The 131,926-nt window shown below is 42.1% G+C and overlaps 8 protein-coding genes across 11 annotated transcripts; 3 read left to right on the plus strand and 5 right to left on the minus strand.

Annotated features, from left to right (window-relative positions):
* Positions 1 to 14,174: 14,174 nt before the first annotated feature.
* Positions 14,175 to 48,004, plus strand: pcsk5a (proprotein convertase subtilisin/kexin type 5a). Its single transcript, XM_061073910.1, has 38 exons — positions 14,175 to 14,205; positions 14,257 to 14,375; positions 16,446 to 16,550; positions 17,996 to 18,142; positions 18,275 to 18,418; positions 18,722 to 18,798; positions 19,027 to 19,115; positions 19,223 to 19,395; positions 19,686 to 19,892; positions 21,300 to 21,400; positions 21,521 to 21,624; positions 21,935 to 22,055; positions 22,283 to 22,471; positions 24,260 to 24,396; positions 24,543 to 24,665; positions 26,758 to 26,860; positions 27,125 to 27,315; positions 27,557 to 27,641; positions 28,144 to 28,247; positions 28,785 to 28,923; positions 29,138 to 29,253; positions 30,415 to 30,517; positions 32,050 to 32,186; positions 34,973 to 35,173; positions 35,334 to 35,402; positions 35,565 to 35,607; positions 35,819 to 35,961; positions 36,578 to 36,778; positions 38,258 to 38,341; positions 38,455 to 38,653; positions 39,384 to 39,598; positions 40,308 to 40,550; positions 43,075 to 43,311; positions 43,398 to 43,575; positions 44,144 to 44,361; positions 45,582 to 45,682; positions 46,102 to 46,300; positions 47,246 to 48,004. Exons 1-38 carry the CDS (start codon positions 14,175 to 14,177, stop codon positions 47,728 to 47,730), a joined length of 5,661 nt encoding a protein of 1,886 aa, XP_060929893.1. The 3' UTR covers positions 47,731 to 48,004.
* Positions 48,005 to 48,298: 294 nt separating this feature from the next.
* Positions 48,299 to 62,034, minus strand: prune2 (prune homolog 2 with BCH domain). 4 transcript variants are annotated; one of them, XM_061072976.1, is made up of 12 exons: positions 61,964 to 62,034; positions 61,219 to 61,422; positions 59,896 to 59,961; positions 59,601 to 59,801; positions 58,432 to 58,608; positions 54,561 to 54,663; positions 51,679 to 51,810; positions 51,470 to 51,556; positions 50,468 to 50,566; positions 50,342 to 50,380; positions 49,821 to 49,895; positions 48,299 to 49,695 (listed from the first exon to the last, which is right to left on the minus strand). In XM_061072976.1, exons 3-12 carry the CDS (start codon positions 59,948 to 59,950, stop codon positions 49,662 to 49,664), a joined length of 1,002 nt encoding a protein of 333 aa, XP_060928959.1. In that variant the 5' UTR covers positions 59,951 to 59,961; positions 61,219 to 61,422; positions 61,964 to 62,034; the 3' UTR covers positions 48,299 to 49,661. The 4 variants fall into 4 exon arrangements, with proteins under 4 accessions (XP_060928959.1, XP_060928975.1, XP_060928967.1 ...); XM_061072992.1 differs by having other exon boundaries at positions 61,219 to 61,403; positions 61,964 to 62,010; XM_061072984.1 differs by having other exon boundaries at positions 61,219 to 61,426; positions 61,964 to 62,010.
* A 187-nt stretch (positions 62,035 to 62,221) lies between these two features.
* Positions 62,222 to 67,409, minus strand: LOC133012961 (guanine nucleotide-binding protein subunit alpha-14-like). The gene is made up of 7 exons (XM_061080359.1): positions 67,125 to 67,409; positions 64,732 to 64,916; positions 64,401 to 64,555; positions 64,043 to 64,171; positions 63,782 to 63,911; positions 63,518 to 63,671; positions 62,222 to 62,883 (listed from the first exon to the last, which is right to left on the minus strand). The coding sequence occupies exons 1-7, from the start codon at positions 67,243 to 67,245 to the stop codon at positions 62,693 to 62,695; spliced, it is 1,065 nt and encodes a 354-aa protein (XP_060936342.1). The 5' UTR covers positions 67,246 to 67,409; the 3' UTR covers positions 62,222 to 62,692.
* A 1,731-nt stretch (positions 67,410 to 69,140) lies between these two features.
* On the minus strand, positions 69,141 to 81,166 carry LOC133012978 (guanine nucleotide-binding protein G(q) subunit alpha-like). Its single transcript, XM_061080360.1, has 8 exons — positions 80,939 to 81,166; positions 80,458 to 80,614; positions 76,533 to 76,717; positions 73,457 to 73,611; positions 73,075 to 73,203; positions 71,739 to 71,868; positions 71,179 to 71,332; positions 69,141 to 70,609 (listed from the first exon to the last, which is right to left on the minus strand). Exons 2-8 carry the CDS (start codon positions 80,591 to 80,593, stop codon positions 70,419 to 70,421), a joined length of 1,080 nt encoding a protein of 359 aa, XP_060936343.1. The 5' UTR covers positions 80,594 to 80,614; positions 80,939 to 81,166; the 3' UTR covers positions 69,141 to 70,418.
* A 1,601-nt stretch (positions 81,167 to 82,767) lies between these two features.
* hnrpkl (heterogeneous nuclear ribonucleoprotein K, like) lies at positions 82,768 to 96,757 on the minus strand. The gene is made up of 15 exons (XM_061076689.1): positions 96,705 to 96,757; positions 95,567 to 95,673; positions 94,326 to 94,423; positions 94,140 to 94,196; positions 93,188 to 93,231; positions 91,021 to 91,093; positions 90,086 to 90,199; positions 89,725 to 89,853; positions 89,184 to 89,491; positions 88,743 to 88,796; positions 87,973 to 88,009; positions 85,860 to 85,875; positions 85,034 to 85,101; positions 84,758 to 84,927; positions 82,768 to 83,555 (listed from the first exon to the last, which is right to left on the minus strand). The coding sequence occupies exons 2-15, from the start codon at positions 95,625 to 95,627 to the stop codon at positions 83,525 to 83,527; spliced, it is 1,260 nt and encodes a 419-aa protein (XP_060932672.1). The 5' UTR covers positions 95,628 to 95,673; positions 96,705 to 96,757; the 3' UTR covers positions 82,768 to 83,524.
* A 3,627-nt stretch (positions 96,758 to 100,384) lies between these two features.
* Positions 100,385 to 113,376, plus strand: ntrk2b (neurotrophic tyrosine kinase, receptor, type 2b). The gene is made up of 18 exons (XM_061075805.1): positions 100,385 to 100,593; positions 102,272 to 102,346; positions 102,436 to 102,507; positions 102,598 to 102,666; positions 102,756 to 102,907; positions 103,091 to 103,227; positions 104,892 to 105,024; positions 105,534 to 105,833; positions 105,957 to 105,974; positions 106,107 to 106,115; positions 106,266 to 106,300; positions 107,297 to 107,396; positions 108,144 to 108,332; positions 109,052 to 109,182; positions 109,318 to 109,490; positions 110,488 to 110,728; positions 112,118 to 112,276; positions 113,191 to 113,376. The coding sequence occupies exons 1-18, from the start codon at positions 100,385 to 100,387 to the stop codon at positions 113,374 to 113,376; spliced, it is 2,388 nt and encodes a 795-aa protein (XP_060931788.1).
* A 6,014-nt stretch (positions 113,377 to 119,390) lies between these two features.
* Positions 119,391 to 127,756, minus strand: kcmf1 (potassium channel modulatory factor 1). The gene is made up of 7 exons (XM_061069952.1): positions 127,519 to 127,756; positions 125,577 to 125,744; positions 125,219 to 125,358; positions 123,071 to 123,172; positions 122,777 to 122,960; positions 121,829 to 122,123; positions 119,391 to 121,050 (listed from the first exon to the last, which is right to left on the minus strand). The coding sequence occupies exons 1-7, from the start codon at positions 127,532 to 127,534 to the stop codon at positions 120,786 to 120,788; spliced, it is 1,170 nt and encodes a 389-aa protein (XP_060925935.1). The 5' UTR covers positions 127,535 to 127,756; the 3' UTR covers positions 119,391 to 120,785.
* A 1,039-nt stretch (positions 127,757 to 128,795) lies between these two features.
* LOC133010509 (nicotinamide phosphoribosyltransferase-like) lies at positions 128,796 to 131,200 on the plus strand. The gene is made up of 2 exons (XM_061078100.1): positions 128,796 to 128,850; positions 129,122 to 131,200. The coding sequence occupies exon 2, from the start codon at positions 129,127 to 129,129 to the stop codon at positions 130,615 to 130,617; it is 1,491 nt and encodes a 496-aa protein (XP_060934083.1). The 5' UTR covers positions 128,796 to 128,850; positions 129,122 to 129,126; the 3' UTR covers positions 130,618 to 131,200.
* The last annotated feature ends 726 nt before the right edge of the window (positions 131,201 to 131,926 follow it).

The raw sequence follows: 131,926 nt of genomic DNA on the forward strand, positions 1-131,926 counted from the left end.
TCAAACATCTTGTAACTGGATTTGACAAGAAATTGAATTATCGCAGACTATAAATAATTATTGATAGATCATTTACAAAGAAATTCATGTGGGGTCTCTAACGATTTCAGATGAACACACCACCGTGATGGAGAGAACTCAGCTAATCAAGTTTTATTTTCATATCTGAATGTCATAATGAAATTAGGGACTCTGTACTAAACACATTTTTGATATCAGGGGACTGCATGTGATTGTTGTGACAGAACATTAAGTAATCAGAATCGGGTTTATTGCAAAGTAGTTTTACACAAACACCTATAAAAAATATAATTAGCACAAGAAAAAGGATTGTACAACTTGTTGTAAAGACTAGAAAAGGGTTGTGCAAAATGAACGATTAGATATTTCAAATTAAAAGTATGTAGAGTATGACAGTTACTGGCTACAGAAAGTGCCAGTGTCACAGTCACAGGTGGAAACAAACCACCACAGGGAAACAATCTATTCTGCAACTATTGGAAAGTTTGCAGGTCAACACACTATCGCGACCATCCCATCCATATTTTGCAGCACATCTCTAACCCTCAAGGTCTGCACCAACTATAAAACACACCTAATTTGCCCACAGGCTTGGCCTGAGGTGGGCAGAAGCCTACAGCCAAACAGGCGGGAAAAGATGTGAGCAGAGGACAGAAGAGCAGCAGCGAGGTAAACTGTGTTAGGTTCACAGCTTCCTGCCTGCCACAGTTTGTGGGCTCAGAGTGCAGATAATTAAGGTTGAGAGTGGACAGCTCCCTGCAGTGCCAGTGCGCCTTGATCCTGCAGCGCCGTGGACCAGGGCGATACATTTTCACAAACAGGGAACACAGCAGCTGGAGCCACTGGGGAGCTCTATAGGAGCTGAGCTATATGGTGAAAATGGGGGAATGGGAGCACTTTATTTACTTTGGGCGGTAGTGACTCCGTCAAACGACTTCGGTACTGGCTAGTGGCTCATTTTGCGCAGCTCTGGAGGTTTGTATCAAGCTGTGAAGCAGTCCCTGCTGCCACAAAGAGGTTTAGTTGAAGTGGCTTTTTTCCTACCTGCTTTAAATATTGCAGAGAGAAGAAGAGAAATCCTCTCCACTGCTCTTTGTACCCACTCACTGCTTCACTGTTTACTCTGTCCGCACCCCTTGCCTGCACCATGCTCCTGTCTGGAGTTCGGTGTTTCATTTGTTTTTGTGTGCATTAGAATACCAGTGGGCATCCACAGTGAAGTGGTTGACTGACTGAGGGAGTGGGAGTTATGAGGCCAGATGGATATGAATGTGAGAGTCCTGACCGTCCTCTCCTAAAAATTCTGGGCCCCTGCGTCGCCGCTACTGCTGAGCTCAGTCCTCCTTGTTTCCTCTGCAGCGCTTCTCCCCTCAAATCGTCAACCGAGGGAGTCCTCTTTATTTCCAGCATCTGCGCTATGAAGAGAAACACCAGCAAACTAGGCCACTGCATAATAAGCAAGAATAGCAGCAAAGTGAAATGAATACAAAAAAAAAAGAGAAAAGAATCAGTTTGTGGGGAGAAAGCTTATCCAACATGCAAATGTTGACTAAAGTAATTCAGCATGCACATATTGTCCTGATTATTATTATTGATTAACTTTACCTACAGCATCTGCCGAGGTGCATCAGAGTTTGCATCTCATTTAAAGCCCTCAGCTATATGATCACATGATTGATGATGCACCTTAAACCACCACAGAAAGGGTGAACAAGGATTTGAGCCGGGAACCTTTTTTGCTGTGTGGCCACAGACCACTCATTCCTAACTTTGTAATGTAACTCCATATTTAAAAACTTACTAAGGCAAAACCATAAAACCCTTTTCAGCAAAGTATTAAAAGTGTTTGTTCTGCAGGAAAATGGACCTTATATATTATATTATTAGATTGTCACTGATGCAACAAGCAGCTGTTTGCCGCTGTAGGAGCTTATCCGACATGCAACTGCTGACAAAAGAGAATCAGCAAGCAAATATTATCCTTATTCCTTTATATATTTTTTTTTGCAGATGCGACCGTTTGTTATTGGCTGCCTTTACCTATAGATTCTGCAGAGGAGCATCAGAGTTCACATCTCATTTCAGTAGCCGAGCCCCTTCAGCTATGCTGTCATGTGACTGACGATGTACCTTGCTGACTTTTGGTTTCCTGTGAGTGTCAGCTGCGGTCCTGGGATCCCTCCTGGTGCTGCACAATTTCTGTGATACTCAGCATTTTTGCACATGCTTCTCCTTTAATGATTAGTACTCTAGTTCTTGGTTGAATTTTGTGTCTCGTCTATATTTCTGTAACAATCCAGCATCTGAGATACATTTTTTATTATTTCCTGGGGGATACCCCACCTCTAGCTCAATGTCAGGGCTCTGCAAACACACTTAAACACATTTGAACAACACTTCACCGCAATTGTTTCTCTCTCTCTTTATTCTCTATCCAGTGTGGAGCACGACTTTCGCCTGCAGGAAGGGCAGGTCGTACGCACATGGAAGGTGGGCGACCCTCCGGAAGGTTCACCGGAGCCCTCCACCCCCCAGGACTCCACACCCAACCAACAAGACTCCCCGCAGCCGGTGCGACCCCCGGCCACCACCAAGAAGAACAGGAAGAAATGCTTCTGGTTCCTCTGAGTGCTGGAGGACAAAGATTTTTTGATACTGTAATGCACTGCGTACTTTTCTTTAAAAAAACGAAACAAAAAAATTACAAAGAATTAACTATGGTGGCACAGAATGAACGGGAGACTTCAGATGGAAACATAAAACTGTGGGTGGAGAAGGCAAATGACAAAGGTTATGTTTTGAGCTGTTGGAGTTGATGAAAATGGTTCAACTGGAGCGCACATGTTGTTACTGCTCTTAAAATGCCTCTTCAGCTCTCGCAGGTTTGATATGGTGCAGGGAAGTGAAAGTGCTGAAGTCAAATAAAAGCGAAAGGTTCAGTCCACAATATGGAGGAAGCAATTAGGAGATATAAAGAGAATGTATATCAGGAGAATCGGGGGGGAAGGGGCAAAGTGCAACAGGCAATACAGCCAAGACGACAGAGCATATTTATAAAAGATGATATTATTAGAGTTTATAGGCTAAGAGGGAAAAAGACAAAGAGGAAAGATGTATCTTCATTAATGGACTTCATCGGTCAGAACACCAGCTTTTATATCCACTGACATTTAAAAATAATTACTATGAACTGTATTTAAACTTTTAATATACCATAATTGATTACACATGTCTACATGCATTAACATATACATAAAATAACTGATGAACATTTACATTCAAAGCAAATATAAAAGGAGATAATGGGTGAATTGAGTGCTGTACATACCAGAGCTGTTCTGCTTGGATGCTATATTTCAGATATGGATTACTGCTCTATAAAAGTATTTTACCACAGCTGGCTTGTGTGTGTGTGTTTCTGGACACGTGACTCAACATGTTTCAAGACATTATCCTCACATTCTTTACTTTAGCATGCAAATACAAATATGGTGCTAGAAAACATTATCCTTATCCAGTTTTAAAAGGAAAGGTATTTGCTCTGCAGGGATTGACTGTGTTTACATGGACACCAATATATCGACTATTGACCTTATTCAGAATTCAGGTATTATTTAGATTATGATGTTTACAGTGATACTTTTAGTGCTAGTAACAGTAATTCCCTTCACATTCCAGTTTACATTTCACAGCATAGTCTGATAATGACTCATGTGATTACATCCCACGTTATTCCACCCGTATTACACAGTTTAATGTACGATTCCACCGTTTTACACTTTTGGATGTTTTCTTTCGAATTTTGTAAAAGCTACAGCCTTTTATTTTTTGGACATCATCATTAGACCTTAGTCACTGCAGTAAACTGGGATTAGGCAAATGACTGTCAATCTTCAACAAAAACTAAATATATATATATATTTATCACAGCCAAAATTGAGTCAGGGAAGCGGCTCAGTCCTCAGATGGCGGCTCAGACAGCCCACTTTCCTGGACACTCCAGGGCAAGTCTCAGGAAATCAAGCCTCAGCTGTTTGATGGCGGAGAGAAGCCCCAAATATTACTACTTAGTAATTCATGACACACATAAGCTGCTTCTGTGAGGCTCTGAGGTGGCATGAGATTGCGGCCTAATTTATTCCCAACTTCGGAAAGGTTTGTTTGCCTGCTTGTTTGCATTTGTGCGGCCCGCTGCCAGCTGCCACTTCACCACAAACAGAGCGGTTGGAAACTATTTTGTTTTGGTTGGGGAGCATTATTGGAAACGATGGGATAGTTTCAGGCATCTGTGTCAGGCGGTGTGTGAGTGCACGGCCCCCTTATGTCCCGGCCTGGTAACTGCCACTTTGTCAAGCTGTGAACACACAAGCATGCGCATGTACACACGAGCAGACGCACACAAACACGTCCACCTGAGCTCTCAGTCCTGCTGTGCTGCACTGAGGTGAGGAAGCTGAAAAGCCCTCCCTGCACATACCATCGTTTCACAAGCAACACATTTACACACAAACTCCGTCACACACACTCACCATCTCGCAACCACACAATTCCACTTCACAAACACACACACAATCGCACAGCTAACATATTGTTCTCAGAACAACATAATGCATTATCTCCCCCGCAGTTGTTCCTCTCTCTCTCTCTCACAACCAGGCACATGCTCGCTCCTAGTAGCTCTGTGTGCGCCGTGCAACGCTGAGAGGAGTGTAGAGTTGTCAGTCATTAATCTGCTACAGCACAGCCTGTAATCCTGATGACAGAGCGGAGCGGGCTTACAGAGAGCAGAGAGGATCTGAGCTCAGCCTGGAGTGGGGAACAAAGGAGCCAGAGAAGACTGGCTTTGAATCCATAAAGAGAAAGGGAGTGTGCACGACTCTCTGTGTGTGTGTGTGTGTGTGTGTGTGTGTGTGTGTGTGTGTGTGTGTGTGTGTGTGTGTGTGTGTGTGTGTGTGTGTGTGTGTGTGTGTGTGTGTGTGTGTGTGTGTGTGTGTGTGTGTGTGAGGATTCTGGGGTGAGGTAGGTAACTATTCTGTCAGCAATGCTGCAGTGCTATTCAAGAATGAATTCTGGCAAACACAAAAGGGGAGAAAAGCTTTAACAGGGAAAGCAACCCTTCCTGCCGGTGTGTCACAGCGACATGCCGGCTAAATGGGTTCGTGTCCAGACTGGTCATTAAAGCGACTCCGGAGAAGGAGAGTGAACAAGCGTTATTTCGAGGCCTCTTCAAAGAAACATCAAGGGTCAAAGTTGGCTCACGCAATTCAGCGCAACATCAGTCGCGGCTCGGCTGAAAATGTAGGGGAAAGAAAAAAAGAACCATGTCTCCAGGCATCAACAAGCATGTATAATGGGCATGTGAAAACAACTACAACTGGCCCCGCATGCTGAGAGAGGAAGCGGCAAAGCTAATACTGCATGAGTCATTGGGCTCCGGCTGCTATAGAGATATTATGTTTCACTTTAGCACATTACAACTAAAGAGGTCATTTCACAGTCAATCAGACGGAGAAGTCATAGGCGGGAGGCAGAACCTGCACGCCGGTCCAGCAGTGAAATGATATTATTTGAAGGCTAATGCAGTAAATGATGCAACGTAAACTGTGTCTTTTCTCAATGACTTAGTAATGATGCTGATAAACAAGCCCCAAAGTTGCAATGATACTTGAAAGAAATTGCTTTTCTTTGATCCGAGATAGGAGCCTCATTAGTGGCCGAATAAAGGAAAAAAATGGATTGAATGTGGACCAGGGGATTCAAATCAAAAATACACCCACATGCGTGTGCACAAAAACACGTGCGCACTCACACAGATAGACTTGCAAAGTGCCTGTGAACATTCTTCTGGACGGCTCTTTAGATTTCAGGCGCATCACACAGACTCAGTGTCCCAGTCAAATACAGACGGCAAACACATCTTTAGGAACAACCAGAAAAGGCAGGATGACAATGTCCTCATCGACAGGGCACAGCTGGTGAAGTCTAAAAACAAGGTTTCTGCATCTTTCAAATGCAAGACTTTTAAAGACCATAATAAGTACGACAGATATGTGGGAATATTGAAGGAAGGACTTACTCTTCCCCATAACTGAAGAGAAGGTGTAGTAGCCTTGTAGAGAATAGCCCTGAAACGTAATAATATCTCTTAAAACTACAAGCAGAGAGAATAGATATCCATAGACTTTACCACAGTCAAGGTGAGGGTCCATTATAATGAATGTTAACATTTTTAAGATCTAGCTTAAGACTATATATATATATATATATATATATATATATATATATATATATATATATATATACATATTACTTATTTGTTGAGGTCTAAAATTCAGATGATTCAAGTTTAGATACAGAAACCGTGATAAAAAGGAAGTGGTACAGTCCCCAGATCTCAACCAAATTGAGCGACTTTAAGTGCAGGCCTCCACTGTGTGTATATACTTGCTTTTATATTGTGGTGGTGACAGTGATCTGAGTCCAGACAAATCCATGGGGACAAAACTTGAAATCCCCTCAGGAAGACAACTGTTCTTTTGAGGGTTAAGATTTGGTTTGAGGATCCAGGTTAGTGGTCATGGTTAAGATCATGAAAAGGGGCTAAGAAAAGCATTATATAAATGAGTGTCCCCACGGGGATAGTGGAACAGGACTCTCTCTCTCTCTAAGTGTGTGTGTGTGTGTGTCACTGGGAAATTGTAAATAATAAATTAAAAGGTACCCATTTCCAGAAGACCCGCCAAGTTTCTGAGTCGACCGGTTTAATAAAATATGAGCTAAATTCTCCCCTGCCACCGCTGTCACTGATGCAAAAAGGGGCAATGAAATGTAAATACATTGTGCCTGGGCTGCGAAACACTCAGAAACACTGTGGACCTGAGACTCCAGCTGAGGAGAGGATGAGCCCATGTGGAGGCAACAGGAAAGGTTGAAAAGTCTGCGGGATTTGTCAATACGCTGCATAGATTTTAATTAGCTCTGGACATTTTGCCTTTACAGGAAACTTTGGAGTATAGGCGGCAAAGTTTTTAAGAAAGAGTGGGATGTTTTGTAACAAGGGCCCAGACCGAATTCATGCTGGAGGAGGTTCACAAGCATCAGACGAACTTCCCAAATGTGCATAATTGGAGCTTGGAGGAACATCAACATAAGGTTTGGTCGAGTGAGTGAAGTTTTTAATCTGTGCTCAGTCCTCATATGTATTTTTTAGGATATGTGAGCCGCCTGCATTTCTGCCCCAAATGTAGTCGTACAGAAGTTACACTAAAAGGGATAGTTCACCCAAAAATGAAAATTCCCTCATTATCTCCTCACCACTGTCGATGGAGATGGTGTTTGAAGTATTTGATTCCATACAACACTTTTGGAGTTTCGGAGGTCAACAGTGTGGAGGCCAAATCCAATACAATTGAAGTAACTGGTGACTCCTTCTTCAGGCGTAATAAAACAGGAAAAGAAAAACTCAACATGCCTCCATATTGCTCCTGTGGTGTTATCCAAGTTTCCATAAGCCCGACATTCAAATTCAACTTGAAACGGCGTCATTTACATCTTATTTTTAGCCTTAATGTCCACTGATGGCTGCAGCCTGAAGTTGCGTTCACGTCCAAGCGCAGACACCTCACAAGCTCGGACCTCTATGCTCGTGTCCAAGAGAAACGTGACGACATCAGCGATACACTCAAGAACTTATGTTTGTTCTTCATTTGTTTTTTTTACATTTGAAGAAGAGGTCTTCCAGTAACAACTTTGAATGTATTGGAATTTGGCTGCAACGCTGTTTACCCCTGAAACTTATTTCTCTTTGATGGTCACAGGCAAATCTACTCAAAATCATTTGACCTTTTTCATGTGGATTTTTCTTTTATACTTGAAATCCTGGAGCTTTTCGCTTCTTCTCATCATTACTTTTTTACAAACTGGTCTCCCAACAGGAGGCGGATCAATCAGTTAGTGTTCTTGAACTTGGAATTAGGTCTTGTTCAGAACAAAAAAAAAAAACACAGCTCTGGGTAAAAAACTCACATTCTTCTTTTATCCGATGGTGGCCAGTCCTTTAACACAGCAAATGTGCTGATGTAGAATGTACCAGCGTAAAAAACAGTTTGTTTTGGGGGGAAAATTGAACTGAACACAACTTCTGCTGCAACGCAATGCAGCACCATCCAGCAAGGTGCTGCAGTGGCCAATCAAATCCACATAATCCTGGTGCTTCTGATTATTTCCACTTTTCTAACTTTCCAGAGTTGTAAAATCCAGTGTCAGGGTTTTTATAAACCTCTGTCCAGAGTCCAGAATCGTATAAGTCTTCACACTCATGGATGTCCCAAACTGACCTTGTGGAGTCTTATTTCATTGTCTCTCTGGTGTTTGAAACACATGCCCACAACACAGACCCTCAGACTGTTGTAGCACAGGGATTATTTCTGTTTAAATTTTAGACTGTATATAAAGATGTTACACCATGTTCCCTATTACTCCCACTATCCATAATGAAGCCAAAACACTGCGGATATAAACGTCGCCATCTTGGTCATTTAGAGCCAGAGTCTGTGCAATAGCGGAAATTCACCCTCTTTTTTTTAGTATCATCAAGTAACCAATTCAAACAAAAATTACCAGAAATATTTACAATTGAACAAACATCAATGTTCCACATGTTCTGGCAGAAACAGCTTCACCGCTCCTCCTTCTCCTGGTAATTCACTTGCCCCGATCTACTCTTGCTGACCCAGCTGCTGTATCACCCATCTCCCAGATGTCCCCAATGGTCTTGGATTCGTCGCCTCTGCACCTGCACCTGCCTCCCAGGGGTGTGGAGCAGCTGAGGAGAAGGAGCTGGAGGCAGGTGCATCAGTCTCCATCCCTACAGAGGTTTGAACTGGAACCAAGGCTCAGATGTTTAGCTCCAGACCGAATCCAGCATCTTAACCTAAATTTGACCTTTTGTATAGCTCACCTACACAGACTGAACCTCACCATCTGTGTTTACCGCTGAGTTTTCCCAAGCTGCATTAGTAGGCTGTGAAAACAATCCTGACCTGACCGATCTGTTCTTACTAGAACCCCAGAGAAAAGATTGAAAAAGGTGATGTTAAGCTACATTGTAATTGTTTCTGATGCTGAAAACTCCAAAAGTATCTTCTCACAAGTGTCAAAGCCTTAAATAAAACACCAAACAAGTGCAAAATGTGGAACCTTTGAGTAAACATATCAGTTTATCACTGCCTCCATACTCAAGCGTACACAAGGTCGAACAGTTCACAATAAACAAAGCAACTAAATCCAGACTATGGTTGACAGCTTTCAGAGCTTCAAAATATGAACTTCCTACCACGACATGTCATGCGGCAAAATGTATGAGGCTGAACACAGAGTTTATAGAACAGTGAGACATTTTGAACTAAAAATAAATAAAAGTTCATGCCTGTGCCGCCTGCAGGGCAGTCGGTGTGCTCTGCCACAATCCTTTTCAAGGGGTTGTGTCACTGTTTGAGAGCAGCTTTCTCAACATGAAAGTCAGTCTCTCTGAAGACACCTTAGATAACTTCAAAGTCCTGTGACTGCTTTGCTGAGAGGTGCTCTTCCTTTGTTTTGCTCAGCCAGTTTGTTGTCTCCTCCATTGAGGATTAGATGATAGAGTGTGAGGACATATTGCATCACGGGCTGTTCTTTTTAATTCATGATTAAAAGGTAGCCGTGGACAGTGAACAGGACTTTAAATGCCAAAATACTCTGACAGCTTGTTATCCAAGAATAAACTAGGAGAAACCCTTTACAATGGGATTTCTTCTTTTCTTTAGCAAACTTTAGAAAACAATTTAATTCTATATGTGCAGCGCCAAATCATATCATACATTATCCCAAGGCACTTTGCAAAGTGAGGTCGAGACTTCAATAATTGTTGAGCAGCGCAACAGTTCCCACAAACAAATCTTTTTATTTCAAATAAAAAATGTTCACTTTTTCTTCTGACTGCAGTTTAGAATTATCCTTCCAATTAGATGTCCTATACGCTCGTGGCTCGTGGCAGTGTAGGTAATAAACCCAGCCTCCTCCATGTTGTTTTGTGTAGTTTTACAGGAGGTTATGCGGTGGACTATTACCTTGTTGTTACTGGAGTCATTACTGTGAGGTTGTCCCTAGCCACTAGTTACGCCACTAGCATAGTTACTGTCCATCTCAAAACACTTCACTGCTGGAAATGTTAACAGAAAATAAAAAACTGCAAGGTTGTGCTTTAATTGTTAGTTGGATTTGATTATCTGGTGTCTGTTAGCTGTAAATGTACATTTGGTGTATAGATCAGATATCTCTATAAGACAGTGCCTTTTCCAATGAATCGTGAGCTTTCCTTTTTTTTAATTATATTCCTTATAGTCATGAATATTTGACGTGAAAGGGAAATATTTATATTGTGCGCTTTGAAACCAAATCTGTGTTCTGGAGCTTGAGTTGAAAAAATCTGATAGAAAACAACAGCTGCTGCCTTATCAGAAATGATCAGTGTTGTGCTGACTTTTATTTCCCACAGCATTAAATCCGCAACAAGAGGCTGAGGCGTGTAACTCCTCTTAATTAGCATCAGATCCTCCGACAACATGCAATATACATCACATTATGAACCTCGTCTAGCTGCCACACATACAGCATAGTGGGTCTCCAGTGGCATTATTCCTTAACTAATGATGTGGCATTAATTGAAACTACTGTCCCTGAAGATCAGTGTCAGTATCTATCTATCTCCAAGTGTTGGGCTGGAACTCAAATTGACATCTTAGCACAATACAAGTAAGTAAGATATAGAGGTTTTTATTTAAAGGTACCATTTTGTAGAAAGTAGGATTTCCACTTCTTTTTTTTTATCATGAAGCAAGTGTAGGTGATACAAATAAACACATAATAATGAATATATTGATAAATGCTTTTCATATTATATAAATAAAGGAATAGTCATGTGTTCTGTTTACATAGATTGAAAAGAATATCACTTTAAAGGTTTAAATAATACATTTTTGTGTCGTTAAAAATAATAGATAGATAGATAGATAGATAGACAGATAGATAGATAGATAGATAGATAGATAGATAGATAGATAGATAGATAGATAGATAGATAGATAGATAGATAGATAGATAGATAGATAGATAGATAGATAGATAGATAGATAGATAGATAGATAGATAGATAGATAGATAGATAGATAGATAGATAGATAGATAGATAGATAGATAGATAGATAGATAGATAGATAGATAGATAGATAGATAGATAGATAGATAGATAGATAGATAGATAGATAGATAGATAGATAGATAGATAGATAGATAGATAGATAGATAGATAGATAGATAGATAGATAGATAGATAGATAGATAGATAGATAGATAGATAGATAGATAGATAGATAGATAGATAGATAGATAGATAGATAGATAGATAGATAGATAGATAGATAGATAGATGATAGATAGATAGATAGATAGATTCAGTCCCACGGCAGTCACTTCCCCTGGGTTTGGTCTTATGTAATGAGATACAGGCAGATTTCTTCTGACGTAATGAAGATTTAACTAAAATTAACATACAGGGACATGTTGCATCACATTTCCTGCTAATCCTCCTCCAATTCCTATTATTTCCCCCTGTAACGTGGTATTGTGGTGTCGCATTAACAAGCTACGCTGGCACTGGATGTCAAGTTGAGATCGACTTCCTCTGCACTGTGATACAATACAAGAAGATGAATAGAGCTCCGCAGCTTTGTAGATCGCACAAAGGATTTCACTTTGTTCATCTCCTCCCCCAGTTTCTCTTCCGGTTTTCTTAGCAAACGCTCTTCACTAATAACTGCATGTAAAACAAGTTGCGTTACCAACATGCACTCAAGTAAACAGTACAGTTTCTAGTTTCCGTGCCCCCTCACACACACACACACTCACAGCTCAAGTTTGATTCATTCACTTCAAGACCACAGTGTCCTCGAAATCCACATAGGAGAAAACCCAGAATAGATCAAAACGTTCAACTACTCACCCGTGTGTCGCCCTCACTTATTTCCCCAGGCTCAGCGATTTAAGCTTTTCAACCAGTAGGGAGCGAACTTTCTTGCCCTGTAGTTACTTCTCAGACAACCAATAAGAAGGCTTTAGTGGCCAGGTCTGCAGACCGTAGTCAGGGTTTAATTGAGTTAATCAATCCTCCTGCATCTTGGGCTAAAACTTTGGGTTTAGGTGTTTTTATATATAGTTAAGATTAAGTTACATTTATTTGTCCCAAACACATGCACAGACATGCACAAGCACACTCATGCAAGGAGGGAAATTTAACCTCTGCTTTTAACCCATCTGGTGCAGGACACACAGAGCAGTGGGCAGCCATGTACGGCGCCCGGGGAGCAGATGTTGGGCGAGTAAGGTGCCTTGCTCAGGGGCACTAGACAGGGTAGGGAGAATCCTCTTGGATTTTTGGACAGATCAATCCAGGTTCGTCTTTTTGTTGTTTCTCCGTGGAGTCAAACCATAGACGAACCAGAGACCTTTTCTGCCCATAATCCAAGTTTCTGCCACTAGTCCACCGCCTTGTCAGACATTATTATACAATATAATCACTACAGATTAAAAACAAATCTCAATAAAGCCAGGCTAGCGATTAAAGTATTGATACTAAGCTAAGCTAAGCAAGGGAAAGATGAAGCATCATATTGTTTTCATATTTCGATATGTAAATTAAATGCTGCAGATGATTTCTCACTTCACTAACTGCAATTCATCACCACTCACTCACCATTCTCGTGTTTCCCATCTGTGTAGAATAGCTACATTAAAATTTAAGAATATCGTGATGGGCTTTTAAAAACACCCCGAAGCATGTTTTTTCCCTGATTGCTTCAAACTGACCTAGTTAAAGCGGCAAATTTATATATGCAGGGATATCGCTTCACAATACACTGACTGCTGTGGTGCCAAGGCGCAAGGCATTCGGCCAAAACAATAATAATGAATTGCCTTGAGGCAAATATTATTTTACCACCCAAAATGCCTAATACATCCTCTGGGTGCATGAAAAGACTTTAAATGTACATTGTCCTTACATTTCATTATAATTGCATATATAGATAAATATAAATATATAAAGGGTGTTCACATTGGGAACAGAAAGTCTCTCTACTTATGCTTTAATGCTGTTGTTGTGAATTAAAAAGATAAAAGTTTGTCCAAGAGGAAGAACGTTGTTAACGATGTAAAAACAACGTGTTCTGGGCATCAAGGCTCAAATAACAGAAACTCTTCGTACACATTATTCAGACTTCATTACCAAGTGAGCTCTGAAAGAACAAAACTCTTACGCTCAGATCAAATAATGGTGCATTACCATCAGGCCATTTGTACTCTTCATACTCAGTTGTATTCTAATCAGTGTGGTGAAAGTGCTGAGATTGTATCGTTGAGAAAAAGAGGAAAAAGGCTACGTCAACGTGCATTAGAAGGAAACACGTTTGAAGCCTCCCTCTGTAAAAGTAGCCTGCAGTTGTATTTTCACCCAAAGTATAAAAAGTAACAGATGTTGTAAGGAAATATTGGATTCTGTTACTGCTGTTGTGTAAACGGTTTCGTTTCTGTAGCCGATAGCTGTAGTGGAGTTATGTTTAATGACTTATAGGGAGATTAGTAGTTTAATCACACATTTAAAAAAAAGTATTATACTTTATTATAAACAGGTCCAACTTTACTATGATGGTCCTATAAAATTACATTTCTTTATTATTATTGTTGTTGTTGTTGATAATGTAGCCTATTTATTTTATTTTAATAGTATATTATTGTTAGGACATGTAACCACGTGGTGTGTGCCTGTGTACCATTGATGAAAGTTGCTCCCTCCTGTTGTTAGTGCACTGTGGCTCAGTCTAAAATCAGGTGAGGACACTGTGTTTTTTCGGATGCTCGTGACGGACGGGTCTGGGTATATTTGATCCTTGGCTGCCATGTTGAAGCAGTCATTGGATATGAGCCTGTTCCCAGTGAAGGAGTCAAGTCATCACAGGTTCAGCCTCTGCTTCCTCGGCCGCTCAACACCTCATCAGTGTCCGTGCAGCAGTTTATCAACAGTTTTCTATCATGACAAACATCCAGGGCTGCGTTCTACCTGCATGAGACACCTGGTGACCGTCTTTACTGGGAGCCTCCACACCTCTGCTGCCATGGTGCGTTCACTGACGCTGTTTTTGTTAGCACTTCTTCATCTCGGTCATGCCGCAGTCTATACCAACGACTGGGCGATTAGAATAAGAGGAGACCTGCGTTATGTGAACAGAACTGCAGAGAAATATGGATTCACCAACATGGGTCAGGTACGTGTAATCATTCAGACACACTCACACACACACACACAAGCTGCAGACGTGGACACAACAAGCATTTGCATTATTGATCTGTAATTGTTGTCTTGTTATTTTTTCAGTATATCTCATATTTCTGTAGACTTATGTTGGCCTTGATGTTACAATTAACTGAGAGACATCAGCAATAACAGCAAGTCAACAAATAAGGGGACAAAATACAGGAGTTATTATATTAATAATATAAAAATAGGCTTTATTTGTTAACCCCCCCTCTCAACAAAGTAACAAAGAGCTGCACAAGGGGATAAAACAATAATGAAAATAAACAACAATTAAAATAAATGAAATCTATTAAAAACCATTCAGATTTTGCAGTGTTTTTTAATTATTTTTCCATTTTTTACGATTAAAAGGCTGAAACATAAAATAAACTGGAACAAAACAACACAGAACAAAGTGCAAAGACAAAACGTGCTGACAAGTCTAATCTCCTAAGGTTAGGAGTTTCGGAACCTCGAGTCACCCTTGGTTACCAGCCTTGACTTTCAGTAACTATTAGCAAGTGTTGCTTGGACGGTGTAAGATTATAGCTTGAAGCACAGGGACTTTGTAGCTCCATAATATAACTGGGGGTCCGACTGTGCTGAGCTTTAAAAAGAATCTTAAAATCAATCCTCAATTGAACTGGCAGCCAGTGAAGGGAGGCAAGAATCTGGGAGATATGGGCCCTTTATGCTTGGTCTTGGTTAACATGCGAGCAGCGGAATTCTCAACTAGCTGAAGCCGAGACACTGAAGATTGACAGTAGTGCAGTAGTTCAGGCGTGAAAAGAAAAAGACATGAATAAGCCTTTCTATCTTTTATAGCTTAGCTGATTTGACTTTGGCTGAAAATTACAAGATCAAACCAGGTTATTGTTGTGGGCTTCAAAATCAAGTGCCATAAATTACATTTTGTTCACAAGTTTGTAAAGCTTTCTTCATAATGTTTGACTGTCAAAATGTTTGGTTTATCTCCAGTAGATAATATCAGTTCAAAAAATAATTGAAAGGTTCTAACATAAAGCAGAATGAAGTTAGATAATCCTCAGCAGTGTTTGGGTTTGTCTTTTACGAACTTTTTATATCAGAAGTCAGCAGCTGCTCATCTACATTAAGAGTCTGTGAAGCAGCCAGAGACGTTGTTCTGTTCTCTCATCTCTTGACCTTTATCTCAGCAGCCTGACCTCGACGATATAATATTAATTATACAAACTGTTAAACTCTGAAGAACCAACAACCAGCGCTTTATTGCCTTTCAATTAGGGTTGCAAAGAATTTTGTCAGTGCTCATGTACACAAAAAAGAAAGAAAGACTGAAACCAATCAAAGCAGACTCGCCAATGCACCGGCAGAATGGCCTAATAAAAAACGGAATCAATAAATAATAAAGCAAATAAATAAACCCGGAGCAGGGTTTAGAGGCCGGGCCCATAAAATTCAACGCACACGCTCCCTCGGGACAGGGGCTGTAATGAAAGTTGCAGGTCTTGGGTCTTTGTGTTACTGTGGGTGAGATGAACCAGAGAGACACTTTGAAGTAGAAAAAAAAAAAAAAGAGTTTGCTTTATGGAGCTGAGGACAGAAATCAGAGAGCAAATTTCCCAACATGAGGCATCAGGAAATAAATTAAGAGTAAAACTTATTCTTGTCAGTTGCAGAAAATGGACAGCACAACATAAATTACACGGAGCGTCTGAGGCCTCTTAAAAACTTGCTAACATCATGGTGTCAAAGGCACAAACACACACACACACACACACAAACACACACACACACACACACACACACACACACACACACACACACACACACGCACACATGAGACACACACATGAGCAGCAGTGTGGCTGAAGTCATGTGGCTCAGGTTACCTTCCCCTGAAAAACTATCACAGGTGTCATGTAGCCCCTTGAATGAAAGACTCCAAAGGCAGCTTTATAATTTAACAGATGTTTAGCACAGTGACGGAGCGGGATGAACAGCTCTCCTTCACTTGGAAACAAATTCAATTGGATGATTCTAACGTCTGTTTCGACAGATTGGAGACCTGAAGAGTTACTACAGCTTTCGCCACCAAGAGACGGCGAAGCGCTCCACCGTGTCCAACGAAGAGGTGGCTGTTGGCGTCGCCAAGGAGACCAAGGTATAGTAATGGGATACGAGGATTGGGAGACTCTGCTGGATTATTAATCAGCTGCGTATCCCTCCCTACCTACTGATACAAACACGTGAGCTCACACACACACACACACACACACACACGCACACACACCTATGTGCTGGCCCCTCCTACACAAAACACACACTCCTCCCCCTCACATGATGGACCAAAGTGTCAAGTGTTAGGCATCACATCATCACATTTAAATGATAAAAAGCACATGGAAGAGAGAAGGTTCTCAAAGAGAAATGTGCTTAGAATATAAACACCAAACACAAATTAAAAAAGAAGAAACACGTGTAACAGGATGTTCAGGGGAGTGATGGGTTTGATTTAGATAAGCGCCAACATTACACACAAATTTATTTATGTATATTGAATTTAAAAGGTGGTGATATAGATGCGCATATAAGAACCCCGATGTGGCGTGAGGCAGCACTGTTGTTAAAGTGCCCAATAAAATATGTATCTATAATATATTCTGCTTTATAGTCAGACCAATTGGCAGCAACAAATATCAGCTGTATTTCAATTCTGACACCAAATGTTATTTTCTGGAAGGAATGATGTTTGGAAACACTTGCCCTCACATAGCCGTGGTAAATTACCAGAGGGCTTGTCAAGATAAGAATGTTCTCTCTGGGACGCCGGTGGCCGACTGTGAGCTGCAGAGGGAGGAGACGTCCTAAAATGTCTGAGTAAATTTCAGAAATGATTAAGATAAACCATAAAGTGTATATAAAGATCAACGATATGTCTCTACTTCCTCCTGCTGTCCAGAAATTAAACCAAATTAACCCACATATGAACCCTGTCATCTTGCGTATTTGGATCCTAAGCAGCTATTGAGGGATGGAACCAAACCAGTTCTGTCTATGTCCCATCCACTAACATGTAGGAGGAAGGATTTATGACCTATACTGCTGCCAGCCAGATTGAGGCGCTTCGGCTTAACTTTAAACTTCAAAATCAAAAGTTGTTTATAATCAAAATGAGTAGATATCATCCTCTTGGAACCATGAATGTTAGCAGTAGTAGTAGTAAATAGTTGGTGAGATGTTTCAGACTGGACTAAAGTGTCAAACAGACCATCCAACCAACTGACAGACCGACACTGACATCCATTGGGCTATGCTGCTAGCTACATGTCTACATAAATAACCTTGTGTAGTAGGAAGGTTGGATCCAGGGCAGTTGGGCTTGGATGTAGACACTTGACATTTAACATCTGTGGGGTCGACCCTACTTAGATTAAGTGCGTGGGACTTCCCACTCGTCTGACAGGACTGAAGAAGCATCATGGATGAGACGTGAAACGGCTTCAAGCAACTACAGCCACATTCAGCTGCCCTCGACTCAACCCACCTGTGATAACCATGACCCGGAGAATCTACACAAGCTAACAGACCGTGTGCCTCCTTTTTAAGGTGGAATGGCTCCAGCAGCAGGTGGTCCAGAGAAGAGCAAAGAGGAACTCAGCAGATATGAAACCCAGACGCCCTCCCGCTCCCTGGTCCAGCCGCACCCAGACGCTGAGCTTCAATGACCCAATGTGGAACAGCCTGTGGTACATCGTGAGTCAGATCTTTTTTATTTATTTACTAAGCTCCCATCTGAATCACAGACACATAAACCCAGACAGACAAGAGTTTTAAAATAGACCCCGTTTTACTTCTTTGACTCTCACGGTCACGTTTGCTCCACAGCACTGCAGCGGCGAGGCCGAGGGCTGCCTGTCTCACATGAACATTGCGGCGGCCTGGACGAGGGGCTACACGGGGAAGGGTGTGGTGGTGTCTGTCCTAGATGACGGCATTGAGAGAGAGCATCCGGATCTGAAGCCAAATTATGTAAGTGCCCCGGGATGGGACGCCCTTCTCGGGAAGGAGACATTAATCATAAGCTATTTGGCAGAGCTCTCCGTGCAAGAGCGAGGAGCTGAGACAGATATTGCCAGGCGGTCGAGGCAGAGCTTTTGGGCCAAAGGTTTGGAAAGGCCGACTAAGAGTATTGGAATGGACATTAAACGTCCGATCCACTTAACTGTGGAGTGGACTGGTGAATAATGCTCTTTGTGATTTGCCTGATATAACAGAGACAGATAGCTGCTGGCATCTTGTTATGTGCCGCTGCTAACTATCCATCTGTTTCAGGATCCTCTCGCCAGCTATGATGTGAACGGACAAGACCCAGATCCCTCTCCGGATCACTCAGGCGACGCTGATAACTAGTGAGCACCTCTTATCTCTCCATTTCTCTTTTGCACCTGTTTTGCCATCTCCTTTTTCCCCTCGTAATTCTAATTTTCCCCCTAGTAATTACATGCATATATGGATATGCAAATTCCCCAGTCTGAATTCTGTCTTCTCACTGGTTTGATGTAACGGAAATAGCCTGTCTTCTCCTCATGCATATGCATCTAACCTCGTGTTCTGATGATCTCCTCCTTTCTCCGAAGCCATGGGACTCAGTGTGCAGGGATGGTTGTTGCCGCCGCGAATAACTCCGAGTGCACGGTCGGAGTGTCTTTCCACGCACGGATAGGCGGTGAGTGCATGTGACGCCATTAAACTCGTGCACCTAAGGACTTCTGTAGGTCAGTGTTTTGTGTACAATGCTCTCAAACGTTTGTCCTCTGCCCTCTTTACCTGTAGGCATCCGCATGCTGGATGGAGATGTGACAGACATCGTAGAGGCCCACTCGCTGAGCTTCAGACCTCAGCATATTGATATTTACTTAGCTAGCTGGGGGCCAGAGGATGACGGTGCCACTTTGGAGGGACCAGGGCCTCTGACTCATCTCGCTTTACAGAATGGCATTGAAACAGTGAGTGAGAGAGAGAGAGAGAGAGAGAGAGATTGAAAGAGAGAGATTGAAAGAGAGAGAGAGAGAGAGAGAGAGAGAGAGAGAGAGAGAGAGAGAGAGAGAGAGAGAGAGAGAGAGAGAGAGAGAGAGAGAGAGAAGGGGGCGTCTTGTTGACTGTATGTGTTTGTTTATGTCTGCGTCCTACCTGCGGCTGTGTATTTACCTCAAGGGCTTATCGGTCTCTCCTCATCAATGTGCAAATATCATTAATAAATTAATCACCTCTGTCTGCTTCTCCCAATGAATCCCAGGGCCGACAGGGGAGGGGCTCTGTTTTCGTCTGGGCTTCGGGGAACGGTGGGCAGAGAGGTGACCACTGCTCCTGTGACGGCTACAGCAGCAGCATCTACACCATCTCTATCAGCAGCAGCACTCGGCGTGGAAGCCGGCCAGATCACCTGGAGCAGTGCGCCTCCACGCTGGCGACAGCTTACACGGGCGGAGACGCAGAGGAGATGGTGAGTCGAGGCTGTGATGAACAGAAGGAACATCGTCTGTGTTAAATACCCAAAAATATAAATGAGCCTTATTTATTGACCGTTTGTAAACATATGAGAGGGACTAAACACTGGCACACTTTATATCCATGTACTGACTGATAACAGCACTATATCAGCTTGCAACATGCATGCTACCAAAACAAACCGATACAACAGAAAAAAAATAAAAAATTGAACCACCTAATTATTTAACTAATTTTCCAAATATGAACGTTTATAAAATCCAGGGCCCATCGTCACCACAACAAGGGCTGAGGCTGCTCGTTCCCTTCACAATAAATCCATGAAGTCTTTCAGCCAGTTATCAAAAACAAAGCAATTTAGTTATCATAATGTGTCTCTCATCATAATAATAAGTTTTACTGACAAATAAGCAAATGCAATGATGTGGCGTGTGTGAGCATTGACTGTAAATTTGTTTACTCAAGAGGCTTGTTAAGTTCTGTTACTATCACTGCGCCTCTCAGTGACCATTTGCAGGAACGCTCTGATGATTTAATTGGTCCATTTAACGAACAACCTTTTAGAATTCTATACAAGTTTCACACAGAATTGTATCTTTGTGGAACTTGTAGAATACAATGAACATTTACGACGGATAATGTTTTCAACAATAGATGAATGATGAATGAATGTTTGCTTCTCCTTTGAAGAACATTTGTATTTCCCAACAAGTTTTCTCTATAAATCAAGTTATATTGTTTGTATCAGGAAACTTCTGAAAATGATTCAATAATAAAACATTTGATTAACCTACGAAATGTAAAATATGTAAATCTGACTTTGTCATATATGCTAAAAGGGTTTTCGGATGTTTTGCCTCGTGCTTGCATCTCTACTCTGCAATCAGTGCTGATCATTGATGTGCAACATTGCAAATAATTTAGCTCAATTCCGCAATGCCCGTATAAATGTGAAATGACTGAATAAAAATCCAAATATCAGATAAAAAAAAAGTTTATAAATATAAATATAACCTTCCCAGCATACAATTAAAAACTTGCAATTTTGCAATCAAGTTATACTTACTAACATAATATTCTTTTCATCTGAAAATGTGAAGCACAATACAGCAATTAGAAAAACTAGACACACGAGTTTTAACACATCACCCCAAAAAATATAACAAAAATCTGATCAAAATGATAGTTAAACATTTCAATTGAAAATATAGCAAATACTACATACATTATCGACCTACAGTACAATGTTTTCAATCACAGTAGCATGGTTGTAGCAAAATAAGTAAATAAGCAGAAAAAAATGTTTAAAAATATATTCATAGATTGAAATACACAGAAATACTAAAGCAAAATCTCTGATCCCACAATATGATGACTCCAACCCTTGTGTTGTCATCGACAGATAACGTTGGGCCCGCAGCAGAGCTGTCGCCGGGCCGAGTCGGGCTCCTCCCTCTCCGCCTCCATGGCTGCAGGTGTCATCGCTCTTACTTTGGATGCCAAGTAAGCAGTTTCCACACACATAAAATCCATACATGCAGGCACAGTTTCAAATCAATACATGTTCCTATTGATGGGGGGGGATGAGAGTATGATGCTTTGCACCGTGTGACCTTTTCTCAGCCCCTCGCTAACCTGGAGGGATGTGCAGCACATTATCGTTCGCACATCAAAAGCTCATCATCTCAGCGCACCCGACTGGGCCGTTAATGGAGCCGGATACCAAGGTATTATTCCCACCAGATGCCGAATTCCCCTCTTCTTTGAGAGTAGTTTAGAGAATGTGAACAATAATCTTCTTGTCGCAATCATCTCGATACATCTAATAAAAGAGATGAGCGGAAATAAGCATATTTTGGTAAATGTTCTCCTGGCCCTTATTTTTAGGGAGACTATAAAACACTGAGCATGAAACTAACAAGATCCTGTGAGCAGAACAGTGATAAATACCTACAAAGTCTCAGGAGTGTGTGAAGTCTTTTTAAAGCTACAGTGTCTTTTAAGCCCCATCCAACGTGTCGTGTGTGTGTTTGTCAGTGAGCCACCTGTACGGCTTCGGCCTGCTGGATGCTGAGGGCCTGGTGAAGGAGGCCGAGCGATGGAAGCAAGTTCCCTCACAGCACCAGTGCACGGAGGAGGCTACAATCCAGCCGAGCAGGTATCTCACCAAGAGATCTCTGCTTCCGCTCCGGGGCTTCCCTCGAATCCTCCTCTTTTATCACACTTTATTTATGTCTCTCTCACTTCTCACACAGATCCCTCTCGGACTCTTTATTGTGTGTCGCTTTCTTCTTTACGCCACCTCTCCCCGTAACTCTAATGCTTCTCTGTTTTCAGCCTCTCCTCCTGCATCTGTTTTATTCTTTTCTCTCCGTCTCATGACAGAGCCATTCATCCAGGCCCGGTGCTGACGTCCACCTATGAGGCCACGGGCTGCGCCGACGAACCCCGGCAGCACGTTGTTTATGTGGAGCATGTCGTCGTATGTGTTACCATCACTCACGGCCGCCGTGGCGACCTTTCTATTACGCTCACTTCACCTTCAGGCACAGTGTCGCAGCTGCTAGCTAACAGGTAACAGAGAGCGATGTTTACTTCCAACAATCATTATCCCTGCCCAGGTAGCTTCAACACATGGTCTCTACACATCATCTATGAGTGTATGGCTTGTTTCTTATCTTAATTCAGTGGTGTTGTCTTTCAGTTGGAAAGCAAGAAAATCAAATTGTTCTGCCCTCTGTCTGGGTGCATTAGTTTGCATAAGTTGAATTGACTTTTGTTTTCTAATGTCCCATTCCCTTTCCCATAAAATACAGGGGGGAAAAGAAACAGGCCGGCATCTATTTTGAAATGAATTAACCTTGAGATCCTTGATTTTGCTCCATGTTGGCTCGGGATCTGCCAGACTTTTTTATTGATGAGAAGGCGGTGCATGAACCCGCTAAAAGTAACCATCGGTACAATAAATGACATATGACTGTCATTTATCTTTACAGCCACTCCACAGTGCAGAACGCTTCAGCTTGGCAACTTGTCCCATTAGGGAGATAGAGGATTTTGGCAAATACTACTGGAAAATTGCTAGAGCTCTCCTCACATCGTGTTTCAAAGGGACTGTCAATGGCCAAATTATTTTTGAGCATTTTTCTGCCACTTTCAGCAAAAATACACCACAATGAAAAGTGCAACAAAGTGTTGATGGCTAATTAAAGCACGTTCAAGTCACATTGGGGCAAAGTTACTATTTGCTCCTGCTCATGTGCCCTACTTAAAGCTGCTCTAGTCAAACTGTTTGATGTGTGATCTGGAACCTGCACTGAATCATCACGACTCTGCAGCTTTGGTGTCTTTCAGCTCGTTGTTTCGGTCTTAGAAATCGCTACGTTACTGGTTCACTCTCTGCTGTCACCAATTTCATTTCCGGCCATAACAGGTTAAAAAAATAACAACTATTTAAAACCCAATGCACCCGACCTGCTCTGCACCAAACCGCAGAGAATCACATTGAGCATCTAGCTGGGGAACACAGTGGAGCATTTAGCAGCTAAAGAGCCTGATATTTCCCTCGGGAGCTGGAGGAGAGAAGACGGAGTGAATATTGAATTTGAATTTGTCGGGTGGCCAGAAACATGACTCCAAATGAATGATAATGTCCCGCTGTATCTGCTGGATGTGTAAATAAGCATCTGTTTGCTAAAGACTTCCCAGTATCATCTGTTTAAGATGATAATGACAGTCACTATGTTTACATGGACACCGATGCTCTGATATTAACCAGATTAAGACATTAGTCTGAATAAGTCACTCTCATGTAAAAAGCATTTTCTGATTATCTTAATCTGAATAAGGTGTAAGAGTATTCTGACCTTTGTAACATGTAGGAATATATACATCCTAATTGCAGTATAACATTCTAACTACATTTTCACTGTATTTTGTGACATTGACATACATATGACTATAAAGGGAATATCGTGTTAGTTATTTATGCAAACATTGTGATCAAAACTGTCTTATTCAGAATGAGGTCAACAGTCAGGATCTTTGTATCCATGTAAACAGTGTCAGTGTAATGTTCACAGTTTCTAGAAATGATTTGGAAAAAAAACCACTAAATTAATACTTTTGCTATCTGTTCTTACATTTTGCTGATAATCTTCTGTTAAATAAGTAAAACAGGATCTGGGGATTTTATTAATGACTGAGCATTTCTACATTGCCTTGTTATTTTATTTAAGTAAAGGATGTGAATAATTCTCACTGTAGTAGTAGTATTATTTGAAGCAACAGTAGTTGTAGTAGTAAAAACGACGTTTGTAGTTGTTTTAGCAGCAGTATGGTTATGTAATATTTTTGTGTTAGGCCTCTCGACAACTCCACTGAGGGATTCCACAACTGGGAATTGATGACGACTCACTGCTGGGGGGAGCAGGCAGCCGGGGAATGGACGCTGAAAATCAAAGATACTCCCTCTCAGAAGAGAGACGACGCTGAACTAGGTCTGCTCTTACTCTTCGTAACATCTCAGTATTACAAAACAATGGCATTGAAGTTCAGCCAGCGCAGCAGCAGCTAAAATACAGTCCAGGCCTCGCGGGACCGACCTGTTATCTCGCCCTCTTTCTGTTTCTCTGTTGTTTCTCAGGGAGGCTGAAGGAGTGGTCCCTGGTGATTTATGGCACCGCAGAGCAGCCGTACCCGGCGCATCGTGAGCGAGCCCGATCAGCGGAGATGCTGACGGATAGTGACCTCACCGAAGAATACAGTGGTGAGTCATGTACTCACACTATTCAAAGAGCAGCTAAATGTACTCTACTGTAATGGAGATGCACAGTGCATTTTAGATTCAGGTTTTTTTTTTATGGTAAGAGTGAGGAAGCTCCGTTAAAATCATTTTTATATACAAATGTCCAAATAAACGATGCAGATATGAAACTATTAGTCTAATAATTGATGAGCTGACCACCGTTTTAATCATAATTTATCAAACCGGATATTAAAGTGACAGTATTTCCGCCTTTTATATGTGAGGTATCATTTAATGATGTTTGCTGCAGCAAAACAAGATAACAACACATTTAAAGCCAATATTAATCATAACAATAATAAACTCTATCTATATAGCATTTATCTTAACAATGTTACAAAGTGAGATTTAAAAATAATTCATTGAACACGAGCAGAGAAAATATACGACAATGAAATTTTATTTGATTATTATCAAATAAATATATAAGATTAGTCAGTGTAATAAAAGTTGATGTCAATCACTTCTAAAAGCTTTTGTAAAAAGTAATGTTTCTAGAACATAGACTTAATTAGTATGAAATTAATCAATACATTAACTGCAGATTATTCAGTAACTAAAAAATAATTATAATCAGTCAGGTTTGCTGAGGAGGAGGAGGAGGAGGAGGAAGAGGAGGAGGAAAATGAGGAGTAATGCATAACACTCAAATCAATAAATGTCGTGTTCAATGTGAGATACAAATATTCACTGTGTAGGTTGCTAAAAACGTGTGAGTCCCGAGGCTAATGACATCGACAGGAGCTAACTGGAGTCAAACCTGGGGTCCAATCAAAGAAAGCCCACTGGAGGTGTTGGTTACAGATACTTTGACTCAAAAACATTCCACCGTTTCCAGCTTGTTATTTTCAAGACGCCTCGGTTTATGTGAACCACAGTAAAAAGGGTTCTCAGAAAACTCCCGATCAAGAATTGGTGATTTGCATAAAGCTAAAGGGTTACAGAGTTTAGTTATTTATCAGTCCATAGTCAGACACATTTAAAGTTAGCTCCAAAGGCAAAATGCAGAATGCTCAATGAGGCAAAAAAAACAAAAACCTCCAGAGTTAAATCTCAGGGCTTGAGGGAGTTAGTGGGCATCTCTGTTCACGACTCTATCAAAGGTCAAGCAAACCCTGTCACGATGCGCGGCTGCATGGAACACATTGGTCATAGCACGACACCTCAGAGGAAGCCGCTGCAGCTCAAACAAACTCCACTGCACGTCTGAAGTTTGCCAAAGAGCACCTTGACACTCACACAACGCTGCACTTCAAAGTAAAGCTGCAGAATGACTTCAGACACAGAGAGTCCTCCTGTTGGACTCCGAGCCCAGAAGTAAACCCGGCGGAGACGCTGTGCAATGAGCTCCAGAGAGTCGTTCACACCAGACATCCCGATTTAAGTTGTGTTTAAACTCAAGGGTTGACTCACTTTCTCCACCAGTGAAAGTTTAATATGTGGAAAGACATTAAAGGTTATTAATGTTTGAGCGTTTGTCTACAGTACACCATAGACTGTATGTAAAGATGGACGACAAGACTGCAACCCAAAAGGGACTCCATCACCACCTGGTGGCTGGCTGCAGTATAGGTCATAAACACTGTCTCCTCCATGTTAGTAGACATAGAACAAATTGCATTTGTCATGTTAGGTAGTTCTTATCACACTGATGTTTGCTCAAGTTTTCATCTTGTAGTTGGATAAAGGAAGAAGGAGTCTCCACTTCTTCCCACTATCTGGAAATAAAGCCAAAATATCCTAGAAATGAATCCTTTAGTGTTGCTCATGTTCCATCCACTAACAGGTTGTGGGGTCCATGACCTATACTGCAGCCAGCCACCAGGGGGCCATTCAGACCCTTTGGCTTCACTTTTTGGTAGCCATCACGTCCTTCATCTTTATTTAAGATCACATTTTATAACCATTTAATGTAAAAACCTTTATCAGCAGCTTAACACAGATTTTCAGTTATGTTTTATCATGTGTCACATGAAACTGTGTCAGCGGTTTGGATATCTTCTGTGTTGGTGCCATGACGCTGCAGTGACTTTGCGAGCATTTGCCCCGACAGGACCCTGCGACCCAGAATGCAGTGACGATGGCTGCGAGGGGCCCGGCCCGCAGCAGTGCGTCACGTGCTTACACTTCTTTCTCAAGTTCAAGAACAGCACAAGGTTAGCATGTTCGCTGTGAGTCGATCCAGACAGCAGTGAACTGTGTGATCAGGAGGTCGCTGCAAAGCAAAGGGATCTGTATATGTAAATAAAATATGTTGTTTCATCCACACGTAAAATTGTAAGATGAAAAATGTGTATATGAGCCTCTATAATTTTTACAATCATCTTAATGATGGGGAAATCAAATTTTCTCCACTCACATTTACGTCAAGCGTCATAGCTCTTGTCCTCTGTGTGCTCTGGTCCGTGTCTGTCCAATAGGATGTGTGTGTCGGAGTGTCCCAAGGGTTTCTGGGGCGACCGCCGGCGTTGCAAGAGGTGCTTCTCCTCCTGCGAGAGCTGCACTGGGAGCCGTAGCGACCAGTGCACTACCTGTCAAACTGGTCACCACCTGACTGAGGGCACCAACACCTGCACAGCCGTCTGTGGGGACAACTTCTACCTCGACCATGGTTGGATTTCTGGCTTTAAGGCCTTATTCCACACTTTTTGCTGTAGTTATTAACATGGCACGAGAAATATCCTTGCGTGAACCTTTAAGGAGTCGTGGCTCACCAAAGAGCTGTTTGGATCCAGCTGCACACGCCTGCTGATGAACAGTCGGTTGTTGTAAGCACAGTTGATGGCTGTGCGAGTAAGATTGATTCATTGCTCTGATGCGTTCGCCGTGTGTATTGTTTGATTTCCCCACAGATGCAAACACGTGCAGGAAGTGCGGCGAGAACTGCGTGAAGTGTACCTCCTACAGCATCTGCACAGAATGCAGTCCAGACACTAGGTGAGGAGAATTCTCTCAGGGAATGCTTGAATTAAGTGCTCGGTAAACACTGCTCCTTTTTTGCAGCCGCTGACAGACAGATCCGACTCTCTGTTTACACACTCCCTCTGCAGCATCCTAACAATTAGAGAAGGCTACAGCGCTGTATTCAAAACAGCGTGTCATCCTTCCCTGTTTATACGCAGCTCCCAAAAACAATCTGGATTTTCCATTTTTGCTAAATCATCACAGGAAAGAAGAAAAACATCTGAGACAAATTCACCATATTGTTGAGTTAGAAGTTTCCCTGAGTACAGTGCTCGGTGAGTCAGTCCACCAAGTGCCTGTGGTGGTGTGCTGTGGGTTGGAAAACCGAGCCTGCAGTCAAAAAGGCAATGAGTCATCAGAATGGTGTCACATGATTGGCTCTGTGTGTGTGTGTGTGTGTGTGTGTGTGTGTGTGTGTGTGTGTGTTTGTGTGTGTGTGTGTCACGGTGCCACATGCTCTCTCCGCCCTCTCCAGTCTGCAGGGGAATCGGTGCCAGAGGAGCTGTGCGCCCGGATTCTACCACGACAAGCAAGAGGGCACGTGTGAGCCCTGCCACAAGGCCTGTGCTACCTGCGCAGGTGAGAGCAGAGCTGGAAGGTCTCCAACTGTGTGAACACCTCTTTGACTTTCATTAAAAATACATCACACTTTGTAATTACCAAAATAATTCCAACAACATTCACAATAGTGCATGGTGCAGTATTATGCAGCTTTTTTCCTTTTTCATGTTTATAACACCATTCACATGCAATTTGTGTAACATCACTGTTTTTGTTCATCATCACATTAAATCAATATCATGTGCAATATCCCCCTTTTCTTAATTCTTTATCAATTAGTTTCTACCCACTGCCCTTTCGGTTAGTGTCTTTTTCTCATTTCTATTGAGGTCTAGCACTGCTTCTGCATTACTCTGTATACGCTTGATTTATCTCACTTACAATCCCACGGTTACAATACAGTTATACTCCTTTTTTTTTTTACTGTATTCTATTCTACGTTGTATTGTTCTGTACTGAATTCTTAAAACAAGCTGCCAGAGGATTTTCCTTCAGGATCCATAAAGTGCTCTAGTTTAAAATCCCCTTTTGTTTTTCCGGCTCGTGCGGCTTCAGGTGCAGGTGTTGAAGCGTGCAACCGTTGTGCGGACGGCTACTTGCTGGAGGAGTGGAGGTGTGTGTCCTCCTGCAGTGCGAGCTTCTACGCCACAGAGCCAGGCCCAGAGATAGCTGATGGGCACAGGATATGTAGGAGGTGAGTTCACTGGTGTGTGTTCAGATGTGGGTGGTTTGTTTATCTGCTGATGGCAGGCCTTATTCTGCTGGTTGGCTTCTCTGTGTGTGTGTGTGTGTGTGTGTGTGTGTGCTTGTTTTCAACCTTGCCTTTGTTGTAATGCATCTGAATGAGTGTAGTTTTCCGTGGTCACTTTGTGTGTTTGCGTGCTCAGTCTCTATGCTCCACTCCTCAGGTGTGACGCCAGCTGTCTCATCTGTGTGGGGCCGAGCCAGGGGAACTGCAGCGGGTGCTCCAGCGGTCACAGGCTGCAGGGGGGAGTGTGTGTTGTCGACACTGTGTGCACAGACGGTCAGTCAACCATCATCATCATCCTCCCAGATAAATATAGTGCAACCCCTCACATTTATAGTTGTTACTTCTCCAACTCCTCTAACTGTAAAACACATTTATTTCCATTTACTGAATTTGGGTCATCTACGAAGATAAAGGCTCTTTTTATAATTGACATATCATATCTATATATATATATATTAGGGCTGGGCAAGTTAATTCGTTTTAATCGAGTTAACTCATCACTTATTTAACTCAGACAATTATTTTATCTCGCATTAACTCACGTTTGATTATTTATTGTTTTATTGTGAAAGTCAGGCTTTTATTTTGTGAAAGTCTGTTGCTGACTGCTGTGGAACCGGAAAAAAGAAAATAATTGGTGGATAAACAACCATGGATAAGGGTACGGAGCTTTTACATGGCCATTTTCATTTTAAAGTTCTTCCAGACGGCGGAGTCGACAGAACCAAAGTAATTTGTAGCCACTGCCAAGGTAAATTTTCTTATCACCGGAGTACTTCCAGTCTAAAATATCACCTAAATGCAAAACACACAGTTGATATCAGCAAATCATTCAACGAAACAGCGAGTGGAGCGAGGCTTCGGCAGACTACGTTAGACGCAGGGAGGAGTATACATTTTTCATAACGAAGAGGATAACATTAATGCCCTGGCAGTGGCATTGACCTTTAATTTTGTATTTGCTTTGATAACATTGTTAAGTTGAGATTTACACTGAATATTTTATTTAACTGTTACTGTATTAAATGCTGATGTTAAAAGTGTTTGCACAACAAATGTTATGGCACTTTCGTTCATATGGCAAAACATTGAAAATAAAATTGCGCTATACACTACTTTTTAATTCATTATTGGATTTTGCGTATACAAATGCGATTAATCGTGATTAATCAGGGAAATCATGCGATTAATCGAGATTAAAACTTTTAATCGTTGCCCAGCCCTAATATATATATGTATGTGTTGGTGATGTGATACGTAATGTGACTCAACCATAAGTCATCTGTGTTAATTCTCATCAACAAACAACATGAAGCTATCCGCTTTAAAGACAGCTTCCGTTCTTTTGCATCTGACATTAAGCCCACTTCAGTGCCTCAGATACGATATTCAGTCCTGAGTCAGCGCTGTGTTCTCTTGCTGTGTGTCTGTCAGGAGAGTACCAGGACGGTGACGGGACGTGCCACGCGTGCGATGCAACGTGTCTGAAGTGCACAGGGCCGCACAGCCAGGACTGCATCAGCTGCGTCGCTTCACGGTGAGTGCGACCTGACTTATATAGATCCGGGTCAGAGGGGAAATGATCACATCCTGCAAAAAAACAAGTTCCACCAAGATGTAGGGTTAAAAATCATTCATATTCACAGATAAATTTGGAGTGTAAATTTCAAAGGCGGTAAGACGGGGATTTCAGTATAATAGTCTGTGTAAATAATTGAACTGTTCATGTTATTTACATCTTTTTCATTTTAAACAAAGGCTCTAAAACAGTGGCAAGTCTAGGATTTCTCTAAATCATTTACACAGAGAGGCCAATTAGTTTACCATCAGTTCAACATCAATACACAGCTCCTGATTGATTAGGGTGCAAACATTTCAGTCATTCCCTCTGTAGGTTGGCGCAAAACCAAACATCATTGAATATATTTCGCAAGTCGTTCCTTATTCCACCACATTGTGTGATAAAAAAAAAAATATTTAAACAATTTGTCATATTTATTTTTATTATTTTTAGTAAGTGACTAGGTTAGACTACAGAAAGAACATGGGCACTTCAGGGGTCAGTCAGATTCAGCTGGGGCCAGTGCCCCCCCGGCCCTGACCCTGGATTCCCCCCCTGCTCTTTTTTAAATTTCATTTTTGGGTGGGTTTCAGCACAAATAGTGAAAAAATAACAAATGTTCTTTGGGCAAGCTGCTTGAATGGGCTGATTTCCTGCTTTTCTCTTTCATGTATAATTAAATACTTAATTTATTTTGGTCTTGGACTTTTTAGAAACAAGACATTTCACTTTGGGCTCTGGTAAGATGTGATGGACATATTTGGACTTTTTATAGACTAATAATAAACTTGCCAAATTTGTTAATCAAGATCGATATATATTATTCCGTGAGATAAAATAAAAATGTGAAAGAAATCTGCCTGATCCGGATCCACACTAACATTTTATGGGTTCTTTTCGGTCATTACAACATCCTTTCCACCAAGTGTCATGTTTATCCATCAAGTAGTTTTTATGTAATCTTGCTTACAAACCAACAAACCAACTGAACAAATTGACAGGGCAAATGCCAAAAGGCTGATTTCTGCTAATAAAAATCTGTACTTGTTTTTGCCCTGACAAAATACAAATGTACTTTCCTGTTAAAGAAATGTGACATTCACTTTAATTATTTATGTATAAATAGAGAAAGGAAATGTCGCCCACTTGAGTATGAATAAGACATAATGTTCTTTTGCTTCTACATAATTCATCAGAGGAAAATTAAAATAACTAACAATGTTAGACTGTCAATGACTGCATACATGGTTAGGTTAGTGTTGCTGGTGTATAGACAGTATATGAACAGATTCAATGGTAATTGTATATTTAAAATTCAAATACTCTCCACTCCTCTTTCTCCTCTCCCTGTGTCAGTGCTCATCTACATCTGTGTGACCCTACCACATGCTGGGTTGTTAATGAGCTCCACTCATTTGCATTGACATAATTCATATGTGTGGATTTTTTGTGGTATTTGCAACTGGAGTGAGAAAGTCTTTTGATGTTGTTGTTGTTGCCGGCTGCAGGGCTCTGGACGAGGGCGTCTGCGTGGTGGAGTGCGCCAAGGGCAAGTACCATTCAGGCGGCCGCTGTCACCTGTGTGACCACACGTGTGCCACCTGTACGGACCCGGCGCCTGCCAGCTGCGGCAGCTGTGACACTGGTGAGGCAGGGAAATCATAGCGTGTGTGTGTGTGTGTGAGAGAGAGAGAGAGAGAGAGAGAGAGAGAGAGAGAGAGAGAGAGAGAGAGAGAGAGATAGAGATATAGAGATATAGAGAGAGATATAGAGATATATAGAGAGAGAGATAGAGAGAGCGAGAGAGAGAGAGAGAGAGAGAGAGAAATAGAGAGAGAGAGAGAGATATAGAGAGAGATATAGAGAGAGACATAACAACTGGTTAAATAACACACTGTACAGTTTGGGCTTTAGAGCAATCGTGAACTTTAGATTTTTGTTGATTTATGTCTCATAATCTGCTGACTGTAATTCTGCATATTGCTGATCATGTTTATTATATGCTGTTGTGGGAGATAGAGATAAGTCTTTTTTTTTTCTTTCTCCAGGCACTTCAATGTAAAACAGAAAACACTCCACCAATCCATGAACGTACTATTGTACAAACAAGCTGATCCTTAAACACACACAGCTGCACACCCCAGAGCTATGAAAAAGAATATACATAAATATATGTATATTCTCCTTCACAGCTCTGGGCTCTGCAACCAGGTAACTTCAGGAAGCTGGGTTTTTAGGTGTTTCCCGGGGTACATCGCCATGGTAACTTGCACACCTAACCTTCTCTGAAGCAGGTTATGTTCACGATAACAAATACCGCCCACTGACCAATCAATTCTCCGTTAAGATGACCTCACCATTCTGAGAAGATCCCTCGGCGCATGGTGGGCGGGTCGTGAGAGGTTCTCCAGAGAGTGTTCACTGACAGGAATCCTCCTCTGGCTTTCCCTGACAGTCTTTTATTGAGTGACCCTCATTATTTGAGAGTGCACTCCTGTGTAGGAGGGTTCCCTCCCGTCTACATTTTTTTCCCCTTTTGGCTGCAGGCAATATGAAAGCGATTTCATTGTGTTGCGTTTATGAATATCATCGAACATCAGAGACTGATTGAAGCAGTAAAGCTGTATACATGGTCTTATAAGATATGAGCCTGCACACACCTTCGATTCATATTTTTATATGGCGGGGACGGAAGATGATAGAATTAGATTATCATCATTAAGTATAAGTTTTAATGTAACACAATTGTAGCTACAGTCAGATCTCCTCGGGCACTAATGATTGGGCAGTGATATTATAAAACTGTTCATTTATGCATTCACATAGTTGGCTGTGTTCTTCGTGCATCTGGCAGCTGCATCTGTTGCTTTAGCCTGGATCCTGTGTTAAACTTCAAATATTATAAGAATTATAGAAGTATACTTTGTTTTTAAAATGTCCATCTTTGCTGCCTGTAGACGTGACCATGTTTATTATTGTTCATGTGCTGCAAACGCCTCTTCTCCTTCTTTAAATTCGCTCTGAAAATCCTTGATGGACTCACCAAGTTGTTAGGTTTAGTGAAGGGAAGAGGCTTCCTGTCTCCGCCAACTCTAAAGTAAGCACATCTAAACTCAAGTATCTAAATGCTCCACTGCTGTATGTTTGTTATGTTGCTTTCAGTCACGCATTGAAGTCCGTATTTTCCTCGGAGCATGTGTGAACACAAATGTCTGAGTGAGGCGCTTTGTAGTTTCTGCAGAATTTCTCTTCCTGGCCTCCAGGTATAAAGTCTGTAGGAATCCAGGAGAAGTCTATGTGTGAACCAACACAGCAGGGGATCCCCCGCTGCAGGGTGGGCGAGTGGGGGGGATTCATGACACTTCTAACGTGCGACAGACACAAAAATGAATAAAACTAAAAGAAAACAAATATCTTCCGGTGTAGCGCTGTCATACACGAAGAAGACAGCGACGAAGATGTCTAGAGTTGGTGGTGATAAGAGCTGACGACGTTTGTCATAAAATCACATGACATCCGTAGCTTTCGTTGATATTGCCTCTGCTGTTGTGAACGTGTCCTTGCGGAATACCTCCCACTGTGTTGTGCATGTGTGAAAAGCAAAGTCTGGGTAAACTCTGTAGCCAATTCTCTGTATTTTACCCGCAGGCCATGTCTGAAACAGCTTTAGTCAAGAGCTGTGCCTGTCTGATGTATCTGCATCTGAAAAAGATGCTCATGAGACAAGAGTGAAACAGTTCATTTAAACTAAAATATTGATCTGAAGGATGATAAAATGAGCCAAAGAGGAACTGTAGGGCGGTTGTGGCTGAGGGGTAGAGGGGTCGTCCTCCAACCTGAAGGTCGGCGGTTCGATCCTCAGTCTGAACCATCTGCATGCCGAAGTGTCCTTGGGCAAGATGCTGAACCAATAGAATAACAAAGTGCTGCAAGTAGATGCACTGTATGAATGTGTGTGTGAATGGTTGAATGTGAAACTGTACTGTTAAGCGCTTTGAGTGGTCATCATCAGACTAGAAAAGCACTATATAAATACAAATCCATTTACCGTTTAGAATCATGTGGTATTTTCATCTGTGAGTGACCTGTTTCAGTTTTAATATAACACAAAAAGAAATGTTGATTTGAGCATCTAAAGTCTAAAGGACTGACATTTATACTTTTTCCCAGGGATGATTTATCATATTCATTGAGCTAAATGAAAAGTTGAAGCTAACTGGAGCTAATCCATCCAGTAGTTTTTCGCGTAATTCTGTGAACTAACAGACAAATAAACACAGACCAAAGCATAACCTCCTGGGCCGAGTTGAAAATAAAAATAGCTGTAGGGAAACCAAACCTAATCATAAGCAGGAAGCTGAACAAGCCGAAGATCAACCACATATCATCCTCGCACTTCTTCACGCCACGATTTGCTGTTTTTGCCTGCAGATAAGTTTGGAGTGGAGCGTTACCTGCATAAAGGTCAGTGTGTGGATGCGTGTCCAGAGGCCTTCTACCACACCAAGGAGAGGAGCTGTGAGCCGTGCTCCGACCAGTGCCGGCTCTGCACCAGGCCCAGCCACTGCCTCCGATGTAACTCCTCCTACTACGTCTCTGATGGAGCGTGTGTGAAGCTGGAGTGCGGAGAAGGTAAACAAGGTCACAGCGGTGTTTACTCTGTCAGTTCTCTCATATTCCAGAGACGTGGCGGCAGAGACGACCTTGACCAGCCCTTGTCTCTCACCTGTCACCCTTTCCACTCTCCCTCACATTGTTTCTCTCTTTCTGAATGTGTCCCTTCTTTTCTCAGGGGAGGTGGAGGATCCGGATTATGACGACTGCATGGCGTGTGAGGAGGGCTGCAGCAAGTGCGTCCTGTGTAAGTCAGAGCAGCCACAGCACATTCACTTTGTCCCTAAATGAACACTGGCCACTGAGCGAACTCTCCTCCCGGCCTGTTGCCGACCATGTTCAGGGGCATTTCCTGGTGGTGCCCTTTTTAAAAAATGTAGAGCTGAGTTTCTTTGTCTGCTTTCAACAGATAACCCCAGGCATTGTCTGTCCTGCACTGAGGGCTTTTACAAGTAAGGCTGTGTGCCTCGCTGTCGCCATGTGTGATCTCGCTTCTCTGCACTCGCTCTGCCTCCCAGTTCACTGCAGAACGAAAAGACTTGGTTTTTTTGCTGTGGAAGTAGAGTAGATTTGTGTGTGCCTGTGTGTGTGTGCGTGTGTGTGTGATAGAGAGAGAGAGGGAGAGGTACAATCTCAGGTATCAGCTGCTGTCTTTGTTATCAGTTTCCAGGATGGCTGCTACAAGAACTGCCCAGCTAAGACGTACAGCGTGGACCAGGGGATGACCTGTGTCCCGTGTGATGACAGCTGTGTGAGCTGTGATGAACATGAGTGCTACTGGTGTGAGACGGACCTCTTCTTATCAGGTAACACCGCCCCACCGGCTCAGGACATGGAGTCATGAGGTATTATATTACAGCGAGGAAAGTGGATCCGACATTCTTCACTTAAGTAAAGGAAGAGACTTTGACATGAAATGACTCCTTTACAAATGAAAATGTCCCTTAGGCAAAAGTACCAATACTGCCATGTGAATAATTACAAGGGTTTGCATGTTAATCATGAAAAGATCTGTATTGGCTTAAAAGTCAGGCACTTGTGAAAAGGTGGACATGAAGTATTACTATTATAATATTTGTACTTTTTAGTGGTGATTGTAAAATTATGTTAATTGATTTATACGTGATGCCGCCTGCAACTTGCACAAATGAACAAATAACTCCACTCTCTATCTTTTCAAAATTACAAACTCCAGATTAATCGTGCTTTTCACAACACCATCTTGAACCAGTAAAGGCTTTCACATAAATAATTCTAACACACGCGTTGATATTCCTGAACACCTGTAAATAGACTCGGAAGTGTAAAGTCCGTGGCCCTCTCCTAATAAGTGAAGAAACAAGCAGCTGACATTGTGGACATGCTCATCTAACTAGGTTACACACAGTGTTAATCTCAGAAACGTCTCCTTTCCATTCCCAGAGGGGACGTGTGTTTCGGTGTGTCCCGACGGTTTCTATGGCGACGAAGACACCAACGACTGTGAGGAGTGTCACTCAGACTGCGCGACGTGCAGCGGCCCGGAGGACAGCGAGTGTCTGTCGTGCGAGACGGGATGGACGCTAGAAAACGGAGCGTGTGGGTCTGACCCCGAGGTCTGTCCCGCTAAGACCTTCCTCACCGGTGAGACTAACACTTACGTATTCCACTTATCAAGCGTCTGCCCATAATGAATAAGGGATTTGGCCGCTTTCACAGGGCCAGAAAAGAAATCTTGGAGGGTAATTGGTCTGTGTGCCACCGTCCCTGAACCCTGTTCCAACTTAAGTCGTCAAAACAGACGGGACCACTGAACGTCGGCCAGATACGGACTTTGAAATAATTGACTGTATGCTGAACATTTAGTTCCCCCACAAGAATAAGTTGGACAGACCTTAAAACAACATACGGTGATTAGTGGGAGGCAAGACATCTTAATTATAGGACTTAAAATAACTTTGAGGTAAAGTACATAGGTTAACTCGAAGGTTGGAAATGAACATGCTGAATTTAAGTTATTCTTAAACTTTCGAACCTCAGCAAACACAAAACCTGAGATCAAAGCCTCAGATCTTTGTACATAATCGGGAACGTTAGAGGAAGCAGTTAAGCTTTTGCGTAATTGCCAGTTTGTGTTCGCAATCAAGGAGGTTATGTTTTCACTCGTGTCTGCAAATAATCTGCACCAAACTTTGTGGAGGGTTCAGGGAAGATGATGCAGTTACAGGGAGGGATCCTGGACTTTTCTCATGCCTCCTGAGACAAACTGTGGCCAGAAGCATCATGTTTACATGTTGTCCGTACGTCCTTTTTTGGTCTTGTGAACGCAACAGCTCAGGACCACCTTGAGGGAATCTTCTCAAATTCACCCCAAAAGTTAATTTGGATTCTAAGATGAAATGATAAAATGTTGCTGTTCAGAACTCAAAGTTAAAGGTCGCGGTGCCACAAACCACTTTTTGCCTTGTCAACGTGTAACATTGCCTTGAAAAAATCCTCCAATTGTAGGACAAATGTTCACAGATCAACTGATCATGTTTTTCGTCTCTTGAAATTAAAATATCAAGTCTGGCTTTAGGGATTTTCTTCAAACTTGACCAGTTGTTACTTGGACTCAAAGATGAACTGATTCAATTCCAATGGTCAGAGGTCTGTCTAGGTGGCATCATACAAGTCTGACAAGTCTGAAAAAAAGAACCTATATTGATTGAAACTGAAGTGGGCTCAGAGTCATACAACAGCATGGTCTAGTTTTATCACATTTCCCTTGCATCACACCAATTATATGATTTTTGTGTAACAATTGGACATTCAAGGTGTGTACATCTTTTATTGGAGTAAATATCGATATCAACCTATTTGCTTTTTCCTTTTATTTTTCTATTACAAGACCAAGACAGACACGTAGGATTGCTTGAGATTTGCACTCTAGGTCAGATTGTGGCGAGAGTAATTACTTATGTTAGATGTTGTTTCTTTTTCTAAATGCTGGTGTGGGAAGAAATTGTGGAAAATGCTTTCTTGTTTCTTGAGTTTGATGAGAAAATCAATACCACTCATGTCAGTGCACTGAGGAGCAGCCAATCAGACCATTTAACATTCACTGTGTTGTTTACTCCACAGATGATGGCGAGTGCGAGGACTGCCACCCGTCCTGCGAGTCCTGCTCTGGAGACGGGATCAACCAGTGTTCAACATGTGCAAAAGGTCTGTTCGTCACTTGTGTGTCAGGTTGTGCTTTCAGCAGTTTCATGTTTTCACGGCTACACCACGAGTTATCCCGCTGTGATGATGTTTACTCTTTCCTCTTCCTCCTGCAGGGCAGTTTTTGACCACGCAGCAAACATGTGTGTCAAAGTGTCCGGGGGGTTTCTTTGCCAGCCGGCTCAGCGGTGTGTGCGCGGCCTGCCCCCCCGGCTGTTTACAGTGTGCGGACGCTCATCGCTGCACCCGCTGTCTGAGCACTCGCAAGGCTCCGTTATTCCTGCAGGACGGACAGTGTGTCCAGCAGTGTGTCAGGTCAGGAGTCAAGCCTTCCGCTGATTGTTTTTTTAGATCCTATTTACATGCTTTTACATAGTGGGACATTGTCGGTGGGACTTTATCTCTGCAGTTTGAAATCAGGTTTTTGGACATTATGCCAGATGTCTGACACGTCCTCTGAGGAGTCTGAAATTAAATGTCAGAAGACGTATTTGCCGGCCTTCGATTTTGACGTTTCCATTTTGATATTCATTAAACTGTGAAATCCTTGAGACTGAGAGACAGATCTCGTCCTTGCTGACGAGGTCCTTGAAGCTCCATTAGCAGAGAGATGAACTTTTTGGCCATGGGAGCTTTTTTTATTCAATTTTTTCCAGCAACTACCAAACAGCTCTTTAGCACAGATTGAGTACAACACCATTGTTGTGTGATTGAGTGATTCGTTGTTATGGAGGGGAGCAGAGAGCGGCGCAGAGCAAAATGTCACTCCTCCTGTTTACCCCTTCAGCAGCAAACAGTCATGCCCGTCTGTTCCGGGTTTTTTTTTCACATTGTAAAATATGCAGTCCAGGTTAACTTGTGTAACAAAAAAAACACAAAGTAATAAATGATGAAGCTTAGTACAGACTATAATTTGTTAAATGTTCAAATTTGACATGCGTTACGATGATCTATTGCAATGCATCTGTCCAGTGATCTATTTAATACATGTACGATGTGTGGTGTGGTTCTGCCGTGTGTCTTCTGATCCCTGTTTGGTTTTCAGGGGTTATCCTGCAGGCCAGGTGTGTCGTGGCTGCGCGGCGGGCTGTGCGTCCTGTGGGAGGAACGCCACTCACTGTCTCAGCTGTGACGAACCTCTCATCCTGCACAAGCACCAGTGTGTGGAGGACTGTCCTCCAGCGCACGCCGTCCGGGACAGGGAGTGCCAACGCTGCCCCCCGGCCTGTCAGGAGTGCGGCCCACTCGGCCAGTGCACAGGTGCTGAGACACAATGCAATGCTGGAGCTCCTTCAGTTTTAAACCTCTCTGTAGCCCTCTCCAGATTGCAGGGTTGTTATCTGCAGTTCGGTCGTAATTGCCTATCTCGGAGCCCATCGGCTTTTCCCTGATTATGAATCCAGTGTAGATTCTGTCCTCTGTTTGCCGTTCACTGTTTACAGTCCGACCAGTTTCTTTTATAACACAAATTGAACGTTTCTCCTCACAAAACCCAAACACTGATACGTTTTGTAGGTGTTTTAAGTCCAGACATCATGCTGGCTGATCTCTACTTACAGCTCTGTGGAAATGAATGCAGATAAATGAAAAAGCAGATAGCAGTTCGGTCAATGTGTTCCACCTGTTTATAGAGATTATATTCATTGCTAAAGATGTTCAGTTGGTTGTTCTACCATTTTGATCTGAACTGAAATATCTCCACAATTATGGGATGGAGTGTCATATATTTGTCTAGTTGAAAATGTCTGTAATCTTTTCATTCCTATTCAACACTTTTGTAATGCTGTGTATGGTGAAGAGAATCACCTTTGTCTTGAATCTGTATTTTATTCACGTCTTGTCAGGTTGTTTTTTTATCACAGTGAAATCCAGTTCATTCCTCTCAAAAGACTTCAGGATCCTTAGTATAGTTTCACTGAGTTGCACTTAACTCTTCTTCCATGCAGCTGATATTTGTTTCTCTGTGCAGGTTGTGAGCAGTATCACTTCCTCCATGAGGGCGGCTGTGTGCCAGACTGTCCCGAGAGGTTGTTTGAGGACAAAGCGCGAGGGGAGTGTTTGAGTTGCCACCCTGACTGCGCTCTGTGCGACGGGCCCAACTCCGATGACTGTGACGCCTGCTCTGACTCTGAGGCCACCCTGCACGACGGGTCATGTCTGGCAGCTTGCTCCGCCCACACCTACAGGGACGGCGTGACAGGGGAGTGCAAAGGTACGACAGAAAAAAAAAAAGTTTCTCTGCCCATTTCAAAGCTTTGGTAGCTGAGAGATGCTGTGCTGCAGGGAAGCAGAAGCAGAAAGTTCAATTTCTATATTTTAATAATCTTTTTATTATAAATTCACAATCCGGTGCTTTCAGGTTTGACAAACTCAGAGATAATACATTTTCCCTTCTACTTTTTTCTCTTTTGACTGATGCAACATTTTCTTTCGTGTACAGCATCCTTTGTGCATTTGTTGCGGTGGATATAAAAAGTCTTCAACCCTGTGTTAAAATGATGGATTTTGTCATTTTTGATAATTATTAATTTAGATATTACATCATTAAAAATTCTAAATCCCAAGTGATACGTTTCCACCTTGAGAGTGAGCTATAAACTAAAAAAAAGTGAAATCATTTGACAAAATAAACTTACAACAGATTTGTTTCACAGGAACCGTTTTGGCATGAAATAACAGATCAATGAAAAAAAAGTAGCTGCTGCATTTTGGTCAATGTGTTCCACCTCTTACTCTCCACACGGACTGTTTACCTGCAGGCAACCAAAAGCGGCTCAAAGAAGATGTGTCAAACTAGAAACGAAAACCAGAAGGCTTCCGACCCCCAAATGTTGTTATGATAGAAAATACATGTTCAAATGCTGTTTATAGATATGAATAGGAAGGCTGCATGAAATGATCCACTGATCAGCATCCAGATGGATGATGCAGGATTATATTATATTGTTTATATGATTCAACTGTACACATACAACAAGCCTGATGTTATTCCCTAAGTAAAGTAGATCTGTTGGGAACAGTGGGGCTTAGAATAAACTTTATTAAAATGCTGAAATCTCACACTGTGTAGCTGCCTCTCGTTGCATCTTAATGTCCATGAAGAGTTTCCAACATATGATCATGATATTGTTGTTGGAGGGTGTTGATCAGGAGAGGGGTATGAAAGAATTTCCATCAGATTAACCGTAAAATAAGGCTCAGTAGTGAATTCGCCAAGAACAGGAAGTTACTTCAAACATGATAAAAAGTCAAGAAGGAAAAGGGAGTTTGCAAGGACCCCTACGGCAACACTAAAAGAGCTGCAGGAATTTCTGGCAAGCACAAGTTGCTCACTACATTCTTCATGTGTCTGGGCCATGGGTGAGGATGGCAAGATGGGGGCTCACAATAAAAGATGTTGGACTATAATTCCAGCAGGTATGTTTGGCACAAAGACACAGCACATCACCAAAAGAACACCAAACCCTCAGTGGAGCATCATACTTTTATGAATCATCAAAAGCTCAGAATAACTGTGGATTTAGGTGAAAAACCTTCAGGCATCTGCGAGAAAGCTGAGGATGAATTTCACCTTTTCGGTATGAGAACAACCCAAAAAAATGCATTCGAATCAACAAAGGGATGGCTTGATGAAAAGAAGATTAAAGTTCTCGTACGGCCCAGTCAGAGCACAGACCTGAATCCAATTGAAAAGCTGTGGGGTCACCTGAGGAGGGCTGCAATTTGGTGCATCTGGAAGAATGAGAAAATATATGCCAGGCCAAGATATGAGCTGATTCCTGCCAAAAAACACTGAGTTCCAAATCAAAAGGTGTTGAGCAAAGCTAGTTTGTTAATCAGGTTATTGTTTTTCACTTGGATTTTTATAGTGGATTGGATCTGAAACGATTTCAGTTATACGTCACAAGATCCTTCCATTTTAACACAGTGTTTTTATATCCATTCTATATTCTCCATTAAGCCTGGATGTGCTTCCTGCTCGGACTAAAATAGCAACACACTTCTCAGATTAGTTAACAGGCAGCTGTCGAACCTTGAAAACAGAGCAGCGATGCCAAAGCCAGTTCCCTGGAGAAGACACACTGCTGCGGCTTTTCTGTTATTTAAAAACACAGAGGATGGCGTGTTTCTCTCCCAGGAAAGTGTTGTAGGCGATGCCCACTTTTGTGCTACTTACAGGAGTTGCCAGCAGCAAGACATTTAAAAGGAAGCGCTGTGAATAGGACAGTGGGTGATTTCTGTTTTTTTTCAGTGTTTATTTTCAATCTGAAGTAAATAAGGGCTGCAGAAAACTGAGGAAACTACCAGTAAACATAAAAGCAATAGATTCTCAGTGGTGGATCTTTTTCTAAATCAGGGGCCTCATATTTGTTTTTGAGTAAATGTACTTAGTTACATTGCAGCACTGTGACGTCCTGCAGACTCTAAAGGTTCGGGACCCCAGTGCAGCTACCTGGTTATTTATGTAGACTTAATTATAGTTAACTATAGTTAAGTCTACATTAAAATAACTAACTGTAGGAGAGTAATAAATATCATATAAATTGTTTTATTTATTTTTAGTATTGTAAGTAGGTGACTAGCTCCCTGTGAATTCTATTCAACTCTATCAAATCCGTCCTAATCTGGTTTATTATCAGATAAACTATTACTGTGTTCTATATCGGTTTAAAGACATAATATTCATGTAATAATAAATCCTGTGATCCATTTCCTTGTTTTACTTGTATTTCCAGACTGTGATGTGTCCTGTCTCACCTGCTTTAAGCCCAATGCTGGCTCCTGCACCAGCTGCAGGGAGGGCCAGAGGCTGGAGGGCCACGGCCACTGTGTGCCATCCACCAATAAGTGCCTGCCCTACCAGTACGTGGACCATGAAGGCGAATGCCATCCGTGTCACAAATACTGTCACAAGTGTACAGGTCCCAGAAAAACCCAGTGCCTGAGCTGCAACCCGAGACACCTCCTGCTCAGTGAGTCGAGTTCGGCCCGATTCGTAAAGAGCAAAGCACTTCAGGCATGTTTGACTTGCACTGACCATTCGTGTTTGTTGGCGCAGATGGCACTTGCGTGGACGAATGCCCGTCAAGCCACTACGGGGACGAGTCGGGGCAGAGATGTGAGCCCTGCCACCCTTCCTGTGAAGCCTGCGTGGGGAAGCACAGCCACGAGTGTCTCACGTGCAAAACCCACCTATTCCGAGAGGCCAAAGAGTGCGTGGAGACCTGCCAGCACGGGTAGTTTAACCTGCTCGCCGTCCAGCTGTCGCCGCTCGGCCATCTCATCAAGCGCAGCCACACAGTCTTGTCATTGATAAAAGATCAGTGTCGTCGTATAATGTCACCGTGGACACTAAACCGGTGCCTTTCCTGCAGTTATCTGGACAGGGGTGCAGTTTGGCAAACACAAGCTAATTTAGCCTGAGATTTAAATAGCCCTTCATGTGGCCTGTAAAATGCTAATTAGACTTGATTTTATTTGGGATCCGGTGATTGAGATAGTTAAATTAACGTGCCGTTAAATTGATGTGCAGTTAAATACTCACGAGAAAACATAAAAGGGACACAAAGGCTATTTATTCCTGCGACGTGCCTCCCTCCTACTTCTCTACCTGAGGAAAAGAGAAATCTTTGCTCGGTAATACTTTGAAGTGTTTGGCTGTGGCTGAGTCTTGGCCTATCCTCATGTCTGAGTAGGTGGCATGTGGCATGGAAGAATTCCCTTTGAGGACAAACAAAGCTCTAATCTCATCGCATTTAATTGAATCTCATCTATCATAACTTTCTCCCCATCTATGGCCGCTAGTCACTATGGAAACGCCGAGTCGAGGACGTGTGAGAAGTGTGACCCGAGCTGCGGAGAGTGCATCGGGGGCAAGGAGGACAGCTGCCTGAGCTGCGCGCCGGGGCTCATCTACATGCGGAGGGAAGGCCGCTGCCTCCCGGCGTGCCCTCAGGGATTCTACCACGACGCGGCGCACAGGACCTGCGAGCCCTGCCACGCCAGCTGCAGAACATGCTCAAGTACCAGCATCCACTCTGCAGCTGTCGCCGACACAAAGCACAGGGAGATCACGTGTAAGTGATGAGATACCGTGAAGCCAAAATCGGGGACGTGTTTTTCCTTAATGTGCATGACTTTCCCATCATCTGTCAAAAATATATACTCTCGGTTCTTGCCATGATTTACTGAACAATTTCCCTAAAGGGAATTTTAGGCGTTGGGAAGGAGACACTTCTATGTTTGGGAGAATCACAGTTAATATTTACAGCAGAATGTGAGGTTGATATAAAACAAACTACACTGCCCCTGTTCATCAAGATAAAGGAACATCTCACGTTTAATGGTGCGACACCAGAGACTGTATATATAGATGGACGACATGACAGCTCCCCAAAATGATGCCAAAGTGTCTCGCTTGCCTACTGGTTGGCTGCAGTATAGGTCATGAATCCGGCCTCCTCCGTGTTAGCGGATGGGACATGGACCAAACTAAAAAGTATTCAGTTATCAAAGATGGTTTCTGTCTTTTTCAGTAGCTCTTATCGCACTGATATATGTTCAAGGGTTTCATTTTTTCAGTAACTTTGTTTTTAATTCATTATTTGATGCAGTACAAATGATGTGAAACATCATGATTGACAACTGAGACTAACTCATGATTGGTGGAGCGGATGTAGCAGCAGGTTTAATCCCCTGATCCCCACTGTGCGGTTTCTTTGGCTTCATTTCTAAACAGTTGGAGAAAATAAAGTCGTCCATCACTGAAACCAAAAGATGGTAGAAAGTCCACCAGTAAAAGTTGCCAAACCCCTTCCCTCAAATTAAAGTTAAATCTTTGGTTATTCTACAGATTTTTTAAATAAAGATATGAATACAAATACATTCGATAATAGGATGTGCATTTTTGGAATTTTTACATAAAATTCAACATAGTTATAGTAATTTAACATTCAAGAAGATTTTGCAATGATTAACAACCTCCTGGATACAACTTGTATTTATTATAACAGTAATTTACTGTATTTTGATGGCATTTAATCTTAACAAATTAAATAGTAAAATAATATAGTACATTTGTGTGAATAAAACTTGTTGTGCAGTCTATGTGATGCACACTGATGTGTTTTGAGCTGTTCGGAGGAGCTCTGTGGCTTACACAGTATAAAATCATTTATTTTGATATTTTCCTGGGAATAACAGAATATTGCCACTTACCCTTGAAGTTGTCTCGTCTGTGCAGGGAAAGATTCCCTCTCCTGTGACTCATGCTACGCTGGTTACCTGCTCTCAGAAGGAACCTGCAAGTCCTTGTGTGACATCGGCCAGTTTCCTGTTATAAAGGTAACGACACTTTTCCAGGTTTTTAATTTCACAAATATTAACTTTCTGTTTAAAAAAAGCATTACCCTGTCCTTGCCTCACCAAAATAATTACTACTAATGTTTTGGCCCCAGGTATCCCATAATGTAATTCAGACCGACTTATTACTCCAGCAGGAGAAATCTCAAACAGCAGAGTAGAAATTATTACTGTGAAATTATTTCTAAATAAATCTCCGGGCTTCTTGCTGTGAGGCAACCCACTGAAACTGTCTGACATATTAATTGATTAAAATGAGAGGCAGTGCGACACTTATATTCAGAAATATAAGTTTTGCATATGTTTTGAAGCAAAGGACCCGTAGCTGTGATGTAAAAATGCAGCGGCTGTGTGTCTGGCTGCGCTTTTCACTGTCAGTCTGTCCTCTTGACCCTCATCAGGGTTCAGGCCACGCTTGTGTGGCCTGTCACATCTCCTGTCTCGAGTGCCGGGGGCCCGGTCCAACCAACTGCACCGTGTGCCCTGCTCAGGCCATTTTAGAAGCTGGAGGGCGCTGTCTGCTGTGCTGCCGCCATGAGGAAGGGGAGGAGGAGGCCGCAACGCAGCAGCAGGACTGTTGTAACTGCACTGAGACTCGAGGTAGGCTGCAGGTTTGTCTGTAGGTTTGTCTGTATGAGGATGGGAAGGCACATGGCAGGGTGTGAACAGTCAGACCTTTTTCCTGGAGCTGATAAACTATGCTAAACAGGGATTATCTGTAAATTAAACTTCTCTGTGGAGTTTGTTAATGAATAACAAGTTCATTAAGTCGACAAAATGCCAATCATGGTTTTCAGCAATTTATTGTACAGCAACAGAAATAGATCATTACGCTAGAGAAAGGGGAACCAATTATTATTATTATTATAATCATTATAATCGTTATAGTTATTATATTGCATTTCTTTTTCTTGATACATAATTTGTCAGATGATGAAGTGTGTTAATTAAAGGGGTGCATCAAAAATTGACTACTGGATTTGTACATATTCAGGAGACAGATTAAAGAAAGTGGTCCATCTTGAAGCTGCACAGGCCGAGAAATGCTGACTTTTACTTCCTGGTATAAATCAAGCTCCACAACTGCTGGAACTTGTCATTCCCTCTTAATTTCCCCTGTTCTATATTACAATTTTTTATATGAGCAAAATTGTGGAGTGGACAATCACGCCGGCTGGATCAAATCACATGATGGTTTAATATGATGAAATACTGTACCAAAGTGAAAAATTACTGTTTTTAGTTAATATAGATGATAACGTTATTGATCCCAAAGGAAATGTAGGCATCTAGTAGCTTAAAACACACATACAGGGCAAGAGAAGCAATAAAGTATAACTGAGGTGGAATAAAAGTAAAATACTCTCATAAATTATCAGTAATATATAAGAAAACACTAAACTTAAACCCAGATCCAAAACCAAACATATCGTGCACAGGGGCTAGTACAGTCAGTAACAATCTGAATAGAGGTCAGTGTGCTGTGAGCAGAGAGGCAGCTTTGTGCACATGAGTGTCTGACCTCCTGCCTCTGGGGTTCTATAGGCGAATGCGTCCTCAGCACCAACTTGGCGTTCACGAACGAGGAGGAAGAGGAGGCCAGAGGGAACCTGACCGTCTTCATCATCGCCTGCATCCTGCTGGTGCTGGCACTGGTGGCTGTCGTCTTCATCATCAGACACACCCGTTCTAAGAGAGCTCCCCCAGACATCACCCCCCGTGGCTACGAGAAGCTGGGCTCCGGGGGGGTATTCGGAGGCGGCGGTGCCCACCGAGGCTACAGCTCTGCATCTAACAGCGGCCGAGCCAGCTCCTCCGGCGGCCGCTTCCAGGAGTCTCAGCTGGTCGACCTCAGTGACCGCCGCTCACGTGGTAAGAAGGATGATGACGATGAAGATGATGATGATGACGAGGACATTGTTTACATGGGCCAGGATGGCACCGTGTACAGGAAGTTTCGTTACGGACAACTTGGAGAGGACAAGGACGACGAGCTGGAGTACGATGACGAGAGCTACACGTTCCGGTGAAGCACAAAGAGAAGATCCCTTCCTCCTCCTCTGACCTCTGCTCCCTTTTGATTCATTTTGCTCTTTGCTGTTTATCTCCTCCTGCCCTGAGGGACAGACCCATTTATCCTCTTCTGAATATGAACCAAATGAGACATGTGCAGCTATTTATAATGAGTTGTATTTTTACGACTGTTATTCATTCACAAAACCAAATGAGCTGGGGAAAATTCCACGTCATTTAACATCCTTAAAGACTTTTAACATAATTAAGCTTGATTTTTCTAGACTTTGTTTTGATTATGATCACTTCCCACGTGCAGCATAATTTATCGTGGGTGTTTACGAGTTTTAACAGATTCATTAATCAAATTATTCATCTATTTGTTAAATGTGTTGTTGGATTAGCATTTTAAATTTGATTTATCATAGTATTTCTATACTTTTCTGTTTGCAGTCATTGATTATGGATTTAAAAATGTGTTCAAATAAAGTCTTGGAAGAAAAGTATTACTGCATATGAATGGTGCGATACAAATAAACTTCATGACATCACAAGGTGGAAACAGAGTCACTCATTTAAACATAGTTCAGACTTAAGTCCATTTTATTGAATGACTAGACAGTGATCCATAATTTTTCTGCACATCCTCATTACTACACCATAATAGGACTCATTGATAAGAGGACCATCAGTTATCCATGTGGGGACATGCACTTATGTACAAATGCACACACACACGTATATAGATGATATTGTGCTTTACAGAGACCCCATCTTTTTATTTTCATCAGATCCGGGAGAAGATTATTCCCAGTTATATACCTGACAGAAACCGATTGAAAACACATGGATCAAATGAGGGTCACTGATACTTTTTGCTTGGGAAATAACAAAGTAGGCGTACACCATTCTCCTTTTGTCTCTGATTCGGACATGAGGTGGACTCCTCTGAGACACAGGTGGGCTGCTGAATTCAACATGGTCGCACAGATGGTCAATGAGCAACGTTCTGATTGGTTAGTCAGTGGGAGTCGTGCTGATTGGCCCATCAGTTTGAGAGTAAAATAGGGTCCAGATTTTTTTGCTGTAACTTCAGGGTCACATGCATAGATTGGTAACTTGTGCGTCCGTCCCTCAGACTTTGTGAAAACAGTTAAAAAATATCCCTGCACAAGTGTGAATCAAACACACTCTACAAAAAATGCTGTGACCCTAATTTGATCCAATAAAAAACACACACACTGGCAAGAGAACATGGCTTAAAAGACACATTCTCACATTGCACGTATTAACTTCATTGTATATTTAATTTCCTCCTACTTGGTTTCAGTTAAACTCTTCAGTTAAAATATCTATTTTTCATTATATTCTTCAGTTTTGGAGCATTGGTGTTAAGACAGAGGTTTTGATTTGCTGAAAAGCAATAACTTGGTCATTTATGGCACGCGGTCTTTATGGTCTCCCCTTGTGCTTCTATTGTAGATTGCTGACGCACAAGTTGAATCTGAAGTGGTGATACTGTGGAACCAGTAAAGGGTGACAATTATTGCTTCGCTGCTTCTCATGCACACAACTATGACACATTAGTCTCTAGAAATGGATTTGCACGGTGCACTGTCTGGTGTAAATTGCATTCACTAACCTACCATGAACACTGATGCTACTCTGTAGGCGCCGCCAAGCGTCACACTTGACTCTATAGTTCTCTGAACAGTAGATGTAAGGGACAAAAGACGCTGCTGCAGCCTGAAAGAATGACATCTGCGTGTTAACTATTGTGAGGTGTGATTTCATATTCCACCCCGATGTGCAATTGACAAGCACAGACACACACACACACACACACACACACACACACTAGCTTAACAACCCTCTGCTTCTCCAGCTTCAGCGGTACGGCCGTGTTTTCTGAACACCAAGGTGACCCGTCCGTTGAGGATGTTTGGGTTTAAGAGCTGCTGGCACCGGCTGCGTTTGCTCGGCTGGGTGAGATGACAAAACAAAACAGAGACATTAAAGACGGTTGGTGTTTATGTATGAGTGACACACCGCTGACACAGGGCTGTTTCTCTTCCACGTGTGATCTCAAACGTCTAAGAGGACTTACTTGGTTCTGCCTGCTGCTGCTGCTGCTGCTGCTCCTGCTGCTGATGGCTCCGATCCCTGCAGGAAAATATTCACTCTTGATAGAAAGGAGAACAAAAATGGAGAGGTTGTTAGAGCAGGATTTATCGTTGCAATGCCCTGGTACACTGTGAATGTGGAGACACGTGCAGTTTATGATTCAGTGCACAATTAGTCAGCAAGAGATTAGTGTGTAATTCCACAGCTTTGATCCTGCATTTATTATCAGGGTAATAGATCTCTCCGCAATAAGGACGGGCTCATTTATTTGACTGTAATGATAAATGAGATGAAAGCAATGCATTTAGCATCTTTAGCAACTTTTTTTTGCTGTCTCTTTTTTTCTTGTAATTGCCACCGTGGCCAATTCCAATGCAAGTCGTCCAGCAGGAGCTGAGAGTGTGCCGTCTGATAAATGAGCTCTGCGGCCGGGGAAAAAACCTGAGACAAGGGACCCTGTCTCCAAAGAGGGCAGTAACGAGAGGCAGGAGAGTTGGTGCTTACTTTGAGTTCTCCGATGCTGCCTTCAGTTCCTTGTCGAGTCTGGAGGTTAGAGATCAGATGACAAGATGAATATAAAAGGCGTTTAAAGCGACAGCTCGGGCTCGGAGGAGGCGGGCGCAGACTCACCTAATGATGCACTCTGGGATCTGGATGCAATCCATGGGGATGAGTTCCTGAAGCTTTTCCAAACTGTTCACGTACTTTATCTTACTGCTGAACTTGGCACTGGGTAGATAGCAAAATGTACACACACAATCACACACAGTCACACACACACACACACACATGCATACAAAAGTTTACATAAGCTCACAAACAAGAAAAGCACTGTGAAAGAAATCTGCTTTAAATCTAAAGAATAACAATTTAACCAGATGATTCCACCAGATGAAAAGTTCACTTTTACTTTACACCTAAGCTACTCTAATGAATCCTAAGGGAACATGCTTGACCCATACACTGTGTATAAAGATGGACGACATGAAAGTTCCCAAAAGTTAATCCAAAATGTCTAAATCGCCACCTGGTGGCTGACTGCAGTATAGGTAATAAATCCTGTCTCCTCCATGTTAATTTACAGGACATGGACTAAGTTAAAAAGTCAAAGTACATTACAAATACAATTCTCAAAGTCGTTTTTTTGTCTTTTAACATATTTCTTATCACACGTATTATTGGTTCAGGATTGTTGAGCTGCTACTTTCTTGATACATTTGGTTTTAATTAGTTATTTGATGCTACAAAAAAGAGCTGAAACATTATGTAACACGTCGGCACATGTGTCGACAGGACCTCGCTAGCACAGCTCCATATACCGATCACTACTGCGCAGATTCCTGCTCCAAATCAAAAAGATGGCAGTGTTCATATCTTGGCTATTTTGTCCTCTTTCTGGGTAGCGTGAGGAAGAGGAGACGTGTCGTCCATTTGAATATACAGTTTATGGTTTGAGCCAAATTTCATGGAGAATCATTCAAGAGTTGTTCAGACATTTCACTTCAAAAGCGAAAATGTCAACCTCAAGTGGGACCAAAGGAAAAGTCATGGGATCATCGAAGTCAGTAAAATTCATCCTCATGGCGATATATAACAGAGCTTTTAAGATATTTCAGTGGGGAGTAGTTTTACCTGATGAAGGGCTTGGTAACTGCTAGAATGGTCCTGATAAACCAAGATGGATGGAGAATAATGAAGGATTTCAAATTCTTCCTGAGCCTGCAACAACACAACATGTCACATGATAGTAGATTCAAGTTTTTGTTATGTGTTAAGTGTCTGTTATCTCTCATGAAATCATGTTTTCATCACGTATGAGGTGAAGGAGAAGCAGGTCAGACCTTCTATCAATCATCTGATAGCACTTCTTCAACCAACCAAGGCCGGGCATTCTTCTGTGGGGTGTGGCGCCATTCAGGTACACGATCATGTAGTCCTCCGCCACCATCAGCTCCAGGGTGCTGATCACGTAGCTGAAGACACACAAACACACACAGGGTGAAATACTGACCATGACCATGACCCTGACTCCAAACTAGCAAATTATTTCTGACTGACCTAAATGTCTTCCACCTTTTAGAAGTCAACTATTTTATTGATTGAAAATTATAACTACTAATTATTTGCATGTACAAAAGCTAAATTCATCCTGGGGGGAGCATGCATGTCTATAACATCTTCATTTGATCATCAAGTTGATTAAAAATCAAACATGTCAGCCTCATGGTGGCACTAGAGGAAAGCTTTTTCTTAGGGTTCGTGATCTGGGGACCATGAATCTCTACACAAAATTTTGAGTTATCTATTGATTACCACTGTAGAGCCACACAACTAGGATGACGAAAAGTATTTATATTCATGGCTCTGGAAATGTGAATACAACAACAGATATAAACAGATCATTTAAATGACAAACACCAACCTGATTAGCTAGTGCATATCAACGTGGACAGCATCTTGTGTAGTTAGGAAAATATAACCTTTCACCATATCACAGTGGAAAACATGTCATATTACCATGTAATTTAAACACAATAAGAAGCAAAGTCACTTTATATCTTTAACATTATGTATGTTACAATATCATGCAGGGAATTTGAGTTTAAAGCCAACAATATAAGGATATAGGAGATCTTGCTGTCTGATATAAAGTATGAGAAATGGCTACAAACGAGGCTTCGTGGATGAGCTCTTTTGGTTTGATTCCTTCTTTTTATTTTCCTTCCCTGCATCAATTTCCACAGCTCAATCAGACTTCTACCCTTTTAAAATCCAATGCTCTGATTCAGGCCAAGAGAAACCATTATCTCTTCCTCATTTCTCTCCTCACCCCCTTCCACCTTTTTCTCATTCTTCTCAATCAGCGGGGAACTTTGTCAATTCTGAAAATATCCTCAGCTACCACAGTCCTCTTGATTTCCTAAATAACCCCTGAGTTTGTAGGCTCAGCCTGACTCTCCTCTCTTCCCGATCTAATGTCATTCTGCAGCTTACAAACCAACATCCACTCTGTTTCGTGACTATTGTGATTATCTCCCACTGACAGGAGCCGCACACTGTTCACCACCTCGAATAGTTACTCCTCCTCGCACGTATTCACACCTCAAGCCATCTGGCAGCAGAAACTGCAGACACTACGGTTTACCTCCTTTCATTCCTATCCAAAAACTCTTGGATACGCCAGCTTACTCGATATCTTTCTCAGAACAGCCCGTGGGATCCCAGCCGCACTGTCCAAGCATGCAATGCATCTGTGCCAGTACAACAGTGAAGACATCAGCATGGGAGGTCTCAGCAAACAGGCTCGATTATCACTTTATTTCTGTCGCTTTATTTACACAGCTTCCCTTGCACGGAGGAGCCGTGGCTGATTAAAGGAAAATCCGGCTGCATTCCGGATTCACGAAATGAGTTCAAGAATAAAATGCAACTTATAATGTTTCCTATTATTGGTTTTGTATAAATTAAACCAGGGTGGATTTAGGTTGGACAGAATTTCTTTGAGTTAAATGTAATGCATGCTAACACAGTTCATAGTGTCAATGATAAAAGATTGATGAAAGTAAATTGTTGACATGTCATGAATCACCATCTTAAAAAGATTGGCTGATCATCTCTAAAATCAGCTTGAGGTCAGGTTGAATGCTGTTTGTTTTGCAGGTATTTGGATCTCTGTGCCATGGAAACAATGAAACTAAACCTGAGTGCAAACGTGTCGCAGTTTCCCAGTTTGGTTTGGATTATTTTCAGGATATTGTGTTTAAATGGAACAATTGAACAGGTTCTTTGTATCTGTTTACATATGATCATAACAGAAGGCAGGTTTCTGATCGTGTGCCTGCAGTTTTCTTTTGGCTTCTCATCATTACAGCCACTATGAGACCGTTCAGAAACCTGAATAAGGTTTTCACTCACCACAGGATCCTGGCTTCTATCAGAGTACTCCAGGTAGTATAATCAGGATTCTCGAGATACTAGAAGGGCACTCAGTAGCATGCATATCTCCGACAAGGCCAAACAGTCCTCTTATGAAACCATATTAAATTCACTTAGATCCAACTTTGTATTTGGATCTGTACCGAATTGCACACATACACATACATATCCGTTACCTAAACCAAGATGTTGAAGATAATCCACAACAACTTTTAAAAACGCCCTGTCTCACAATGTAAAAGAAAGAGAAAAAAGATTCCTGGATCAGCCCCCGATCCGAATCCACACCAAAATGTTATGTGTTCTCTCCTGACCCCTTCTGCCTCCTTCCACCTATTTTCATGGTAATCTGTTCTGTAGTTTATGTGTAATCCTGCCTACTAACAAACAAACACATTAACAAACAAGTCAGAGGGTCACCAAAGTCCCAGCTCACATCCCATGAGGACCATCACTGACTACCGTGCAAATGCTTTCAGTGGTTTTTAGCCACACCAGCATGAAGGCTTGTCAGTTTACACTGAAATATTTCTACAATTTCTAGTTGAATTTGAAAATACAGTCATGATCCCCAGAGTTGAATCCTGAGTGACGTGTCCCCAGATGTTTCTGTAGCATCACCCTGATGTTCACATTTGTGGCTTTCAATAAGATATCTCCACCAATGGGACTTTGATCGTGATGCAGTTGGGTGCATTCCTGTTCCCTACAGGATGAACTGCAGTAGCTTTGGTGGCATGTTGTTTCATGTACAAGTAAATGCTGGTGTTTGTAAGTTATTACTCACAGGAAGAGGTTCTCCATTATTTCATGGTACTCCTCTCTGTCGCTGTCTGGCAGGAAACAGGCAGCAAACACGATGATGGCGTTCACTCCGTTGGCATAGTAGCCTTAAAAAAAAAACATAAAATTCAAAGGAATGAGAGTCAAGTTGATCCAACAATTCTTGGTGAAAGCTTAGCCTTAATTAGCACAGCCTCCTAATTTGATTGTTCCCTTGTTTTTCGCTTTTTTCTTTGTGTTTATCTGCGTCTCTTTTGTCTGACTGTCTCTCTGTCCGGCTTCCTCTCCCTACGTTTCAGGTAATTCTCCAGCCCATCCATCGGCAGGTTCGGTGTCACTCAGACAGAGGGTCTTTTATCTGAGACAGAGCTGCTGATGTTCACTGTTCAGTGACAGACGTCTCCTGTTACACTTATGCCCACAGCACAGAGCACAGTGGGGGGAAACTGTGCTACGTACAATGATTATAGTGTCTGATTTCCATCAGTAATGGTAATATGGTCAGGGTTTTCTTGAGGCACAAGCTTATTGGGGCATAGGCCATTGGCCCTTGGGTTGTAGTGGGCCCCATTGAGAGAAAGATGGGGCCCCTGCCTGTGAAACTAATATGTTGTGACTCTTTATGGTCCATCTATAAAGTTGGATGACATAATAGCTTCCTTAAAGTGAAGCCAAAGTGTCTGGATCGCCCTCAGTGATTGGCTGCAGTATACTTCATTAACCCTGCCTTCTCCATGTTAGCGGAGGGGGCATGGGCCGAACAGAAAACTTCAATAATGTGATGCAAATGATACTTCCATTTTAGATTGTTCTTTTTCAATGTAGCTGCAGGATTTCGATACTGCAGCTCCATCCCAAGATGGCTACAGTGTAAACTTTGGCTCCAAATGTGCAAGATAGTAGCGTTCGTACCCGGGATATTTTGGTATGGTACAGAGTCAGACCCAGGTCCCTCAGTGTTAATGCAGATAGGTGATACATTAGAAGATATTAAATCATAATTATTTAATCTCAGTGTTATGAAATTATATTTGAAGACGTCACCTTGGGCTGTCGGAAGATCTGACGGACATTTATTCACTATTTTCTGACATTTGATTGATTCGTTGATGTATTAAAAAAGGTATTGATAAAAAAATATATAGGGAAAAGGATCTTAAACTGCAGCTCTGGTGTTATGATGATGATGATGATGATGGTGGTGGTGGTGGTGGTTGTGGTGGTGATGAAGAACACTGTTTAATGCTGGGTTGAGATCAGGTCATTTCTGCACACAAACCATGACCCCTGGCACGCTCTATGGGAGAATGGATTTTCATTCAGTGAGCAGTGAGTGGTTTTGGTCAGCAACCTCCACCCTTCATTAAACGCACGGGGTATGTTATTGTCAAGTGGCCACTTTCACGGTTTTCAACCTGAGTCCTGTTGTACTAATGTTCAGTTGACGTGGGGAAAAAAAGAAGATAAAAATGCTTTTCTCCATGCAGCTCGCTCTCTGGTGACCATCGTGTGATGTGAAACTCAGCGGCTCGCCTCCACTGCCGCCCGTATTAGTTCATTTTCACTCGGCTCCAGCTCAAGGTTGAGATCAGGCTTTTCAAAACTGATCAACATCACTCGGCTAACTCGTTCTCCAGCTCCCGCACAATAGATGGTTGTCATACAGTCAGTGTTGCAGAGATTATGACTTCTATAACGTTGTCCTACCCTGACTTCGATATTGAGGCCGACTGAAAACTAAAACTGAGAACTGGAGAAATCTTTCAAAAGATCTTTTAGACAGGTTTCAGTTTGGTTGTTTGGCAAGGAAGTCAGAGGTTGGTTAATTTGGGCTCAGTAACAATGTCTGTCTGTCTGTCTGTCTGTCTGTCTGTCTGTCTGTCTGTCTGTCTGTCTGTCTGTCTGTCTGTCTGTCTGTCTGTCTGTCTGTCTGTCTGTCTGTCTGTCTGTCTGTCTGTCTGTCTGTCTGTCTGTCTGTCTGTCTGTCTGTCTGTCTGTCTGTCTGTCTGTCTGTCTGTCTGTCTGTCTGTCTGTCTGTCTGTCTGTCTGTCTGTCTGTCTGTCTGTCTGTCTGTCTGTCTGTCTGTCTGTCTGTCTGTCTGTCTGTCTGTCTGTCTGTCTGTCTGTCTGTCTGTCTGTCTGTCTGTCTGTCTGTCTGTCTGTCTGTCTGTCTGTCTGTCTGTCTGTCTGTCTGTCTGTCTGTCTGTCTGTCTGTCTGTCTTTCTGTCTGTCTGTCTGTCTGTCTGTCTGTCTGTCTGTCTGTCTGTCTGTCTGTCTCTCTGTCTCTCTGTCTGTCTCTCTCTCTGTCTGTACCTCACATATCTCGAGAACCGTTCACCCTGGCATTGGTTTTAGCTTAGTTTCTTTTATGATCAAAGGGGGTGGAGTGTCAACTTGGTGTGATTTGGAGCGGCAGTACTTTTAATAATAGTACAATTTGAATAAACCGGCAAACAGCTCCTTTGATAACTTGTGTTTTCACTTCCTGTGGTGAGTAACCCGCTTGATCAGATAACCTACAGGTCCACTCAACCATTTAAAATCATCGGCTGTCTGTATGTGGAACACGTATTCCGAGAACCATTAATCTTATCAGCTTCACACAAGGTATGTGTATTGTGAAGGGCCCAAGGAAGTGCAGTGTTGAATTTGGCTCTATAGCAGCGGCGGTGTCAACATAAGTGATTGTTGTCAACCACTACATCCTTGACTACAGACAACAACACAACTGACTCTCCACTTCGGGGTTCTGTGCGCTGTGAGAGCTTCACCGAACTTTGAAGAAACAGGTGAACAGCTCTTTGTGCAGCAGCTGTGGTGCAGCCTCAGGGTTCAGCAGCTGGTCTTCACTGTCTGCAACTCATTTACTGCAGGTCACTTTTACAGTTGAACACACTAATAGTAATACATTATTTATGCGCTGTCGCCAAACCTAATGCTTTTTAATGTTATACAAAAAATGTCTTGAATGAGTTCACATTGAACCAAACTCAGTAATTACGTATTATGTATTATAGGTGCCTAATGTGTGTAGAATGTATTTTCAGTTGTACTATTAGAGTAGTTACTTTTACTAGATTATGGACTGGTATTTAGTTCTTTTTAGGTCAGCTGTAATTAAAAGTGATTTAAAAGAATGTAAATGAGCATATAATACAGCCCCAGCCAGCGTGTTGCCTGAGAGGCAAAATCCTGTGTAAAAAAAACTGATGATTACTTGAGACTGCTCTGAAGCCTGAGGACAAATCAGATATCAGCTCAATCAACTCAGACCTTTTCCAATCTGAATATATTTGTTTAAATACAAACTTTAAATGTAAACATCTTCTTTAACTAAGCCATTCGCGACTACTGCGTTTTAGTATTTCGTATTACTGAAAAGGATTCAGCATTTTGGTTGGCGACAGGACGTTCTGAGAATTATTAGATTGTCGTCTGTCTTCCTTGTCCACTCTGTTGGCGCTTCTCCTCTCCAACTTTGCTGCTGCTAGCGTTAGCTGTTCGCATGTGACGCTTGAGATAGTTATAGTGCTGGTATAGTTGATGTACTTCAGCTCAGCCTGACATTTGTTGTGGGCTTATCTGCTCCAGGAAAATATTTTCACACTGTTGTTTTAGTCGAGCATCTGTTGTTGTTTGTTTCCGTCTCGTTTTCTTTTTGCATGTCTGTAACTTTAGTGTAACCTGCTTGTCAATAACAACAGCGATAGATCTGCTAAATCTGCCTCTCCCTCTGCCTTATGCTGCACTAGACCATAGCAATGCACAGTGTTGACTTGTGGTTTCGATAGTTAACCAGTGAAGTGTAATTTCTTTAGCCAGTATTGGGACATAAGCCCCAATGTCATGGTGCTGAATCAGCTCTTTAATATTCACCTCCGTGGGAGATGACTCTCATGTAGGGCTCAATGATCTTCATGTTGATGCGGTGCTCCTGCTCGCCGATGACCACCGTCCTCCACAGCTTCCCGTCGTGGCGCTCCTCCTCTGCGCTGTACGTCGGGATGGATTCATAAGGCTCACTGGTCCCAGTCCTGCTGGCAGCATTCGGGTCTGATATGGGAGAGGACAAAAGAGCAAATACTGTGTGTTGGAGGCCTTTTCAGGAGCAGACATTTTTCTGAACATAAGCTCAGTTGTTCCTTGTATTATTAGGGAGGGCTCTGTTATATTCAAGTGCCCCAGTAAACCACAGCAGCGTGACCATGAGCAGGATGAACAACACCAGGACCCTGAAACTGAGGCCGCAAAATGCAACCCAGCTATCATTCTGTTTATTGTTCAAATGCCTTTCCTACTGTGACATGTCAAAATGTGTCTTCTTCAAAAAATCGTGACTACGCAAATAATGGGCTCCATCATGATGGATTAAGATACTATTAAAATAGAATGGGATTCAGAAGAGCCCAAAAGTCCCAGAGGAATAGAGGAATGAATGCCAAACATTCTCTGGTCCAATCTTCTTGAAAGAGAGGAATTCCTGTTTCTCTTATACATGTGTAATTAAATACTGAATATCTTAGGGTTTGGGATTTTTTTGAAACATGACATTTGATAACGCCACTTTGGACTGTGGGAAGATGCTGTGGAATCTTTTTGACATTTTATGGACAAATCTAGAATGGCACTCAGCAGAGCATAGACCTCTGCCACAGCTCGACAGTCCCCTAATGAAACCAAATTTAAATTCACTAGATTCTGATTTGATTTAAATCTGCACTAAAAATGCACACACTTATCAAGATCAATGAATTTCTCTCTGAGAAATCAACAAATCTTTGCAAAACACCCAATCTCACGGTGTTAAAAAAAAAGGGAAAAAAACAACTCTTGGATTCGCCCCCTCATCCAGATCCGCACCAAAATTGAATTGATTCTTCCCTGACTTATTAAACACCTTTGTACAAAGTTCTCTCTTGTCTGTGTTGTCTTGTTCACAAACAAACAAACCAATCAACAAAGAAATGGATGGTGAAGGAAACATTTAGGAGCATCTCGCCTCCTCCAGGATCAGGATGATATTGACTACATTCTGAATAACCCACCTTCCCAGTCCGTTTCATGGTCCGTGTAGTCGAGGTAGTCTCCCTCATCTGGCGTGTCGAGATCATCGACGTTGATGTCGAGATCGTCTGGCGTTTCCCCCAAGTCGTCCTCGCTCTGGTCCAGTGAAAGGCTGATGCGAGGGGCGGAGAGCTTCTTCCTCTGTGCCGGTCCTCCTTTTAGAGGAAGAGAGGTAGGAGGCACTTCGGGGGGGAAAACAGAGCCGTTATTTACTTTAAGATATCAAAGGTTATTCTATGTGAGTAACTGTTGGTTTGCTGGTGGAGTCCCACTCACCTGGGCGGCCTTCGCCTGCTTCAGAGTTCATTTTATTCTCTGATGCCAGGTCCATCCCCAGAGGACCTACGAGGACATAATGACAGTAAGTAATTGGACTCTTATGATAAAACCACAGCAACAACCACTTACATAATCCCCTGCCTGTGCTTCCTCTACATAGTGATTTACAAACAAGAGCATTATTCAGATTTTAGTTTGAGGTAGATACGTCAATAAATACTGTTGCACGACTGTTAATTGTTATAGAATTTTAATATAGCAGCAGCGTGTTGCTAATTTTACTTCAAGTAAGGATAGGCCATGGTAGATATAGTATCTTATATATCCACAGATATGTCCATATCAAGTTTATTTCTTTGTATTGTGTAACACACAGACTATTTGTCAATATACCTGTATCCAGTTTTTTTCTCGCAAATGACAACATCAATATCAGCCTAACAATCTCCTGAACTGGTCAAACTATACAAAGCTCTGCAATACCAGCTTGTGTTGTTAAAATAGATTTATTTAAACCCACTTGTCTGATCAGATACATTTCTGAACAAGAGTGGTGAGGTGAATGGGGGAGAAAAATGATGGGGGGAGGGGTGAGAGATATGAGAAAAATCTTCCTGTGTGAATAATCCTCCCATTCAAACTGGAGGAAGGGGGAGGATGCTGGAAGTGGTGTGTTTACGTGTGTGTGTCTGTGGTGGTGGTGGTGGGTGGGGGGGTTGCTGTTACATCATGACGAGCTCGCTCCCCCCTCCGTCCTCACTGCCTGTTCTTTTCCTTTTTTGTTCTAGTGCTGATTCAAATCGAATGACTGCACGCCTTCCTGAGCACAGACTGGGCAGAGATGCAAATTTCTCAGTGAGTCACGTGCATGAAGGAAGAGAAGCTCCTCCATGCACTCGGCCCGGAAAACAGGGAAAATGTGATTGCATTTGCAGATTACAAGAGAAAAAAAATGCTGAGTGGTGAATCCCTGTGCAGTGGATTTGACTATCGTGCTGACCATTCATAGAAACATGTCCAGCAGGTGCACACCTCCTCACACCTACACAGAGAGATAATCAGCACACACCGGCACAGACACACACTGGTACATTGCAGAATAACACAAGCAGCATCATCTGTTCTGAGCATCCTCCATGGAGGATGCTGCTGCCTCGCATCCACAGCACAGCACAGCACAGGGGACCACAGTGCTGGTGACAGCAGCCCCTCCCTTCCTCCCTCTCTCTCTTCCTGTCTGCTGGCTGTGAGGAGGGGGGGAAAAAACAACATATCCCTCTATCTTTCTCCATCTTCACAGAGCAAAAACCATCTACTCACCACTGCCACGGCTCGGGATCGTGTGTCCTCCTGCGTCTCAGAGCATGGACGTGGCTCCCAGTTCCCTGCCTATTTCCTGCTCCCCCAGCCTCTCGATGGAGATGCTCAGTTTACAAGCACCTCACAGCTTCCACCATTTTCTGGTCACATGATCTGGGCCATCACCAAATATGGGCGATCACCTGCTACAACGGCGTGCAGTGGCTTCCTCAGGCAGTGCAACAGAAAGGGTGGGGGGTATAGGAGGGTGGGTTTATGCGTGTATGCGTGGACTGAAGTAGATAAGCTGTGTGTGTCTGTGTTTGTGTGTAGGTGCAATTGTGTTATTAATACCCACATGGAGCTGCTGTTAAATCCTGACAGTAGATTTGTGAGCCTGATTTTGCAGCCACAGGGTTTTATTACCCCTCAGGTCGTAAGACAGAGCAATAACAATCAGAATGAGAACATTGTCCGTTCCATGTCCGGATAATATTCACACGCTTTGTTACGCTCTGGTGAGAAAACAGTGACTGATCTAAAGCAAATACATCATGCCTGCCCCTCCACCGTCTACAAGGCAACTTCAAATGGCCCCTTTATATTCTGAATGAGCACTAAACTTTTCAAACCTTGAACAATCCAACTAAAGCCACAAAGCAGATACAATCAATAGCACTTGCACAGCCTCTGCTTTCACGTGGAAACAGGCATTGTTTTCTTATCTGCACAAGTCTAACCTCGCTGAATGCCTCTTTTCACTTACCACGGTTCAACTCCAACAGGTAGAGACAGGAAGGCAGAGCGCAGACCTTTGCACTCTGTCGACTATTGTTTGGTACAAAGGTTGTTTCCACAGTTTCGGTGTGGCCACGCCTGGAGCTCGGGCGCAGACAGGAGGTGTCCAAATTAACAGCCTGCGGCAACAGTATCACACATTCCTACGGGTGTTTTCTTCTTCTATTTATGTATTTTTATCCTCAAAATAAAAATATGTGCAAATTGACAGAGGAACGGCACAGAATTTGGTTTGTTTAAAAACATACATTTGGTTTAATATTTATTAAGTGACTGTTAGTGAAGAATCATTTCACAGCCTACATGCTTGTGGTTATTGTTGCACACATAAACTATATTATAAAGTATAAATAAAACTTAAGACACTGAACTTCCCAGTAGACAATCCTTTTTCTTGCTCCTCCCAATGTAGCAATGCTTCAATCTTGATAAAGCAGACTCTGTCAAACCGGTTTGCTACCATTGGCTGATTCTTAGAGAATAGATACCCAATATTAAACTGTGTGATGAACTGTGTTGAAAAACAGGGCACAGACACAAACTGTCTGTGTTTTACAGTACTGACAGGAACATGTTACCTGATGGTGCTGTCTGAGGGCCAACAGCACATCAGAGAGAAAATGTCCATGAACCTGTTACAACATGTGACTTTCTTGTTCCTAAGGATGAAAGAAATCACTTTGTCCCCTGACCTCTTTCACTCGAGGTTGAACTTGTTCAGGTTATCTCTGAAGAGTGTGTCTTTGACGGCTTTGAAGACGATAGAGATGTTTTCGGTGTCCGTGGCACAGGTGTAGTGCGAGTAAAGGGGTTTGTCATGTCCACTGTGATTCTCCGTGTACATTTTCAGGATGAACTTTTTGGCAGATTCAGCATCATTCTGACGCCCTGAGAGAACAGACGAGGTCAAAAATCAGTAGAAATATTGTTTGTTTAGACTAGGAAATTACATTCACACTCCACATTCACTCCTAATAGAACAAACATTAGAGTTTACCCTGCATCGAACAGGAAAGTGACATTTCAGATGGTTATTACCGAAAAGTATTGTATATGCCACAGAAAATGTTTTATCATGAGATTTCACACTCATAATTAATGCTGCAACAATTATTATCATTATTGCTAAATATGACAACCATATTCTCAAGTAATTGTTGCCGAGGAACACATGACATACAGACTCATATGAGGTCTCTGAAATCTTTGACCCCCAAATCGAATAAATAATCAATAAATGAGTCTAAATTTGTGCCAAATTTGAAGAAATTCCAAATTTCACTTATCAACAATACAACTGGCATTCGTTGGGATGGGAGAACAGGAAATCTGTCCAAGCAACATAATATCTGAGTGCAAGCGCACAGTTTAAGCAGAAGCAGAGAAAACTACAGGGTTGTCTTCAAAGTACTGGTTTCGTTTAACAACTGTCTAGAACACAAAAATATAGATGAAATGGCAGAGGGAAAATAACAGTCCACTCAAGAGTAAACAGGAAGTGACAGAGCAGAGCATGCTTTACCGTTGTAGGCTGGGAAGTAAGTTGCCAAATGGGACTGTGAGATTTTCTCTTGGAGCAGGTCTGTCTTGTTCAGGAAGAGGATGGTGGAGGACTCTTGGAACCAATGGTATGAAAGAATGGTCTTGAACAAGGCGAGGCTTTCTCTCAGTCGATTCTAGGGAAAGGGGAAAGATAATCTCTTCAGACAACAAAGAAGGGTGCACAGATCGGACAATGTGGAAATATTTTGGACCACCACTAAGCAAAATGTTGATGTGAGCTTACGTCATTGGGATTTTCAAAAAGCACTTGATCATACTCGCTGAGGGCCGCCAGGAAAATGATGGATGTGACATTTTCAAAACAGTGGATCCATTTCTTCCTCTCTGAACGCTGACCACCCACATCCACCATCCTATGGAATATCAACGCACCTAAATTATTAAATTTATCGTTCCTTACATCGCTACATCGCTACATTGTGTAGCTTGGCTCAGAAAACCCATCATTTTTTGCTGTAGCAGGTGATAAAGTGCAGCAGGCTACCTGAAGATAGCTTTGGAGAGGTCAAAGGGATACTCGATGATGCCTGTGGTGGGGACCCTCACCCTCAAGATGTCCTGCAGGGTCGGGATGTAAAGCCGGCCTGTGATTCTGTCCAAGTCGCTCAGGTAACTGAAAAGTTAACAAACAATGGAACACGTTTAACAGCCTAACACACTCTTGACCTGATAGAAGAGAACACCAGACAGAACACTGCACTTTATGCCCAGTTTAATTTCACATTTATCTGAATGAATCCACACTTGTATTTGAGCTGATACAAATTAACAGTTGCTTCAGTTCTCTGGGAGATCCTTGGGTTTGTGTTAATGATCTGGTTTGTATAATATAAGACTCTTACTATTTGGCAGAGTCAGATAGCTGGAATTCCCTCCTGCGGTCGTAGCACCTTTGAACACTCTGGTCATTCCACACTTTCCTTATGGCATCCACCTGCCAAGGCTCCAGGGCGTGCACCATGGTTGCCTCCACTTTGCTCAGCTTGTCCGCGTGGCTCTGACACACAAGACATCAACACAAAAGTTGTTATGTGCTGAGCTGTGCATGCCCACAAGCGGTAACACAAGGTGTTAGTGCGTGAGTGCAGCGCAAGTCACACACAGAGTTTCATAAAATTTTACAAAAGAATTATCATTAGTCTCTTTATTTTTTGAACCTGTAAGGTTTCTCACAGTGTTGTCCGCGTCGCCGTAGTCAACCTGTAACGTCCTCATGGCGTGGATCAGAGCCTGGATGGCTGTCACAATGTTCTGAAACACCAGCCGAGTGAAACCCCTCCTGTCGACTTCACTGTATCCACTGCCATGGATGATCCTCATCTGTTTGATGAAAGTGCTCTTCCCACTTTCACCAGTCCCTGAGCAAATTAGGTGGAAGAGACCGAAGGATGAGAAGAAATACGCGAAACTGGGACATGCACTGAGAAACATATAATCTGAACACCAATCAGCTGTAACAACACCGTTTTTAAAATGAGAACAGGCTGTAGTTTCACAGGTTGTAATACTTGGAATCAAGTTTAAGCAAGCCACCATTCATTCCTAAGGGGCCCAACAGTCCTCTTAAATTAAATAAAGATGCACCAAATTTCTCACACATCTCCCTTATTATGCAAGATTTTTTCATTAAGATTCATTATTATTCACTGGAAATTAAGTGAAAAAAAAACAAAACACCCCATCTTCCTGATCTCGATTTGCACCAAAACTGAATGGGTTCTTCCCTGACCCAGATCGCATCCTTCCACCAACTTTAATGGTAATCCATTTAGAGGTTTTTCCGAAATTAAACAGACATACAAACCGACCAACAAATAAAGGCACTTTGCTGAAAACAGAACGTTGGAGGTAAAAACAAATAAATAAATAAACAATGTTAATTTAACATGCGTGCATTATTGTGTGGATTGGATTTTTTTAGTCTGCAAGGAACATTCGATCCTGGCTAAGTCAACACGTCAATCAACAGCCATGCGTCCTTGACTGGAACAATGAACTGCTTCCTGCCCACTGGTTGTAAATTATACTCTCGATAAGAGTGTCAGCTCGCCATCTGAAATGCTTAAAAATGTTAACCATTAGACTGACCTTTACAGGAGGATATTGTTCTCTGACCAGTCTAACTCAAGTTGAAGTTTAAAGTAGCGCTGACCTTTAAGCAAAGTCCTTCATGTCTTGTGTATTGTTTCCAACATAACCAACAGTGGGGTTTTTATAAGTGTGGCTGTTTTGATAGTTCTGCTGAAGAAAACAGGCCTCAACTGGAGCTATTATGAGCTGTAATACATTTCACAATGTGTTTACTCATCTTCCCGGTTGTCAAAATGTTGCTCTGCCCCGTATTGTTCTCTCTTTCAAGTTCTGCACTTTTAACATACCTGACTTCGTTTTGCAAATGCATCTTGACAATTCAGACGAAGCAAAGAAACAAAATAAAGAAAAAGAAAAAAAAAGGCTGTATGCACTGTGTTGTCGACCTATTTGGCTTTAACAAAGAAACCTCCAGAAAAAAATGCAGCAGTCTAGTTTGATTTGAATCAGGAGAGACAAAACTATGAAGGTTATCAAGCCGCTGACTCATCAGGGTTGCACCAACTATTTGAAGAATGCAAAGGATAACCTGCTTTAAAGGAACAGTGCACACAAAAGCATAGCCTCGCTATCTATTGATCCAAATGCTGTTGTCCTCCCTGTTGAATTGATACATTCAACTCACAATCTTTTAAATTAATAGAGAGATAGTTGGTCGCAATCTGCAAACAATAACTGAAACTAGTTTCTACTATAAACTGTCTCCGCAAAGAGGCTCATTTTTGATAATATCTATTAGTTGATCGGTCTACTGCCAAGGTATTAATGATCGTTTCCTTTGCAATCTAGCGCCATCAACATTTAATGAATACAATTTGACCTTTTATACTTATATTAATAAAACAGCCTCTGATATACTTAAGTGAGATGGTGAACATGGCAAACATTATGCCCGCTTAACATTAGCATTTTTGCATAGTCATTGTGAGCTTATTATCATGACGTTGATTCAGTCAGCTCGAAGCATCACTATGAAATGTTAGGATTGTAACTCATAATTATTTTCATTATCAATTTATCTTCAGAATTTGTGAATGATGAAAAAAAAACAAATACAAATATACGCAATTAAACTTCACATGTTAACAAAGTAAATACAGTGAATGAATCATCATTACAGGAAGGTCTGCTTAAACAAGTTTGTTTCTGTTATATAATGATGTGACTCATATGTCACATTGGAAAAAGTCTACATATAATTAGGTGTAATTTTTCACTTTTCAGCATAATGTTGACTGATTAAAAGTCAAAAGTAATAGTTAATAGTTACAGTGACCTGGCTGTGATCATGAAGTACAAAATCAATATGATATTGCTCATTTTACATGGAAATAAATGTTGTTTTAATCGAGTCTTCTTATTGAATCATTTGGATTGTCACTGTTAAGAATGGCAGTGGGTAAACATGTGTTTTTACAAATGATCTGGCACACAGTGAACATGTGTAATCACCACTAACCTCTACACACACTCACCTAACAGCAGCAGCTTAAACTCCCGGTGAGACTCTCGCTTATCACGACGGAGCTGCTGCTCTATGGCTCTGTGTATCCTCTGTCTCTCTGCGTCCTCGGCAGACATGCAGCACTCGTCCATTGTTGTCCAACTTCTACTGGCTGCTTTAGTTTTTTATGATCAACCAACGCCAAAGGGGAAGTGGAGTTAGAGAAATGAATGGATAATGGTCTTCCTCAGTCCTGCCAGGGGAGTTCATGTCCCGGAACAGGTGGTTTGGTTGGTTGGCGACATACTGTACTCACTCTTCCTCCTTCAGGAACGAGTTCAGGTGCATTTCACATTCCTGCTGTGCACGGGAGGAGGAGGAGGAGGGAGGTTGGGCCGGTTCTCACTCAGCGGCAATGCAAGTGTACATGTGTGTGTGTGTGTGTGTGGTCAGATAATGTGTATCTACTTACAGGTGCACGTACTCCCATGTGCCTCTGAATTTGAAACTCTTTACCCCACAATGAGGCAGGAGGGGAAGAAACATGATGGAGCAGGGACTCTGGAAGTTAGAGAGAGCTAAGGGTGCTGAGATAAAGTCTGTATAATGACACCTAGTTATTCCACAAGAGCCTGTCTGTCTGTCTTTGTTACTCTCTGTGGAACGCTGACCAACCCTTCATCTTATTGAATTCACGCTTGGCATGTCTATTGTAACTTGCCTGAGAACGTGCAGAGCTGTTTGGACACGAAATGTGTTCAATAATAATTAACACTGAACTGACAGGCAGGTTTAGTTTCATTTTGTGCAAAACATCAACTATAAAATCTTCACTGCAGATAAACCAGATGGGATGAACACAGTTTTCTAACTTCCCCCTGCACCATCGACTGTAAAAGCCACACATCGGCTCCAGGCCCCGATCCCTACTGACCAGACTCTGACTCTAAATGTGCAAGATGGCAGCGTTTGTATCTGCAATGTTTTGGCTTCAATTCTGGATAGTGGGAGGAAGTGGAGATGGTTTGTGTTTCCTTTTACACAGTCTGTGGTGCACCTGCCATCACTGCAGCAGGGTGACGTGCTACCACTAGAGGGAGAACAACCGAAGTTAAATTACTCTTTAAGGCAATTCTCATGCAACAAAGACAAAAGATTACAACAAGCTTTTCAAATGAGAACAACTTTGGCTTTACTCTTTAAATAGCAAAGTGAATATTTTAGGGGTTTATAGGGTAAACAATTCCTTGATTTAAAACAAAACAATCAGGATAATGTTCACTGTGTACACTCAAATGTTTGGGTTGCAGTGGCATGCAGACCACAAACATGCAACCATGACAAAACTATCATAATAATAACATGTAATAACATATTAACATAATGCTGCGTGTATTACCGATACTAATAGTATTGTTTACCATGCCTTGTTAGCCAAAGCTATTAGAGCTCCAAATGCTACATAAACTTATGGGCAACTTCTGTATTTTGATATCAATCTAATCTTTTGATTCATTTATAATCAAGCATTTCAAAAGATTCTTGAACATGAGGATTCTTTCTGGAAAAATCTTATTTTTTGAGAGATACATTTTGATTAATCGTGGTGAAAGCAATTGCCTCAGCCCTAGTAATTATTATAGTATATTAGTTAATGTGGCTGGACTGTTGAAAGACTTGATTCAGGGCCGGTTTGAGTCTGCAGTGATAACAATGGGAACCGGACCATGTGGCCAGCAGCCTCCTCACCCCTTCAACCATCGCTGCACATCACTGGAGCCATGTACTGCTGCCATGTTGCATTCAGCGCCTGTCCTCCTCCAGAAATAAATGGGCTTTGCCACACCATATAAACCACTGTGCACAACAGTACACAAATATGGACCTCTAACATAAGTGCTGCTGCGGGCTCCGGCCAGATGGATGCATCACAGAGGAGGATTTTCCGACCGAAATCTGGAGCCGGACCCCGAGCGGCCCGGGAGATAAACACTCGAATAGGCAAATAGAAAGGTGCGATGAGCAAACAAACAATCTGAGCAGCTAATGAACAGAAAAAATGTCTGTTTATTTATCCAGATTACAAAAAAACACCAAGACTTGTTTGTTAAGACATCTCAGTGACAAAGAAACCGTGCAAATTAGACAGTAATTATTCTCAACAAGAAGGAAAGGGGGTCGTGTAAACCTGCTGCGGATACGCTTTGATACGATTTTTTATTCATGCATTTGATATCTTCAAAAGTATATGAATTAATATCAAAAGTACTGGTTGAATGCCTCCGAGGTTCTTCTCTCTTCAGCAGAGAGCGTTTTAACACTTTGAAGCACACTATCTATGAAAATACTGTACCATGCAATATTTACACCATGCATTCAAATAAACAATGGAGCGAGAGAGACATTATAGCGGATGATTTTAAAGGCAACAATGACTACTTAAAATCCAAACAAATACTCCCTGATCTCTTTATTCTATAGCTTTTGATAGAAGACTTAAGGAAGGAATGCGGATGTCTCTTTTGAAATGTGGGTTAAATTATAAAAAATATACCAAAGCTGTGCTCACAAAAAAGAAAGTGGTTTAACACTGAACAATGCCAGAGTGAATATCATAATCAATGAATCGATGTACACACACACACACACACACAGACGGTCAGCTAACGCTGCAACGCTAATGCTACAAAAGGAACAAGTGTGCAAATCAATATCTCTGATAAAATAATTGTCATTAGTGTTCGACTCGTTTTATCATTGAGTCCCGATACAAACTAAGCATTTAGAGTATTTCACACTGTTTCGTACGTTAAACTTAAAAAAATAAACTATGACCAACTCGGGTTAGTGATGTGAGGTGCTGCATTGCAGTTAGTCTACATCCACTTCCACAGATTCCCTGAAGGACAGACCTCGTACATTACTGGTCCTCAGAGGCTTTTGAGGCCACTGAAATACTTCTTCCCCCCCTCGACCCCCTCTCAATCCATCAATGTGCATTTGTACCGTCACTGTTCTTCAACAACGTTCACAAAGAGCTCCATACATTTCAAGAGTGCGCGCAATAATAAGACTCCTCGCTAAGGAGGCCCTTTAATTGTCAGGACACGCTTCATTATAGCTGGAGACATCCATTTGTCAAAGAGCCTCACAGGGAAATTTTGAAATGCATCAGTAGTACAGTCATTTGGCGACAAGCTCTACATAGCTTCTCGGTTTCCTGTGTTGGATTATAGTGTTCAGAAGCAGCGTGGGGCAAACTGAATCACTGCAGAGCTCTCCTGACTGCCGGCCGCGTGGAGCCGATTGGACCCTGACGTTTCTTTCAAACCAGGTTGTAGACTTCCAGGTTTTCCTGCAGGATGTGGTCCTTCACCGCGCGGAACACAAAGCGAATGTTGTCTGTGTCAGTGGCGCAAGTGAAGTGGGAGTAGATGATTTTTTTCTCGATTGGATTGAGGCTGACAAACATATCTAGGATGAATTCTTTGCCCGCTTTGACGTCCCTCTGGGGACCTGGTGGAAAGAGACGAAGGGCAAAGAGAACACATTATAATCACCGGCTTATTTCTGTAATTCGTTAAAAGCTCAGAGCGGCAATAAGATATCAGATGATTGCAGAACATTTAAATGAGACTATTGTTGCTTTCAGACATGAACTGGACTCCGGACCGTCTCCCGAAATCACTCGGAGAGGCTGAATGTAAGAACACAAGAGGCAGCGTCAGTTTCTGCCAGTCCCCACTACTTAAAAGTCTGAGTGAGCCCATGAGGGAATACAGCTCGAAAACGTCTCAAGAATTCACTGCAATGGAGTGGGCAAGTTGTTAATGCTTCTAACACAACACTGGAAAAAAACAATAAACACTGTATATATATAACAAATATCTCAGGACGTAAAAGAGGTGTCATAGATGTAGATGATGCTGACAACTTGGACAAACCCTCTGCTGCGTTCTTCAAATGTGAAAGACAAACTCAAGAAAAATGTCTGGACGAGTGGCTCTTATCTCGTTCATGTCTGAAAGCAGCTTTTAAAAATAAGATAATTTGCTTTTGTCGAGAATTGACCCGTCTCGTCTTACCATCGTATTCAGGGAAGTAGTCGACCAAATGTGAATACATGATTTTCTCCTCCAGTAAATCGATCTTGTTGAGGAACAAGATGACTGAGGAGTCTTTGAACCACTTGTAGGTTATGATGGTCCGGAACAAGGCCAGGCTTTCCTCCATTCGGTTCTTTGAAATTCACACAGACACAGACATCTCAGCGTGAGCAGCAATATAAAATCAGAAGTAGTGCTGGAGAGCAGCACTTCAGCCGTGATTGCCTGTGCAAGCAAATTCAGCCTGGCTGTAATAATCTCATCGAGTGAACAAGCCAGGCTGAGAGCTGCACTCGGCTGAACAGAGCAACTAAACAGCTCCCCCTGCAGGTGAACGACATGCACTGGCACAAAGTAGGGTCGGGGGGAACTAGAAGAGTGCTGGACTCTGTGGAAATCTAGGTTATCATCTCCACCTAACAGATTTGTCTGTAAACAAAGGAAACAATGTCTCTTTGTTTTCATATTTCTTTCTTTTCCATGTACACACTAACAGGGGACATATAGTCAGAGTTGTCCTTGTGATTGCAGCATTGTACCTCGTTGGCCGACTCGATGAGGACCTGGTCATACTCGCTGAGCGCCACCAGGAACATGATCGACGTGACTTTCTCAAAACAGTGGATCCACTTCCTTCTCTCTGAACGCTGGCCTCCCACGTCCACCATCCTACAGCCAATAACAAAAGTCATCATATTACTCATTTATTCATCTATATATGCGGAATCTGCAGGCAAGGGAAGAGCGTCTGTGGCCAGAATCCTCCTGGTTTCTGTTTCTAGTTTAACCAATGACCTTTGTGCAGGCTTTGGTTGCCCGCAGGTAAACAGTCCATGTGGAGAGCAAAAGAGGTGGAACAGATTAGCCCAAATGTCATTGGGACCCGAAGCACCAACAAAGAGTGATGCTAATTGTGTTTTGTGTGGAGACACGTTCGACTTGTGTGATTGAAGAAACTAGTCAGACTAGTCTTGGCCCGGATTTCTGCTGTCTACACCAGAGGCCCCAAAATATTGGCCGTTACCCCCAGAGGCTATTTTGATATTAGACCATAGAGGATGGGCTCTGGCATTACTCATCTATACACAGCTTTATGAAATTCTGAGGCTGTGCTGTTTGGTATTTGATCATTTACTATCTGTAAGTCATATAGGATGATGACTTAACTAAACAGGTCAGTGTAATACGTTCTATCTGATTTATTCATCAAATAAATCAACAGGATACATCATCTGGGGACCACGAGTGACTGTGCATAATTTCATAATAAAATATTGAATAAGTGTTGAAACAATAATATTTAAATAAGTCCCATTGAGCTGAGTTATTTTCAAAGTAATGGGCTCATATTGCCCTGTTGCAAGTATGTCTACAAATAGATGCAAATGTTATCTTCCACAAAGCTGTTCAGCTGACTCATATGAGGTTGGATGATGTGGCAGTACAGGTGGTAGAGATTGAACTATATCGGTTGTACTAAGGTATTTATGCCCTTGTTATCTCCTGGGGTTAGGTTGTTGTGGGTGGTTTTGTACAATCACTGCGAGGGACATTTCAATGTCTGCTGCGACTTGTTTGTTTCACTGGATTGTGTTGTTGTAGATGTAGTGGTAGTAGTTGTTATTATTATAATGAATAGTGGATTAGTCTGTGTCCCACCTTCTTGTAAAATAATCCATAAACCCATAATGTATTTAAAATCCAGGAAACATATCAAGATATTAATTTTATTAAATAAGTAGTGATTGTAAATGACACAAGTCACCATACTATTATTCTTAAATACTCCTTTTTGTTCACTGGTCGTGGCCTCAGCTGCAATAATAAAAACCACCACAAGATAAACAAACTTAAACAGCAGCATAAAACCCTCACCTGAACACCACGTTCTCCAGGTCAAAGGGGTACTCTATGATACCCGTGGTGGGCACCCTGACCCTCAGGACGTCCTGCTGCGTTGGCAGATAAGCAGTGTCAGCTATTCGGTCCAAGTCATTCAGATAGCTGTTATCACAGGATGACAAGGCACAGTCAAGACAATGAAAACGAAACCAGCACAGAGACAATGAGACAACATTTGTTATCAAATATGGATCGTGGATGTTCCTGTTTCGGTTGTTTGCTTTCGTCAACAACCATAAATGGAATAACCAGAGATCTCGAACCATCTTGAGAGTGTTACACAGGCAACTGGCAGATGGAACAGTGGAAAATATTCAGCAATGTCTGAGGAGTTGAGGAATCTGTTTACACTCACTATTTGGTGGAGTCCGAGAGCTGGTATTCCCTCTTCCGATTGTAACACTCCTGGATCCCCGGGTCGCTCCACAAGCTCCTGATGGCATCCACGTACGGGTTCGTCAATGTCGTCGCCTTCTCCACGTCAACGCTACAGACAATGATGGCGTTGGCCTGAATGACGGTGGAATGAAACACCGATCGTTAACGACACAATCCAACCAAGAAACTAAAATGCAGAGTGCTTCATGATCTTATGTTTTTGTCCTTGTACAGTGTTCTTTTTTGTAATTGTTTTTAAATGGAAGATTGGTCAGTTTAGGTTCTAGAGGCAAAGTTTTACCCAGCATGCATCTCCCACTACATATGCATTCAGAAAAATAATTTTAATGGACCATAATCCTATTCAAAGGATTTGGAGCTGTATTACAGACATTTAACTATAACTTAAAAGGATTTCTCGACATAAAATAAATACACCGCAAGCTACAGAAGAACCTATTGTCAGAAAAAGAGGTTTCATGACTAGGACCTGAACTTCCTTCTTATCTGCTGCATGAGCCACCGGCTCAAGCTGCCTCTGTGTCCCGCTGTGATCCTGGACTGTAATCTCCACAGTAAACTGAGCAGCAAAGATCTGCAATTCCCAGCTTCTACAGTGACTGCTATTACTTTCTAGCCTGCTGTTCGCCCTCCGGATATCTCATTTTCTGCTTTAATATGCATTTATTGACACAGCGTTTAAAAACTTCTATGTGTTCTAGTTTGGTCCTTTGTCTTCTAAGAATTATCCAGCTCTATTTACTACACTGCCTGCAAAGCTACTTCTGCAGTGCAACAGTTCAGCCAGAAAACACCTGGAAAAAATCTGCTCAAGCTGTTAAAAGTTCTTTAATGGACATTTATGGGCGAACTATTCATCCAAGTCTGTTTTCTCTCATCGGCTGCTGCCTGGGACTTTTGTATCCAAGGAACGCTGCATCAATAAACAGCCTTAAGGATCGTTTATGCTGCTTTTACGTACAAAAAAAGAGATTTGTCAATTTTCAAACAACGTAGCCGTCACTGCCAACATAATTCCATGTGTCCTAGCAGTTGTCAGTCATTGTGCATTCAAGTGTGTTGGGGGCACAGCTTTGACAAGAGGGTCTATAGGAGAGGGTGCGATCTACTGGTTGCATTCAGCCTGCTCTTGCTAGCTTTTCAGGATTGCCAACCATTGCTTCAAGAAACACATCCATGAGAGGGCAGCACAATAACAAGCATAGCTATGGTGGAGGCAAATGTGATAATGTACCTCTGAAGAAAGAGGCCAAAGCAGCCTCTGTGAGGCCCATTAAATACATTGCGACATATGGGAGGTGAAGTCTTTGTTGAAATTTCCTGCTAGTGTCCTACCGTCATCGCGCTTGAACTATTGGCTTCACACCTATGGACAATTTAGATTCTGCAAATAACCTCTGCTGCATGTCTATGGATTGTGGGAGGAAAACCAAGTACCTGCAGGAGAACCACACCCGCACAGGGAGACCATGCAAACTCCCCCACAGAAAGGCCCTGCACCACTGTGCCGCCCAAAGGTAAATTCTGGTGTTGTAAAATACATCTTGCTCTGCGACGGACTGCCGACTTATCAAGGGTGTACCCTGCCTCTCACCCAATGTCTCCTTGCTCCCTCAACGCAAAGACAGTATAGCAAATGGATGGATGGAAGAAATAAATCTGTATACAATGCAAATGTGTCGAACCAGTTTATCGCACCACTGTTGACTACAAAGAGACTTTAATAATACCTGAAGAGCTGTTTGGAGAGTCGTATCCCTGCACATAATGTCAAAGTAGTGAGTATTTTCCTGTTATTTCTGGCGGACTGAATTTGCTAGCAGGGATTGTATAACGTTCAGAACACCCTGGGAAGTTTATTTTTAGCTGCCTTTTTATATTTCTTGGGGAAGTCACACTCTCTGATGCCGTCTGCCTTTTTCTGGCATTTTTACAGCTGATTTCATGGCTCCTTCTTCACTTCTTTTATGTTCCCAACTCTTTGGAGAAATGATGGGTCCAATTTAATAGAAACTGCTATTCCAGCATCTTTTTTTTCTTTTGTTCTTTTTGGTGCCGTTTCTGCTCCAATAAAGGGCAAGCTGCTAACATTAGCCCAGACTGGCTGCTGATTGGTCGAGCGAACATATCCTTACCGTCCCCCCCATCATTGAGAAATATCAGCGACACCGCCACAAGGGAACAGATTCAAAGTCCGACCAAAAAAAGTTTTCGGAAAGGATAGAATCTAACAAGAAAACTTAACACGCCGGCATTACAGTTTGACGGGTCTGCCATGACTAGGTTGCTAAGCTGTGATTGGACAATCACTGTTTGGGGGAGGGGAGTAATGAATTGTCACGGGACAAATAGGCTTTATTGTCCTCCCCGGTCCTCTGTACTAATATCTACATGGTCAGTGGTGTGCTGTTATTCTGTGCACACAACTTCATCCTCACTGGTAACGAGAAAGCAAATTGTAAGCCACATGCTGACTCAGACCAGGCTAATGCTGCCAAAGGTCCATCACACCCACATGACCCCCCCGCCTCGTTCTGTCACAGGACACCACAGCGAGTGGACTCTTCTCCTCCGGGTCTCAGCCTTACCTGGAACTTGTATTAATGTCGCATGTTTGTGTACGCCAGCAAATTTGGTTGATTAATAAGCTCCTGCTGTCGCTGTGACAGGGACAGATTTCTGTATGATTAATGAGGGGGTTCTCCGCCGCCCCTCCTCTTTTGTCTCGTACATGTTTTTGGCGTACCTGTCCTCACATGCCTGCACTACAAAATCATGGGTACATTCCAAAGGACAGCCTGCTGTGTAAGCAGGCAAAAATCTGGCAGCAGCAGAATCCTAAATCTAAACAATGTCGCAAATTACTGGAGGCACTTCTCCCTGAATACACAAGAATACACACTGCAGGCTCTTTCAGTGTCGGAGTGTAAACCATGAGCTCGCTTCTGTGGAACTGTCTGTGGTAAAACCTCAAGCCTCAATCTGTCAGTGAGGCCGCAAAGAGAGGCCAGGGAGACAGCAGTCTGGTCTACCTTGTTGTGCTCGTACTTGTAGGGGATTCGTAACGAGTTCATGGCCTGGATCATGGCCTGCATGGCTGTGAAGATGTTCTGGTAGACCAGCCGGGTGAAGCCTCTCTTGTCCTCCTCGGTGTATCCACGGCCATGGATGATCCTCATCTGCTTTATGAAAGTGCTCTTCCCACTTTCACCCGTTCCTGACCAACGCCAGATAAATAACATTAGTGTACAGAAACATGTATATATTCACAATGAGGCTAGTGTTATACTTGATTCATTATTAATAAAAATGCTTAAAAGGAAACATATAAGGCACATTTTCCGGTTGATAATTATAATTTATTTTATTACTAAAAAAGGTTTAGATGCTGTAAGGTTAGGAAAAACTTCACTTTACTAATACTGTCCATTGCTGCAGCTCCTCTTTTCAGCCTATGTCTCAATCACTTGGTTTTAACTCCTGTCTCTTAAAGGACCCCTTCCCCATTAAGCCAAGGCTGCTCTGATTGGTCCGCTGGCCCGAGTCCAGTGTGTACAGGAGTTGCCGGCCTTCTTTCTCTCTCTGTACCTGGCTTTGTTAGGGGCTGTGCCAGCCAAGCCATTGTGTGTGCATTAAGTAATTATGGACTACTGAGAAAGTATCGGCCAGACTGCAGTGTTTTCTGTAGGGAGGGGAACTCCCTTTATGACAGGACTTTTACATAGACAACAAAACAATATCACACACGAAACTAAAGCAAAACTGAACATGCATTATATGTCTGCTTTAAAAGTCCAGAATCAACAATTTAGAGTAGTTGGACCCATGTCCCATCCACTAACATAGAGGAGACAGTGTTTATGAAACTGCAGCAAGGCACTAGGTGGCACTCGAAATGCTTTGGCTTTACTTTCGAGGAGCAGCCGTCCATCTTTATTTTGTCTATGGGTAAAGCTTTGAGAACAAATACCCTGCAAGACAACTGACACTCCCATCAGTTTCGTCCTTACTTCTTGTTGAGTGCCAATTGCTGCAAATATCTGATAAACATCAGCATCTAAGCATTAGCACTGCGAGGCATGTTAGAATGCCAATATTACCAAAGCTGTGTCTAAGTACAGCCTCATAGAGCCACCAGTTGAGATGCGGACTCGGGACAACAACAGAGGTCTCTGGTTTGGATGAATCTACTCAGGCTCTCACTGCACAAACAAGACTTGTTAATGGGATGAATCAATAAGTTATACGTCATCATGGAATGTGTTACCAATATGTAATATTCAGAATATCACCAGCTTAATCCAATAATTGAAAGCAACAGAGTTGGTCTGTACTGGGCTTGAGGCACTTTCACGTGTCACTCTTATGCAATCTCAAAATTACCTTATTTACAATGGTCTGGCTTGTATCTAGTTCCCTGGTCGTATGCTTGTTCTCAGAGTCAAACAGTATTTTGTCACCTCACCACTGACTAAAAAAAATGAAGTAGGAGAAGTTGCAACATTTCCTCCTGTACAGACATGGTTGACATAAAGTGAGGGCATACAATACAGCCACTTACATGGTGAAGTGAAAATAAAAGCACGGCACTATCAGCACGTACTATAATCTAGGATTTTACTGCAGTGTAGATCATTCTCAGTCTCAGTCAAATTAATGTGCTAATAAATGTAACAGTTTACACTTGACAGGGTTACTTGGCACGATACAAAAGTATACAAGCAGGCCAATCAAATATTTCTTCAACAGAAGCAGTCACTGTTTTTTCAGAACAGCACAGTGGAAGTCACTTTTGAACCTGGATGTGTGGTTATACATTCATAATGAGTCAGTCATTCCTGAGAGCACAAGGACCACAGCCAACGTGACCAGCTTACACCTTAAACTAACATCACTGCTGATTCACCCTTTGTCAGGAACCAGGAATAAAACATGGCCTTCAAAGATGATACAGCAATTATTTATTTATCGACCAGACTAATGAGTTTCTAATCAATATTACCTTCGCATCGGAGGCGGAAGCCCATTCACTGCACTTAAGAACAGTTATAATGTTGTAGCATTAGTGCATTATTAGTGATGCATTAATATATAAGCAGCATTTTGTGCTTGTCAAAGCAAAACTAAGTTTAAAATATATATATTCTGTGGTGGAGAGTAACTGAGTACATTTTCTAAGCTGCTGAACTTGAGATGAGTTCTTGAGGTACTTGTGTTTTACTTGAGTGTTTCCAGTTTATGTTTATGTTTATGTTGTACTTTAACTCGACTACATTTCAGAGGGAATTATGGTACTTTTAGTTACAAGTTAATTTTCAGATTAAGATTTTAATTATTTAACCAGTGGCTTCCAACCTTTCTAGTTTATGACCCCTGACAAAAGCATAAGTCTAGTTGAGGCCTAGTGTCATGTTCAAGGCATCTGTGAGTTCTTAGCTGGTCAAACAAAGGATCATTACTTATCTTTAATATAAACAGAAATATTGAAGCACAAGTGCTTCACATTTGTACTTGAGTAAGTTACAATGCACTATTAAGTATAATATGTTACCTACACCTTGACCAGCAACAACATTGAAGTATTTTCCCTCATTTATGCATCAGTATTTATAATCATATAATAAATAATCATGTCACTGTATGGAGGCATTCTGAAACCATCTGAGTATTTGTAACTGAAAGTACACAAAGTACATTTTCTAATGTCTAATTGTCAGACCATTACTTGTAATAGAGTATTTTTAGACTGCTACTTTTACTTCATTATAATATGTAGATGCTTTTGATGCCACTCTTATATCACATGAGCCGCTTCTATTAAACCGGAAATTCATCTTCAAACACAAGAACTCTCAGTAAATGATGTTTACATGTTTTTATTTGGTGTGTTGCTTTAGTTTATTAGGTGCAAGGTAACTAAGTTTATTATTTTAAGTACAATACCTGAGTACAGTTTTAGGGTACAGTTGGTTTAGTGAGTATTAAGATTTTCCGCCACTTTGTACTTGTACTCAACTACTTGACAGATGATGAAGTATTTTACATATTATACCAATACTTTTATTTCACAGCTGTAAATAACATTTACATGTATTTTGGTGACTTGGTTTAGTTTGGTGGAAAATAATTTTACTTAAGTACAGTACTTAAGCACAGTTCTATTAGTATTTTGATGTTCTGCCACTTCATACTTATACTCAACTACTTTACAGCTACAGCTGTCTTTACACAGCAGCATTTCACAAAATAAAACAATGTCTCTGTTATGTTTCTCTAAAAATAAAATACAAATAATTTTTAATGCAACACTTTTAACAGATTACGCAAGTATTGAAGTATGGATACATGTTTCACTTTTGTTTTTGTGTACCAGAGGTGTTACAGACTTTGTTACTGTATATTATATAAGTTCTAAAGAGATACTTTTTTACTGTCTACCATTCAAGTGTTATAGAAAGACTATTCCTGTATACCATATAAGTGTTAATACTTTGTTATTATATACCATATAAGTGTTAATACTTTGTTACTGTATACCATAGAAGTGCTAATACTTTGTTACTGTATACCATTGAAGTGTTATAGAAATACTTTATTACTGTATGACAGTGTTTTAGACTTTGTTACTTTATGCCATATGTGTTATAGACTTTGTTACTGTATATCATATAAGTTCTAAAGAGATACTTTGTTACGGTATACCATTGAAGTGTTAATACTTTGTTACTGTATACCATTGAAGTGTTATAGAAATACTGTATACCTTAGAATTTCAGACGTTACCTTATAACATAGAAGTGTTATTACTTTGTTATTGTATACCATAGGAGTGTTTGACTCTATTACTGTGTATACCATATAAGAGATATCGAAAGACTTGGTCACTGTATACCATAGAAGTGTTTAGGATGTATTATTGACTTCCATCAAAGTTGTATAGAAAGACTTTCTCTTTACCGAGCAAGAGGAGCTTGAACTCCCTGCGGGCGTCCTTCTTGTCCCGGCGGAGCTGCCTCTCTATCTCGTCGTTGATCCGTCGAGCCTCCTTGGCCTCCGGGCTGAGGCAGCACGTTCCCACCGAGCACAGAATCATGGCTCCTGGACGATCACACTTCTTTTCCGAGGCAACAAGGGGCACACAACCACAGCCACACATGGTGTCGGTTACACAGGGAGAAAAAAAACATGCTGCAGTCTGTACATTTCTGATCAAGCCCCCTCTCCACAACCCCACTGCAAACAAACAACACACGAACCCCCCCACACCCCCACCCCTCGCCTCCCGAGCTGCAACCCTCCACCAAGTTTAAGGAAGTGAACTCTCACTGCTGCTTGTTTGTTTGCGTGTATTAAAACCTCGATCCTCTCCCGTGAATGGGACATTTACTCTGTGCAACAACTTCCACACAAAGTAGCGAGTGTGTGTGTTTTTTTTTACCCCTGGTGGCTGAGCTCCGGGCGTGGTGAGCTGGATATGGCGGAGTTTTTTTACATGCTGCAAAAAATCACACAAACATGGTGAAAGTCTCTCTCCTGACGGGGTAAAAACAAAAAAAGGTATTCCTCCGCCACGGGTTGTCCTTTGATTGAAAAGGAGGGGGAAAAGAAGTGAGTCTCCCTGCGCGTCCTCCTCGGATGTGCTCGTCCTGGCCCCCGCTCTCTTCTCCCTCCCTCTCCTGGGTGAAACCCTCCAGTGAACCATGTGACCGAAGGGCTGAGCTCTGATGGGAAACCGTGTGGGCTTTCTCTATTACATTATGGGAGCAAATTTCCGGTGTAAACTCGTAAAGTACGGATGCATGTGACGGGTCGTGCAACAGGCGGCCAAAGCACCTTCCCTGAAAACCAATCCTCCATAGCTAACCCCCCCCTGTGTTGAGATAGAAGAGGAAGAAGAAGAGCATAGGCTTGGTGAAGTGTAACACAGACTTTATTTACTCAACACCTGCAGGTACAGATATCAGACACAGGAATAGATATGATCACGCACACACACGAAAAAAAAAAGCGCCACTCATCGACTCATAAAGCTGTAAGACCCTCACACCCAACTGTGTCTCAATAGATCCCTTCAAAAAACATTACAAAAAAAGAAACAGATTACAAATTAAAAAGAGTCAGGTAAAGAATTAGCGGATCCAACTGGTCAGATGTTAAGGTTGCATTACAGTGAGTCCATCCAGGAGAGCGGTAGAAAATAAAGCAAATAATAAAGAGTAAAAGAAAAAAGAAATCTCCATGTCCTTCCATGAAAGTAGAAAGTTGTCTAAGCACTCATGAAATTATCAGTTTCTATGTAAATATATATACACAAACACACTTTATACAGCTCCTTGTCTTTCAAATAAAAAGCAAAAAAACCTTTTAAAAAACCTTTTCGCTGTATCACACTAGCACATTTACACCAACTTAGAGTAAAGGTTTGACATTTAGGGAAAGATGTTTATTTGTTTTTTGGCAGAAAGGTTTAGTTCTCATAGAGACTGGAAACAATGGGGAAATACTGCACTGGCTTTGTCCAAGACACAGTTCAAACCTCAGTACCTCACCAGTTAAACACATAATCCATACAAAACTAAAGTTGTATAAGTGAAAATTAGTTTTTTTGTTTTATGATTAACATGTAAATCAGAGCCTTGAAAATGCCCAGTCATCATAAAAGTAGCCACATTATAAATTTTCATTCGAGCCATTCAACCCATGGGATTAATTTTAATTATAACTAAATGATTTACACAGTAATAGTCTTTATTTATACTAACAGATGAATAACCTTTATAAAAATGGGCCTGATTTAGTGAGAAGTTAAACAGAGCTACAACTTAAGCCTTTTTTTAAAGTCTACAATATGGTAATTAAATACAAGATACATTATTAGCAGCTCTTATTTGCAGTGTCATCATTAATGTAAACACAACTATCAATGGATTACTAAAATAGTGTGTGTGTGGGGGGGGGGGGGGTCAAAATCCAAAGATTTTCAGCAAGCATATTTTTCTGAACACATTTATATTTACATAGAGATAATGGTAAACTCAGAAAGACTAGTCACACTGAATGAATAAATTCGAGCAATTGGGACTAATTACTTCTCTGATCACCCAGTAATCGACCAGTACTAGTTTTGATAATTGATTGAAGTGATTTTTTGAAAATATAAATGTGATGGAAAAGATGAACAATGAGCAGAAAAACATGATGAGAATGTACACGTCCATAAGGCAACAAGGATCAGTGAATGTTTATGAAAATGATGTGAATCATGTGGAACATGTTAGGCAGTTGCCAGATCTCAACCCAGCTAACCTGCCATGTTTATTAAATTATGTAGTTAACAAGCGATACAGGTTTTCGGAAACCTCTGTGCAGGCACAGCTTTGTGAAATGGATGACTGTAGCATCCAGAGGAACACATTTTATCTTTGTAAAACCTGCCCCAGAGAATAAGCACATTTCCTAAAATGTCAAACATTTCCTTTAAAGCCCATTTTACAAAAAGTACTTCATTTTAAAGTGAAAAAGGGGGTTGTGTAAAAATCAAAGATTATTTAAATGGTTCTTTACCCATTCTTGAGAACATGCATCTTCACTTGGAGAGGGTGCTTCAACATTTGAGAAAAGAAAAGGGAACAACCTAAAATCACACAGTGTTCCTTACAAAAAAGATTACATTCCGCATGCTGTACTGAAATGAGGGAGATAAGGGCCAGGGGGCGGCTCACAACACCGAAAGTTATCATACATATGAGTTTACTCCAATGACAGCACAACAGTCTCCCAAAAAAAGAATTACACCAGCACAGAAATACGTTGTTGACCTTTTGTTCGCTGTTTGACAGCTTTGAGATTTTTCAAAACTCCTCTAAATAAGGTTTCCAATGCACAGATAGGTGGCGTAGTGTGTGGTAGTGAGGGGAGGAGGGGAGGAGGCGCTTCTACCCAAAGCAGAGGAAAGTAGGCTCTGAATAGAAGGAGCAAACCGTACAGCAGCATGGCTTCACTCTTCTTCTTCACTTCCTTCTTTCTAGAAGAACCGACCAGAGTACTGCCTCACGCTGAAACAAGAGACAAATAAAAAGGTTAAGAACATTAAGGATATTTATTTTACCAGGAACACGACACGGGTCTGGGGGCTGATAACGCTCGATGCTACAAACTGTAAGTCATTTTTCATGTGGAGCACAATTGTAAGTTAAAAAAAAAAAAAAAGTATGCCAAGGTCAAGGCTGAAAATAAATTCTGCCTGCGAGAAGCAATGTGAGTGCAGAGACGAGCTTAGCCACTTGGTGACTGGGGAAAAGAGACGCGTGGACTGAAAACTCTTCAAGATACAAGACTGGTGTAAGAAACAGAAGCTTAACACAGTCTGGCAGAATAAAGAAAAGTTCTACATTCATCTGAGGCAGTTTAACTTATTAGAGAGGCAACTCATTATTGTTTTCATTATCAATTAATCTGTTCCTTATTTTATCAATTGATTGTTTGACAAATTTTAATTTCACAAAATAATAATAATTTAAAAAAGGTCGTACATGATTTTCTAGAGCTCAAGGCAACATTTTTTTGTTTTCTAAACCTAAAAGTAGAAATCAAAGTGATTTTATCTTGAAAGTCTTTATATTTGTAAAGCTAAAACCATAAAGCATATGTCTGTTTCCCGTGATAGAAAAAAAAGAATATCTCCTACAATAATATATGATATAATACATAAAATTACCATCTGCATTGAAAGGTGTGTGTGATATGTTCACTTTATTTGTATTTGATTACATTTTCACATGTTCTCTTGTCTACCTCGTTCTGACTGTGGCTGTAATTAAAGAATTTCCCCAGCATTGCATCTTATCTCATCTTAAAAATGAGTAATAGATTATCTAATTTAAATCAGATTAGTTTTATGTCGACAGTCTAATCAATTAACTGACCGGGTATTTCAGCTCTGGACAGAATTACAGGCTGGTGTTCACTTTTAGAGCTGATTTTGATCTAAAGAAGCTGATGTGATGGTGGCATCAGTATAGTGTTTAGTACAATCAATCCTGAATCAACGCTGGAACTTATTTCATGTTCTATCTGCTTTCATGTCTGAGCTGCCTTTCCTTTGGCTGTAAGACAAATTCACATTTGGGTTCAGTAAAGTCAAAGTTAAATCAGAATAAACTGTTTCCTCCCAGACGGGTCGTCAGAGGAGGCCACTCTGCTGCAGTGAGATGGTTAAGAGTTTTTGGAGGAGGGGTTTAATCACAGATACACATGCCTGTTCTGCAGCAGGTACTGGGCATTCTGGATCTGGTCCTGTGTTCCTGTGATGGTGATGATGCGGTCCTCAGAGCCCTCTAGTGGTTCATCAATCTTGATGGATGCCCCAGACTCATGGCGGATCTGCTTGATCCTCTGGCCGCCCTTTCCAATGATAGAGCCAGCCAGCTGCACAACAAGCACACAAACGGTTTTAGGGGTGAGATGTCTTCATGTCGTTCCTTTACAGTCAAAGTCATGTGTTTGACTTGTACACTGATGCCTTTTCACTTACATCTTTTGGGATGGTGACTTGTGTCGTTATGACCGGGCCTCCAATATCACTGTATGACCCTCTGCCACCTGTGAGGAGAGGGAGCCCATTTAGGGTGATTTTGTCTTTAAATAAATTGTGCAACAACATGAAACAACCCTTTTGGGTTAGGAAAGAAGACAGCGGGACAGTGACGATCCATCCCCACTCACCAGACTGAAAGTGCTCCCAGGGAGAATTGTTGTCTTTGAAGACATTGAAAATACACCAGTGGGACAAAGACAGGAGATAGTGGCATAATAAACAAGAAATACAGACAGAACTCTTCAAGATAAACTTTTCCCCTCCATTTGCTCTTAAAGTGCATGTTTTTCTCTAGTAATACTTATTCGCCAATGTAATTCCAAGGAGACATGATAAGACGTGTAAAAACTTGCAGCCGCATCTATTACAAAACATTTAAATGAGTGAGCAACCACACAGGTTTTAAACAGCAGCAATATCTCCATTAATTCTTGAATTAAATATTAAAATCTCATTTCAACTAAATTATCCAGAACATATTTAGACAAGGGAAACATACAATGGATTTCCTGTTCTAATCATCAATACATTGCGTGCACATATTGTTAAATACAGTAGTCCAAAGATGAATGAGGAAAACTGTCTCTGTAATCTAAAAAGTTATATTTTAACTTGTTATGCAGTGCACTGTGTCAAATGTGCCACCACATGCCATATCTGAAAAGGATGTGACCAAAGATATGTAAAGAAAACCTATATTGACAAAACACTACCTAATTGATGAATAGATTTGTGCAGGATTTAAAGAAATATGTAATCTCACCATATCCGCCTCCACTCTGCAGTTCAGGATCAATTAGGGATATAAAAAAAAAAAAGAAGAAAGATGGAAACAAAACAATTGTTTTAGTATCACAATAATGACAGCATGCTATAATAACATTTTAAAGCTGTCTGCCTACTAAAAAAAACTCTGTATCCATTCGACAATATAACAACAATCTGTCTTTTCATGTTAGGATTCACTCTTGTATCCACAACAGCCTGATTTAGTAAAGGCACAGATTCAGAAAGGTGCTGGAAATGCTCCACGAGGATCTGAGTCAGTTCCGATCACAAAGCATTAAGCAGTCGCGGCACATTTATCAGCGACATTCGTGTTTCAGACGTCCCACTTTATCTGAAAAGTGCATTATTGGGTTTAAAAATGTGAAAAACTGAAACCATATCAAGTGACTTCGGGAGCATCCCGGGGAGTGGGATTTTTGTGTGTCTTTCTGGATTTGGTAAAACAGCCCTGTCTCTTTACACAAAGTTTGCTTTTAATAATGGTAATCAATAATAATAATCAACCCTTTTTGATCAGCAGTCTGAAGAGTAAAGCGTTGCAACCAGAAAGCAGTCACGTGATTCAAACCTCTAAACACTGGAAGACACGCCGCAGCAGCAGCAAGGCGTGAGCCGCGTCTCCCACACGTGTCTCATGCAGGCTGTGTGGCTGCTCTGACCAGGACGTACCCACAGACATTCCTGGAGCACCACGCACATGTGACGCAGGCAGTGTGTCCCAGGCCTCAGCAAAAACTAGTGAGTTCTGATGCAGCTGTAGACATGTTGATGTGAGCCATCTAAAAGGCAAGCGAATGAATACATCAAGCCATTCTGACACTTGTGCTGCCTCCGGGCATCGGCAGTAAGAACTGCATTTTTTTCTTCTTTTGATAGCTGCTGCTGTGAGTCTAAGTTTTCTATTTGACTGTTTCATCCCACAAAGTATTTCTGTTGAATACTGAGAAGACCCGGGAGTTCACCCTGCCCTCGGACTTCTGGTTACTCTGAAAAAAGGGGCCTGAGGAGAACAGCAGGAGGTGTGATTCAGATTCCACGAAGATGATAAGATTATAGAATATATTACGTGAAAGATAAAAGGCTGACAGTTAAAATTACAAAATGGTTTGACATTTTAAAAACTACAGAGTAAAGTGGTCTCAGACTTTTGGACCGCAGTGCACGTCATCGCACTGGTTTTACATTAAAACAGTCAAAGGCATCCAATTTGAAAACTGGGTCAAAATATTGCAACTTATTTAGTGCTGGTGCTTTCAACAATCTGGGATATGACTTTGGTCCTAATTTTACCGAAGAATTAATTGGCCATATTTGGGGCATTTAAATGCCCAGTAATATTCTGCATTAACCCCATAAAGTCATGCTGGAATACATTCCTTTATAAGTTAGAATTAGAACAAGGTCAGCCCCCTTAAAGTTATCATCATTACTGATAAATGTTTTGCGTTAACTGATACGATTTCCATATGCTTTAAGCCAGATGTTGATTTAAGAAGCTTTTAGTTGCATAAGAGAAAAGTGATATACTTCTTTTATTATCTTCTTAGGCGGTTAAAGTAATTCTTCATCTCTTGAGGCTCTCGCTGCTGAAATTCATTAGCATTTTTATAAGCGAAGTCAGAGTGGTCTTTATGAGTGAAAACACATGTCTGATGTTTATGCTGTATCACTGCAAACCGCCACATTTGTCCTTAAATCTAAGGAATTCAATGACACCCGTCACTGTTTATCTGATTAAATGTATTCTTTGCCTTCCTATTGGAACAGTTTGTGCAGGAATTGCTTTGGTTTCAGCTCAAGTTCATTTGCTAGCCTGGTGGATCTCTGGACTACGTACTCAGCTGCTCTGCGGTAACCAAGGAGACAACTGTTGCCAGGCAACAACAGGCCTAGATCAGTGTGCATACACAGTGAAAAAAGCAGCGCCGTGTCCGTGCCTCTGTACTTGTACTACACTCAGAAAAAAAGGAAATTCGAGTCACCTCATCTGAAACATAATTCACAAACAACCACTACACCGCTAAGAAGCTACAACCACACAGTAGAGCTTAGGGTTACATCAGCACCTGTAAACAGACGGCACTCACCATGCTGTCGTAACGGTCTCCTCGGCTTCTCCTGTCGCTACAAACAAAAAGAGGTTTGCATCAGTATGGTTTATCCTCTCTAGAGGACACTCAACAGCACAGCATCCAGCAGGTCACCGCTGTTACATTGGTATTTAGAAAGCTGCAAGTGTGAAAGGACATGCAGACTCTACAGATGACCTGTGATCAGACTCTGAATCAGGGCTGGTGGGTTGACAGTCTGCTACCGAGCAGCTTTCATTTGCTATATTTTGGGAGATTAATATAAATGCTCAAATATTTACCTCAGTGGCAGAGTGAGGCTGTCCCTTATTAAGGACAAGCTTGCATTATCAAGGGGCCTTAATTCTAAATTCCCTCTATTAATCAAGTCAGACACACTTAAATCTTCCTCATTATTTACTTCACTATAATATCCCCTATAAGGTCTTACTCATCGCCATGTTATGTCAACTCACTTCCCCTAAAGAGTATTCAAATCTAAAAAGACGGACAAACCTCCCTTTGTACAATATGAGACCTTTAACAATATTTTTGGGAAGTGGGTTGTCATGACATGACAAACACAAAAGGTTTTACCTACTTTTGGGGCTGTGTATCTGAGCATCCTGTTCTTATATATATGTTGTACTGAATGTATACTACTCTTGTAGGCTACAAGTAATTGCCTGAAACATAACCCGACCTTTATCATTGTCAGGCCTCTATTTATCTGGGACTTATAAGAGAGCTTATATATAATAATTTGCAATGTCGGGAATCACACTCACGTTGGTCTGTCGTCCATGCTGCTGTGGTAGCTGCCATGTGAAAACCTGTCTCCCCTGTAAACAATGACACACAAGGAAAGTAAATTGATTGCTCACACTGCAGTATGGTTGATTTGATCTGGACCAAAGAAAGGTACAACACAGTGTGTAGCCTTTTTAGCTCCGGTCAATTTCATGTTCATTGGTTATATGGACTTAAATTGTAACTTATTGTATTTTTCAGTTTTGGTGAATGTCATTCAGCATCCTCATCACTACGTGGGTCCATTTGAAAATAAGCTTTTGAATTTACACTAAAATCACAGGTGGTCTCGGTCTCCTTAGTCCACTTACAAGTTTTAATGAAAACACCCAAAAAGAACCAAATCAAACACGCCAGTTTGTTTTAAACAGATCAAGCAGGTTTTAAAGCAATAACAAGGAAATGGGGAACTTCCTCACCCTCCTCTTGGTGGTGGAGGCGGGGGGAGAGGCAGGTTACGAGCTCGGCTGCCGCCTCGTCCCCCTCGGCTCAGAGGTGGAGGAGGACCCCGACGAGGGCTCATGTCGTCGTAGTCCCTTCTGGAGGGAGGCAAGGGTCTGCTGCCACGAACGGGGGGCATTCGCTCAAAGCCTCCACGCACGCGAATAGGGAACCCACCAATGGGTCGTCTGCCTCTTTCCTCAAATAACATGGTGAAACCTCCATAATCGTACGTCTCGTCATAGAAATTAGGGTCATAAGGTTGAGCACGACCTTTGATTGGAGCCTGCGAAGAGAAGACAGAGGACATAATAGGAGGAGATTGTAAAAGACTCTCCAGCTCTGAAAGAATTGTTGAAACAAGTTATGAAGCACACAAAACTATAATCCTATGAACCTTTCACTTCTCCGTGATGGATTTCAGCTTCAGGTGATTATTATTACATCTACATGGCATGAGACACATGAGTGTATTAAGTATGTTTATGCTTTCAGCAGATCTCCCGGCTGTGAACTCACCTCTGACACCAGCTCCAGGATAACTTTTATACATTCAATGACGCGTTCTGGTTTTCCTCCGACCAAGACGACCCTGTCAGTGGAGTGTGGACAGCATTCCTGGAACAACTTGATGGTGGTCTGGGTGTTCTGGTGCAGAGAAACCCCATGAGTTAAGAGCCACTTTTGATTATTTTGCTACAGAAGTAGCTGATGACACCAGCAAAAATCCCACATACATGACATTACTACAACTGCTAATTAAATCAGTGGTTAAAAATAACACCCTCTCCAGTGTTGGATTTTGTCTGTGGTGGCCATTAAGTGATGACAAGTAACAATTATGTTTCTAATAAATGTGCAGCCCAGGGCTGTGTCCTACCTCTCTCAGCTCCTTTATCTTGGCACCTTTCACCCCAATGATGCCCCCTGCCAAGCTCTGATGGATCAGCAGGCGAAGCTCACAGTCAAAGTCAATCCCGCTGTAATGTTGGTACTACAGAAACACAACGTAGTACATCTCTAAATGACATTCGTACATGGACTGTGTGACATTCACTTAGGCTTCCAGTAAAGAGATGGAAACTTAAGATCTATGTGGAATACTGAACAGGCTGTGATAATGGTCTATTGGCACCCATGGTGAAAATTAGCACCACCAGCAGTTTATTCCAATGAACCAACTCCTAATAACAGTGATGATTGGAAATGCTAATTCAAATGCATTTTATTTTGTAGATTTTCTCATAAAATTGTGCAGCACTAAAAATCGGTAATAAATTAAATGAAAACATAAATAGCCTATATATATAGCTATCAGCCTCTGGTCAAATTTAGCTGAAACTAAACCATACCAGTTGAGTTCAGGTGTTTCAGCTCCATTTTCAGGTCTAAAATTGAAAGTGCCTTTTGGAATGTTATTGTAAATAAAAGTCATATTTACATTCAATATTTATCCTGAAGAAGCTAATCATTTGAATAGCTTTTTTTGAATTCACTGCTCACCTTGTCCAGGCTTCTTTTTCCCTGCATTTGCTGTTATTGTTATGATTTTTTTTTTCATTATTGGCACAAGATGTTGATCAGTGACATAGCAAGAGGCCAAAAACCACATGTCCAAATGTTTAAAGAAAATCTACAGGGTAGCTAGATAAAGTCAAGTTCCAATCCTGCATTTTTTTAAACCATTTTTCTATTGTTTTCCGTTTGTATTATATTGTTCCAAAAGGCTAAATATTTCAAAAATACAACGTATTCAATCATCCCTGACTTTCCTCTTGTAAAATTAGCAACACGCAAATTAACACAGTGGCTCACCTCCTCTAGAGTTGGTATGATTTTCAGCAGAATATCTCCAATAGTGTCGATGCTGGCGTTCACACTCAGAATCCTGTCAGGAACCATTTGGCCCAAAAAGGAAGCACGGCATTATAAGGGGGACAAAAAGTAGAACACAGAAAAAACTGGGGGGAAAAACCATGAGAGGCAATCCAGCAAACAGGTACAGAGTATTTCAAAAGATTTCCAACCAAAAAAGAAAATTTGGACTGCGGTGTACTACACACAATTACAACTTCCCCCCCAACGCTGAACAGAAAGATGCTGACTCACTTTACCATTTATTTAAAAGTAAGAGCCTGTTCAGTCCTGGTAGATCACAAGTGGACAGCTCTGGGATTCGAGTGTGTCTCCACATGTGTCGCCTGTGACCACACCTGATCAGATCTCACTTCCTCGCTCTACATGTAAATAAACGTCACTTCTGGGCACCAAAGACAAATAATGCTGTTTTTAGTCCATCTATGACAAATGGGTCCATCATGTCTGCCAGAGAGATGGAGAGACTAAATTGAACTTGTTAGCTTGAGCTTAAGACATGTCCACTTTATGCTTTCAAGTGGTTAAACTGCAACATAGACACTAATATGACCATAACTAGCAGTGTCTATAAGCCACAGAGGTGGTAGTTTAAGTAAGCAGGCAGGTACAATAATGCAGGAAATACAATTAAGTAATTAGGGAGAAGGCCACAAGGGAAACATTTTGTATTAAATTGTTTTTTTCCATTCCATATTAACTTAACAAAAATTTGCTTCTATGGCCCACACCCTTTTCTGAGCCGAGGGAGCGAATGTGTGTGACTGTGTCGTCTTTTCTGAAAGTCTCAGTTTTTGCCCATCCACACTGCAGCCCTGAAGGGACAGCAGCGTTTCCCAACTGGAATTTATTAATCACTCGTAAACTCACTCGAGCAGCATGTATGTAATCCCACACCACCTCCAAATGTGGTATTAGATACATATTGGGTACTTTCACATCTCTACTTAGAGCAGTCCACTTGTGATCGGATTATCTGAGATGGATGTCAATACCAGGTCTAGACAGGATATAAGAAAGTCCTCGGGAAGGTGGGCTGCTTTAGAAGGGCTCAAATTAATGTGAAACTGGCCACAAAAACTTTAGGGGAAGGGGTGAGAGAGAGAGAGAGAGAGACTGAGAGAGAAAGGGAGACAGGGAGAAAGACAGACAGCTATAACTCCCCCCACCAGCAGCAAGTTGAAGAAAAGGAACGTGACAAACTGAAACAATAAACTCCCAGGATGACAGCGCCACCAGCACACCTTCATTGTGACCAGGTGGGTTTCGAGGGAGAAGGGAGAGGTGGGAAGGAGAGGGCTTAGGGCTGGGGTGAGGAGAAGACGGGGGTGGGCAGTAGAAAAAGAGTAACAGAGCAGAGGAACTGAGGTGGGGAAGGGAAATGTAAGTGATTACCAACTAGTCTGTGGCACAGGACAAGAGCAGGGGGTGGGGGGTGAGGAAGGGGAATGAAAGGTTTGGCAGGCAGCTCTGATCTGAATGTGGCCGGAGAGAAGTTTAACAGAAGGGATGCAGCACAATGAAATCAAGTGACGACATTAATGACTGACAGAGAGGGGGGGGGGGACGGAGCCTCTAGACAGGAGCCAGTGCTCGCTCCAGAGATTATGGACAGTGATGCTGGAAAAAAGTGGGGGAGGAGAGGTGGAGGGGGGAGGAGAGGGTTGTGGGTGGTTCAGAGGTCAGGGGAGGGCGGAGGGGGGGCCAGGTGAGCCACAGAGGACAGAGCGAGAAAAAAAAAAAGATGTCTGGCTTTCCACAAGTTCAAATGGTCAAATTAAAAACATCACAGCAAGGGAAATCAACATCCGACAGCTGTGTTTGATAACCATACAAAAAACCATCTACTGGGTAGTGGCTCTCTGCATGGACAATAAACTGTAATGACAAAGAGTGCAACTCAATGGAGATGCTTAAAAATGGACAGAAAAATCAAAAGGAACAATACACGTCTCTTACAAGTGGAAGGGGGGGGGGGGTGTTTGGGGGATGGGGAGTATACTGTCATGTATGTAAAAGATGTTAAAATGAAACAGAAGGCAGGTTATCAAAGACATGTGTTTCACTGTTCTAATCAGGCAGTGAGGCAATAACTGGTGGGACATACCGCTCTGGGCCACTGCTGTCTGGGACTGATACACTGGCATTGTACTGCATGGGCCGAGGTGGTGGTGGTGGTGGTGGTGGTGGAGGTGGTTGTGGTGGAGGAGGTTGGCATTGGGCGGGGGCATTCAATCACGAGATGTCAAGTAAGGCGCCCGTTTAAGGAGGGGCACGGTATATGGGCGGGGCCAACCCGGGAGTGTCAGGTGGGCGGGCATGGCGTTCAGGGGCGGGCGGAGGTTGGGCCAACGTCAAGGTGGGCAACGCAGGAGGGGCAAGTCGATCCGGTACATGGGCAACGGAGGAAGGTGGCCAAAAATAAAAACAAATCAAAAGTAAAGGAGAAGGGAAGAGGGGGAGAAGGAATACATTTTCAATGAATAACACGCCTTTACTTTGTCCCAACAGTGAAGAGAAAGTGAGAGATTTGAAACTGTGGTGAGTGAAGAAGAACAGGAGGTGTGACCTGGACAAGTTACGTTTACAAGTCTGGAGCATTACAGAGAATTACGTCACTGCAAAGAAAGACTCGGGCTTTAAGGCACCTGTTGTCACTTCCAGGTAAAAAATAGCTTCAACACTGGGAAGGGAACTGGAATCAGGCTGAAAGTCACAGGAGGACTGGAAACAAAACCCCACAGATGTGTCAGATGTGTCTAACAAGGTGAACCTGTCTGTCCGCAAGAGCCAAGTTGTTTTAATCAACTAACAGTGCTATTAATTGTTGATGTCAAATGATTAAAAACCTGCCGGCAGGAAATCTGGAACTGTGTCTGTGGGAATTCTTTGAACAGGGGGTTGGAATCATTTGGAATTTGAGTTTGGATCGTTTTCAATTTCAATATTACAGCATTTTAACATAGAACAGATGTTTCTGCAACAAAAAGGGGGCCTCAGCAAACAAAATGTTCTCATCAGCTGCAGAAATGTTAGCAGCCTTTCTTTCTGTTACTCACGTCTGTGCGTAGAGCTTTTATGTTCTTTCCACCCTTTCCGATGACAGCACCAGCATTCTGTGAGGAAAAAGAGGCGTTTTCTTAGAAAAAAAGGAATTCTCTTTTGATCAGTGAGAAGAAAAAGGAAAAAAGCCGTACAACTAAACGACTATTGTGGTAAACTGTATGACCAGAATGGGTGTTTACTTTGCTCTGGAGCAGCACACGCAGCTCCACCATCTCATCTGTGTTGCGTGATCGCTTGAAGGCCTGCTCCTCATCCATGTCCTCAGCCGGGCGTTTACCTGAAAGGAAAAACAAGTCTTTCTTTACGAGGAATTCATCGATTGCGAAAGATCCTGGGTAAAGGCACCACAGTATGGCAGTATGAAGAAATGAAGGTCTATGGCACTGTAACAAATTGGAAAGAAAAGCTGATAATCATTACAGGCTACAGCAGAGGAAACCAACAGCAGGTCGATCATGATCCTTCGGCAGTTTTTCACACTGGCATCATGTTAGCGGAGCTGCTGGTATATCTACTGTATTTCCTCCAATTAGAGTCCGGTTATGTACTTCACTAAGGTATGAAAACATGTGTCTTCCGGTCTAGCGATAACAATCAAAGCCTTGTTAATACAAATTAATTGATTCAGTCAACAGAAGTTGGGTTGTGGGAAGATTTCAGCGTGGTAGATCTCTGCTTATATTTAGAATTATAAAGTGAACTTGGATTTGAAAAGGTTGGTTACCACTGGGCTACAGAGATTGAAGGGTTAATGGAATAGCAAAAAAATATAAATACATGGCGAGTGCTAGGTCTACACTGTGTTCCACCCTGAGAATGGGTTTCATTCAGCAGCCAACTATATCCTGGAGAGTGTCCAGCACCACCATGTACCCTTCCTGGATTAAAACACAGGCGGATCTGCTCAGGACCCACAGAACAGCAGTATCTTGGACAGGAGAACCTCTCAACCATCTGACATGTCCACGTGCTATGTAGAGGGAGCCAGAAAATTTTGTTTTTTTGTTCCCTAGAGCGTAGTAATTCGCTGATTTACCTACACACTCAATTTCAAGCTGGATACAGCACGAGACCGGCTCAGTGCATTTAGTACTTAGTGCACAAGTTCATTCATGTGGTTTACATTAGGGTTATGAATGGTTGATTATTTTTCTTTGTCACAATTACAGACTGTATACGACTTGAATGCTCCCTAATATGAGGCGAAACTGACAGCTGAGACTCGTGATTGGTCGATTATATGTTTAAGTCAGATCCCGCTTCCTTAGCTCCATCCCACGATTGCTACAGTACAGACTCTGGCTCCCAATGTGCCAGATTGCAGCTTTTGGATATTTCGGTTTAATTTAGGGGAAGTCGAGGTGCCTCTTCCATCTCTATATACGGCCTGTGGTCACGATGGAGATGTGTATGATCTTACTATTAGTGTCAGTGTTGCTGAATGTGAGGTCTTCGTCCTGCTGCTCCATTTTCACCTCCATTGTCTTGCACCTGTAGAGGAATGCAAACAGGCTCCTCTTCCTGGATCTGATAAAAGAGGAGGCAATAATAACTCAATGATCTGGGCCACATGCTGATGAAATGATCTGATTAAGGTTGAAATTAAATTGGTTTGCTGATGATTTTCTTGAGGAGGAGATTAATGGTGTGGTCTAACGTATGTGCTATAAGGTGAGATGGAGAGAACCAGCCAATCCTTACACATGATGAAACTTTGAGAGATTGAGCTGCAGATTATTGGACAGTCCATCTTCTAATGGATAACTCAACTCGTGCAGCTACTGAGTACAGATGATGTGGAATCATGAGTGGAGCATCCATGTGGCAGCATGCATGTTGTCACTTTGGTTCAGAGTCAGGATCTGGGATTGAGAACTTCCCTCCTGCAGGAACTCTGCACATGCAGCCCCTCCACGTACGTGCACACTGCTACTGCTGCTGGCTGAATAATGCAAAAGCGAGCTGCACTTGTGCAAACATCCCTCCAGCACCGAGGCCTTGCTAAACTTGGAGGGAGAATCTGACCAACACGTCCATGGCTCGGGAATTAGCAGCCCCCATTTTAGCCACTGTGTTTTCCCAATAGCAGCCACATCCACCGCTGTGTGAGCACTGTTATTCTTAATAAGATTCTCCAGACATTAGAGAAGCTCACACTACACACTGCAACACGTTAGATGGAAGCTAACTGTTGTGTTCATTGTGCAGATATATTATAGAATAGCTGCAAGGAGGGAAACTGCGCAGTTTCTTACACATAAAAAGGGGGAAAACGTGCAAACACCAGTTAGCTTAGCTTCCCTGCGCGGTGGCTAAGTTGACATTAGGTTTACCTTGCTAAGCTAACAGCCCAGCTACTCGCCAGCAGCTCTCAGTGAGGCGTGTCTGTGAGCTCCGGTGTGTACACGTTGCGACTGTACAACCCTGTCGGGAAATAATAACACAACGGACCCACACAGCTGCTACCTCTACTGTCAGCTGGGTGCTAGCTACCGCAGCTAGCTAGCATGCTACACGACGCTACGCGGTGTAAATATGAAGGTTGCAGGAGAACAGACCTGGAGTCGAGCCACAGTCACTGAGGGTCTCCTCCTCAAACACTCGCACCAGCATGGACAGGAGGAGGCACGGTGCGAGAGCTCGATTCCACCACACTCAAACGGGGGTCCGCTTCTTTTGCCGCTCGAGCCCGCACCCCGCGAGCGGAGCTAAGAGGAGTGGCTGTCACCGACATGAATCAGTGTAAACCGTGTGGCCGAGTGGAGGATATCAAGCGCTCCCTCCAGCAGGGGCGGTGTTGCTCCGAGTGAGGGCTCACAGGCAGCTACCCCGCCTACTCCGGCAGACCGCCCCCCCTACTACCTCCAGCAATTAAAGTCAAGTTATGGTTTGTTTTCCAATGATAATTCCACTAACTTCTGTGAGAGAGACGTTGAAACTGTGGGACAAAAAATATTATATTAATAATAATAATTTCAGAGGTAGTTTAAAATCCAAATACATCAAGATTAGGGCTGGATGCACCAACAATTATACCTCATATCTTTTAGCTGAATGGCAATACTCAATGCATATCTTGATCTTTTTTGGCTGAATCCCTACATATTTCTGTAGTCTTTTTGGCTGAATGGAGATACACACTATTCCACCTATACGAAATGTATTCCACCTACAAAATATATCCAGAAATTGTATATATTTAGGTATTTCTTGGCTGAATAGTGATACACAATACATCTCTGTGGGGTTTTTGGTAGCCCTTTTCCTATCAACTTAATGTCAGGTCGGGAAAATCTTGTTGGAAGCCTTTTAAAAGTTACATGAGAGGTTGAGGACTGGGGCAGTGACTGAAAAAAAAGCAGCAAAATATCAAAACTACATGGAAATCCTTAATCCCAACCACCTGCACCAACTCTAAGTTCAACCTGTTCTACCTCCAGGCTCAGTTCATCTTTTGATATTCGTGCCAAGTTCGGTCTTGTTCTGAGATGGATCAAAAATGCTGCCTATGTGGATTTCACAACCGAATGGAACTGCGACTGAATCCTGTGTGTAGTGTGATGACGACAGTTGTATAAACCCTGCCTGCAGCAGTTTGCAGAAACTGGTCAAGTACGAGTACATATACAAGAATTTGCCTTTTTTTTTATTGACAGGTACATTGGATAATGTTAAACAAGAGGGGTGGTTTTCTGATGTCACACGACTGATTAAAGTGTTTGCTCTGAAGTATATGAAACCAGTTGTGGCTGCAGCAGAACAACAGTTACAGTGTGATCCACTGACGGAGAGGCAGTGGATGGTACAGGATGTAGATCAGTCGGCTGAGTCACAGCTGCATCACTGCACGCAAGGTTCAAGACAAGTCTGCCACCAGCTGGTTCAGGAGGAGGTGTATGGGAGCAGAGATGGAGGAGGTGCAGAGTTGGATGATGCAGAAGAAACGAGATGTTGGAGAGGAGGAAGATCTCTTGATGTGGCATGAAGAAAAGTCTCAGGGTTGAACTTCTCACCTCTTACTGCGCCTCAAAGTTTGGATTTTTAAAGCATCATGTAGGCTCCAAACAGGACATTTCAAAAGTAACGTTTAAAAATACTCAATGAAATGAGCTTTGAAATGATAAAGTCTTGAGATCAGATAGAGCCAGCACCTCACTGACATTTTTTTTTTTTTTTTTGTAAATAAGGAGCCTGAATTATGTCCACACTTGATCTATTTTAAACATCCCTCTCCCCCGTAGTGTTGTCATGCTCCTTCAGATATAGGCAAGGATCTATTGCAAAATAAAGAGCTCTCTTTCCTCTCCTCTGCTCTGATGTTACCATGGAGACAGATATAATTCAGTTCTTGATGTTTCTCATACAAAAAAAAAAGCCTGCGTACATATTTTCATCTGCAACCATAGCGACACTTGACATTGTCCGTGCTATTTGTAAAAAGCAAGTCACCATAGCGACACTAACCATGGGCTGTGTCATAGATCATGTGTCCTCGCTGAGTGTGCCTCCTCGTTATGGGTGATTTTTAGGAATCCACCGGTAAACAAGATATATTTTTCATTATTTTGAAACATATGATTAGGCTGATTCTTATGGGGGAAAAAAGACTGAGTGCTTATATGACATTTCCTTTGGGACATAAAATAATGGAAAATACATGCTTCACTCATGAAATGAATGTGCACCAACCAGACGGGGGTCAGCCCTTTAATGTTGTTTACAAAATTTAATCAGAAGTTAAAATCACACACACACACACACAGTCCATAAAACACATGTGATCACAGGAAGACAGTGGGTTGTGATGTGTGTCAATATTAATATTTCCTTCAAACTGTTCCATGTCAGGAGGTATTTAAAAAAAATCTATAGACCTACAGCTGCCACCCCCCCCATCCCCAAATCCATGCTCCTTCAGGCGATCGTGCCCTGATCAGTGATTGGGAGTGAGAACCATTTGAAGCTTGCAGATATAGTACAGGTAATTATTTCTCATAGATGCACCCGTCTTGTGCGTCAACCGTACGTCACACTATAGGCCTTAATGGCCAACCGTACACCAGTGTTGGTGAGGAGGAGAGGGGGTGGGGGGGTGGGTGGGGGGGGCGCTGCTTTCATCCAATACATGGCTCCAGGTCAACTACAACCTCACCAGAGTTTACATCCATGTTGTTGTCGTGCCCGCCGACACGCAGGGGCATTTGACTTTGATGTTGACTTTGATTCCAGCTACAGCCACATGTGCAGCCTATATAACCTGAAGGCGCGTACATTGCAGGCTTGCTGATGTTTGTTTTTTTTTTTGTTGCACGACCAGTATATTATAAAGGAAAATCCCCCCCCAAAACAACAAATTCCCATAAATACAACATGTCATAAATGCACCTCCAGGGGCACCACCATTAAAACCAGTAAACCCAGTCCCAGTGCTGCTGGCTCGGGGAGGCAGATGCGCTCGCGTCCTCGTCGATAATCGATAGACGGATGCAGGTGCAGGCTTCCTCCGTGCACACACACACACACACACACACACACACACACACACACACACACACACGCACGCAGCCTCACCACGCATCCTTACTCCGCTGTGCAGCCTTCTCTTCTTTTCTTTCCCCCCCTCTCTCTCCATCACCGCACATATGAGAGAGGAGGACGCTCGTCGGGTGAGGGGGGGCCTCGCCGCCTATTGATCTATAAACATCTGGAACACCTCATATTTGTTTTACAAGGTGGAGGCGAGCAGCCCGTGCCCGAGCCACAGAGGAGGGAGCCAGCAGCGGCAGCAGCGGAGGAGGAGGAGGAGGAGGAGGAGGAGGAGGAGAGGAGGAGGAGAGGAGGAGAGGAGGCACCGGGACGGAGCACTTGACACCTCGCTTCGCGGCATCGAGATGCAGTAGTGTGAGGAGGAGAGCAGCTCTGCGGAGACGGGAAGGCCAGTCCATGGCATCTTGATATTTCAAAAAAAAACAAAAAACCCGTGGGCTCCGCTGCGCATTCCTCACCGACCGACCCCCCCCCCTTCCCTCCCTTCCCGCGGAGTGTAACGGATTAACTTGGCCACATTATAACGGAGGCGAGGAAGGACAAAAAATCTCAACCCAATAATTCAGTCTGACCAGATTCTGTGTTTTTTTGGGGGGTGGGTGGGTGGGTGGGAGGGGGTGGGGGGGTCGTGTGTGTGTGTGTGTGTGCTGTGTGTGTGTGTGTTGGGGGAGAGATCATTATTGGACCTGCGATGGACTCCAGCGCGGGGGAACATGGCACGGCTCGGCTCGGCTCGCTGCTGCTGGTGCTGATGATGCTGGGGCCGATGTGGAGATTTGGCGATGCCTGCCCCGCGTCGTGCACCTGCAGCATCTCAAGGATTGTTTGTATTGATTCCGTGCCGGGGATCGAGGATTTCCCCGTGCTCACGCTGGATGACATGGAGAACATCACCGAGATGTAAGTGTGCATGTATGAAAAAATGGTCGCGCAGACACACACACACACACACACACAGACACACACACACACACACACACAGACAGACAGACAAGCTGGTGAACTTATTAGGATGCAATGCGTAAAGAACCACCTTCGATCGTAGGTCGCAGTAATACCTAAGGGCTGGGATTGTGATACTACTAATCAAGGTGGTGATGGGGATGATAACACCAGCAGCACTCGGGTGTTACTTCACCGTTAGAGATTCAAGATCAATAAGACATCTGTGTTCTGCGCGTAATGTCAAACACGAACATTTGTGATTTTTCTATTCGCGGAACCATGCATGGTTTGTCGGATCATGTAGCCAGCGTGCGCGTCGTGAGTGCATGGGGGTTGCGCATGCCACTACCGACGTCTGTGTGTGTGTGTGTGTGTGTGTGTGTGTGTGTGTGTGTGTGTGTGTGTGTGTGTGTAATGGTGGTGAGAGTGTGCGTCAGGCTTATTTGGATTAGTCGGTGTTTCCTTTACAAAATAGCTCCAGAGGTAGTGATGGTAGTAAACGGTCCAGGCCCCGTTCGCAGCCTATGGAAGGTGATCGTTCTCGGTCTTTGTGAAACATGGCCTCAATGTGGGAAAAAGAAAGAAAAAAAAAGATCCACATTGTGGCCAGATTACACACCAGAGCCCATCGGTTGTATACAAGCGGAGATACAGGCGGTGTATTCCCACCACAGTCATGTAGCCTGGCCTTATCTGCGTCAGTGTGCAGGCCTGTGCACCTGGTACAGCCGTGCACAGGCACACAGCTGCATGGCACCCACTGGAGATGATGGAGGGGAGACATGGGTGAGCTCTCTGAGGCAGACCCGCTGGCGATAGAGGTGTCACATCAGACTGGCATGGCTTTTACAGTAGCTGGACCAAAACACGATTATTCTGCATTTTGCAAACAAAGCAGCAAGCAGCCAAACATCTGATATTTTCCCACACATTTTACATATTTTTTGTTAGATAAGGGAAGGTTGTGACTTTTAAATCCAGCAGTTAACTTCACTGGGCCAGATTTGTAATATTTTAGGGAATAAGGTCAACTCCTGAAGCTGCACCCGGACCTTTAGAGCCCTTAAGATACTCTAACATATATATTTTAAGACACTACACTGTTTTGATTATACTATAATGATAGCCAAATGGTAAGGACACCATGGGCACACATGCCAAAAGTACACAAAGCTGTACTAGTATTCTCTTGTCATTTAATTTATTCTACTGTATTTTAGCTAAACTTAAAGAACAACCAACTTTCTCAAAGAGGGTTGAGAGCATCACAGCACTGCTGGGAAATACATTAAATCCGTGAAACTATCTTTATATGTCTGACTGCGTAAACACATACTGTTGTAATGATTCACATTGTATTGGAAATCAAATGTGCTGCGAACTTAATACCCACAGTGAAGCAATATGAGACGATAACATACACATAAAAAATGAGAAATGCCTACAAAATAAACAAATATCATCTTTTTTTGTTTCAAGTTTCAATCAAACACAATTTACTTGTTTGTTTTACACTGTGACTGTAAATGTTAATGTTACTTATAGTGCATAAAGAGGTAGTACAGATTCAGATCGAGTTGTTTACCTCATTGTTACTGCATCTAACATATCTTTCTTGGACATTTTTCCACAGATACATTGCAAATCAGAACAGACTGTTTGACATGAATGACAACAGTTTGAGACACTACATAAACCTCAGAAACCTGTAAGTATCACACCATGTGTTTTTCACGGAAACGCCAACAGATAAAAACTGCAGATGATGTGATAACTCTACTTTTTCACTTCCAACAGAACAGTGATAAACACCAGATTGACATCGATATCATCAGATGCATTTTTCAACAACACAAGACTTCAATATGTGTAAGAATCATTTTCTTTAAGTTATTTTCACTGATGTACACTGGAGTTGCCAAGTTTGGATTTCTAATATCTCGTTTTCTTTGCTTTTAGAAATCTCAGAGACAATAATCTATCCACGCTCTCCTGGAGAACATTTCAGAACTTTAACATAACATTACCGTAAGTATCACGTGCACTAATCGTCTGCACATCACTCTGTGCCTGTGCGAGAGCACGAGTTTCTCACGTGCTGCGTTTTCAATCGCCAGGCTCTTCCTGTATGGAAACCCTCTGGATTGTGTTTGTGAGAACTTGTGGATCAAACTGAGGCTCGCAGAAGACATAGACGGCCAGGATCTGAGATGCATGGACGATAGAGGAGAGACGACGGCCTTCGCCAAACTCACTCCACCGGACTGTGGTAATGTGAAACCGAGTTATATTAAGCAACGTTACGTATCTGATATTGAATGTTTACAGAGAGGTGATCACCTCATGGAGACATAAAACGAAGACGGAGAGAAACCTGGAAACAAATCAAGCTGTGAAAGGTTTTATATCTACAACAGATGTTTAATTTTTCCTGTGTGTCTGTGTCTTGCAGTGGTTCCCAAAGTGGAGCTCACCCCAAAGACTGTGACCCAGATGCGGGGGAGCAACGTGGAAGCTGTGTGCACCACCACAGGTTCCCCTCTCCCTGAGATCCTGTGGAACCTGGACCTGCTCTCCACACAACACGAGGTGAGTGTACGAGGGAACACTTTCCCAAGGGTTCACCACTTTGAGCACTCGATTTGAAAAGGTTTTGCTTTAGTAGTAATGCAGGAAATAGAATGACATACCTTGTGAGTTCTACTTAAGTTTCAAATCCACTTTGAGAACTACAATGGGATAAATTGAATCATTGTCAATATGACAAAGACCAAATCCTAATTGAACCATGATATAACTTATAGAGCTCTGTTGGTACTGTTACACATTGGCTCGTGTTGTGTAACAAGAAAGGAGGAAGGTCACACATTTCAGCAGTTGCAGTATTTATTTAACCAAGAAAACTAACTCTAAGTAAACATGGTAATCAGTTCTGTCAGTGATGTCTGTAGTGATAAGAGTGCCTTATCATGGTTACCCTATTTTATTTTGAGAATCCCAGTGCCATAAGATCTCACCAGAGCACCAAATGTGTTAATCCACAGGAAAAAATAGAGCAAATCAACAGACTGTTTAGTCCTATTTGATCGCAAACTACAGTGTCCAGCAGTTTTTTAGGAAAATGCCTGATTTAAAATGAATCTGTAATCTGTTTTTTAAAGATTTGCATCTTCCCAAGGAACCAGTAGACCAGTAGACTAGGGCCAAGTGCCATGCGGGTGCGACAGCAGTGCAACAAAGTCTCAAAGTGGACTATAAAACAATGTTGGTCATGGTTTTTCCATGGCGTCTGTTGATAATACTGACAAGCTTTGTCCTTTAAGTCAAAAATAGGAAGATTTCAGTTGAGTGGGACTGTTGGGACTATGTAGACCTGAGGTTCCTGAAAGATGAGGTTCGACTTTCAAAGGCATGAAATTTAGGTCCAAGCAGAATCGTCAGGACCTCTGTAAAAAAACTATTAACACATTATTGTTAAAATGATGAACAAATATTATGACACCTCAAACACTTGTGGTCGCTTATAATTTCAGGCTTGTGGCTTAATTTATGAAACTTGGTTGGTCAAGACCTGATACGTGTCTGGAGAGCTGATTGGACGAGTGTCAATTATCAATATGTTTAGCAAAAGTAAATATTTTTAAAATGGTAAATACTGATAATTAGTAACATCTGTGTTGACCTATATTTCCTTTTTCTTTTTACTGTTTATCCATCTCATTGAGGTTTTGTTTTAAATTAATCTATTGATATACTTTTAACTGTTTTAGCTAATTATTTTCTTTCTTTATCCATCACATTTAGCTCATGTATTTATTTACTTTTAGCTTATTTGGACTGTTCCATTTTTGTAAAACTAAATATCTTACTACTACTTTTTTACCTGTATATCCAGGACTTATGGCTATTTTCATTTCTACTTTTAGCTGACATAGTTCCAATACTAATAATTCACAATTGTTCTGCAACTATTTCAAATCCATCCATCTATACATCCAATGATCCATTGATCCAGTCATTAAGTTAATTACTGTTAATAAACAATTTAAAGCATTTATTACAAAGTACTCTTGATAAAGTGACCAACATAATTTATCCTATGTGCTACACTTGACTGGGGCTGATAGGAGATGTGTACTGTGCCGTCGTGTCTGTTTGTTATTGTCTGATTTTTGTCCCTGTACTAAAGATCACACCAGATCCTTATAAACAGGACACACTGTATAATGTACACGATACTGGTGTGTCTGCAGATCGAAGCACTGGAAACAAAGAGCACCCTCACCTTGTCAGGCCTGTCTCCTGACGATAATGGCAGGGTGATCATATGCAGCGCTGAGAACATGGTCGGTCAGACGGAGGCCACCCTGCAGCTTAATATCCTCTGTAAGGCTTCTTGCTTCTCTGTCATCATTAACTGTGAATGTTAAGCAATACTAGCATTACAGCATGCATCTTTAAGAATTACATTCACTGTGTGAGTTTGTCTAATTTCCTCTCAGATGATCTTTTAAATGCTGCCTTCTAGACAGTTTTTCCAGTGGAAGCACAAGGCTCCTCAGTTTGTTCTAATTTCTGTCTCTCTGCAAATCGTATTGACTCTTGCTGTTTCCTGTTCATAACTCTTCCTCCTGTGAAGCTCCTCGTGCCTCGCCGTGCTCCTCTGCCTGTTTAGTGCAACATTTCTCCTCATTCCCCTCTTTCCATGTTTTCCCGGTGTCACAGTTCAAACGTTGTGCGATCCGTCCCTCTCCGCTGTCGACCACACTTTCCATCCCCGGTTGCATCTCTTCTCTAATCCCATGAATGTTGCCTTTCCTCACTGGTGTTTCATCCTGGTGTTTATGTCCTGTCATCCCGTGATTACTCTTCCTCTACTGTTGCCTCCGTGTCAGTTGCCCCCACCATCCAGCAGCTGCTGGGGCCGGAGCAGAACCACCACTGGTGCATCCCCTTCAGCGTGACGGGGAACCCCAAGCCCAAGCTCGAGTGGTACCAGGACAACAAGCCCCTGGAGGAGATGGACTACGTGCACACGCAGATCCACCTGTCCACCGACACCGAGGACCATGGCTGCCTGCAGCTGGTCAACCCCACGCACATTCACAATGGCGTGTACAGGCTGGTGGCAAAGAACGAGTACGGCCGGGACGAGAAGAAGGTGTCTGCCCAGTTCATCGACCCACCTGGACCAGGTAGGACTGTGCTGGGTTTTATATGGCTTAATTTAGTAAGAAGTTATATTATTATTATAGAACAAGAATCGTTTGTGTCTGTGAAGTTGAGTAATAGAGATTTTTCTTCCCCATTTTTAGGAGATGAGGCCGTCTACTACTGTAAGTAATGATTTAGCTTTATAAAACCTTACTAGGTTGAGAATTAATATATATGAAGTTAAAATGAACTCTACCATGCTGTGTATCTTTTCCTCCTCCTGTGGCCTGTGCCTGCATCTTTCGTCTGACCAGATACTACGGGTGAGTTTATGGACTGTTAAAAAGCTCATGTCCACTTATAGTCAGCTTTATAAAACATGTTTGGGTTAAATAGTTTTAATTTTCAAATGTTCAGACAAGAATTTTGATTACTTGATTTTAATGATACTTTGATTTTATTCTTATTTTCAGATTCCCCGCTCCCCCCGTTGGATGACAGTGTTGCTGTAAGTGATCAGCCCCCCTTACCATCTAAAGCAGTGGTTTCTAACCTTTTGGTGTGTGGCCCCCTTAAAATGAATGTGTCAGTTGTGAGCTGGTCAATCAAAGATATCTTTCGTATTTATATAAAGAGAAGAGCAACGATTAGAGGAATGATTAGAGGTTCTTCAAGATTTTGGAAATATTCCTTGAGATTCTGTGACATGGTGACACAACTGAATCAAGACAATCTGCAAATTCGTCAGCTGCACATTCATGTCGTAAATCTCCTTTGGATTCAGATCTTGCGACTGGGGAGGAAGAACGCTTAACGACTTGTTATGTTCATGAAACTGGTTTGAGTTGACCTTTGCTTTACAACATGCATTATGATGTTGGAGAAACCATTAGAGGATTGTAAACTGTGTCCATAAAGGGTCAGCAGCAATACTCCGACACGCTGAGACATGATTGGCTGGTATCAATGGGCCATAAGCAAGCCAATCTTCAAGTCTTTGGTGTCTACTGCAGCCTTAGATTTCTGTTGTAAGCTGAGTGGAGAGGAACGTGACATGGTCCTCTGCTGTTGTAGCACATCCACCTAACTGCTTAATGTGTCTCTCTCGTCAACAAATCATTTCAGTCCACAGTCCACGTTTTTTGTTTTTTACGCACTGTTCTGCGTGAACTTCAGAGACGGTTGTTCTGACAATCCCTGGAGATCAACAGTTTCCGAAATGCTTAAAGCAGCGTGTGTGGCACCGTGGTCACAGATAATAAGGTCACATTTTTTTGATATTTGGTGTGAACAGCGGCTAAAGCTTCTCATCATCGGACTTTGTACATTTCGGCTGACCGAAGATTTGCTGATTGAATTATTAAAGTGCTATGTGAATGTATGCTTTTCCCATAATGGGCCTTATGGTGGATCCTGGTCGCTGGTTGGTAGCGACTGATCCAAAAGATGTGAGATGTTTTTCAAAGCTGTTTCAAACACTCTTGTTGTATTTCTTTCTTCCCAGGTGTATGTAGTTGTTGGAATCGCAGGAGTTGCATTGACCGGCTGTGTCCTGATGGTGATCATTCTGAAATGTGGAAGGAACTCCAAGTTTGGTATTAAAGGTGAAATATTTTTTATTTATGCCCAGAGTTAGAGTTGAAACAATTTTTGTGCCCATCCATTGAAAACAGATAAAGCCATCAACCAGCTAGCTTAGCCTACAGAGCCAGGCTAGCTGTTTACTACAGTTTTCTCCATAGACTATATATATATATATATATATATATAGATAGATAGATAAGATAAGATAAGATAAAAACATTATTGATCCCACACTGGGGATATTCCCTTGTTACAGCAGAATACAAATATAAAAGAAGTAAACAGTATGAATAAATAACAAATATACTGAATAGGTACATAGTATACACATTATACAACTTTCTAATACTGTGTGTATACAAAATATCCAGAGATGAAGCTCAAATATTCCAGATACAAACTCTGTAAACTGTTTATAAACCAGTTACAATTATATATTAATTAAGATTTACTGAATTGGTTTCATACTATTTAGATGTAAGTTCCACCATTGCAAGTTCTACTGTGTCAGTGTAAGAGTGACTGTAGGAATTTACGAGTCCCACTTTGTGCTGAGCTCATGTTCTCATATTGATTCAGGAAGACTTGTGTCTATAATCACCTGATATATTCTCCTTGATTACATTTCTCCAACCTTGCTCCACCTCCTCTTTATCTATGACCACCACCCTTCTCGTCTTCCCTCTCCTCCTTCTCGTTCCTCTCCACCCTCTTTTCCCCCTCCTCCTTCTCTATCCTCTCCTCCCTCTCTTCCCTCTCCTCCCTAGGCTCCTCCTCAGTCATCAGTAATGACGATGACTCCGCCAGCCCTCTTCATCACGTCTCCAATGGCAACAACACCCCGTCGTCCTCGGAGATGGGTCCAGACGCAGTGATCATCGGGATGACAAAGATTCCTGTCATTGAGAACCCACAGTACTTCCGTAACTCCGGCAGCATGCTGAAATCTGACACGTGTGAGTTACCGCCTCGCTCGACCAATGCCTGGTAACCTGGACCTTTTCTGATAAATCCATGCAGGGATCACTGCTGGACGCCAGATCTATTGTCAGCGTCCTGCTGCATTGTGATAGAGACTCCAGCTCTACGGGGGCAGCAGGACATACGGATAATGTTCGGAAACACAAGCTTGTTTACAAAAGGCTCATTGCAGCAGACTGACCCTGAGTGGTTTGGTCTTGTTGTTTTCTTTTATCAACTGAAAATTAATTAACCGATACATCCGATCGATTTTTGAAGATCTGCTGGTTCTTGCTTTTGTCGTCAAATATATTTTGTAGACTAAATGAGATAATGATTAATCAAATAAATCAATTAATAAGATCAGGTTTGACTATAACTATATTGTTGACAATAATCATAATCTCAGGTCATAAACATTTTATGGTAGAACTCTCATTCTTTTGCATTTGTAAGCAGTTTGCAAACATTTAATAAATACTATGATATCGTCGTAATCAGCTTTAAGGGCTTTTTAGTAAAAAATGTATGTATGAAGAGTGTGTGCTTAACCATATTATCCAGCCTTCACTCAACAGTGTGCTGCTTATACAGTAAATGCCGAATACAGGGACTTAAGATAGTATCTTTCCCATTTTACATAAACCAAAGTCGCCACTTTAATGAAAATGCAGATGTGACCTTGACTTTGATTGGTCATCTTTGTGCATTAAAGTTGTCCAGCACATCAAGAGACACAACATCGTCCTGAAGCGGGAGCTGGGAGAGGGAGCCTTCGGGAAGGTCTTCCTCGCTGAGTGCTACAACCTGACACCAGACCAGGAGAAGCTCCACGTGGCAGTGAAGGTACACATCCGGAAAATAATCAATGCACTTGTCGGTTCAGTCGGCGAGTTCTACTGGCTACAAGTGTGTCGCTGTAGATAACGCTTCTCCCCGCGTGTCCTGTCGTCTCTTTGTGTCTCTGCCTTTTTCGTCCAGACCCTGAAAGAGGCCAGCGAGAGCGGCCGGGCAGACTTCTACAGGGAGGCCGAGCTGCTCACCAACCTGCAGCACGAGCACATTGTCACCTTCTACGGCGTGTGTGTCGACAGCGACCCCCTCATCATGGTTTTTGAATATATGAAGCATGGGGACCTCAACAAGTTTCTCAGGTAGGAGACTTCTGCAGATAATGGCCTTAAAGGAATAGTTGAAGAAGATCAACACATATTTCATATCTGTATGTTCAATATGAAGTTACAATCAGCAATATTAGCTTGTTTAGTATGAAAGACTGGAAACAGAGGACAAACCCAGGACGTCCACTCTAAAGATCACTTATCAATACTTTAATTTAAATTTGTTTAGAAAATATCTAAAGAACACAGACCACTGACAATGCCGAACAGTCGCCTGAAATCACACAGTTTCACACACTCATCGATATCAGTTCCCTTAATATTCATCAAGATCCATTAATTATTCTCTGGGAAAACAGAGAAAATGTTGAAAATCGATCATGTTAAAGAGAAAATTAAATTGGATTCTTCCCTGACTTATATTGCATCCTTCCAACAAGTTTCCTTGTAATCCGTCAAGTAGTTATTGCGTAAAATGGACAAAAGCACAATGTCCTTGTTGCAGGTATTATTATCATTATAGCATTTTTTGGTCAATTGTGGAAGGGTAATTTTAGTAGATTGAAATTGTGCTTTAGCTAGAAGAACCCATTCATCTGCTAAGGCCCAACATTCCCCTGATGAAATCACATTTAAATTCACTAGATCCAGATTTTTATTTGGATCTGCACCAAAATTACACACACTCACAGATATACGAGCATACCTCTTCTTTCATCAAGATCCATCAATTATTCTCTAAGAAATCAATGAAAATATTGAATATCTCACAATGTTCAAGACCCATGCCACGTCCTTCTAGTTTCAAAGTTTGGAGGTTATTTGTCGAGTGGTTTTTGTGTTATCCTGCCCACAAATACAAACAATCCAACCAACCAACAAAGTGTGCCGGACAAAAACATAACCTCCTCTCTGGACCTAACTATCACAAGATTTTTATTAATTTCTTTTTCAATAATTGGAGTGTATTTTTGATGGTTTTGATGCAATACTACGACAGACGAGCTGCTGAGAGTTTTTGGGGTTGCAGGTCTCACGGTCCTGATGCAGTGCTGATGTCCGACGGTCAACACAGTCTCATGGTGGAGCTCACCCAGTCCCAGATGCTGCACATTGCCCAACAGATTGCGGCTGGCATGGTCTACCTGGCCTCTCAGCACTTTGTCCACAGAGACTTGGCAACCAGGAACTGCCTGGTCGGAGAAAACCTGCTGGTCAAGATAGGGGACTTTGGCATGTCCAGAGACGTTTACAGCACAGACTATTACAGAGTGAGTGTTTCTAATCATCTCGGTCTCTCACTCTCGCAGGCACACACTCGCAGTCATTCATATATATGCACAGAAATATGGAAATGTACCCACATACCACAGTCTCAAATACGTAATTAGAATTTTTTTGCAGTTCTATTCTGAAATAACTGTAGCAGCAAAAATGAAAATTTTAACCAGGGGTATTTTATCTTTTTAATACCATTTAAATGCAAATACTATAATCTGCATAAAATTACTGTTTCCATGGTAATAGGGGCAACAGTGCAAAAAGGCATGGGCAGTTTTAGTTTTTTTCTCCCTGGGCATGAAGTTAATGCCTCTTTACACTTCCTGAGCAGCTTGATATTAAAGCTCTGAGGGGTTATGATGTATGCTATGGTCAGCTGATGCTTGTGAGGAGATTACACCTTTTTATAATGACTTGAATATTTTTTAAATGTGTCATGTTGAGGAACAGATGGATGCATTTCATCTCCTCCTTCTCTGTGTCTCAGATCCCAGTTTGAATCACACAGTGCCCTCTCCTGGCCAAACTGGAATCAGAAATATAAAATATAAAAAAACAACTTGCAGATGCATGTGTCTGCATCAGATAAGATCAACTTGAAGAGACCCTGTCACCAACTCCTCGTTTCAAATGTTGTGATGAGAAACAAAGCAAACGCATGAACGCAGCTCACAGCATAAACACTGTCTTGTTTTCGCTTTATCGCTGCTTTCATTCTGCAAATCACATAATGAATTAGATTCGGGATTCAGGAAAACCAATATAGATGCAACAGCAACATTTGCAGTGAATAAAACAAGGATTACATAGACAAACATAGGCCTACTAATGTTTATATGTATTTTATAAGATGAAGACGCAATTTAAACACTGGTGAAGAGAGTTTTTAATATTTTTGTGGCTTCATTTGAAATAGGTTATTTTTCTTTCACAAAAGCAGATTCCTAATTGTTGTTTTGGAAGCGCAACAATTAGAGATTATCTTAGAGTTGATTATGCTGCGAGGAGGCTTTTCACTTTCGCAGTTTAATATTTGATTAAGAAACAGTGATAGAGGAAACATCACTGATCATTTTCATGTTCAAGTCATTTTATCATGACTCTATATACGCTATATTTGGCCAAAACCCTGATATTGGCTTAAATATTGCACAATTGACAATTTGGTGATGGTGGAACTACATTTGTGAAAGTGAAGTAATGAAAAGATGCAATAGATCCGACCTTCATGAGTTATAATCCCATTTATATCTAGTTATACCTAAAAATATCCCAATAAACACATTTGGAACTTCATACTCTTGGGGTCTTGTTGTGATGGTTTCTAAAAAGGATTCCTCTCTCTCTCACTTTCTCTCTCTCTCTCTCTCTCTCTGCAGGTGGGCGGTCATACGATGCTGCCGATCCGCTGGATGCCCCCGGAGAGCATCATGTACCGGCGGTTCACCACGGAGAGCGACGTGTGGAGCCTCGGGGTGGTGCTGTGGGAGATCTTCACCTACGGCAAACAGCCCTGGTACCAGCTCTCCAACAATGAGGTCAGACTCTGTCTTTCTCCTTCAGATTACATGTATTTACGTCAGGTTCACGTCCGACACTAACACACCGAGACGTTGCTCCTGATGGTCTCACTAAAGCAAAGGTTTGAATCTGGACAAAATCACGAGTACATGAGAAAAACACAGACACATATGATTAGGGAGAGTGGACAGATGAAGTCTGACTAATCCAATCTCCAAATTCCAACGAATCTCCACCTAACCGAACCCACATGAGGAAAACATGCAAAGACCCCTGAAGATGTAAGATTCTAGAAATTAGTACATAAAGCATTAAGTACTCAAAAGGCACTTCTGGCAAGAATGAGTGTTATTATATGGGAAATATATTTAAGTGTGTATTTACATACGTCAGTATTTATGATTGAAAATCAACAATTACTATATATTATATCACATCAATATTAACAGCTATGTACCACTTCAGATTGTCCAAAACACTTCCTTGTTCTTTCATTCTCATATTCATACAGACGACATTGGTCTTCAAATATATAACAGGCTATCTACATTTAATTTTAAAATACAATATTATGTCAACCATGAACCTTCTTGCTGAGAGGCGACAGTGCACCACAACAGGGCGCCTCCCTTCTTTTTTCATAAAGATTCATGAATTATTCTTTAAGAGAACAACCAGAATTTTGAAAAAACGTCCTAATGACAAGGGTTAGGGTTAGGGTCAGGCAGACAAAAAAAGACGAAAACTTAAATAAAAAGACAATATACCAATATGTCAGACAACCAATATTGTTTGTCCTGCTGATTGGTTGAAATCCCTTCGCTACTCTGATGTCACGTTTCATTTCACCATCAGTCATATCTATTGCATCGCTCTCATTCAGACGTCACAGACAAGCAGCAGACAGTTATTGTCCCCATGTGTCCTGCAGGTGATTGAGTGCATCACCCAGGGCCGCGTGCTGCAGCGGCCTCGCACCTGCCCCAAGGAGGTGTACGACCTGATGCTGGGCTGCTGGCAGAGGGAGCCCTACATGAGGCTGAACATCAAGGAGATCCACAGCATGCTCCAGAGCCTCGCCAAGGCCTCGCCCGTCTACCTGGACATACTGGGCTGATGCGCCAGCCGTGTCCTGTATGTTCTCCGCGTGCATGTGGGCTTTGTGAGTGTTGTCACATGAAGCGACAGAAGAGGAGAGGAGAGGAGGTGTGTGTGTGTGTGAGTGCGTGTCTGTGTTCATCACGCTGTAAATGTTACTGTAAATGCTCTCGTCCTCATCACATGAAGAAAAGCCTTAAATATCCAGTGATTTTATTTTTGCTTTTTTTGGACTCGTCCATCTGCAGATGTTACCGAAGCATGTTTCACAAACGGAAACCAAAATGTATACAGGATCAATATCATCAACACTACATACATACATACATACATACATACATACATACATACATACATACATACATACATACATACATACATACATACATACATACATACATACATACATACATACATACATACATACATACATACATACATACATACATACATACATACATACATACATACATACATACATATATGTGAAAGGCATAAAAGCTAAATGAAACTCAGACACTGATTACTGGGTTGTACAGTGTGTCTCTCCATCATGGACAAAATTAATATTTTGCTGTGGACAGAGCTTTCTCCTCTCATTCAGCAGTGTCTGCCAAAAGATAAAAAATATTCATGAAGTTACAGCCAAAGCTTTTTCCTTTATATATCCCACATTCTTTTCAAATATTTGTAGAATTTATAAAGTCCGTTTTCTCATGGAGCTGTTGATTTACTCTGAGGTGTTTGAGCATATCTGTTTAAAACCCCATATAGATGATCATAGATAGTTATTATACATAACTTACGACGGAGCATGAGGGCCATTTTGAAGAAAAACAAATTGGAGATTTTGAAAATGAAATCATAATACTACAAGATTAAAGTTGTACCTCAATTCGATAAAATATTTAGAAAAGTAGCAAATGAGGGGAGAATTCCGAGTTTATTCTTTTCAACTTTACTTTGGTAATAAAGTAATAATATTATGACTTCATTACTGTAATATTTCAACTTTGTTCCTGAAATAGTATGACTTAATTCTCATAATATTCCAATTTTGTTCCTGTAATATTGCAACTTTAATCTTAAAAGCTTTTTAAATATGGCCTTTATATTCCGCTGTAATAACCTGTTCAAGTCCACTGAAGGATTTCCAAATGTAAAACCAATGCTATGGTTGTGAGACACCAGGGAGAACAACACTGTTTTTTTTTAAAATTTTTATCTTACAACGCTGTTATCATAAGTCCTATTTTCTGTAAATACCTGTTCATATTTGACACTAAGAACACCAGCTCATCAGTATTTAAAGAGTGGTGTTTTAAATGTTGTTCATTTGACGCACATGAAGCACAAAGAATGAGGCCGGGTGGAGCTGGGTCTGATCCGGAAACAGACGAGCGCAGGTCGTTTTTACTTTTCATTCAGTAGCGATGCCATTTAGCAAATCTCTGCTGTTGGGTGTCTGTGAGTGACGTGGTCGTGTGTGCATCTTCTCAAACGCTGAGTGCGATGCTGATGTTTTCGGTGTTTGACGAGAGAAGATGAACCTCTGGAGCATCGTCCTCTGCCTCTTGTGTGACGCAGGTTCCATGTATGGAGGATTTCGTTTTTGGTTTTCAGCATCGTGTGTGTATTGAAGTCCCAGCCTGTTTATGTGTCATTTATTTCCATTACAAGAGCAGATCTCATCTTTAGTGGGCTAAGAGAGTGCAGTAAAAGGATTCATTAAGAGGCTGATTGCCCTTAAAGTGTCCCCGGGGTGTTTTCCTCTCTCTGAGCGGTCCCACGCAGCCGGGCTGGAGCTGATGCTGCTCCTTGCTCTGGGCAGCCGGGAAGCACATTTCTAGACATTTTTTTTTGGGGGGGGAAGACCTTAACGAACGGAAACTACTTTTAAAATGCTTCGCTGTTATTGCTTTCTAAATTAAGTGGTTTTCCTGAGATGTCAAAAAAAAAAAGTCCTGAATTAAACTTTGCAACAACAGCAGCAGTCACTCCCTCATAACAACCATCCTGCATTTCCATAAGGAGACATTAAGCATTAAGGATCTTTGTTATGTTAAGTGCACTTTGTAGCGTTACTTGACAAATGCACAACCTTAGTTGCACTTAGATATGGAAAGAAAAGTCCACCCCCGCTACGCCGGCTACGTCCGAACATCTTGTCCTCCATGATGGTTTCTTTATCCCACGTCTGTCCGCTCTGTATAATAACCACGTGTCCGCTGTACATAACCTGCTGTCCATTCTGTACAGTTCTGATATTTGTCTATATGAATAGTAGGATATGTTTAATAGTATAATCTGTTCTAAGCAGGTATCATGTCAAAACCGTGTGACATCTATTGAAGACAATGTGTTATGGGCCACTGGCAATACAAACTATATGTAAATAGGATTTTATTTGTGCTACATTGTATAATTTCTTTGTGCTCGTTCATAATACCGGTGAGAATACACTCCTTTTTTTGGCAACTTTTGATCTGCGGAGGACTTTCTTTGAACAATGTGTTTTTCTCTGAAGAAGAAGAAGAAGAAGAAGAAGAAGAAGAAGAAGAAGAAGAAGAAGAAGAAGAAGAAGAAGAAGAAGAAGAAGAAGAAGAAAAGAAAAAAAGAAATATGATCTCCTCTTTCCTCTCCACTGTGATGGGGAGCTCACACAGAGGCTGTTTGAGATGCTGCCTGTCTGAAAAGGGGGACCATAGACTCTGGATCTGATTCGACATCAGGACCCCTCCTGGCCCGACAGGCGTCCAAGCAGACGTGCGGCCCTGCTGGCACGGAGGTCAAAGGTCGCCTCCCAGCCCGACCCCGCCGCTCGACCTCTGATTTGAACTGTAGCCTATCTTGATCCTCTTTCAGATGAATAACTGTGACTTTGCATCATGAATAGTATATTATTTTGAATGTAATCTAGAAGAGGGGTCGGGACCTTTTTTGAATGTAATCTATCTTTGCGGGGGTTATCGGGGGAGGGGCGGGGAAGGACTCATGATTTTTTTGTAAATACATGGTAAAGAAAAAAAGACAACAGTTTTCATTCCTGTGCAGATAACGACAAATTTTACTTACAGTGTGAATACAAAGAGAGAGAGAGAGAGAGTGAGCGTGTGTGAGCAATGTCTCTGAGGTGGTGCGTGTGCACGTTTGCACATGCATCTGTATGCAAGAGTGTGTGTGTGTGTGTGTGTGTGTGTGTGTGTGCGTGCTCCTCTGGCAGATTTAATCCTGCTTTAATCAGCCAGTTCTATCAATCAATTCAATGCTTTGTGCATCATGTGAGTAGCTTATCCACAATTAATGGAAATGTTCCTTGTGATACTGTGCATTTAATAAAGGTGGTATGTCTTACAATACACCGTGCTCCCTCAGGACTCTTCATGTCTCCCTCAGAGAGTTTACATGCACAGTGTGGAGCGGCTGTGGTTGGACATGTTTGGTAAATATACGCCTGGTCGCCTCTCAACACTCGGAGAGTTACATCAATACCACGCTGATGTTAAATACGACAGCAAGACTTAACTGTAGGTTCAGTTTTAGATATTTGTACTTGAGTATATTTCATCCTACTTTTTACTTCTTACTTTACTTACTTCAGGAGTTGAACATGTACACAGGCAAACTTAATTGTGTTTCCTTTAAGCTGCATGACTGAGAACTTTACACATATTTCTACTGAACTACATTTCATATTGTAAGGAGAAATATTCTAATAACAGCTTTAGTTGAAGATTACTGAATTATAACCAATTGGCCAACATGTCTTGTTTTGAGTAATTAAAGCCTTGACCTTGGAGCTGCAAAACAACAACAATGCATCCCTTATCTATACTGCAGGTCCTTTGAGGGTTGCTGGAGCTAATCCCAGCTGGTTGAAACCTGGACAGGTCACCAGCGAAAGATCCTGACCAAGCGGGGAGTCGAACCCGCAACCTAGTTGCAGTGAGGCGACAGTAGAATACAAAATAAATGAGGGATGAAGAGGAGAAGTTAAAGGCCCCCAGTACCTAGCTCCTTTATATTTACCATAAACACTGTTCTATGTGTTGACATTCTGGAGAAATTAACAGGAGCATTGAAATGGTGGCAAATGAAAATGTGTTCAGAAACAGCTTGTTAGTGAAGTTTTAAAAATCATATTAATCATGACTCCATGGTTTTACCCTTCTAATACAAATGACTTTCATCAATTAGGAGTATTGGCCTCAGTATTTGTTACTATACATAAAAGACACAAATTCACAATCTTTTTGTTAATGAACTTCAATTGGAAAAGTTTTGTCACGTTTAAAGGTTTTAAAAACAACCTCTTGTAAAAATGTTGTAATGTTGTTGTATTTTTCAACTTTCAGGTCCAAAAGGTCAAACAGATCCAAACATTTAGAGGAGAATGATGTCAATATATTCGGTTTTTCTTCTTCCTATCAACCCTCAGATTTATCCCCTGACATCTGAATTGGGCCAACTCATCAAACCAAATCCCAGATATAGATTTTGTGTGTCTTTTTTTGACCTAATTCTGACGTAGCTCGTCGCTGACACACCAACAGATTGTCTCCTATAAAGTGGGATTGATGTTTAATCTGCGTGACACGTTGCATTTGGTCGGTGGGATTCTTAAAAAACAACCAACAGCCCGACACAGGTCGTGAAGCCTTCCCATGGGCCCCATTTGTTTCTAACAATAACTACAGACGAGTGACAAGGACAGCTGTCACTACACACACACACACACACACACACACACACACACACACACACACACACACACACACACACACACAGACACACACAAGGACAAACCAGTGGCTACAGCTAACTGCTCTTCAGACAGGAGGCCTGTATTGGGCCAAGTTGTACATACACATTTATATGTTATACTCGATAACCTACCTTGGTGTATTGCATTGTTACAGACTGGCAGGAGAGTAGCAGGGTTGATCCATCACGTGTCTAACAAGCAGTGCGTCTGCTGCAGGACGGATTATATAGATTATATAAACATATTACAGTTTTATAAGAACCCCTCCCTTTTGTTTCAGTACAGTGTTAACTTACTAATGCAGTAACTAATAATACTCAACTGATACATATTGGTTCTGCTTATCTGGCTATGATGAGGCCTATTGTGGAATGTGTACAACAGTGTGTGTGTGTTCACATTATGTTTACACGTTGTGTGTTGCTATCAGCGGTGGGATGTAACAAAGTACATTTATTCTATTAGGTATATTTTCCATGTATTTGTATTTTTCTCCCTTCGATTTATTTTTAGGTACTTTTCAATATAACTCCAAGACATAAATCAGCAAATATCTGCATTGTCTACTCCACTTCATTTTTCGATGCGTTGCGTTACATGTTAACATTGTTTTTATATTTTTAAAAGTAATCAATACCGAGGGGGGAAGTGGTCAATTGATCCAACCAGAGCGGGAAGATGCCATTAATAACGTTAATACTTAATAAGTATGTTTAAAAGCAGTTGCTTTTACTCAAAGTTAATGTGGTAGATTTAGCTTTACTTGGGTATATTTTTGTCCATTTATATGTACTTTTACTTAGAACTTTTGAGTACCTCCTCCACCATTGCTTATTAAACACCGTGTTTTTCACATAATCTCCCTATTTATATTTATTCAGAAATAAGCCTTATATAAACATTGAATAATAGTTTAAACATTTCATATGCAGATATTAGTCATGTTTCAGTTTTTTGTTTTGTCTGGTTTACTTCTATGTCCATGTATTTTGTTCAGAACTGTTAGCTTGATAAGTGCTGTTGAAATAGTTGTATTATTATTTATGTATTAAGATAAGATACATTAAAAATTTTCATAAAGATCTGTGTATTAGTGAGAAATCCACAAATCCACCAGATCTCGATTTGTTGCCTTTCCCTCTTCTCTGTTAAAGCTCATTAAGATTTGACGTTTACGTGGTATCGTAGGATGATTATGATCGTGCCAGCTACACAAACACTAATGGAATCACAACAATATCACAAAATGCAAAAGGTGCGACGACCTCTCAGTTTCATCAAAAGCTGTGCGCAGTTTATATTTATTGTATTCTAAATTTACACCTTAAAAAAAAGTTTGCCCATGTCTTAGAACCATTATGAAATTTAACGCACAAATTCAATATACATCTCTTTGTATTTTACATAGAGGGTAAAAGTATAGGCATGAAGGTGGCATGATTCATATCAAGGCTCAAAAAGAGTCAGAAAACAAACATGAATAAATAGAAAGTGCTAACCCTAGCAGAAAAAAATGATTTCTCTTGAAAAAACAAACAAACAAAAATAAAACTGCAGTGCGGAAAGTCTCAAGCTCCTGTTACCCAACAAAGAAATTAGTTGAAGCATCTAAAGCATTAGGCTGAATCTGACACTGGACATAAGCAGAGTGACTGTCAGAAAAACTAAATAGATGTTAACACTAAATATTAACATCTAGGAACATTTTTCAGAGGCGAGATCGCTCTTGTCCTCTTCCTTGTTTTCCTCTGGTGCATGTAGTCGCTGCTCTGCGGCCGCCGACGTATCCAGACATTGGTCACAGAGAAAAGGCAAACGGGAGCTGAGACACACACAGTGCAGCTTTTCTTCAAGAATCCGATTCAATCCTAATGTTATCTCCATGATATATATATATATATATATATATATATATATATATATACTCATTCAAAGAAAACCTTTGAAACAACACACAGTATATAAAGAGTTAAATTTCTGCATGTCACTTTTGTAAACTACTCAATTTTCAATACTTAACCATGTTTAAAGTAACCATTTAAAAACAGTTGAAAGCTTTGGGATATTAAAAATAAAATAAGAAAAGTTTTAATGACAGGGTCATTAAAAGTCATGCACGCTGCAAATAACTGCATGCAGTAGTTATGGTAACCCATCCAAGCACTTTTTATTTATTAATAGTCATTAACACACACACAGCAGCTTCATCAGAGGAGCCTATGCTCTCTTGACTTTTGAACGTGGAGAATTTTTTTTACGGAGAGCCGCTTGTTTGCATGTCACAGGAAGCAAAGGTCTGCCACAGCTGCCTGTGACATTTACCTGAAAAAGAAAAGTTATGTGGATTGATTATCAACTTCATGTATATATATATATTTTATATATTTATATATATATTTATATATTTCTCTCCTCTCGCTTGCCCACTCAGTTGCTATTGCGCGCTCGTACATGTATCCCACTTGCTCTCATTTATTCTTGTTTACAATGTAACAAAAATGGTGACAGGCCTGAAATTACAATCACCAAAAAACAAACTCAGAAAATAAAGAGGGAGAAAGAAGGGTGAGGCCAGGGGGACGGGGGGGGAGGACTGCCGCTGCTTTGCTGTCCATCACTGACAGTTGCAGCAGAGAGGACACAGTCTGCTTGATGCTCGGACATCAAAGAGGAGGCGGCGGAGGCTCCCTCCCCGCGAAGCTGCGCTCTCTGAGCTGGAGGTTCTCCAGCGCCACATCTAAAGGCATGATATCCACGCAGCCCATGGCCCCGAAGTCGCCGAAGTCTCGGCGCTCTTCCTCGTCAGAAGAGGAGCTCTCCTCGTGCATCAGCGTCGCCAGCAGCAGCTCCTGCACGAACAGGCTGCGGTCCGCGCGCTCTCCTTCTAGAAACTGCCGCTCCGCTTCGGACATCTTAGGTTCATTCAACCTGAAGAAATCCATAATGTTCATTTTACATTTCATGTATTGAATACAAAAAACATAACAATCTGGTTGGTTTGCTAGTTCCCCCCTGGAGCTTTAGACTGTAGAGAGTTTAACAATGTTTTCATCGATAGACGAGAGGTTCATGCTACGCTGCTGAGCGTTTGACTGTAAACTAGAAAATATGGCGTCCACATCACACGATTACAAATATTCAACAGATGGCACTACATAGGTTTTATGAGAGAGAAAATAGACAATCAGTATGAGAAATGCATAATGTAAACATTCGATAAATCTTCATTTGTTTGTAAAACACTCCATAGTGACCCTTTAGTTTGTGATTCTGTGGAAACTGAGCTTGAGCTGGAGAATAGACATGAACACTGATTAAATAGTGATGAAAGTCTACATGTTGTCAGTTAAATCTAAATGAATCAATGATCAGTGTTTACAGTTCACTTTACACAAATCTCTTCCAATATTGGTAATAATAACATTAAGTTTTTTCAGTCTCTAAAATAATGTTTAGCCTATTTTTCTAACTTTGTAGTACTATTATTAATGGTCAGTTTGACTTCGTAAGCAAGTAATTTACAACAAACAATGTTAGAACTCCTTATTGTCATACATAAATTATATTAAAATTACTCTCTCAGATGTGAATGTACAAGCAGAATAACCATGGAAACAATATTACTCGTGCTGAGTTTTCTTTGACACCTTATTGGCTTTAACAAACAATATTTCTCATTTTAAAACCAGTGACTGGCCAAACTCACCGTGATAATAGGAACTGGGAGCTATGGGACGAGGACGAAGGATTGTTTTCACCCACTGCGGCAGAATTGGCGGTTGCTGTGCTGGGTGGAGGGATGGCGGAGCCAGTGTTGCCCGGGTTGTTGCTGCGTCGTGTCGGGTGGCGGCCCGTCTCCACTTGCTGCCGCGCCGCCTGGGCCTGCTGCCGCTCCAACTGCAGCTGCATCTGAAGCTGCTGGAGCTGGGAGGCCGACGGCCCTGACGAGTTTATTTGCCCCCCTGCCGCACGCCGCACACCTGACAGCTGAGACAACAACTCTGCAGGAGACACAACAAAAAACAGGCTCTGCTGTTGGCGGTTGCTAAATAAGTCATGATTTCAAAGGACAACACTGGAGGTATGTGTGAGCAGAAATGAAGCAGAAAGAGGAACTCAGGGATTTATTTGGATATGCTGCTACAACATGGCCAACATGACTGTAAACTGTAAAGACTTCTGATCAGCAATTATGGTTTTGGCGAATATCTTCTTATAAAGATTAGGGAAAAGATGATGGTTGCAGAACTAGCAGGCATTCCGTTTTCTCTTTTCCATTAAACTGTCATCTTCATTTTGTGTGCTATGGTTAGAATCAATTATTTGCTTTCAGTATCACTCAAAAACCCAACAAGAAAGGCAGGCATGTCGTCACTACCTGTATAAACAAATCAAAACTGTCTAGAATTTTGTACACAAAGTCACTCAAAGATGAAAATGTGAAGTTAATGATAAATAATTTGTTGTATTCACTTCTCAGACAGGGAGTGGACGGTTATCGTTTATACGAAGCAGATTTTTGATGGAAGCTTTACGAGTTTGTCATGGTTGATTAGTTTCCGAGCACAGGGTGCTAGTGGAGGATGTGACAGATCTTTCTGAAACTGCTATGTGAAAAATATTACTCTGTGAAGAGTACACCACTCGTTCTCACCTGCGATGGGGTCCATTGCCTCTCTGTTACTGGGGGTGTATGTGGAGCTCTGTGATGAGGAGGATGAGAGTCCTCCTGTGGAGCCACTAGTAAAGTGCATATTTGTGCGTCGTGCTCTGGGACCTCCCAGTCCTCTGCCAGGGTGGAACATCCTGCGTACATGTCGAACACTGCTGGACTCATCGTACAAAGGGACTGTTAAGGATAAATGCAGTAATGCGACACAGTGTAGCACATTTCAAATATATATACACAAAGACATCTGTATAACGCATGGAGACGTAGGAAGGATATTAAATCTCTTGGTGCTCTGTGTTCGAGTGTGAGGTGAGCTGTGAAGTCGTCTGTGACGTGGTTCGGGTCACCTCCTGGCAAGGCAGCACATATTGGACAGATCTGAGAGGAGAGAGAGAGGGAGAGAGAGAGAAAGGTTACCGTTTCAACAAAATTAAACTATATGAACATATTTAACTAAAACTTAGGACTTGAGGACTGTCTACATAATACCCAGTAGGGCCGTTAACAAATTACTACTCTGATTTAATGATCAAAATTGAAGTGGCACTTTATCTGCGACAATCTTCTTCCTTTTGAAAACCTGGCTCATTAACCAAAATGCGTCTTGACTGAACAATGAGGTTGGAGATACTGGTGTTTCAGACCAGTAGCTTCAATAACACGAGGAATGGGCTGCAGAGGTCGGGAAAGCTCATCTCTTTGTATCATTTAACTTTGGTGCTACTCTCTGTAATTTGACAGTAGATCTATAAAATCCCATCATATGTTGACCGAATGCAAAACAAACGTTCGATGGAATAATTTATCATTACTTGGGCGACAGGACCCGTTGATCAATAATTTTAAATGTCACTTTTTCCCATATAATTCCAATATATGTGATTGTGACACACACACCCACACACAACGCTGACCTTATACAACACAACTCTAAACGCTCATCTAAATCATTACCTTCCTGTTTTCTGAGCTAGGAACATGTATCCTTTGCCAGATGCTTAATATTAATTCAATTGCTATTTTTGGTTTGGTTGCCTGTGGTTTATGTTTAATTTATTTAAGATATTTTAATATTTTTTTAACTCTATTTCAAAAGTCAGACTGAATATTCTTGAGAATGGAGTTCATTACTCTTTGAAAGGGTGTACTTGCATGATTATACTGTAATATTTCCATTATACCAATAGTTTAAAAATGTCTATACCATTTCTCTCAATAATGTCTTGGACAAATGAACAATGCAACACACCAACAAATCCTCAACTACAACGCACACACACAGCAACAGGTTGGATAAACACTTCCTCTTAACTGCTGCCTTGTGTCTGTTGATGATGTAGCTAAAAAAACGAGGAGGTGAGGAGTATTTTCCATGTATCCAAACGCCTGATGTGGTTTATTCCTGTTTATTTCGACCAAAACTGTTATAAACAAATTAATGAGCCACACTGTTCCACTGGGTGACATGTTCTTGTATTAACATGAACATGGTCACTCTAGTTTAAGTTGACACCCTGAAAGTAGTCCCTCACATCCATAGTAAGACAGGGTATGGAAGTTGTAATGTATTGAGGTGGTATAGGACATTTATAGGCAACAGAATCCATCAAACAGTCCACAGAGGATGCAACTTAGTTTCCTTTGGCACCGATGGAAAACTGGAGCACAAATTCGGTTGTTAAATCCTGACGTGTGACAGTCCAAGCTGTGGTGATTTCAAGATGCTGCTGTGCTGTGTCTCTTGCTGTAATTGTTAATCTCAGATAGCAGATGAATACATTTAATACAAGGCAAACTGCCAATGTATGCTAACGCTAGTTGGCGACTCTTAGCTGGGCAACAGAAACATTAACCATGTGAAGGTTGAAATGAAGTCCATTAAATGACTTGAGTCAGGTGTTCTCACAAAAAATACTCAACTTTTTACCCCTAGTTGACACCTCACTGAAATAAACACATCACTCTTTACAAGGGCGTACTATTAGTTAGCCCTACCGACAGACTACAAGGGTCTTAATTTCCCCCCAGACTAACGGCTCACCCTGCACCGTCGGCTGCAGCCTCACCCTTTGCCTTGTGTTGCCATCTCTCTGACAACAAGTTATCCACAAAAGCCCTGTGCGTGTTCATTCTGGTAAGTCATTTTAGCTGACTAAGGTGCAGAGCTACACAGGAATAACAGACTGAACAGTAGAGATGCAGACGAGCAGAGGGCTAAAAAAAACAACACATTGGCCGAATGACTTTAATATACATTATGTTAGCAGATGGCTGAAGTGAACTAGGCTGCCTGAGCTGCGCACAGCATCAAGGGCAACATTTGAAAGTACTGTGAACATTAGGGAGACGATGATGATGACTAATACATATTATTAACATCTGTGAATGCATGTGCTGAGCTCTCCACGTGCACGGTATACTCACCACCTCTGTGGAGGTCTCCGCATGCTCCGAGGTGACATGCTCCTGTAGGGACGTCTCCGTGTAGCCCATCTTGCCACAGTAAGGACACGTGAACGACTGCGGTTGCTCTACTGAAAAAGTGTCTCCTCCGTAATACAAGTCTGCAAGAAGAGAGGCAACACAGAAAACAAGTTTAATAATTGACACCAAAAAAAGTATTACAGAGCAAAACTACTCCCAATAAATTACACTAATCATTATTGCAAGGGTGTTGGATGAATTATTATCACGCCCCAGGCTTACTACACAGGCATGATTGGTTTGTGTGTGATCAGTCAGCCACACATGCCTCAGTCTGGGCTCTCAGCCAGGCCCTTACCATAGTCTACCCTGGTTAATATACACTGCATGGGGTGCTCTGTGGTGTGTCTCGTTGTGGTGGCTCCGCTCTCGTAGCACGATGCGCACAGGTCGTAGTCGTAGCAAATTAAACACTTGAACCGGCGTCCTCTGAAGTTCCCTTTCAAACACGCGTCACAGCTCACACCTGCAACAGAGAGGAGAGAAAAAAAAATTCAATTTCAAATATGAGGACCTGACAATAACGTTACAAATTCCTTATAAATGTGGATCTGTGAGACTGGCGGTGTCTATGGGCAGGCCAGTCTCACTTACATGAGCATGTGTTTTGGAGTGGCACCAACCCGCAAGTGGCGGCAGGGAAGAACTCTGGCATTCCAGTGAACTTCACGAGCAACTCAGAGGCACGGCACAAAAGTACGAAGCATCCGAGAATTGTTTTCATTGCAGCGTTTGTTACTCATTTATAGCACGGTCACACATTTTCACGTAGAGCCCTGGGATTCCGATTTAATTGGATGCAAATGAATCCACCGGTCATCAGAAATAAGGAAAAGAGGGTCCGGACAATTGATTATTTGCTATATTATCCAAATTGTTTATTATTATTATTATTTAGTCATCATCAAAACGTATTAAAATGCTCCGATTCTTCACAAATTACTTGATTACTTTCAAACACACTGTTACTAACAGTCAGTTTCTAGGAGACTTTATATTTAATAGAGCTCAGATGCACAAATAGAATACAGCTAGAATATAATTATTATAATCTGCAATTTTCCAACTCCTGCCTCTCTTGAGATTTCCTTTGAAGGGAAAACCACTATTTCATAAAGCCTGGATGTTACTTAAGCAACTACTGAGGGAATTTCCTCAGTCTCATTTTACCTCTTGCACAACAAAAAACAACATCAAAATATCTATAAATGAAGACAAATGACGAAATATTTATGAACCAAACCCAGACCTGAACAAACATTAGTTTGGGCAACATGCTGCTATCAGCTCTACGTGTTGGTTAAAGGCTGGGCCACACCGCAGGACTCAGTATCACCTGTGTGAAGTGTGAAACCAGTATGATCTCAACACGCATACTGGGATATACAAGGGGCAGAGGGGGGGGGGGGGCACTGTACCCGGGGCCTCTGTGGACAATACACTCGAACAGGTTTCACCCAACACAAGCGAAGTTACTGAGCTTTCCTCCTCGGTCGAACTGGATCTAACCAACCCTGCTGGTGCCTCGGGTCCATCACTGGAGAGCAGGACCACCCGAAGGGAGACACGACCAGTCCGATCTCCTGCTGAACTCCCACCGTGTAGGGTGGGGGGGCACATTCACGTTGAACCTGGTCTGCAGCTAAACACAGCGCAAGTTAACCCTCGCTGGCTAGTAGCATGCCACCACAGCTAGCTAACCTGGTCCGTGGAGAGAGGCCTCGGACTGCCTGCTTCTTGATGACAGTGCATTCGCTAACAACAGTGGTGCTCGTCAACAGGGGGGGGGGGGCATTAACACCGGAGCACCAGAATCAGCCCACATGGGGGGGAAACACGGTGCTGGCTGCAGTGGGCTACGTGATGGTGACAGGTTACCAGCGCCACTGTGGGCAACATTGACGAATCCTTGTGTTAGCATGCATTAGCCTGCTAGCTAGCCCGGCTAACGTACGGTAGCGGAGCTAAGGCTACGCTGCTCCGTGTGGCCGTGTCTCTGAGGCACTTCGACTCGTTGTTACACGTAATACACCCAAATGTACACAATGTCTACTGGCAGCTGATACGAGTGCGTCGGGACAAGCATGGAAAACAAGCCGAGGACAAGGCGCAGTAGCCGCAGCGACACCCTCCCCCTGACTGGAGCACCTAGCCGCAGCTAGCACGGGAGCTAAGCTAGCTGGCTAGCTGTGGGTAATGTAGCTCCAGCCCCGGCGCCGTGGAGCCGAGGATCGACTCACCCTCATGTCGGGACATCCTCCAGGCAGCGAAGCGGCCCCTCCGCGGGCTCCCGGGCGCGTTCGACGGGGACACCGGGACCGTGTCTGGGACGCTCGACTGGACAGGAATGCTTCACCCTCGTTTCTGTTTTCTCCAGCAAGATGGATCCCCCCGGCCAGCGGCTTACAGTTTGTTCTGCTTCCCCTCCCAGAGTGTCACTTATCGCCGGGTGTATCGCGGGGTGACCACCAGGCGGCGCCGTGCCTCATCAAAGCCACACACGCACACACACACACACACATCAGAGGATCCGTACAGTCTGTGATCAAGGGACCTCGACGCCCTCAGTGCTGTCTCGCAGGAGTCTGCCCTGCCTCAGCAGTGGGATATGTGTCCAGAGCAAGTATCTCAAGTAAGACGAGGAAGTGATGCAGAAAAACATCGACTATGAATCATATAAATCAATAAAACAACTGTGCACACGTGTCTCTTGTACATAGTTTGTCATCTCTTGTATTTTGTATCTGGTTTAAAGGCTTATTCTTTGTAATATTTAAGTACTTTAATGTGTATCAATTACTTAGAAGGAAGCGTTAAAGCTTTCCATCCATTTGCTTCGCTCATGGGCCGAAGCATCATGGGGCTTCATTTGCTCTCCTGCGCCATCAACTGGACATTACATGTAAATGTAATTATAATGACACCATGGATTTGGTGTGTGAAGCTTAGAATTGAATAAATGAATGAATGATGTTTGTGATGCCAATACATAAACGATTATTATTAATATGGTGTCTGTCTTTATGATACAATGGCGGGGTCCAAAGTGAAAGTGGTGAGAGGGTTGTGATGTGAATGTGCTTGTGTTACTTGGTTTGTGACTGGGCTTATGTGTCTGGTGGGACAAAATGTAACACGTACAATAGGGATAACGGTTTATTAATTTTGATTTAAAAACAACTTTTCAACAGTGCTGGGTTTCAGGCGGGGTTTTTTTTTTGAAATAATTTCGCCTGCTTTAGAAAATATCCTTTCACAGGGCACAGATGAAGCTGTACTCTAGAATACATTGCAAGCAAACGCCAATAAAGTCCCAAGACAAGTACATGTGAGGGGTGTCATATGGATTTTGAATACATTGCGTTTCACGGCCCCTTTTATTTTGAATAGGACACCAAACCCACGGACCACTTCCTGAATCAGTCACGTGGTTCGGCCGGCTCGCGAGGCTTTGAACGTCATCACATACGTCATCAACACAAGCCTCGATACGCGCGTCACAACAGTCATCCTTGATTACTCGACACAAGCTTCCAAGCCTCGACACGGAAAGACACATCACTACTTAGAAGGTATCTAATAGTATTGAAATTATCAGGAGACAACAAAAGCAATATATCAACGTTCAGGTTCACATTGTGTTTACATCATAGAAAGTCATTATTTTAGGACATAGGATTAATTACATTTTTTCCAGTTTAATAGTTTCTTCAAGAGCACACATGCACACTTCATATATTGATTTTCACTGAATTAGAATCATAAATTAATTATATGTAATAACAAACCAACACTATTTATTAACGAGTGAACTATTTAAAAGGAACACATTTAATCACACAGATACAATGCATGGGGAAAAGATGGAGCACAGAGACAACGGCTTCAACATCTTGCTGGCCACCGACTCCTACAAGGTAACGCATTACAAACAGTACCCTCCCAACACGAGTAAAGTGTACTCCTACTTCGAATGCCGTGAGAGGAGGACGGACCCCGCCGAGAGCAGAAAAGGCAAATATGACCAAACTGTCTTCTACGGCCTGCAATACATCCTATTGAAATACCTGAAAGGAAAGGTTGTGACTCCGGCGAAGATCCAGGAGGCGAAGGAGGTTTACAGAGAACACTTCCAGGATGATGTTTTCAACGAGAAAGGCTGGACTTACATTTTGGAGAAATACGATGGACACCTGCCCATCGAAATCAAGGCGGTGCCAGAGGGCAGTGTCATTCCCCGAGGCAACGTCTTGTTCACCGTGGAGAGCACAGATCGTGAGTGCTACTGGCTCACTAACTGGGTGGAGACAATCCTGGTTCAGATCTGGTATCCCATCACTGTGGCAACCAACTCCAGAGAGCAGAAGAAGATCCTGGCCAAGTACCTCTTAGAGACTTCTGGGAACTTGGAGAAACTTGAGTTTAAACTACATGACTTCGGCTACAGGGGCGTCTCATCCCAGGAGACTGCAGGCATAGGGGCCTCCGCCCATCTGGTCAACTTCAAGGGCACAGACACGATCGCGGGCATCGGAGTCATTAAGAAGTTTTACGGAACCAAGGACCCCGTGCCAGGCTTCTCAGTGCCTGCTGCAGAACACAGCACCATCACAGCTTGGGGAAAGGACCATGAAAAAGATGCCTTTGAGCACATCATGACGCAGTTTCCCAACGTGCCCGTATCCATAGTCAGCGACAGCTATGACATCTACAATGCCTGCGAGAAGATCTGGGGAGAAGACCTGCGGAGTCTGATAGTGAAGCGCAGCGCGGATGCTCCGTTGATCGTTCGACCAGACTCGGGAAACCCACTCGATACAGTCCTGAAGGTTTTGGAGATCCTGGGTAAAAAGTTCCCCCCAACGGAGAACTCCAAAGGTTTTAAGGTTCTCCCTCCTTACATCAGAGTCATACAAGGAGACGGAGTTGACATCAACACCCTGCAAGAGATCGTAGAGGGTATGAAGCAGCACAGGTGGTCCATCGAGAACATTTCCTTCGGCTCCGGAGGGGCTCTCCTGCAGAAACTGACCAGAGATCTGCTCAACTGCGCCTTCAAATGCAGCTACGTGGTCACCAATGGACTCGGGGTGAACGTGTTCAAGGATCCAGTGGCAGACCCCAACAAGAGGTCAAAGAAAGGTCGCCTGTCTCTGCACCGGACGCAGAGCGGAGACTTTGTCACCCTGGAGGAGGGCGAGGGCGACCTGGAGGAGAACGGCGTGGACCTGCTGCACACAGTCTTCCAGAACGGGAAAATTGTGAAGACGTACACATTCGATGACGTCAGAGACAATGCTAAGCTCAAGGAGAAGGAGCTTGAAGAGCTGCTGTACTGAACAGCACCTCTAAGCCCCCCCCCCAACCCACCATAAACAGTATAATAATAATAACCAGAGTTGAAAAAACGTTTTTATTCATGCTTATTCAAAAGTTGTATTGATGGAAAAAACTTAAAATACACAAGCAGCTTATGGAATAATAAATCTTTACATGTGTATCATGTAGAACAGAAACAATTATAAACGAGAAACTGACAGCTTAAGGAGAAGAAGTCCGAGGCTTGAAAACAGCCAAAGCTGAGAAAGTAAGAAAAATAAGCTGATTGTAACATTAACCTTAAATGAATGATGATTGCACCCATGTTGTATTTCTAGTGTGATGGTGTTTTGCATGTATCTGAACATGTACTGATCACTGACTGCTGTTCAACAATATTTTAAGGAGTTAGTGATGTGATGCTTCTTCAAGTCTTGGTATCTCAGAAACAGCTCAAAAAGTATTTTAAAATATAGGCTTTTGTGCAACTGTTATAATCAGTCATGATGTTATTGTATTGTACTGCTTTATTGTCCCAATTCTGAGAGAGAGACGTAACCTTTGCAAGACATAAAGTTTCCTTTGATCTTTGATCACTGACACTTCAGGAGTGGAGTTGTTTGTTCAGCATCAAAAGATGCTCAGCATCAAAGGATTCATGGTCCATGTATGTCCGCGATACAGAACATCGTGTTTTAATGGCGTGTAATCAAACTTTGACGCCACACCGTGTGACGAAAAATCTATTTTTTAATAAGTCTGTATCTCCGTCTTGTTGTGATGTAATCCCTGGGACAAGTACCTCAAAGTAAAAATGTGGAATATGGCCAAAATGGCCACTAAATGCAAAATAGCAGGCTTCCTGTAGCGTTTTTCAAATAGCTCCTAATGACTTTTTTGTTTGTCTGGTCATGATATACCTATGTATCAATTTTTTGTAATTATTCCTCCAGAATCTTACATTTTTCACCACTTTCTAACTTTCTGCAAATTTTGGCAAGAATTTGAGCATGTTAAAGCCCCCAAAAAGCCAATTCATTTGCCTGAATAACAATAGTCCTTACAATTTTAATAGGGCCTCACGTCTGTCAGTGCTTGGGCCCTAAGTATAATAACATATACAATGACATTGTTGTGAGTAAGTGTTAAACCCCAGTAAGTGTAACAACTGGTCACGACTCTAGTTTTACCTGGCTAGTTTGGACTTGATTGGACCAAATATGTCTGAGATACAGAAGCTCGTGTTTTGATGGCGTGTAATCAACCTTTGACGCCAGGCCACGGTCATACCATGTGAAATAAAATATACACCGTCAGTTTATATCTCCA

Source organism: Limanda limanda, chromosome 1 (genome assembly GCF_963576545.1).
Source record: "Limanda limanda chromosome 1, fLimLim1.1, whole genome shotgun sequence".
NCBI lineage: Eukaryota > Metazoa > Chordata > Actinopteri > Pleuronectiformes > Pleuronectidae > Limanda > Limanda limanda.

Excerpts from the sequence above, each read along its gene's own strand:
- kcmf1 (XM_061069952.1), bottom strand. Across the intron at positions 125,359-125,576 it reads ATTAACCAGGGTAGACTATG|ACTTGTATTACGGAGGAGAC; the intron begins GTAAGGGCCTGG and ends CTCTTCTTGCAG. Across the intron at positions 122,124-122,776 it reads GGCAATGGACCCCATCGCAG|AGTTGTTGTCTCAGCTGTCA; the intron begins GTGAGAACGAGT and ends TGTCTCCTGCAG.
- pcsk5a (XM_061073910.1), top strand. The coding sequence starts at position 14,175 with ATGAGACACCTGGTGACCGTCTTTACTGGGA. Across the intron at positions 18,799-19,026 it reads TCAGGCGACGCTGATAACTA|CCATGGGACTCAGTGTGCAG; the intron begins GTGAGCACCTCT and ends CTTTCTCCGAAG. Across the intron at positions 24,397-24,542 it reads GAGAGACGACGCTGAACTAG|GGAGGCTGAAGGAGTGGTCC; the intron begins GTCTGCTCTTAC and ends GTTGTTTCTCAG.
- prune2 (XM_061072976.1), bottom strand. The coding sequence starts at position 59,950 with ATGGACCTGGCATCAGAGAATAAAATGAACTCTGAAGCAGGCGAAGGC. Across the intron at positions 54,664-58,431 it reads GAGAGTCATCTCCCACGGAG|GCTACTATGCCAACGGAGTG; the intron begins GTGAATATTAAA and ends TTTTTTTTTAAG. Across the intron at positions 50,381-50,467 it reads ATCCCAGAGTGCATCATTAG|ACTCGACAAGGAACTGAAGG; the intron begins GTGAGTCTGCGC and ends TCTAACCTCCAG.
- LOC133012978 (XM_061080360.1), bottom strand. The coding sequence starts at position 80,593 with ATGATTCTGTGCTCGGTGGGAACGTGCTGCCTCAGCCCGGAGGCCAAG. Across the intron at positions 71,869-73,074 it reads CTGGAGAACGTGGTGTTCAG|GATGGTGGACGTGGGAGGCC; the intron begins GTGAGGGTTTTA and ends TATTGGCTGTAG. Across the intron at positions 71,333-71,738 it reads TCATCGAGTCGGCCAACGAG|AACCGAATGGAGGAAAGCCT; the intron begins GTACAATGCTGC and ends TGAATTTCAAAG.
- LOC133010509 (XM_061078100.1), top strand. The coding sequence starts at position 129,127 with ATGCATGGGGAAAAGATGGAGCACAGAGACAACGGCTTCAACATCTTG.
- LOC133012961 (XM_061080359.1), bottom strand. The coding sequence starts at position 67,245 with ATGGACGAGTGCTGCATGTCTGCCGAGGACGCAGAGAGACAGAGGATA. Across the intron at positions 64,556-64,731 it reads ACGGCGACGCGGACAACACT|AGCCACGCGGACAAGCTGAG; the intron begins GTGAGAAACCTT and ends CTTGTGTGTCAG. Across the intron at positions 63,912-64,042 it reads CTCTCCAAAGCTATCTTCAG|GATGGTGGATGTGGGTGGTC; the intron begins GTAGCCTGCTGC and ends GATATTCCATAG.
- hnrpkl (XM_061076689.1), bottom strand. The coding sequence starts at position 95,627 with ATGGAGGTGAAAATGGAGCAGCAGGACGAAGACCTCACATTCAGCAAC. Across the intron at positions 94,197-94,325 it reads GTGTGCTGCTCCAGAGCAAA|AATGCTGGTGCTGTCATCGG; the intron begins GTAAACACCCAT and ends TTTTCCTCACAG. Across the intron at positions 89,854-90,085 it reads AGATAAAGGAGCTGAGAGAG|AACACCCAGACCACCATCAA; the intron begins GTAGGACACAGC and ends TCTCTGCACCAG.
- ntrk2b (XM_061075805.1), top strand. The coding sequence starts at position 100,385 with ATGGACTCCAGCGCGGGGGAACATGGCACGGCTCGGCTCGGCTCGCTG. Across the intron at positions 102,667-102,755 it reads AACTTTAACATAACATTACC|GCTCTTCCTGTATGGAAACC; the intron begins GTAAGTATCACG and ends TTCAATCGCCAG. Across the intron at positions 103,228-104,891 it reads TGCTCTCCACACAACACGAG|ATCGAAGCACTGGAAACAAA; the intron begins GTGAGTGTACGA and ends GTGTGTCTGCAG.